A 144,179-nucleotide genomic window follows, 5' to 3' on the forward strand; every position below is an offset into this window, starting at 1 on the left:
ACCGTTTTTCTGGAAAAAATTGCGTGTTCGAACTATCCGGCGGTTCGAATTAACCGGAGGTTTACCGTAATTGATATTAAAAAGTTGTATCTAAATAAAAAATTTTAACATAAAATTCTGGTATCAACATGCTACAATATGATAATATAAAAGTGTAGCATGGGAATTTACAGTATCTCAAAGATATTAAGATTACAATTTAGGAAAATTAACCTTTAATTAAACACAAGAACAAAGTACTGATTAAAGGTTATTTATATATTGATTGATCTTAAAATCATTACAAATGATAACAAAATGATGTTTAAGTTCGAGTTTGACCCATCCCTGCATTTCAAATATCAATTCATGTTGCTGTGTAATTTTCGTTCTGATGACGCTCTTAGATGAGAATTAGTTGCGAATTAAAACATCAACAAGCATCTCATATGCAGTAAATCACTGCTATGTCTTGGATACGTTTTGTCTTTTGCTAAATTGAAAAATCTGTTTTGACAAACGTCTGTTGTAACAAAACGTCTGACAAATGAGACCCTCCCACAGCTGTCATATGGTCAGGTTGGTATCGACGACCAATCGTGATGTGTCGTCAATCATACCATTGTTACACACCGATACCACTTAAGTTTCTGTGTACATTTGCTGTGATGTTGACCGAAAGCTTCTGAAAAAGTTTGTCGAGCAGCCAACTACTGTTACATTTCAAGTTTCAATAAATCAATTTTGCCAACTTCACATTCTGTCCAATACGATTTCAAGTATCTTCGAAACATTCAATGCTTAACTTCGTGTTTGAAAAATTGAAAAATTGCCCAGCCTGTATCTAATGCTAAAGGATTTCAAGTGGACGTGTTTTTATTCTCAGGATCTGTACGACAAAATCAGACATTGTAAGATAAGCTATGGATGTGCTGACAAAGCCACCGTTTATACCGATGGTGCCATCGGATTTAAGAATGGATCAAGATTAATGTGTGAACCTCTACTTTCAAAATAGTATTAGCATTTTAAACATTATAAATAGGGAAATCATTCTTGACATTTAAAAAAAAAAGATGTTTAAATTGATCTGGCCACAGATATTCCATTCATATAAGTGTGAAGATTTACGACTTGTTTGAATAAACATACAATAATAACTTGTACGATTATTGCTGTGTTATTTTGACGGTCCGCGACACATCACATCATCAATATGGCCATTTACACAACCCCAGCACAGTCAGTCTATTGTTACGAGACTGTAGAGTAATAAAAACAAGCTTCTTTTCACTCTGTATCTCTGTCATATTCGGCTAATGTCTCTCTGTCACACACTACGACATCCTCATAATAAAGATAAGAAAATATCACCGGGGCTGGCAGAGAAAACTAGACATTTTACATTTCATACCTCAAGCAGAGACTTACACAAAGATTTAAAACAAGAGGCCCAGAGGGCCTGTATCGCTCACCTGGTTTGTAATGCCAAGTAATGTTCTAAATACAGGTTCATTGTTTCTTTTCTGAAGGAATTTTAATATTAACCTCTAAATCCCCTATTGGGCCCCACCCCTCCTGCCCCCTGGGGACCAGAGCCAAAATTTATACAAGTTCTGTTCCCCTTCCCCCAAGGATGTTTGTGGCAGAATTTGGTTACAATTCATGTAGAACTCTATTACAAGTAGCGATTTAAAGGATTTACCTTTATTTCCCCTATTGGGCCCCGCCCCTCCTGCCCCTGGGGGACCAGAGCCAAAATTTATACAAGTTATGTTCCCCTTCCCCAAAGGATGTTTGTGGCCAAATTTAGTTACATTCCATTCAGAACTCTATGACTAGTAGCGATTTAAAGGATTTACCTCTATTTTCCCTATTAGGCCCTGCCCCTCCCGCCCCCAGGGGGTCAGAGCCAAAATTTATACAAGGTCTGTTTCCCCTCCCCCAAGGATGTTTGTGGCCAAATTTGGTTACATTCCATTCAGAACTCTATGACTAGTAGCGATTTAAAGGATTTACCTCTATTTCCCCTATTGGGCCCCGCCCCTCCTGCCCCCCGGGGTCAGAGCCAAAATTTATACAAGTTCTGTTTCCCCTTTTCCCAAGGATGTTTGTGGCCAAATTTTGTTACATTCCATTCAGAACTCTATGACTAGTAGCGATTTAAAGGATTTACCTCTATTACCCCTATTGGGCCCCCGCCCCTCCTGCCCCCGGGGGACCAGAGTCAAAATTTATACAAGTTCTGTTCCCCTTCCCCCAAGGATGTTTGTGGCAGAATTTGGTTACAATTCATGTAGAACTCTATGACTAGTAGCGATTTAAAGGATTTACCTCTATTTCCCCTATTGGGCCCCGCCCCTCCTGCCCCCGGGGGACCAGAGCCAAAATTTATACAATTTCTGTTCCCCTTCCCCAAAGGATGTTTGTGGCCAAATTTTGTTACATTCCATTCAGAGCTCTATGACAAGTAGCGATTTAAAGGATTTACCTCTATTACCCCTATTGGGCCCCGCCCCTCCTGCCCCCGGGGGGTCAGAGCCAAAATTTATACAAGTTCTGTTCCCCTTCCCCCAAGGATGTTTGTGGCCAAATTTAGTTACATTCCATTCAGAACTCTAGGACAAGTAGCGATTTAAAGGATTTACCTCTATCACCCCTATTGGGCCCCGCCCCTCCTGCCCCTGGGGGACCAGAGCCAAAATTTATACAAGTTCTGTTCCCCCTCCCCCAAGGATGTTTGTGGTCCAATTTGGTTACAATCCATGCAGAACTCTAGGACAAGTAGCGATTTATAGGATTTACCTCTATTTCCCCTATTGGGCCCCGCCCCTCCTGCCCCGGGGGAGACAGAGCCAAAATTTATACAAGTTCTGTTTCCCCTCCCCCAAGGATGTTTGTGGCCAAATTTGGTTACAATCCATGCAGAACTCTATGACTAGTAGCGATTTAAAGGAAATGTTGACGGACGGACGGACGGACGGACGCCGCGCCATGACATAAGCTCACCGGCCCTTCGGGCCAGGTGAGCTAAAAAATTGAGAATATTGTGGAAGATCTGTATCCCCAACTATAGCCAAACACTTTTATATCATACATTTAATTGTTCATGTCTTTAAAATTTCAGCTTGCATTGGAAGTCAATTTGAATTGTTTTTTTATCAATAAACAGATAATAAGATTACTTGTTTGGTTTTTTGCCATTTCGTCAAAAAAGCTCACCCTGTCTTAGTTATGTATCAGAATAATATCAAAATGGAATCATTTAAGTTCAATGTATAAATTTGAACCAATATATAGTGAAAAGTCTGGTTGGGTCCAATAAAAGTCAGAGGTATAAAACATGGCTATTTTCTTTTATTCTGTTCTGATAATAGTCTCAACATTCATATCATCATAGTAATACTAAAACATGGCTATTTTCTATTTTCTTTTATTCCGTTCTGATAATAGTCTCAACATTCATAACATTCATATCATCATAGTAATACTAAAACATGGCTATTTTCTTTTATTCCGTTCTGATAATAGTCTCAACATTCATATCATCATAGTAATACTAAAACATGGCTATTTTCTTTTATTCCGTTCTGATAATAGTCTCAACATTCATATCATCATAGTAATACTGTAAAGTTAAGAAGGGAGCAAATTAATGTATCACAGGTGAAAACCAGTATTATGGTTAAAAATAAATTTTATAGAATGATCGACTGAAAGGTATAAAATTTTAGCGATACTTTCGAGAAGAGACATCATCTGAGGATGTGCGATAAAGGTGTCTAATACAAACCACAAAACGCCGAGGTTAGGGAGGGACGGACGCCTATTGTCGCGATAAAGCAAGACATTAAAACACGAAAACCGATACAGATAAATACCGGGTATGAACAAACGACCAATATATCAAACCCGAGTTAAAAACAGCCCATCGCTTCTCCCGGAGGAGAAATACATATGTAGGTATCAATGGAAATTAGACAGGGGTCACGGTCTCCCAGCATGCAATGCTGTAATGAATACACGTCTCCAGCGTGGTACTAGATTCTGATTTACTTTGATGGCTCGTCATTCAAATCTAAAGAAGATGTCACGACGAAGTTCTCTCCATGTAATTTTCACTTTGAGTTACAGAAAATGTGTTTCCTCTCCAAACAATGCTGGACACGTCTGGAATTTTTTGGAATGCAAAAATTTGAATTCTTTAGCAGGATTTTTCAAATTTAAGTAGGAATTTATTTAAAGTGAAGCTACAAAGCGTTTTAATGGCGATTCTCTGTTATTCATCTGTTTGTGAATCATTAGCTAAACTCAATAATCATTCTCCTTTACATTGTAATAGGGAGGGACATTAGTCTATTTAGCCGACAGCCTTTAGTTCCCAGAATATAAGATGTCACGATAAACAGAAATCAAAACCAATTAATTTTATTTTTTTTTGTAAAAATTCACATATAGCCTTCAATGTGGATATGCAATAACTGCAATTAAACTATTTTTGAAACCAGTCACATAAGGATTTTGCGACATTCACTGGATTTGATTGCTCTTGATTCAAAAATAGACTCTGTATTTCAAAACAGAGAGATGTACTTGACCATTTATTTTCCCATTAATTCCTAATTTCCAATTAAGATTTATGTAATTATTACCACTTAGACAACAGCATTGAAATGCACATAAAATTATGTAGAATACCAACTCTTTTATTGATTATCAATCATACACAAATTACAGTAAAACCTGTCTTAGTGACCACCTCTGTATAAAGACCACCTGCTGAATAAGACCACTTGAACATTTACAACACAATCTTTACCTGTGTATAAAGACCACCTTGTCATGAAGATAATCTTTTCCTTGTCCATCTTGTGGACTATAAAGACAGATTTGATAGTTCACATATGACACAAAAATATCAGATTCTGAAATCCATAGGTTTTGCAAACTAAATCTTACAATTATAGAGTCTCTTTCTATTCTTTATGCAATTCTAAGAAATTGGATTAAAACATTTCTAAATTCCTTTCTTTCCAGAAGATTTTTTTTTTTTCATTTTTCCAGTGTGACACAAGGTGACATGCTATGGTATGTTGTTTTAATTAATTTTTTCTATCATCCTATTAACAGCTTTAGTCATGACAGAAAATTAGAGGGACATGCTGTGTTAAAACAAAAGAAACAATTTTCTCGTTTATTTCTTTTAGAAATTAATTAGCTGCTGTCCTTTGTAAGCGTTTACTCATATTCTTGAGACACATCTCATGTTAACTTTTCAAAAATTACAACAAAAGGTCTTTCAAGCATAACATAACAATTTATAAAATATTTCAAACCTTTCAACGAAAAATGAAAAATTACTGTTATGAGATGATATGTAAATGAGAATTCGGAGTGTCAAATCTTGTGACTTTACCCATGATTCATTTGGACAGTGACGCCGGCGTTGCACATTAAAGTCTGAATGGTGTTGTGGACACCAGCCTCGTTATGGCAGATTTGATGGACCCTTGTCACCACCCACCCCGTGCCACTGACTCGTCGTTAGTGACGGACATTTAGCGTGTGTCGTTTTTACTGTTTTATCCTACTTAACTTGTCCTAATACTCATTGTCTTTGCTACAAATATTGTAATTGTTCAAAGCATTGTCAGCTTTCTGAACAAAAATAGAAATATTTTTATTTTTGGATTTATAATTTACATTTCTTCATATATGCATTTTCAAGGTTGTTCATCAGGAGTTTCTACATAAAAAGTAAGTCATAAGTGTTAACAGTTGAGAATAAATCAGGATATTCAAAAGTAGTTAATTTGCTTTTTGATTAAGTTGAATATTTTGACAACTTGTTTCATTATACTTAATAATAAACAATAAACAATACCTTGACAATTAACCTTAATTATCATTTTGGACCTGTCAATCAAAACTGTTTACTGTATACCAAATTAGTTATTATAATATTGTGTAGGATATTTGTATCAACACAAAATATTTTTTTCTAAAACCTTATTTTTATAATTATTATTATAATAGTCTTTATTTCCTCCAAGCTGAAGATTACACTATCATCTTATAATAATATTTATATATAAACAAAGACAGAACAAGTTGCTTGTTGAAGTCCCATTGTTCTACTTTTCTTTTCTACCTTTTTTTTTTTTTTTTTTTTCTCCAGAAATTCTCCTCTATTGACTACATTTGTCAGTGAGGAAAAGAATATGTCTAAAAAGTACATTAATCTTTGGTTCTGGGGTCAAAGTCTGTTGTAAAAAACTGAAGAGCACCAAAGTCAGATTTTAAAATGAACACGATACAACAATGATCATGACGGATCAATTCTTAGTTAGCTCTTTCATTCCTTTATCGATCACTATAAAATACTTTGATTTCTGTTACAAATTTTCATATTACATTTTACACTTGTTTGTTGGTATCGTATCACTTAACTATACTAGATGCCCGTCCAACCTTTCCCAGTCTGGGTCTCAGCTAGACTGATACATCATACCATCCATCTTATTCAATTAACAAATTCATCTACCTTGAATTTAGAGCAGATTGTCCCCAATATTTCATGACTCACACAGTTTTTCTCACGCTTTCCCATTTTTTTCTCTAACAAGCTGTGCTTTTTCTCTAACCAGAATGTTGATGTATGCATGTCTATTTAAGTGAAATAACAAAATGATGAGTTACCAGAAAAAATTGTCTGTGAGCAATTCCAAACCTTTGTTTTTCTTTTTGCCTGATAAATCAAAGTGAAAGTTAGAGACGATCTGTTCCAGAACAAAAGCACCTGTATTCAATCACACCAACGACAGAGTCCCATCCGCACATCAAAGATGGCCGACTTCACACCTCACACATCAAAACTTCAGCCAACATCAACTCTAAATGAAATATCTAAACCACATATCCAACCCCGTTTTGATATATTTTGAAGTCTTGTTAGTTACACTGGGGGCTGTGGTTGCTGAGTGGTTAAGATGTATTGATATGTTAACACAAGCCCTCCACCTCTGAGTCACAAGTTCAAATCCTGTGTGAGGCAATTGCGAGGTACTGACTGTTGGTCAGTGATTTTTCTCTGGGTACTCTGGTTTTCCTCCACCTATAAACTTGGTATATGTACTTAAATGATCCTGGCTGTTACTAGGATGTTAAACATGGCATTGCAAAGAGGACTTTTCAACCTGCTTCTTAAAAAAAAAAAATTAAATGCTCACTTGTATGGAACAACTTGCAAATATCACTAATACCATTATTTTTCCTAAAACCTATGTTCTCTTTCATAATTGCATTCATTTGATAAATAATTCTTTAAATATTATATGAATTTTTTTACTGTCTCCTATTTAAGGTATTTTGCTCTGTTTTCTTCAACATGAAATTTCATGTTGTTTTTCTAAAATAATAGATAAAGTTTATAAGCCTTGATTAACCTCAGTTTTACTATTTTTTTCAATTAAAATAAAAAAAATTCTATAAAGGAATTGATATAGTGACTGATTCTTTTGCATTCATTTAGATGGTTGTGAAATATTTGATTTTGATTTTCTAAAATACTGGATGAAGCTAAACATGCCTTGAATCTCTGGTATGCCATCTTTTTGCATATTACAATAAAAAATAATTTAATAATAAATTAATATCTTCATTCTTATGCATTTACTTCAATGGTTACATCAATATTTATAATATGGTACGATGTGCATGGAGGTATATCATCTATGTTGTATTGATCACAGTGTTCCGTTTCTACTGTAATTAATCCAGCATAGCTTCCGGGGGCAGATAATACACAATGTGACAAGATGCACACCTTCCAAACCAAGGTAGGAGGCTAATGGCGCAGAAATCAATAAGTCCATACAGTTATCAAATAGCCATAAGTCTGACAGATCCTCGACAGAAAATCGATGCCAGTATTGAAATTTGTATAGTGAAACTCTATCCTCATCACGCTTTACACAAAAGTCGCCAATCGAGTGCAGTCACATGGCCATCACAAGTGCAGAACAATTGTTTACATTGCAGATTTAGCGATCCATATGCACAATGTGCTTTGAAATGTTTCCATAACAACCAACAAGTGGGGTATCTAGTTATAATGTCTTCACTAATTACTAACCTGTACAGGTGTCTGAGTTATTGAGTCGTTCACTTGTTCTCCAATTACTGACTAGTGTTTGGTTGTCTGATCATATAAGTTATTGAGCCAATAAATCTTCCTTCCGAATAAGTTATTGTCTGACTGACTGAGTTACTGAGTCAATAACTGGTCCTCAAATTACAAACCTGTCTGACTTACTGAGTTACTGAGTCAATAACTGGTCCTCAAATTACTAACCTGTCTGACTTACTGAGTTACTGAGTCAATAACTGGTCCTCAAATTACTAACCTGTCTGACTTACTGAGTTACTGTGTCAATAATTGGTCCTCCAATTACTAACCTGTCTGGACTTACTGAGTTACTGAGTCAATAACTGGTCCTCAAATTACTAACCTGTCTGACTGACTGAGTTTACTGAGTCAATAACTGGTCCTCAAATTACAAACCTGTCTGACTTACTGAGTTACTGTGTCAATAACTGTCCTCCAATTACTAACCTGTCTGACTGTGACTGAGTTACTGAGTCAATAACTGGTCCCTCAAATTACTACCTGTCTGAATTGACTGAGTTACTGAGTCAATAACTGGTCCTCCAATTACTAACCTGTCTGTACTGACTGAGTTACTGAGTCAATAACTGGTCCTCAATTACTAACCTGTCTCTGTTGTACTGAGTTACTGATCAATAACTGGTCCTCCAATTACTAACCTGTCTGGTTGTCACTGAGTTACTGAGTCAAATACACTGGTCCTCCAATTACTAACCTGTCTGGCTGACTGGTTACTGAGCCAATAACTGGTCCTTCAATTACTAACCTGACCTGGTTGTCATGATTTACTGAGACAATAACTGGTCCTCCAATTACTAATCTGTCTGGTTGTCTGAGTTACTGAGGACAATAACTGGTCCTCCAATTACTAACCTGTCTGGTTGTTCACTGAGTTACTGATTAGACCAATAACTGGTCCTCCAATTACTACCTGTCTGGTTGTCTGAGTTACTGAGTCAAATAACTGGTCCTCCAATTACTACCTGTCTGCTGTCTGGGTTACTGAGCCAATAACTGGTCCATCAATTACTAACCTGACTGGTTGTCATGAGTTACTGAGACAATAACTGGTCCTCCAATTACTAATCAGTCGGGTTGTCTGGAGTTACTGAGACAATAACTGGTCCTCCAATTACTAACCTGTCTGGTTTGTCTGGGTTACTGAGACAATAACTGGTCCTCCAATTACTAACCTGTCTGGTTGTCATGAGTTACTGAGCCAATAACTGGTCCCCAATTACTAACCTGTCTGGTTGTACTGGGTTACTGAGCCAATAACTGGTCCTTCAATTACTATACATGTCTGGTTGTCATGGAGTTACTGAGCAAATAACTGGTCCTCCAATTACTAACCTGTCTGGTTGTCTGAGTTACTGAGACAATAACTGGTCCTTCAATTACTAACCTGACTGGTTGTCATGAGTTACTGAGACAATAACTGGTCCTACCCAATTAACTAATCTGTCTGGTTGTCTGGGTTACTGAGACAATAACTGGTCCTCAATTACTAAACCTGTCTGGTTGTCTGGGTTACTGAGACAATAACTGGTCCTCCAATTACTAACCTGTCTGGTTGTCTGTGCCCAAATAACTGGTGCCTTCAATTACTAACCTGACTTGTTCATGAGTTACTGTGCCAATAACTGGTCCTCAAATTACTAACCATGTCTGGTTGTCCTGGAGTTACTGAGTCAATAACTGGTCCTTCAATTACTAACCTGTCTGGTTGTCATGAGTTACTGAGCCAATAACTGGTCCTTCAATTACTAACCTGTCTGGTTGTCATGATTACTGAGTCAATAACTGGTCCTCCAATTACTGTCTGTGTCATGAGTCATATTACTGAGCCAATAACTGGTCCATCAATACTAACCTGTCTGGTTGTCATGATGTTACTGATACCAATAAACTGGTCCTTCAATTACTAACCTGTCTAGGTTGTCATGAGTACTGTCCACTAACGGTCCCCCCAATAACTGGTCCTGAGCCAATTACAAACCATCAATAACTAACCTGTCTGGTTGTCATGAGTATACTGACTGTGCCAATAAACTGGTCCTCCAATTACCTAACCTGTCTGGTTGTCATGAGTTACTGAGACAATAACTGGTCCTTCAATTACTAACCTGTCTGGTTGTCATGAGTTACTGTTAATGTCAATAACTGGTCCTTCAATACTTAACCTGTCTGGTTACTGAGTTAACTGAGTCTTCAATAAACTTATTTACTGGTCTGTCTGGTGTCATGAGTTACTAAACTGGTATTCAATTACTTACCTGTCTGAGTCTTTAATGAACAATAACTGGTTCTTCAATTACTTTCCTGTCTGGTTGTCTTGAGTTACTGAGACAATAACTGGTCCTCCAATTACTAACCTGTCTGTCATGAGTTACTGAGCCAATAACTGGTTCTTCAATTACTTATTCTGTCTGGTTGTCATGAGTTACTGAGTCGCCAATAACTGGTCCTCCAATTACTAACCTGTCTGGTTGTCATGAGTTACTGAGACAATAACTGGTCTTTCAATTACTTTCCTGTCTGGTTGTCATGAGTTACTGAGACAATAACTGGTCCTTCAATTACTAACCTATCATGAGTTACTGAGCCAATAACTGGTTCTTCAATTACTTATCTGTCTGGTTGTCATGAGTTACTGAGAACCAATAAACTGGTCTTTCAATTACTTACCTGTCTGGTTGTCATGAGTAACTGAGACAATAACTGGTCCTCCAATTACTAACCTGTCCTATCATGAGTTTACTGAGCCAATAACTGGTTCTTCAATTACATAATCTGTCTGGTTGTCATGAGTTACTGAGCCAATAACTGGTCTTTCCAATTACTTACCTGTCTGGTTGTCATGAGTTACTGAGACAAATAAAATCTGGTCCTCCAATTACTAACCTTAATCATGAGTTACTGAGACAATAACTGGTTCTTCAATTACTTATCCTGTCTGGTTGTCATGAGTTACTGTTGACAATAACTGGTCCTCCAATTACTAACCTGTCAGGTTGTCATTGAGTTACTGAGACAATAACTGGGTCTTTCAATTACTTTCCTGTCTGGTTGTCATGAGTTACTGCGACATAACTGGGGTCCTGTCAATTACTAACCTATCATTGAGTTACTGAGCCAATAACTGGTATATTCAATTTACTTATCTGTCCTGGTTTGTCATGAGGTTACTGAGCCCAATAACTGGTCCTTTCAATTACTTATCCTGTCTGGTTGTTGTCATGAGTTAGTCCTCCAATTACTAATCGTGTCTGGTTGTCTGGCGTTACTGAGACAATAACTGGTCCTCCAATTACTAACCTGTCTGGTTGTCTGGGTTACTGAGTCAATAACTGGTCCTCCAATTACTAACCTGTCTGGCTGTCTGGGTTACTGAGCCAATAACTGGTCCTTCAATTACTAACCTGACTGGTTGTCATGAGTTACTGAGACAATAACTGGTCCTCCAATTACTAATCAGTCTGGTTGTCTGGGTTACTGAGACAATAACTGGTCCTCCAATTACTAACCTGTCTGGTTGTCTGGGTTACTGAGACAATAACTGGTCCTCCAATTACTAACCTGTCTGGTTGTCATGAGTTACTGAGCCAATAACTGGTCCCAATTACTAACCTGTCTTGGTTGTTCATGGGTTACTGAGCCAATAACTGGTCCTTCAATTACTTACCTGTCTGGGTTGTCATGAGTTACTGAGCAAATAACTGGTCCTCCAATTACTAACCTGTCTGGCTGTCTGGGTTACTGAGCCAATAATGGTCCTTCAATTACTAACCTGACTGGTTGTCATAATTTACTGAGACAATAACTGGTCCTCCAATTACTAATCAGTCTGGTTGTCTGGGTTACTGAGACAATAACTGGTCCTCCAATTTACTAACCTGTCTGGTTGTCTGGGTTACCGAGACAATAACTGGTCCTCCAATTACTAACCTGTCTGGTTGTCTGGGTTACTGAGTCAATAACTGGTCCTCCAATTACTAACCTGTCTGGCTGTCTGGGTTACTGAGCCAATAACTGGTCCTTCAATTACTAACCTGACTGGTTGTCATGAGTTATTGAGACAATAACTGGTCCTCCAATTACTAATCAGTCTGGTTGTCTGGGTTACTGAGACAATAACTGGTCCCCAATTACTAACCTGTCTGGTTGTCTGGGTTACTGAGCCAATAACTGGTCCTTTCAATTACTTACCTGTCTGGTTGTCATGAGTTACTGAGCAAATAACTGGTCCTCCAATTACTAACCTGTCTGGCTGTCTGGGTTACTGAGGCCAATAACTGGTCCTTAAATTAATAACCTGACTGGTTGTCATAACTTGGCCACTGAGACAATAACTGGTCCTCCAATTACTAATCAGTCTGGTTGTCTGGGTTACTGAGACAATAACTGGTACCTCCAATTACTAACCTGTCTGGTTGTCTGGGTTACTGAGACAATAACTGGTCCTCCAATTACTACCTGTCTGGTTGTCATGAGTTAATGAGCCAATAACTGGTCCTCCAATTACTAACCTGTCTGGTTGTCTGGGTTACTGAGCCAATAACTGGTCCTTCAATTACTTACCTGTCTGGTTGTCATGAGTTACTGAGCAAATAACTGGTCCTCCAATTACTAACCTGTCTGGTTGTCATGAGTTACTGAGACAATAACTGGTCCTCCAATTACTACTGAGCCAATAACTGGTCCTCCAATTACTAACCTGTCTGGTTGTCTGGGTTACTGAGCCAATAACTGGTCCTTCAATTACTAACCTGTCTGGATGTCATGAGTTACTGAGCCAATAACTGGTCCCACCAATTACTAACCTGTCTGGTTGTCTGGGTTACTTAGACAATAACTATCCTCCAATTACTAATTGGTCTGGTTGACTGAATAATTGAGCCAATAACTGATTTGACAATTATTTCAGAAAGACTTGTTAGCTTAACATAAATTATGCTAAAAAATTATCTTACATCAAAGGCATTGAACTCAAAATGAAATTAATCAAAGTACTGTAAGTACTGAACTGAAAAAGCATTGATGTAACAAAATTTTAGTTCAAAGAAGGCAAATATGTCATTAGTAACAATTTTAGGGTGTGTATTTTTCTTGCAAGTCCCATGTCATTATCAAGTTGGGTTATTTTATCTTCCAAGTATTCATTTAATTAATTTTGGATAAATTGTTGAGATTGCAGACAACTATTCCTCCTCATATCAAAAGATGAATCTAAAAAAATTATGAGAAGATTTTAAGAAAATGCTAGAAAATTTCTTTTAGATTTGAACTTTGAACCTATCTTGAATTCAACAGTTTCAACAAATATTTACAGTCAGTGTCATGTGACCTTTTCTCTAATGTTTGAATATAATTGTCTGAATAACAAAATAAAGAAAAAAAATTGTAGTTATGATTATTTGATAATTGATCTTGAGGACAAAGCCATGGAGACAGCTAATAACAATCTGCAGTAAAATGACAACAAGGGAAACATTAAGACTCCATTAAGAAGAAAGTATGATCTGACACATGGATATCCCTTGATGGCATTTTTACAAAGTTCATGGCTTATGCTGCAAATGTTGTTTACAGACCTCATTTATAAGGAACTATGTGCAATGCATATAATATACAAGTATTTTTTTTCCGATGAACTATGTGGCAAAAGGCAATTAATTAGATAATTTTCAAGAGAAGAAATGAAATGACAAAAACTAAGGGTCAAATGTTCATTTAAAGAATTGGTTTACTGCATCAAAATCAAAACTGAATTGTTTTGAATTATGTTTATTCAAAAATACTTTAATACAAAACATGAAATAACATCACAATACATTATTTTTTCTAGTTCTCTTCTGTGATACACACAATGTATTCAGGCATATTATTAAGTAAAGAGCAGTTCTTGATACTTTGCTGCAATATTGAAGAAAAGTCATATCAAAGTTAGATTCAGTATGATACTGTCTCTATATAATGCATAAAATGGACACTGAGAATTCTTAACAGCATATTAAAACAACCATTCTCAAAATCAGTGTGTTATTTGTATACATTGACATGTACATTGGACCCTCGATAATCTGGAAACCTTCGTTCCCAGCCTAAACCGCCCAGATTACAAATTTTCTGGACTGCCGAATTTCGTGTACCCTAGTCAATTTTGAAATTGTCATGTTCAAGTTACTCTCCTTGACCTTGTAAATCAATGATCGGTTTTTATGTTTATGTACTAAAATAAATACTTTTTTTGTTATGTTTTAAAGGTTTTTTTCCCATTTAATTATGTTAAGAATATGAAATTAACGTACATGTAATCACACATTATTGGCAACTTGTTGTTAATGTCACATTACTTACAACTGTTTGTACATATATTGGTAACAAGATCAGAAACAGTTGTAAAAACATTTGATAGAGGCATCAACTAAATGGAACAACTAATGGGCTATGTCACCAGAAGCGTTAAACTTTGTGTCATTTTTTGTGAACACACTGCACAAAGTCAACAAGTAAACTGTTTAATATGTTTCTGTTGTAGCAAATAAATGAATGTCATTCCATATACAATGTACTTATATGGCCGTGTCACAGATGTGAAACATTGAAATATACATTGTAGTAATGATAACTCAGGCGTGATGATGGGTAAATAAATTATCAGTTTATATTATAAATGTAGGATATTTCTATATATATCTAAATGCAAAGTTACTCGACACTCGCTAATTGTCATCACTTGATGTTTTGCAACATTACAGTCAATGGGACAGAATTGTAGTTCTGATAATGACCGTCTGTCAGAACATATATAATGTGTTTCATTCAAGCCAAGAAAATTATTTTTGTTTGTATGAATTTTACAACAAAACAGAAAGACTAACATGTGAGTCAGTCTGTGAAGTTAAAAGTTTAAACACCTTCTATCTCTCCACAGATTAATAACAATCGGCAGTATGTCAAATGGTGACAACTCTTTCCAAAGTTGCAAATATACTGGATTTACTTTTTTGTATTTTTGTGTTTTAATTGGCATTACGAAACAATGCGAATGAGAAGCGCCAACCCATATGCTTGTTGTCCAGAGCTACATGTATGCTGTCGCAGCTAGTTTAATATATGCCTGGTAGTCATCCTTAGAATCATTTCACTGCTTCCAAAGTAATCCTGATAATCTCCAGTCTTCAACAATTATGAATCTGCTTCAGATGACTAGCCAATGAGTCCTGTAATTATAAAATTTAACATATATATCAATATTCTTAATTTGTTATAAAAAAGTTACAGAAATCATCTAACAATGACAAAAGGAAGAAACTGGACTCATGTACACAAGTACTTTGAGTTAAAGATGCTCCACCGCCGACAGAGTATAAATGATATTCATCATTTGAACAATAATTAGTGTTTAATCGTGTATGCATAAGTCTAATTAACACAAAAAATAATATAAAATAATTAATTTTGCCTTTGGGTCAAGCGCAATCAGTACTTTATTCCATATAGGATATAGTGCTACAGAATTTTTTCGGGATGCAATTAATTATTTTATTTATATTTTTAACTTGAAGTGAAATTGGAGCTCAAACTTTTCAACGGCGGTAATGGTGTAAAGTAAGTAACTTTTGTAACTGAAGAAAAATACTAAATTGTCTGCTGCCATTTTTGATAGTGAAAAAATACCATTTGACAGCGGTGAAGCATCTTTAATATATTAGCATCATAATTAATTTGTCTCCTATACCTGATACACATTGATAAAATACAATGTTTTTTACTGTTAGCAAAACTTACTTTAAACCAAATACTGTAATATTGAGCAAGTGTAAATTTACCATGTATTACAGTGCACAGGTTATTGTTTATTTTGGTAAGTGTTATTATAAATTCTCTGAATCCATGAAGTTATATATGTAGTGACTGTTTAATCGATGTTTTAAGTTCATACCGCCAATTTCGAAATCCCAGATATCAATTGTCTTAAATAAATCTAGCATTACAATTCTTCTATTTATCTAAAGAAATTCTGTATTCACATGTGTATTACACACATATATATGTATTGTGTATGGATCTATATCATGCATTGTTTTGCCTACAAATAAACACATGCTTTGTGATGTTTATAGACATATTGACAATCTGGTAAATTGACTCTATGCTTTAATATTAAATTTGATGTCATCGCATTAGAAAAATAATACCAAAAATGAATCTTGTCAACTGCTAATTATATAACAACAAACTACTTCAAATTTAAAGTGATATTCAATTTTGTTGCGTTGTAATAAAATAAAACGTCGATTATATGGATGTTAGCAGGAATTCACACATACTCATGATGTTGTAAGTTCACTTAATGTGCCGATGTCTGTCAAATAGTTCATATAATTATAATATACCGACCCATAGGCGTGATAGGCAAAGAAGCAAAACGAAATGAAACTTACAATTTTCACTGCTTCTGTCTCCAAATACGAAAAGAATTCCGAAGTTTACTAGCAAGGTGGCTTGCAACATGCAGTGTTCAAATATTCTTCGGTGTTTTTCTGATATGAGAATGTATTTATTACGCTCGATAATTAAATGGAAAATATCTCTTGACTTGCAAGTTTACATCACAGGTCCGCTTTGCGTGATGACGTCTTTGTTTACATTCGGCCGTTTACACTATTGCTGAGTATCACGATATTTCATTGTATCTGTATCCGTGTATTAAATATTCTCTCGTTAATGAAAGGATGCGTTAGTTGACAATCCGTGCGAAATGATAAGGAGCCAGCGTAACTCAGAATTTATCGTGTTTGTTAGCTTCTGCATAGATCACCCAGACGCTTGATGCGTACGTAGTAGTTAACAAGCGTCTGTTTGAGTGAGACTTGGTTAAATTCAGTGGGCCATCGTAATGACATGATCACAATACGAACGTACCTGTTCTCCAAAGTGACTATCAATATAATACATGTAAAAACAAACAACTTTTGTATCTTTCTTACGTCGGGATGAATTAAAAAATTGTCATTACATAATAGATTATGAATGTATACATCAAACTACAATTAGTTACTTACATACCAAAATCCTGACAATTCCTTTATTTAGTGTTACCCAAACCGGATGTTTACATATATATGCAAATGCGGGCGAGAATTAGGCCACCGATCGCTACCACTGATGCAAATTATCCTCACTATTTTTCAATTATAGACGTTCATGTTATAGTTTTTGTAGACATGTTTGAAACTATTCTATTTAATGAAATACCATAGAAGTTGTTTAACTGCACTATGGCAGCATATTTATTCTAGGAAGAGGAAAAGAGAAAAAATCGCATGCAAATGAGAGGTCAATCGCATTTTAAATTAGTGGGTCATCCGGGCCGTAGCAATACTGGAAAAGCAAGCTTTTTCATTTAAAAAGAAAAGCTTTTGAAAGTTAACCTGTGAATATAGATCCTGGCAATGATCTTAGTAATGACTGAACGGTATACATTAAGCTTATAACAGTAACAGACCTACAGTCTAGTGAAGCTGATCAGTATTTCAGAAAGCAGCTAGATACCTTGGTAGTTCACTAATAACAGTTGTCATTGATATAAAACCCTCAGAATCTACCTAGGTATGTAGAGATCTTAACAGTCATTGATATTAATTTAATAATTAAAGCTTTCATCTCTAAATTCCCCAGTATATATCTGATAGCCACCTGAAGTCTCTTGTCTAATTGAATATAGCTTGATGTGTAAGCTTGTCTTGTATCAGATTGACAGTTGTAATAATTGGATAGGGTTATTGTCAACACAAGTTAAGACTACAAGTAAAAAGTAAAAAGATCAATCCCAGCAAACTCTCCTTGGAGACATCAGATGTTGAAGTATTTTCTTATGCTGCCATATATAGAGCTTCGGTTTGACTGGATAAACATCTTATTAACAGCCAGGGTCATTTAAGGACTACCAGGTTTAGGAGGTAGAGGAAATTAGACCCACAGGTGGAGGACTTGTGGTAATATGTGGGGATACCATAACCACCTAGTCACCGCAGCCCCTATAATATATATCCATCATTTCACATGGTACTGGATCAGTACCAATAGTTCTCCTAGGGATGCAGGATTTGCTTGTGTTTTTATGCAGAATTCCACATAACAACAACATAGATGTCTGAAGAGAGCTTTCTATGAAATGGTACTGCTGACTTTTACTTGGGTCTTGTGTGTAGCCCACAGTTGCCAATTAAGTCTTCAGTCTTAAAAAAAAATATGCAATCAACTGTGAATCCTACAAAATACCTTATTAACAATCAACCAAAAAAGTGCAAATGTATTCTAGGTATATCTGAATGCTAGTCCATCCAAATTCCTGTGGCAGACTATATCAAATGAGTTGGTACTATGATCAAGATCAGCCCAGTTCTGCTAATCACTGTCCTCTTCTTTCTCCAAAGACAAAACTTAAAGCTTTCAACCAAAGTTTGGATATTACCATGCCAACACAATGCTTGGAACAGACTTAGAGATTGATAAAAAGAATTACACAACAATAGTAAACATAATATAAGGGGAGATAACTTTACTATATGTCAATAACATGTATTACAATTTAAGTTCTGCGGGGGAAAATGTCAGTCAAATAGAACCAAAAAGGACAGATAACTCTATATGATTTTACAATTCTATTTGAAGTAAAATACATAACATTAAAATTAAAAGGAGTAATTAATCAAAACTGTAACTCTAAGGGAGATAATTTTTTATAAGTCTGTCACAGTACTTTTTTATGACATTTTGATTATACAATCAAGGTAGAAATCATCACATATTGTATAGCAGATAATTTTGTCAGTGATCTATTTTCACTATATTCACAGTTTTACTGAAATTCTCGAAACCAAATCAAAACACTAAAGAACTTACAGCTACATTATCACCTTTCCAGTATCTAGCCATAATTTTGAAAGATTTCATAACTCTCCAGCAGTTCATATCTGCTTAGTCATGATCTAAACGTGGATATAGATTACAATGAACACAACAAGATTAATTATTGTTCAAATTCAATTAAAATATCGTTCAAGTATAGGTCAAAGGTTACAGTTTATAGACCACTTAAAACATCTGTTAATGAATACTGAGATTACAATAAAATCATTTCATTCAGACAAAAAACACTCGCTCTATCACCGGACTTTGTCATTCCAATGTCATGAAGAGTAATACGATATCGCTGTAAATTAATCACTTACAAATTGCAATTTTATTTTGAGACAAGAGTAAATACCTATTAAAAGACACCTTCCCTTGGGTAAAGGCTTCAATGGTGTATCTCTACAATCAAACTATTTCATCCAAAGAAAGATTTTGATTTAAACATTTTACCATTGATTACGTGATAGATCTGCTCAAGTTTCCGAGCTCTTTAGTAACCGAGATCTGAGAAGGTGTTATATAACTAAGCAGGACCACTTTATACAAATGTATACTGACAAAAAGTAGTTCAATATTTGATATGTCACCAGGACTCAATTATAGAACATGTTGTCTACTGAGGTTTTAATCCACTGACAAACCAAAGTTCATTTGTGCTTGAACCTGCATTACTATAATATAATTAGATATTTGCTTATACTTACTTATTAATCCATTTAATGCAATTTTCATATTTTGATGATATACAATAATTGAACAAAAACAGGTTTTTGATCAAATATGCAAATAAATATTTAAAAGATTAATATACCTGAGCCAGGTCTTTTGTTAGTACTAACATGAAACTTATGGGTACTAAAATATATTAACTTTCTGAATTAATTTTCACAAAGATGCATTTGAAGGGAGTTGAAGAATGAAGTCTTGAAATTAGGGCATCCAGATGTTTATATAATGAATGGTCATTCTGTGTTCAGGTGTCCTCTGGGTATTGTAGTGTCCTTGAGACAAGATAAATGTTGTACATGGTATAACAGTAATCTATTTTATATGTAAGAGATTAGTGTTAATTATTACACTACAAGCTCAAGGTGACTTTGACATTTAAATGTCAGTCATTAAACTAACTGCACTTAGAGCTTACACTGGGTACTTTCCTGTAAATCTTTAACCAAAATGATTTTCTTTTAACAGTTGGTTACTTCTGTACGATACAAATCACTTTTACCTCGAAGAAATTATCAAATGTGATCTCAATCTTAACGAAATATATGCGACCAATTGGTAAAATAGGCCTCTATCACTGCTAGTATTTTTACTTCCATGAGTATCAACATTTTCCCTAAATCATGAAATATATAATTTGTTTCCATGGTATTTCACTGCTGCCAAAGAAGTGGCAAAAAAATCCTGCTTCTGATCAAAAATAAAATTTGATTCATGTCATCAATATGGTACTAACTTGGAAGATGATAACAGAGCTTTTGATTGCCAAGTCAAGGTCATTCATACACTTGTCAAATTCTGGTACCCAGGCTGTTGAATCAAGTTTTCACCCAAATATTCTAGACATCAGAATCAAGTTTTCACCCAAATATTCTAGACGTCAGAATCAAGTTTTCACCCAAATATTCTAGACGTCCTGGAATTTGAGCCTTGTTGTCATTCAAGGATTTTAGAGTTCCTTGTTGTTGAGCCTGATTTCATCCAAGGACTCTTGAGGTCCTGGTTTTTTAGTCAAGTTTTTAATTAGTGTTGGGAATCGGTTGAATTTTCATGGTCGATCATCAGTTTTATTTAACCAATTAATGATCGATTAAAATCGATTATTTTTTTCCTTGATGTATAAACAAGTCTCATATAAAAATTTCCTTCAAAGCCTTACGTTCGCGAGGCTTCTCTGTGCTGTCATGTTTTCATGTCGCTTATTTTCTTCACATATCATGCTCATCTGAACATTTACATTACTACTTAGTGCTTAATGCGCTCTTCAATTTTTCTAGACGCTTAAAATTTAAAATGATATGAGTGACAACTACACACAAGGGAATGTTGGCTATGATATTTTTGCATGATTTAGTGATCAGCTAACTTTATACTTTCGTTTATTATGGTGTCAGAAAATTCCGACAAACTCGATTACAGATTTCTTACTCAATTAATTTAATTATCAAACACCTCAAACCAACGATACTCGATGAACTTGATTAAATGGAACACCACTAGTTTTCATCCAGGATTCTTGAGGTCCTCAGCTGGATTTTTAGTCTAGTTTTCATCCAAGAATCTTTTAATCTAGAATTTCCTGGTTTTTTTAGTCTAGTTTTCATCCAAGGATTCAAGATTTTCTTGATTATAGCCTTAGTTTTTATCCAAGATTCTAGAGGTCCTGGTTGTGTTGAGCCTTAAATTGAGATATGATTGACACAGAATGATTAACAGAAATAAAGAATGTAAGAAAGACCGTGTTTTAATGCTTGAAAAGGACATATATTTTAACTCACTTTTCAGGCAAATTGATTCTTTTAAGAAGTTCTTAGAAAGGTTGACCACAAATTCAAGCTGCAAGTTATAATAATATCAAGTAAAAAGGAGTTTCACTAATAAAAGAAATGATGGTGTCAGCACTGTAAAAAATTACTGAATACTTCAAGTAGCAATGTAACTGTTTAGCCATCAGATATGAAATGTTGGATCAAAAGTTGACATTCATAGTGTTGGGGTGTTTCAGTACAAACGTATTTCCTGACAATGTCTCGTGATCACAGGTGGTATAATTATGACAGGGTCCCCTATTAGGGCTGTACCCCACCTTCTCCTAGTAAATACCTAGAGCACTCAACACAAGTAATTAAATGTATTTAACACTCAACCATTTGTTGTAGGTGGTATAAAAGTACAGTACTCTGGTATGGTGAAGTTTCTAGATGTTTATCTCCAACAAAGCTTTGTAGAAAAAAGGTTTTACTGTAAATCATGTGATCTAACATTGACAAGAATATCATTTTGTAACCTTATTCAACTCAACATTTCTTGCAATAAACTTCAAATTTTATAGAGTTATCTGCCCTTGAAGATTGTCACATGAGGCATTTCTCAGCCCAAACATCATATAAGTTTTCAGATCTATAACAATTAGGTTTTGCTCGCAGAGTAATGACTTCACAATTAGTATCATACAAAAAGACAGACGAAAAGCAATATGTAATGGCAAAATGAAAACAAGACACCAACACAGACAGGAAAAGTGTATAACTGTTATGACATAGGTATATAAATTAAATACAGTTCCTCTATTCTGATTGGATCTCTGTAACAGAAGATGTTACTCTGATGATGGCAATGTTTGCTGATGTTTTAAGCCCTTTTAACAGTCAAGGTCATTTATGAATGTGCAGGGTTATAAAGAGATGCATACTAGTATACATGAAGAAATTGTCTCATATTTAAAGTCATTATCAGGTAACTTCAATTCACATGAGTTTTGAAATTGTTACCCACAGATGGAGAGCCAATAATTGCTAAAGACATTATATATACAGCACTTTGCCTGTGATAATCTGCACAGGATAGTCAGGAAAACTCCTGTCATATTAACAGATTTGATTATTAAGTAAGTAAACAGAATTCAGCAGGCTGTAAATTCTCAATCAGGACAGTTTGGCTTGAGACCTCGCTGTCCAGATAATTAGATGACCACTATGATGTAAGGTGACATAACACTAGGCAGTCTTACCAACATGACAGAGAGTTCCAGCAAACAGCAGGATTCTAGTATTATCAAATACCTGCGCAATGATGAAATTTCTGAACAACAATTAACATTTTTAGCTGAATACAAGAAGCGTGTTTGTAGTTCCAAGTCCATACAGAGACTTTAACACAATAATTCAGTTGATGCCTCAGGGTTTTTAAAGTTACCAAAACATTTGGTGACAAATACGATGACACCAGTACTATGATGAACCTGTCTCTATTGAAATCCAATGATTTGTCCAAATTTTGGACACACACACACACTTTGACACTCTCATCAATAGACGGGATATTAAGGACCCTAGCTTTCTTATCGATCAATTCAAAAGTTGTTTTCTCCCATTTAAAAGTCTCTTTTCCGGTAAATAAAGATAAATTCAATGTGATTTCATTCGGAAGATCCCGCTGACTGTCACTTTTGATCAGGATTATATTAAAGGGCTAGGACTTGGATGATCCCTGTCAGAAGGAACTCCCTAACAGGGCCAGAGGTTATGTCATTTGGGACACAAGCTGTGATGTATGACCTTGAAACACTGAACTGGGTCGACACACAGAATTACAGGTAAAAGTCAGGTGAATTGATACATCAAACATGACATACGTATTATAATTATTTGTTTGTGACCTAAAAAGTCGGTTATTGACGACTAGATTAGAAAAACAAGCGTTGCTACCCATCACTACGACAGTTTTATCTGTCAAAGTGTCCGACATATTGGTGGTCAATACTGACAGGATGGACAGAGAACTATAGGTTTAATTGGTTTCTATTTGTCAACATCTATTTACTTTCACTTCCTAAGAGATTACCTTTCATTAATATTCAAACATTTACATTTTCGTAGAATGTTACTTCATTTGATCTGGTATACAATAAAGTTAATGCTATTTATGCCTAACTTTTAAAGCGCCTGTTGACAGAATCAGCAATTATATCCGTCCTTTCTAGATTCAGTCTGCCCAGTGGCGCTTAATCATGCAGCCCTATTAAAGTTACTTATTTCAACATTTTAGGTATTTGATTCAAAACATCTCATTCCATGGGAAAACTATAGATATTGGTAGCCAATATCTATTGAAAACTTTCAAGTACACCACCTTGTTTTTCAAGTCGTTCAAAAATAGAATAAACTATGAACTAATTAAGGGAATGAAGATCCACTTTCTTGGAAAATGTCTCAAAATTATTTGTGGTGAGGAGAACTACATAAATGAAAGAGGATTTGAATAGCCAGTTAGCTAGCCCACTATCTGAAGATAGGAAAAGGGGAAGGGGGAGATAACTCATAAGGAAATGAATAGGAGAACTGCTGAGTAATGGTTTACTTCTGATTGAAATTTAACTCATTTCCCCCTGTAATTCCTAAATAGACAATTCCATACTTTAAACTTGAAGAATCTAAATGTGTATTCAGGGGTAAATGGGTTCAAGTACAGTAACATTGTTATCATATATTCACTTTAGATTTTTACTATCTATTAATTTATTAAGTTATATTTTTTATGCTTTTATAAGCTGTCACATTACCAATGATTATATTCTTAAACACATTTGACCCCTTGTGACCTGGAATATTGGAATCACCATGGTAGCCCCAAGTTGTTGAAACAAGTCTGACACATGCATGGTCAAGTCAACAAAACTCTATTACTGAACTATTACTTTGAGTCTATCAACTATAATGTTTCATTTTGTATACAATGCATTGATGAAAATCCTGATTAAATAGATAATTATTAAAAGAAATCTTAATTTGATGAGTATATAATCAAAACTCATATATGAATATTAATGTAAAATTTCCTTATTTTCAATTTACCTTTAAATAAATGTATGTTTATACATGAAAACTTTCCTTTGAATTTGATATTTCAGATGAAATGAAATTTGAAATCAAGTTTGCAGTAAATCCCCTAAAAGTCATTAAGAAGATGTTTCATATTTCTTTTCATTATTGAAATCAAAACATAGATATGAATCAAAATTTAAAGATTTTTTTAAAACTACTATGAATAAAAATGCTAACATTTAATATGATACTTTGTGTACTCGAGAGATATATCTTTTGAATTTTAGGTAATGATGTTTGGTAAAGTATGACAAGATAGTAACTATATATTACAAAACGTCTACAAAGATGGGATTTTAACTAGCTACATTAATCATTCTGAACATTATTCAAAATTTTTTAACTTGTCATCTTGAATTTGAAACCAGAATGATTACACGAACAATATTTCCTTACTTGAGTAATTTTAATATTCATGGTGAATTATGCAACTAACAAAGCATAGAAATACATCATATACCGATATCACAAGTAACATTATACAGACAAGGTACCCTCATTGTACTAGTAGATATCACAGAACTTAGCATGAGGTTAATGATTCTATATTTCATTGCCTGTTTACACAAGGAGATTGTAGATGTGAATTGTTTTATAAAGTATTTCATATCAAAGAGGAAAATAAGACTGTAGTTTAATATATTTTGTTTTTGCATTATCTACATTTTAGACCGAAAAAAAAAAAAAAGGACACCAATGAGAAACAAGAACAATTTGAGCCAAGAAAAAGAAAGGAAAGACAACAAGAAAAATTTGAGAGATCAAGCAGAGAGGAGTTGAATGTCACCAAAAGAACAGGAAAGTTTAAGATATATCAAGCCACAAGAAAAAGGAACAGTTAAGTCACCAAGAAAATAGGAAAGACAGCTATGGAAATTTAAGCTACAAACATGATGAAAAAACAACAATAGGAATGAAAAGGATACATTAAGAAAAGATAAACTATGCAGGATAGACAAGGCATCTGAAACAAGCAATATCTATAATGTAGCGGCCCACAGATAGAGTTAATATAAACATAAATCGAATTAATTCAGGCAAGTTTTTTATCACTTCCAACTGAGTAATACATGGAATTATTATCACTCACAACATTAATTGCATATCAATTATGTGTTTCTCAAACAAAAGGTGACAACAAGTCAAAATAAATACCCATCAATACTGTAGTCATAACAATATGGTATAATAACGTCATTAAAATTCAAACATTATTATTGTTTCTGATCATCCAATCAGATTACTTCTGTGTTAGCCTTCCCATTGTCCTCCGACAGTATAAATTTGCCCGCTGTTCCTCACATAAAATATTCAACCCACTTGATGAGAGTTACAGTTGAACAACACCAATATGAATATTTCATACATTTTTCATCAACCTGTCTTTTATATGAAACTGTACACTTTTAAAAGGTTAATGAGCCATACTTAATAACCATTAAATGAATATTCATGACAATTGAAAATATTTATGAGCAGCAGACCCAGATATCATAGTTGAATTTACAACAAGGTCTTGAAAAATATGTTGTAATAAATACATGTACTAATGATAAATCAAGGTTTAATATTTCATATTCCTTGTTTATATCCAATAGAGGAAATATGTTGTATATTTTGTTCTTGTTTTTTATTGTGTTTTTTTTTTAACAAAATGTTTGTTATGATTGAGAACCTAGAGAAATCACCTAGGTTACATGTGTTTGCAACAAATATTGTTGACATTTAAACTTTTGGTTAAGGCCATAACAATTAAATAACATTATATTGCACTGCACATCAGGAGAATTTGATTTGGGTATATTGTGAATTACTTCAACACTATTGCAGAAGTTAATTTCCATTCTTTGATCTTTTGCATTTGCTTCGATCAGCTTTAGATGATGTAAGTATAGATCATTAGTTTTGTTCTGTCTCCTCTTTATTTCGATTAGAAACAATTTATTATTAATAATGGACATCATATAAAACAGATACAGACAGTGTCATTATATGCATGAAATCAATACAAACACCTTATATGTAACATTATCAAAAGATATATTCCAGTGTTTTGCTTACCCTGCTTACTGAATCAGGTCCATCTTCAATTTACCAACATCATTTTTAATCCATCACAATTTATTCCGTTTTATAACCACAAATTACTCTCCAAAATGATTGGACTGGATTTTAAGTTTCAAATGATCACTCACTTATGTTAACAAAGTTTGATACCTCCAACAGCGTTTTTTATCTCTCAAATCAAACTTAAAGTATTTAAACTTCAAGTCTGACCTTGTAGATTTGACATTTATTGTAAGTAAGTATTTGTTGAAAGAAAAGTATTCCATATGTCAACGTTTCCTTTCCACAGAGTTAAAAATCAAATGGGATTATCAGAAATCAACAGCAATCAGCATTATCTGCCAATCTAAAAATAAATTACTCCAAATTAAACCTGTCAGTTAAAAAGTGTGACCAGCTATTTAAATCAGGATTTCCGGGTTAGATGATTCATCCAAAAATATTTAAATAATATAAACATACAGTAGTTTTAACAAAAGTATCAGATAATATTAAGATTAACTAGAGAGTAAAGAGTATTTGGAAAAAACACTGGACACATTGTTTATCATTAAGATAATTAAATCAATTAGACAATACATGCCTATATTGTTTAGAATATCTTCCACAGCCTTGTATCCTCTGTTTTCATGGGGTTTTTTAATTAATAATTAATAAAGATGGAGTTATGTGCCCTTTTATTCATATAATTCATGGAGTTGTTTAACTTGATACATGATCTACATAAATTATATAAAGATGAAGGAGGCAAATATACAATCTCCTGTTTTCATGATAAAGGCAGGGAGAGGTGGGGGTGTGTTGAGAGGGCCATTGAGAGGGCAGTTGAAAGAATCGATAAAGGGATATGTTGAAATGTTGACCATCTTCAAAATCAGAAGTCATTCATAAAAGCTTTATTACAAATTCTTCCAATAGAAGTTCATGTCTTTATAGAATTATCATCCCCTCCTGATGCTATTAAACAGACTATCAGATTAAATCAGACTCGCCAGACTCTAACCCATGTACCAAAACCATCTGATCAACTTTTTTCATTATGAGAGAGCTCTTTATGGAAATGTTGTACAATAATTGATACAGTTTTTATGATGGTTTGTCTCCTATAAATTCCAGATCAAAGGTCAGTCCAATTGATACTGCAGAGGATCTCCCAAAATAATCTCCCAGTTATGATGCATGGCAAAGTTGAAGATAAAGTTCCTGCATGAATTCTGGTAATACTTCCCAAGTGGTATGAGATGCATGATGGCGCCTTTGGGATCCTGGTGGTCATACAGTAGGGGAGGTGGTGGTTGTGATGATGGTGATGTAACAGGCAGTACAATATTGATAATATGGCTGGGTTGTGTTGGTAATGATAATGGTGTTAGCAGTGGGATAATAGTGGTAGCAGCAGATGTAATGGTGGTGATGACAAAAATGTAAGAGGAAGTAGCAAAGATAACAACAGTATAAGGCTCATGGTGGTACATGTTGTAAGCTAATGTGGTAGCTGTGATGGGTACCATTTTAATTGAAGTGTTAATGGTGTCAATGGTAGGATCATGGTTAGAAGCAAAGAGGTGGTGGCTGTGCAAGAGACTGTAGCAATGGTTCAAGAGCTTGGTTCATGGTCTTGGCACAAGAGAGCTTTGTTCATGGTCTTGGCACAAGAGAGTTTGGTTCATGGTCTTGGCACAATAGAGTTTGGTTCATGGTCTTGGCACAAGAGAGCTTGGTTCATGGTCTTGGCACAAGAGAGCTTGGTTCATGGTCTTGGCACAAGAGAGCTTGGTTCATGGTCTTGGCACAAGAGAGTTTGGTTCATGGTCTTGGCACAAGAGAGATTGGTTCATGGTCTTGGCACAAGAGAGCTTGGTTCATGGTCTTGGCACAAGAGAGCTTGGTTCATGGTCTTGGCACAAGAGAGTTTGGTTCATGGTCTTGGAACAAGAGAGCTTGGTTCATGGTCTTGGAACAGGAGAGCTTGGTTCATGGTCTTGGCACAAGAGAGCTTGGTTCATGGTCTTGGCACAAGAGAGCTTGGTTCATGGTCTTGGAACAAGAGAGCTTGGTTCATGGTCTTGGCACAAGAGAGTTTGGTTCATGGTCTTGGCACAAGAGAGTTTGGTTCATGGTCTTGGCACAAGAGAGTTTGGTTCATGGTCTTGGAACAAGAGAGCTTGGTTCAAGGTCTTGGTACAAGAGGTGGTGTCAATGATGGTGGTAAGGTTAGAGACAGTGGCAATAGTTCTTAGTGTTTGTTATTGTTGGTAAAAACAGATGATGGTTGTAACACTGGAAATGTTAGATACATTGGCAATGTCCCAGTAGTTAATTGTTTATGGTGGTATACAGCAGTTCAGTGGTGGTGATAGTGGCAATGTTTAGAGCCAGTTTTAAAAGTAATGATACCAACAGTGGGTGCATGGTGGTACATCAAGAAGCGATGGTTAGAAGCAAAGAGGTGGTGGCAAGAGAAGAGAATGTGACAAAGGTGTCAGTAGTAGGATCATGGTGGTTCAGCAGCAAATATAATTGGTTGTGGTTGTGATGGTGGAAATGTGAGAGACAATAGCAAAGGTATCAAAGCTTGGCTTATAGTAGTAGTAGCAGAGATGTTAGTTGTGATGGTCGTACTTTTTCAGGCAGTAGCAATACTGGTAGATGCAGCAGAAATGGTGCTTTTAATTGGGGCCATGTCCATTAGTAGTAGCAATGGTGTCAATGGTGGGATCAACAGATATTATATAACAGAATGGTGGCCATCTTAGAAGTAATGGCTGTCTGATGGTTTCTGATACTTTTTAAAAGTTTGGTTGGATTTGTTTATGTCCTATCATAATTAACAGCCAGGGTCATTTAAGGACATGCCAGGTTTATAGGTGGAGGAACATCAGAGTACCTTCCATGAGCAGTAGTCAATACCTAACCTAAGGGAGAAACTGCACCACATGGGAATAGAGCTCATGAACCTAGGTGGAGGCTTGTGGTAATATGTCACAACATCTTAACCATTTAGCCACCATGACACCTTTTTAAAAGTATGGAACACATCAACAACCTAGTGAAACAAAGTTGTTAAACTTTATATTGGTGATAAATGTCTGCTAAAGATTCATCATAAGATCATAGAAAGAATCAGTACAGCTACAGTGTACAGAAATGTTCAATAATGCATTATATTAAATGCGCTTTAATCAATATTTCACATTTGGTTAAATTTCAAATCCAATTTAATCAAATCCTCTTGAAAACCTTTGACGTTCAATACCATTGAACTCTAAAGTAAAGAAATAAAACTGTACAACATTACATCCAATCTACAGCTGCATGTCAATCAGGTATAACGAATGTGTTTGACCTAATGTACACATGTGACTCAGATCTGTAATTTAGTGCTGTCGACTTCTAACAATGAAGAAACGTGTGTCGTAGAAACTCATTAAACACAGATACAGATCTCTTATCAACAAAGATAATTCTCACTTCTTTATCGACAAAAAAATATCAAGCACTATGACAAATTTTAAAAGTTTTTAAATATTTTACAAGCTGTCACCACTGTTCTGTTAACTATATCATTGTATCCGTCCAAATATTTACTTTTCGCATGATATACAATAATTTGATTCTCCTGGGGAGTATTGCTTTATTCTACTCTGGAGCCAGGTGAATGGGAAGTTAAATGGTGGAAGGTATTTAACCTACGATTAACGTGCACTAGGCTGTACTATGACAGATATCATTTTCCGTGCCTGAAACTCGTTCTGGAGTGTGGCACCTAATGTTTATGACGAGGTGTGTGCATGTTTTTTCCTTTTCTCATCTGTTATGTCTGAAGAATTACAACAGTTTCTATAATGTGTTTTTGACACATATGACCGAACTTGCTCACAGTAATCTGCGCACAATAGAAAGTTACAAACCAGAAGAATAGCTACGCTCCTTTTCTGCCATCAGTTTTTTTCTGATCATTGTTTCCGCTATAATTAAGTCTCAAAACAGAAGAGAAACAAGGTCAAGGTTCAGCTTTACCACATACATTTAACAGCGTCACCATAGATTTTGTCAAAATCTGCAAATCTGGAAATTTCAGCTGAGCTTGCAATTTAATTTGATGTTAATATCTATATGTGACATGTTCTTCAAGCCTTATTTTTTGTAAGACTAGAAAATATATCTTAAAAAGTCAGGCAAATTTTAAAGTTTTATACTTTTGTCGATAAAAACCTGATCAAATATATTATACATTAATTTTGAAATAAAACCTTGTTTGTCATATGTTTACCTACCAAAAGTGATATAATAAAATATAAACATCATCAAAGATGTATTTTTTCAGTAAGACAGTTTTCATGATTTACAATCATTATGTTTAACAAATTTAATTATTTAAATATATCCAAGGTTTTAATGATATTTAGAAAACACTAATGAGATCCTAGAGATAATTCAAATCCCAATCACGATTTCCATGGCTCTGTCAAACCCGAGCACCGTGACCTAGCCCTCTTCTAACTCGATTCTTTAATAGCATGTGATAGAACCTTGGGTGTTACGCTTCGTTTCACACAGCCGTATCAGAACGTATCAGGAGGGGAGACGTCCATTTGACACCCCATAATTAGGAAAACCTGAACGTGTTTAACGACGTTACCCTACAACTTACTATCTATAGGAGACAAACGTTTCACAATTTGTTCATCGATCAAATAACAAAAAACAAATTAAACTGTTCATTTATTCTTCAGTCAAGCATTTCTCGACTTTCCACATCCGACACTGGAATACTGTGATTATCCAACTTAACAAGCATGTCCGAGGGGAAACTCTGCATTTATCTAAACATTAAAAGTAAATCTGCATCCTGTATGTCACATTGGGTTTCAATGCATTTATAACTGCAAGACAGATCTACACAATCAACCTTGGGTCGTAAAATAAAATCTGGGTGTTGAACTCTCCCCTCCCTCAAATTCACTAGTTATTATGGCTGCTTTGGGAAGATTTATTTCTTTCACCGATGGAAAGGTTTGACTTTTAAAAAAAATTGCCTTGACAAACTTTTTTTAATGTTAAATTTCATTCCTATATCAATTTTCAACATTTTTTTTCAAAATTAAACTTAAAACTTGTTATTGAAATTTGATCAAATTTAAATAGGTTCCCAAATGTTCAGAGAACACTACAATATAAAAAAAGACATCATATCTATTTTCTTATCCATTGAAATGAATGAGGTGTTTATTTACACAAACGCAGCAATTGATAGAAGATCTTTTATTCAAACTGTTTTTCAAACAATCAGCCGAAGTATTTGGTTTCTTTTAAACACAATAAGAGAACCGATTAAGAACAAGGAAATTACACCAGGTTTACATGACTTTATAGAATCATACAAACACAGAATACGAGCTTCTGTATCAAATTTGTGATTACATTTATGGTTGTGTAATACCTAGAAGGAAGTCCTGTCTCATCTGTCCAATATCTGATTAGATTGAATCAAATTTCACCGAGCCTAATATACTCTCATCATTTACTTTTTATTGAAATTACTGAAATATTTAAATCTTTAAAATATGAACATTTACAACTAGATCCCAATATGTATTATGCAATAGATGAAGTATTACTATGATAATGAGTTTAGGGGGTACAATGTGACATTGTCCTTCTGTACTACAATAGTAGTGATCGACATCCATAGTTTACTACAATGCTAGTACAGGGGAGGGGGCGAGTCAACATCCATAGTTTACTACAATGTTAGAAGTACTGGGGAGGGGGTGAGTCAACATCCATAGTTTACTACAATGCTAGTACTGGGGAGGGGGTGAGTCGACATCCATAGTTTACTACAATGCTAGAAGTACTGGGGAGGGGGTGAGTCGACATCCATAGTTTACTACAATGTTAGAAGTACTGGGGAGGGGGTGAGTCGACATCCATAGTTTACTACAATGTTAGAAGTACTGGGGAGGGGGCGAGTCGACATCCATAGTTTACTACAATGTTAGAAGTACTGGGGAGGGGGTGAGTCGACATCCATAGTTTAATACAATGCTAGAAGTACTGGGGAGGGGGCGAGTCAACATCCATAGTTTACTACAATGTTAGAAGTACTGGGGAGGGGGTGAGTCGACATCCATAGTTTACTACAATGTTAGAAGTATTGGGGAGGGGGTGAGTCAACATCCATAGTTTACTACAATGTTAGAAGTACTGGGGAGGGGGCGAGTCGACATCCATAGTTTACTACAATGTTAGAAGTACTGGGGAGGGGGTGAGTCGACATCCCATAGTTTACTACAATGTTAGAAGTACTGGGGAGGGGGTGAGTCGACATCCATAGTTTACTACAATGTTAGAAGTACTGGGGAGGGGGGAGTCGACATCCATAGTTTACTACAATGTTAGAAGTACTGGGGAGGGGGCGAGTCAACATCCATAGTTTACTACAATGTTAGAAGGGGAGGGGGGAGTCGACATCCATAGTTTACTACAATGTTAGAAGTACAGGGGAGGGGGTGAGTCGACATCCATAGTTTACTACAATGCTAGTACAGGGGAGGGGGCGAGTCAACATCCATAGTTTACTACAATGTTAGAAGTACTGGGGAGGGGGTGAGTCAACATCCATAGTTTACTACAATGCTAGTACAGGGGAGGGGGCGAGTCAACATCCATAGTTTACTACAATGTTAGAAGTACTGGGGAGGGGGTGAGTCGACATCCATAGTTTACTACAATGTTAGAAGTACTGGGGAGGGGGTGAGTCGACATCCATAGTTTAATACAATGCTAGAAGTACAAGGGAGGGGGTTTGTCGGCATCTCTAGTAGGCCCACAATGACAATCCAGTCACAATTCTCCAACATCTTGTTTAAATCATCTATGGAGTCAGGTTTGTAAAGAGAGCCAGCGACACCTCCCCTCAGGCTCTGATGGTCAGTGTGTAATTATCTCCCCTGTTTCTGACGGGGAATTCTGTCGAGTTCAGGGCGAGGGAGTGATTAGAGATTTAAATTAATTCTAATGAATGTGTAGTCGAAATAAAATGTCACATAAAGCATCAAATTTATGTCGCCAAGGGTAACGGAATAACAGTCATTTACCTCTACTTTAGACGGTTAAACAGGATGTAAATTATATCTCATCATTTTAACGACAGGTGTCCAATCAGGTGAGAGGTCTTAACAAAATGTTTCTTTTTCATCATCTACACATGTCCACAAAGTTAAAGATGCGACTGTTGTTTTCTTTAGAATTTTAAATTAATACCTACTGCAACCTTTCATCACTTCCACCTGTCAAATTTGAAGAATATGTACGGTGGCATGTGTTCCCTAAAAATTGCTAAAAACAGCACTTAAAATTTTTATATCTTGTTAAAGAAAAAGTATTTGTTTTGAAAAATAATAAAGTATATACCATTAGATATAAACTATAGAGATGTATGTTCTCATGGGAAAATAAAGAATGGATATAACATAAAGAATGAAAAATGGTCACCTCTGTTTGACCTTCATCCCATTATCCATAGTTAAACCATAAAACACCATTAATTAGCATTTAGTACCCCATTAATTACACAATCATCATCAATTAATCATTACTCCACTATTAAACACATAATTTAGGATGCACAATAGCATTATCATCAACCATCCTATAAGATCCCTGATAAACACATTCAAGTAGATTTTTCCTTCTACAATAAAGACTGCTAGAGGATTTTTAACGTTAAAGTGATATTTATGTAAGTATATATAGAGAACCGCCACCCATTAGCAAGACATGATGCGTTACTTTTCACCTATTCAAAGCGATAAGATTTCCTTGTAACGACACTTAGACATCAAACGAAATACTACTCCCCTACATATGGTACACTACCGAAGTATGTAACCTTTCTTATATGAACACCTAATGTTTTATTCATGGTTACAGAAAATGTTTCTATACAAAATGGAATGAATTTGATACTATCATCTTTCTATTGTTCAGCCATCTTTCCTTACAGATCATCACAAAATGCCAACAGTTACAGCCAAACAACTGATCCTTGTCTCAGCCCTTCCAGCTACATAGATAAACTATTTATATCCTGGATGTTTGCTTGGTTCCCCCTCAAACCAAGGACATAAGATGAAGCAACCCTATGGGTACATGATGTTAAAAGCAGTGTATCTCAACCATCTTTCTCATAAATATTCATGGAATCTACAAAATATACATTAAATCATCCTTTCGGCAACTTTTATGAATATTTTCCTTTTAAAACAAAGACTTCACTTAATTTTCTGATAAAGATGTTTACTTTTCATGAAGTTTTAGACAAAACAATACCGAAATTCTACCTCAGGGAATAAAATTTTAGGAAAGTTATATATCAGGTATGTCGACAGGTGTAGGCTAATAAATTGTGGAGGGAAGGTCCAACATTTTGATCATTCCCTAGATTGGGGAAACGTCCGCAAAATTGAACATGTCTGCTAGCTATAATCTGGAATTAAAACTGTTAATTGCATGGTTAATAGCTTTTCCATTAATGAAGTACAAATTACTTTCGCTCCCTTATTTGAAAATATTCGTTCAGCTACACTGTAGTGGTGATACCCCCCATACCCTTTCCTCAATAATCAAATCCTATAGAAATATTCCTCGATACATGTAGCATGAAACATCTAAATTAACCAAAAGAAGAATAGAGTCATCAAAATGTGAAAGAAAACATGCTATGCCTCTAAGACATCAATGTCTCCACCTCAATATGAGACTGAAAAAGGTAGTGATCAATGTCTCCACCTCAATATGAAACTGGAAAAGGCAGTGATCAATGTCTCCACCTCAATATGAAACTGGAAAAGGTAGTGATCAATGTCTCCACCTCAATATGAAACTGGAAAAGGTAGTGATCAATGTCTCCACCTCAATATGAAACTGGAAAAGGTAGTGATCAATGTCTCCACCTCAATATGAAACTGGAAAAGGTAGTGATCAATGTCTCCACCTCCATATGAAACTGGAAAGTAGTGAAAGTAGTGATCAATGTCTCCACCTCAATATGAAACTGGAAAAGGTAGTGATCAATGTCTCCACCTCAATATGAAACTGGAAAAGAGTGATCAATGTCTCCACCTCATATGAAACTGAAAAGGTAGTGATCAATGTCTCACCTCAATATGAAACTGGAAAAGGTAGTGATCAATGTCTCCACCTCATATGAAACTGGAAAAGGTAGTGATCAATGTCTCCACTGGAAAAGGTAGTGATCAATGTCTCCACCTCAATGAAACTGGTAGGTAGTGATCAATGTCTCCACTCATTGAAACTGAAAGGTAGTGATCAATGTCTCCACCTCATATGAAACTGGAAAAGGTAGTGATCAATGTCTCCACCTCAATATAAACTGGAAAAGGGTAGATCAATGTCTCCACCTCAATATGAAACTGAAAGGTAGTGATCAATGTCTCCACCTCATATGAAACTGGAAAAGGTAGTAGATCAATGTCTCCACCCAATATGAAACTGGAAAAGGTAGTGATCAATGTCTCCACCTCATATGAAACTGGAAAAGGTAGTGATCAATGTCTCCACCTCATATGAAACTGGAAAAGTAGTGATCAATGTCTCCACCTCATATGAAAGGAAAAGTAGTGACAATGTCTCCACCTCATAGAACTGGAAAGGTATGATCAATGTCTCCACCTCATATGAAACTGGAAAAGGTAGTGATCAATGTCTCCACCTCAATATGAAACTGGAAAAGGTAGTGATCAATGTCTCCACCTCAATATGAAACTGGAAAAGGTAGTGATCAATGTCTCCACCTCCATATGAAACTGGAAAAGGTAGTGATCAATGTCTCCACCTCAATATAAAACCGGAAAAGGTAGTGATCAATGTCTCCACCTCAATTTGAAACTGGAAAAGGTAGTGATCAATGTCTCCACCTCCATATGAAACTGGAAAAGGTAGTGATCAATGTCTCCACCTCAATATAAAACCGGAAAAGGTTGGAAAAGGTAGTGATCAATGTCTCCACCTCAATTTGAAACTGGAAAAGGTAGTGATCAATGTCTCCACCTCCATATAAAACTGGAAAAGGTAGTGATCAATGTCTCCACCTCAATATGAAACTGGAAAAGGTAGTGATCAATGTCTCCACCTCCATATGAAACTGGAAAAGGTAGTGATCAGTAAATGGGATACTAGACAGGTGAGACATAGGTAACATTATCCCCTTGACCTATGACCCTGTTTCATGGTTGAGGTGGGGTGTGGATGAAAATGTAGCTACCCTTGATGTACTCTAGTTGGTATCATTGAACACTTATCACATTACAATGAATTGGTCTAAATGCAAGAAAAATCCTCTTGTATGATACACACCAACCCTTATTGAGAATTGATGCTCAATTATCATAACAGTAACGGATATAATTTTGTGGTTTGTAAAAGTCATCCCATTTTCAATATCTAAAACACACAAGTAATTTTGATAGTAATCTCTTTAGGAATTGTAGCTGTCTGTAATGCTTCTCTATGTCGACCCCAAATGACCTTCCGTAGACGTATCCGTCCCAATCAGAGCTCACTGGACGGCAGCTCAATGTCCCAATCTCATCACTTATGAATATATTTGACTTAATAATTGACTGTTTATTACCTGTCCATTTCCCAAATTTAATCTCCCTAGAGCACATCCTTTTATTGAAAATGAAAAATAGCAATTAACTGCTATCATAAAAAGTTCAGCCACCTCTAAACAGCCCTGTTTACCGCCAATGATAGAGTGATATCATCACTATCTAAAAGTTATAGATTTCGTACCGTATTACAAAGTACATATGTTTGTTTATTTGTTGGTGGTATTTTATTTACTAAAAGTGAATCTGTAAAAGTTATTTAACCTATCCAGTTTGTGATTTACTATTCCATCCTAATTTAAACCTTATCTGTTAAATTCTTCTCTGTGACATGGTACACAGTAGATGAAATGATGAGGAATATACATAAAGTGTCAGAATCAAGATTTATAAAGCCTTGTTAGTTTGAAAATGTATTTCATACATTTTTCTCTCCAAAAGCTCTAAAGTTGAAAATGAAAACCTGATAGCACATCAATCTTTTATAGATCTTAATGAAAATACAAGAGTTGAATAAATTCTTAACAATTAGTTTTAGAATAAAATTGCATAGTAAAGCTGACTAAATTTTAAAATCATAATATTTTACCTGAAATATGAAGCCCAAGGGGACATAACTCCAGCTATCCAACTGGAAATTATTAATCAAATTGAGATATTGCATCCTGAAGCATCTACATTATTGTTGATATTTATACAATATTAATATTCAATATTTAATCTAGTAAGACAATACTTTGACTTAGATGACAAATTTTATTAAAAGCTTATTAAATATTAATCATAATGATTTTATCTAAATCACCAATTTTGACAGTATATTTTGAACTTCTACAGGCATTATTGTTTTCTAATAATTTCCATGTTTTAATTAAATTACACCTATAAAATATTCTGACTTGGTGGATAATTTTGAAAAAGAAAAAAAAATCACAGTAAAAGGTGAATAGAAACTGGTATGTTGTCAGTAATATAATATAGAATCTGCATCCTTTGATTATTTTCAGCGATACACAGAAGCCAATCATTACCTACAATATAATACACAGCATTTACATATAAATTAATGATGTTTTATTTCAAACTGATGATATTTCATACATATTGATAATGCTTGCATCATTATATACTGCTGACATTGTTATCTTTCAGTGTTTGATAAAGTCGACATCAGTTAGTATGTGAAACACTTAATTAGATCAGATCGTGAGATGATATTGATAATCGTTACCCCCCACACTTCTACTGACAATCAAAACAAACAGAATTGGGCCTCAATCTTAGTTCAAGTACCTCAGCTTAGTACAAAATCATTGAGCAACTTCATCTCGACTTCATCTTTATTAGACGAGAAACGTTCCTTCATGACTAATAAGCTTAAAACAGAAACTTCAGAAAGGAAAGACAGAACCTAATGAAATATTTTCCTGTGTGTTGCTTTTTATAAGGAGAAAAACAAAGTTAATGCCTGTCTTATAAGTTTAGATTTGCAAAGCAAAACAGATAAAGCTAACCAGTCTGAATGTTAAACCTTATCAGCTTAACAACTTACAAACTTATTTTCATATGCTATTAGATTTTGCATATTTCGCAGCCGATTAAAATTTGACAAAATAAATTGTAACATAAAAAGGTTCAACAACAAGTACAATAAAGCATTTTACTATGAATTGCAAAATTAAATCGTCATGAAAAGGTTGTAAGTACTATTATTTCACAGGCTTATGCTCAATGTGATGAAAAAGTATACAGTAAAACTACAACCAAAATTTATGGTTATCACATGTTTCATCCCCCGTCAATGTTCCTAAAAGTTGTTTGTTATATGTGTAACTGTGTTTACAACAAAGTAATTCCAATAGTCCCAGAGGTTATGGCCTTGTTTCACTATGATCTCAGTTGGGACATTTTATCTTTGCAATTACCTGGTAACCCAATCAAATAATTTTCTATAATGAACAGGATATGAAAAGCATTTAGTAATATTTTTATCACTGTAAATATTCCTTAAACACTCAGGTGACATTATCAGCCATGGAAAATTAAACACAGTTTGTACAACATCCTGCAAACTCATTCGAATTAATTAGCCTGAAAACATTAATATTTTGATAGGAAAATTCAATACAAGGAGGATAAATGTGCAGATAATTCTAATCATATAGAAAATTGTTTAAAATTATGGAAATGCTGCAAAAAATTATACAAAATTCAGATAAAAATACTTGTTACACTCCATTTAGTAAGCATCTAAAATCATCCTTTAATATTCATAAAATTATATCAATCACAAAGAAAGAATGACATTCAATTATAATGCATGATATATGAATACATATCTCTTATCTTTTTGGATTTATAGCAATTATATCTACTTTAAATATGGCTTTTATATGTAATTGGATTCTATTACATTGTGTGGAAACAAATTAAGATCCCATTAAGACTCATTATCTATAAAATATCAAAATGGATCCTTTCGTCCAAAATCTTTGATGCCAGTAGAAATTAGATATCATATCATCCAAAAGGATATCCTCTCTTTATGGTCGTCGTTGGAGATTTTTTCTTCCTACCCTCATTATATGATGATGTGTTTGTTGATCAGTGACCTTATAAAAACTCATCACAATTTTACGGTTAAAATATTGATAATAAACTTCAGTATGCGTGGAAAGTGAAACCGATTCATACTCCATTAAGTTTAGCGAGATTGTAAAAAAGGCAGAAGGTTATTTGAAATTTTTCTTTGTTATTTTATTGTGTGTTACAAAGCGAGAAAGATAAAAACATTATCGAGCTATGATTCGTGACACGCCTCCTGCACACAGCTGATACGACTAAAAACATTACCATATCATTACAAACAACGTCTGCTATTCCGTTTTTAGCCAGATCTACACATTATAAACCGACACAATGATATGAGGATAAGACCACTTTTTATATTAAATTGGAAAAAAAATATTTAAATCTGTAGTCCTCATCTTCATTCATGTTTATTGATTGAAATTTAATATTTCAAATGTTACGTATACTGATATTGATTGATTTAAAAATAAACATCTTTTACGATTCAATACACACCACATTTGTCATCTGTCATCTCTCGCTAAAAACGCCACTTATATCAGTCCAATATGGCTGCATTGATATCAAATATTAAGCTTGCTTCCTGACCTTATGTTCAATAGATGTATGTCAAGGTCAAGAATTTTTTTTAAATGTTACATGTCAAGATTATTTTGACATATCACAGACCAATTTTTATGGTGAAGAGATTAAAAGTTATTGAAGTTATGAAATTCAAATTAGATTCACTTGTTGCACAAACTGGGTGTAAATTTTTGTTCCCCATTTTCCTGTTGGACAATTTCCTGTTTAGCAATTTAAAATGAAATAAATCATTGAGGATTTGCTCGGTTTAATAAATAATGCATAAAATAACATGTTTTATCAATTCTAATACGGAAAGATTTCTTTATCTTATTTCACTTAGACCCAAAAATTCAATATCTAAACCACATATGTTGAACAGGTGGAAGGATGAAAAATCTTTCTTACAATCTTGTGAATAAATTGAAGTTCATATGAACTTGTTTATAAAGCAACATTTTCATGTACTGTCAGTCGAAATTTTGCTGGAAGGAAAACTGAAAGGTAACTTTTATCAACATGCATAAATAAACAACCTTCTGCTTACATTAAAAATATCAAAGATTTCAAGATGAATTAAAATCACAATTCACAAGTCACCTAATCAATCCCTTCTCTGAAATTCAACTTAATTCATTGGGGTTTTTTTTCAAATTCAAATTCATTTGTTAGTCTTTTCTCTTACTGTCCAAAAACTGTCATCATTTATCCATTCAATGAACAGAAATCATCAAAAGACACAAAACACCTGGAAATCTGGGTACCTGGAGGAAAAAACACAATCAACAGTCAGTACCTGGCAAATGTTCCAGATGGGATACAAACTTGAGACCCAGAGGTGGAGGGCTTGTGGTAATACATTAATATTTCTGGACATTTTTTCCCACTTGGCCACTGTGGCCACTAGCACTTTGAGGACTACATTCATTAGTTTTCATGTACCGTTACTAGAAATTGATTGGTAGTTTTCCTCGTGGAACTCTGGTCTTATTTTTCTCAGCCACATGTATGAATGTCATTTTAAAACCACAACTGTCAATAAGACCAAAATCATTATTAGTGAGTATGTACAGTATTAGCATTTCAGATATATAAGTAAACCTTTACTTATTAAGGGTTAAAATCCAACAAGATATCAACATACTGTGTTGGTACACAAAAGTAAACCAAATCAGATTGTAAATCAAGTGTAAACTACAATAGATAGATAATTCAACTCTTTGTAAAAATGCAAGTCACTAAGAGAGATCATTCACGTAACATCTACTCTGTATCCACAACTCTTTAGCTACATAAACCACACAAGTGTTCTCACCAAGACCCAGGCATGAATGAGGAAATTTAAATTCAAAACATTTTCATCTTTTCGGTTGTTAGGATGATGAAACACCATGATTCAGCAATTTACTTTTCTCATGGACATGAAATTTGACAACATTTTATCATGTATAAACTTTCAAAAGGAGTTTTTAACATAAATGATAAATTACACTAAGTGTAGATAATCTTTTGTATCTCTACGCACATCAACCCCAATCTATCTTACATAACTTTTCACTAAAGAAAACATCCAAATTTTGAAAATTGAATTTCAAAATCAGTTCACAAATTTGTTACATAAATATTTATCAATTTCTTTCAACCTGTACGTATTGCTTATAACGAAGAAAAAATTCACCTGCCTCCACACTGTTATTAAATGGGACAGGACAAAATGGGATACAAATTAAAATTAGGTGTCATATCAGCTAGGATTTATAATACCTTTCATAGGTTCTGTTTTTGATTTTAATGGCAGTAGAAATTTGGTTTTTATCATATAATTTGCTTTCAAATAAAAAGATGTACCAATTTAAACTTGTACCACTAAAGAAGCTTGAAAAAGGAAGTAAAGATACACTCTGAGAAACTTAAAACTGAAGCAAACACCCATGCATATAAATGTACAGTGATATAGTATAGAAGCATTTTTCTGACCGACAAGACAATACTTTCCCCTACGAATACAAATTCACTTTGTCAACCCTCAGTAAAGGTGTGCATTTCATCTAATAGATGCGGTACAAGGAATGTCATGCATTTTCACAGAGAACAAGAGAAAGATATCTGGCGGACATTGATGGAATTGGAAAACGTTGTAGCGGAGGATTAACTGTAACATCCCTGACAGATGATAGAAGTATCGCCAGGTTGAGCTAGATGGATCAGGTTGCCAGGCAACAAAGGCACTAGGACAGGTACAAGGAGGATGATGGGGGTCCAATTTCTTTTGACGTGCTGCAGGGCTGCAGGTGTGCCGAGAACGAAACAAAATCCCCACTTAACATGATCAGAGTCTAAGGGTTCTCAGCCAGGGGCATAAGGTGGAGCTTTGTTTTCTTGTTGTCAGAAGATGTAGAAAATTTGTTATATCTTTTAGCAAGTATATATCTTAAAAGCAAAAGTATCAGCCTTTTTATATTTTCAAAAGTGTCTGTCTTTATATACAGTCATAGTATAGGTTATTCTAGTTTTCTTACATACCGCTTCTTTGAGATATCTCAATGCCGAGAGGATCAAAAACAATTTTCAACTTTTTAGAACCTACCGGTAATAATGATCAGCAGTTTCTCTCTACCCTTCCCCTCCCCACATATACACCCCTCCCCCTTTTTCTTTTTACATAAAATGATATACATTGTCTCTTACTCTGAACAGCCTGTCTGCAGGGATGCGGAGATTTAATTGCTGCCTCTATACTAGCAGTAATTGACTGACTAGATTATAATAATCCAATTTTAATAATAATTCTGATATTTGATATATATCATGGAGTTACAATTAAAACCTGCAGAGTTTTAAATGGTGTTTCTCAGTTGTAGTAAAATCTATAAACATTGTCATATTTCTTGAAAGGCAAGGCCAAAATCAATTTAGTTTGTCAGGGAAGGATCTCAATATCATCCATATCCAAACATTTTACTCTATATACTGAGTAAAAAAAACAGTTAATTTATCCTAATTTGTCACCTCTCCAATTAAAGTTTAAGTTCAATTACATGTACAGACAATATCTCTATAAAAACCAATCAAGGGATAATTAAAGCCTGTCTATTACAACACAACAAAAACAAAGAAAACGTAATCTTTATAGTCAAGAGACCTTATATACAGGGCAAACTGTGTTGAAAATATGTCATTTGGGACCCCTAAGAAAGTGGTTTTATTGACCAGGGTTTTTTTTATTTAGAGGAAGTCCCTAGGTGGCAAGTATCAACACCAAGAAATATTTCAGACCAACTAAATGATACATTGGAGTTTGGGGGATACAAACACATTTTAACATTTTGTTGGCCTATGTAATATGTAAATGAAGGTTTCGGTCACCTGCCTTGTAGAAGGAGTCTGGGGTAAGATGAAGGAGAGACACTATTGAACTTGTCTAACACAAATTAACATCTACCCATAGGCCATGATGGTCCAATTTCACGCTAATTGTTCCACACTGTACGATCAACCAATTTGCATAGACAGATGGGTACCCGACGTCATCAGTACCACGGTAAAACGGGTACCCATCATCATCAATAACGCGATAAAAATTGTGATTTCGTAACTCAAATTTTGACATTAACACCACTCGTTCTTTTTGAATGATGATTTGTGAAACAAAATGTCTTCATTCACAGTTATTGATAAATCAGTTATCTTCTCTTTATCATTGTGATATAAATTCATCAAGTTTTGAGATTTAAAATAAATGAAAGAAGCTCCGCTATTTTTTTATAATTCGTTGTTTCAAAAAAGGGGCGCCATATTGACTCTATCCAATATTCTAAAGTTTATATATAGTGACTTCAAACAATTTATTGTGAGTCTGATCCAACATGGGGCGGATGGTTTTAGCACCGAACATTTAGTTATAGTTCTAGTTATAGTTATTTTCCAGAACAGATACAGTCCAGTTCCTCTACACCGGACTCGCATAAGAAATCCATATTGTACATAGAGTTCATTTCCAGTTATGATTGCCTTATAATTGTATAAAATGTCTTGCTTGTTCCATATTTCATCTAATCTACTCTTAAAAGTGTTTGTATAATTTAGCTGAATTAGTACCCGGATGCTCATATCAAATACATTGTTATTTGTATACTAAATGTGGTCAGCATGTGACCTCATCAAGGATGACAAATATCATACGTACATTGTATGAAAAAAATCATGACTTGTCCTAAATCTTTATTGTACACATAGAATATGCCAGGGAAGAACAACAGTGGAATACTGCCAAAAACTCATTTTTTGTCAACAACAAAAATGCAAAAAATTATCTGGTAGCATCTCTGAAAACTGGAGCTGAAAAAAGAAACGTCGCAGATGTGGTCACAATGAAACAAACAAACAGGACCTTGGCACAAAAAAATCATGAAACTGCACAATTTTCTGTCAAAACTTTGAAACCCAAGGTATAACCCCGACACTTGAGACTGATTGTGTATAGCACAGCTGATTAGCATCATGTTTGTCAACAGCTCAAGTTTGTCTCTAAAACAATAGCCTTCAATCTCGACAATAAACAAAAGGCACTGCTGGGTCAACGCTAGACAAAGCATACAGCCAGCATTGTGTGACACAAAAACCCCAGAGATCTAGAGATATCTTCAGAATCGTCAAACTCTAACCAAGTACAGGTACATTGATACCTCTTTAAAGATTTTTATCCTTAACTGCAAAAATATTTCCTTCTGAAGGTGAGAAGATTCACAGGTTTGATAATGCTATTGTTTAGATTTAAAGTATCTTTTCAATACAAAGGGGTACGTCCCTTTGGAGACCATGAAGTGTACCTAGATTTGTTACAAAAACGCAACAAGGTAGCAAAGTTAAATAAAGCCTCCTTTTGTTGGTTATAAACAAGTATATCTGTACATGTATGGAAATACCCCCACAGTGCCATGTCTTACTTCAGACACATTGTTTTAATTGTAGGGCGTTACAGAAGGTTGTCTCTACATGTTTCATCTGCATCATGAACTAAACATGTAACACAATCTTCATGTGAAAAAGACAGAGATCTATATTTTCTCACATTTATTATTCCAAAATTCACTCTAGGTAATTATTCTACAGTATTATCTATCACTCAACATAATTCAATTCAATATTTTAAGAAAATTAAAATGTAAACAGTTGAATCCTTAAAGTACCTGAGGAGCCTCTATCCTATCTTCATATCAAGGTTAGGATTTAACTATGACTGGGTTTTAAGTTTTTTATATCTGAAATGTCCTTCACAACAAATTATTATCAGTAATTCTTATTGTCATGTATAAATTTAAAACATTTTAATAAATAACATTGCCGCACCACCATATCAAGAGCTTAACAGAAATTATTTTCATAAATGCAATTTTCAAGAACATTATTCTCAATTTTGCTCCTTTCATTCAATCACTGGTTCTACCTTAAAAAGGTTGTCTTCATTTTTGGAAATTAATGTGTTCTGTAAGGATCTATAGAGAGCAACACCGGCCATTTTGACCTAGAGCAACACCGGCCATTTTGACCTAGATTAAGTTGCTGTATCAATATCAGCTGATGGCTATTATATATAGCAGGACAGTTAGCCACAACAGTACAGACCAGATCAGTTGCTCTAGCAGCTGTCTAGGCTGCACTAAAAACACAGGACAAATTTCAAGTGATTATTATTTCAGACAGGGAGACTTTAAAGTGAATAATCGGGCAAAAAAAATCAGTCTAAATGCTTCATCGGCCTTCCAAAAGTTCTCACATATTAATACGACGGCCAAGTTCTGCTTACGTTTCCCAGTTCTGACCATTAAAGAAAGGAAAGTTGAAAGCATTGAAAGTGAGGCTGCGTGTAAATGTAACCACGGACATAGTCAGCCGGGAGGACGTTTTAGGATTCCTATACTTTAAATTAATTTGTTCGTACGCAGACAGATTTTGGCGAGAGATTTTATTTTTCTATTTCATAAGAAATTATACTGGATACATTCACACCATTTTTACCGACTTTAGCCATCCTTGCCCGACTGTTCACTTTAATGGGTGATAATTTACAACAACTTTAAAAAGAAAATCTTTATAATTACATATACAAATTAAGAGTCCAGCCGGACACATAAAGCATAAACCAAAAGTTTATTAGTGTGTCGCCATGAAGCACTTGAAGACTTCTGCTGATAATTACATACAGCCAAGTTTGTATATATAAATTAATGTAGTGCTTATGTATAATTTAAATGGAAATGCTGTCAACACCACAACACATATATCACTATAACCTCGCTGTTAATTAATTAGCCCATTAATTAAATGGATGGTGTTTTCACTGCGTCACTGCACATATATATAAACACTTTAAAATTCCCTAATATAACTTTCAAATTGTAGTGGCATTTTGACATGTATGTAATAAATTACCCTGCTGTTGAGGAACTGAAACTATCCTTATGACAATTTCCCTGACCCTTTATAAGTCGTATTATGTAAATACGACACACTCTTTAGGTTAATGTACGAGAGTCATTAAATCAATGTCAGATAGAAGAATAATTTGATGCTGCTTACATTGTAATAGTGGTTGTCTGAGATGGGTGTAGTTTGTAAACATGACATTTGTTATCAGCGTCATGTTCAACTTCATTTTTGTGTGCATTAAATTCTGGTGTCTATTTATTAAACAGTAAGTAGCATGATTTCGGAGTGTGTGTTTGTGTAATTATCATTCAAAGTCAATTAAGTACTAACACTATCACATACTAGCTTGGTAAATACCTACATGTAAAGGTTTCCCATAAGAACATTATCCTGTGTAGGAACATGTACAACAATATATTATGTAGGCCTCACCAAAACATCATCAAAACCTCAATACAGCAACTACACATCATCCATTTTATTAAATTGTGATTTTTTTTAACATTTTGATGAAAAGTTAGTTGTCTTTCACCCTTCTACGAAATAGCTTTCGTTCTATTTCTATTTATACTGATGGTTTTTAATACGAACATATAGGATATTTTCTATTTCAATTACTGTGGTGTTCTGATTCATTTTTTCCTCTTTTATATATATATATATAAAGGGAGATAACTCATTGAAATGAAATTTTTGAAAATCTTAAATTTTACTAAAACATAAAAGGGAAAAAATGTACATACATGTCTTCTCAGTTTTTTAACATTTTTTATGAACTCAGAAATATCATTAATGGCAAAATAATAATAATCGAATCCAACTATTCTACTAGTTGTTCTATTCATAAGTTTCTCAATCTTAATATGTAAATTTGGCTCCCAAGCATTCCAGAGTTATCTCCCTTATATAGACAGCTTCTGATTCCTTTTAATGGTAAAATGCAACACACAAGGAAAGGAAAAAAATATACTAGAAATAACTTTATTTTTAAAGCATTTTTAAAATGAGATTATTTTTAACATCAATGTAGATAGGATTATGCAATTAACAGTGATGTTTTGGGGTATTTTCTGTCAAGGATTAATGGTTTTCATACAATTCGATGGGTAGATAGATGGGTAGAATCATGCAAAAGACCACAGTTTCTACTCAGTGGAAAATCCATGCTACCTGATATACAAGTGCATTAAATAGCACAAAGTACGTACTGTTTCATATCCTTCAGACTTTGTTGGAAATTCTGGTAAACTTGATAAATATAATTATGTAGAAAGCACTAAAAAAAAGGTAAAATCCCTGGATACCAATAGATAAAAGTAATATAAATAATTGATTTGGATAAATAGCAATTGTCCCCAAGATATGCATTGTATTGTAGACAAATTCTAACTAAACGAACTGTAACAAATAAATTAACAAACATTGTACTTTGTGATACTTACTCTTAAAATTAATAAGGAATTACTAATATTGATATTTCTGGTCTTTCTAAACAAAATCCATGGATGGTTCACGATTCCGTATTTGCATACAACAGAGTAACCTTCCTTGGAGGTTGGTCCAAAACTTCTGCAAAGGTCACAAAGTGCAATATTTTCAATAATAACAACTGAACTCATGCAAATGGCAGAACATTTTCATTATTGACCATACGGTATGTAAAATATCATATTTATGTTAAAAAAAGTTTAAATGAAGTTTCTACATAACTTTTATTAAGCTAAATACCAACTAATGAAAGAAATTGTGTCAGGACAAACTATGTTTGTTAAATACCATATATTCTCATTTTCAATAAATCAGCTTTGAAAAAAATATTTTATCATTCAAATTGTTGTAATATACCACATACCATGCAAATGAAAATGTCTGCCATAGAAAATAAAACATATTAACAGATCTCATTTACTTTTGTTTTTCAGTATCACACCAAAATTCCATTTGTCCATCCTTTGTCCTATTTCCATGTACGACAGATCTATATAAACTTCCAGCTCAGTCTGCATGATCACACATTGTCACCTGCTCATTCATCAGGATTTAAATTATTCGTAAGTTCAATAATCAAATCAGATCTTTCAGTTCAATCTTTTTAAGTTCTGCAACTCCTTCTTTTTGAGATTCATCACTGATACAATGTCATCATCCATCACAGTTTCGTGTATGTAGGTAAAAACTAAGGAGCACTCCCCAGTGACTGCAGAGAGATTTATCCAAGTCCTCCAGGAATCTTTTCATACTGTTTCCAATGCATGCGCTATATCCTTCAACTGTTTGGAAAAATTCTGTTGAAGAAATGAAGAAAACTTAGTCTTTAATATTTTTTTATTTATGAAAGCCTAACCTCCAACAAAATACTGTTTAACAAAAATATATGTGGGTATTTTTGTGTTTAATAAGAAATATTTGTGGGTACAGTGGAACTTGGTTGATACGAACTCAGATAATTCGACAACCCGGCTTAATACGAAGTACTTTGACGGTCCCGGCCGAATTTCCTCTTTATATTTGTTTAAAGAACTCGGATAATTCGAATTCGGAAAACTCGAAGAACTCGGATAATACGAAGTAAATTTTGGGTCCGAATGACAAAAATCATACATAAAACGTTCATATAACTCGAAATGAGATTTTTTGAACAACGAGATCACCGAAAATGCCGATTTCTTTTTCATACATCTGCCGTAGAATGGCTTTTCAAAATATATATCTAGATTTTTTTATAATTTTGCAACTACTATCGGTAATTTTGACATTTCTCTTTTTCGCATCATTTTACGACATGAAACTAGTCTATATATCCCAAGTAAAGAGATAGTCAGTAGACATGAGAACTCGCTTAATTCGAACACTCGGATAACTCGAAGTTTTATGTCGGTTCCTTCGAGTTCGTATTAACCGAGTTCCACTGTATTTTAGTGTAAAGAAATATTGGTGGATATTTTAGTGTAAAGAAATATTTGTGGGTATTTTAGTGTAAAGAAATATTTGTGGGTATTTTAGTGTTAAGAAATATTTGTGGGTATTTTAGAGTAAAGAAATATTTGTGGGTATTTTAGTGTAAAGAAATATTTGTGGGTATTTTAGTGTTAAGAAATATTTGTGGGTATTTTAGAGTAAAGAAATATTTGTGGGAATTTTAGTGTAAAGAAATATTTGTGGGTATTTTCTTTCAAGGTTATGGATTGAAATACTCCATTAAGCAACAATAATACATGACTAGTTATTTTTATATTTGTGGTTCCAGAACAAATATAAAATCAATAAAAATTTCTACACAATGAAAATTTCATGTTATATACAGTATAACTTTTTTTTTACTTCCTCCTTTGAACAAGGGAGACAACCTCTTATCTCCAATTACAAAATGTCAAAGTATTGATTAATATTGCTATAAAGTGGTTTTAGTAAAAGTAAAGATTACTTGTAACACCTTTTGTTGCAAAACAATCACAGATGTATTATGAAATTGTGTCTTTATAATGAATATGTATAGTATAACCTTCAAAAGGGGATGTGTGGTTTACTTTTTTTATCTTGTTGTTTTTGTTTATTATTATTTAAACACATCCACCCCTGAAATCAGCTAGTCTTATCATTGAGTTAGCCAGAACTTAGGAGACTAGTTGTCAGGGGTCAGTAAACAATAAAATAACAGGATTTAATTATAAGTAATATCTTTGAAATCTTAACTACAAAGTGTAAATTGTTACCTGGAATTGCTGAACAGTCATCTCAAAGTTATGATTGGTGATCTTTCCCGACGGGTCGGCCACTTTGATTGCCATAGCAACATAGGAACTGTTCAAATTACGGCAAGTATCCGAGCTCATCGCCATGCCAACTTTCCATTTCAGATCGACCAACTAAAATATGTCAGGAAATACATCACATCAAATTTTATGTTCATCTTTTAAGTGAACTTTTAATTATTATAGTAAAGAATATATATATATAACTTTGAATAATGTGATAAATGCCTCTGACAGTTTTTTGAGACATTATATATGTTAAATACCTGGACTGGTAACAATGTTAAGTCATACTTGTTCACTTGAGTAACAGCAATAAAAGTATATCTTTCTACATGTAACTGTGGCAATTTAAAATGTCTATCCAATACATTTCAATATATTTTTTATTCTCAGAATTAAATATTATAATTACAAAGTTTAAACTGTAATAATATTGCATTGATTACCTGTCCAACTCCAAGGATTTGATCTTTGTCCATCTTAAACACTCAAATCAGTTTTCTTAGTTTTAACCTAAAAAATAATAGCCTTGTGTATGTGTGACCAACATATGTAGCATGCATTGTATATATATACAGCTGAATAACTCTATATAATACATACATAATGATAGAACTTCAATGTAAACTGGTACATAAATGGTATGATATGAAAGTATATATACAGTCGAAACTCGTTATCTCAAAATCGCTTGAGTCGAAATTCCGGTTGAGTCGAATTAATTTTGAAGTCCCGTTTTTTTTCCTTCTTTGTGTATGTATTTTAAGATCGGATGACTCGAATTTCGATGACTCGAAACTCTGGTTGAGTCAAAGTCAATTCCTGAGTCCCTAGAACGGATATGCAGTGAAAAAATAGTTGCTATCTCGAATTAAGTTTCAGTCAAAATTTTAAATTAAAAAAAAAAATCAATTAAGGAAATAAAACATGGATACAAACAATTGAAATTCAGAGATGGTTTGTCGTAACAAGTGATTGGTTTGATTACCTGCACATGTCCCGATCGGTATACGCAGGCCTATGGGAACATACTATAACAATGACTGCTAATCATGAATTGTTTAATAATCCTCTCAAGTCTGGCTTCCTAATTAGTGCCACTTTTCAATTGTGACTTACCTGTACATAGACAAGACGCGTGATTACATAATCGCACTCAGCATGGCTCGATAAGCGTGGCTGATCATGACCGGAAGCGTGTTAGAAACGAAAGGCTTGTATGGAATGTTGATAGTGCAAAATAAGTTAACAAACCCACAATGTTAAATGTTTAACTAGTCGTTGCATATGTACTAGTATCTTAGTCAAACAATGTATTTCTTCGTTGGTATAGAAATCTACTTTCATTTCATTTACCGTAAATTATATTAACCAGTATGAGTGTGAGAGCCAGAAACGGAGAGTTTAGTCTAGATCTTCTGATGGTAGGTGAAAACTATTGTTTATTTTGCTATGTTATTATTTTGAAATACCATTAAATTCTGAAATAAGAAATATGTTTGTTTTTATTTGTTCAGGCAATATATTCCATATAAGTTTGATGTATGCCTATTATTGTGACGATCATATAATCGTAATTCAATTTTTTATTTATTTAAAAAAATCCCAAAACATCTGAAAACATGCTGATCAAGGTAATAGGCATGTACCCGGCTGTAAGTCATAAGATAAGGACAACATTCTGATCAAACTTAGTGACAATACGTTTGAGTCAAATTCCGGATGAGTCAAATTATTTTCGTTGGTCCGTTGAATTTCGAGACAACGAGTTTTGACTGTACCTACTTGTCATGCATTTAAAAACAACATACTCATATATAGCATTACAAACATCAAAATGCCCAGCCTTTCATAGACTAAACACTATTATCAAAATTATATGTTTAAATCATATACATAAAGCTGCAGGTAATAATATCAGAATGCCAGAATGAGTCATATATCAATGCTGACCATGAACCAGTGACACCGACTGAAACACCTTTACACAGAAATCTCACCATCTTTTGCAATAGATTCAATACCGTATTTGCCGTAATTAGCACCCAGAGTGCTTAAAAACATGTAACAAACATTAATTAATATTAATCTGTTACAATAAACATGCATGCTTATACCATTTAACGTTTGAGACGCATGTAAAATACTCGCTAGTTCTTATGTAATATGGGATACAAATACAATTCTGCAGATGTTAGAGGCATCACATGCTGTAAAACATTGTTAAATCCATGGGATTGGGGTGTTTATACAACTGTAACTCCTTATTCAGAAAAGGAGAGGGGCACTAATTGCGATGAATAAAGTATAGCAGGTATCACCAGTACAGTACTGGTAAATCTTAATACATACTGCATTACAGTATGTATTTAGATTTAAGACCCTTTTTAAACTAGTGATTTTTTGTATGTATGTATAACACTTCTTAGGTGTACTTGAACATAACTTAGAATTATAGTTGATATACTAGTAAAGTGTCAATGCATCCTTCTTAATCTTAGATAATTTACAAACAACACAACAATCTACGAGTCAACAGTAATAATAGGTTAGGATGGATGCATAGACACTTAACATGTATATCAACTATGTTCAAGTACACCTAATTAAAAAGTGATATATAGGCATGCAAAAAATCACAAGTTTAAACATAAACAGGGTCTTAAACCTTAACATCAAGAGGATTCATGTAAATTATGACACATAAAACACTGCCACACTTTTGGTGACTTTTTAAGTGTTATAACTGTACAATGTTACCAGATTACAGTGACTGTTGTGTACAGTCGCCATTGACCAAGGATTTATAAGTGAGAAGGATTTGTCACTTGGGGTTTTGGACAAATAGGTCGCAATTTAAGATATTTTTTGTTTGTGCACTGTCCGTGTCGTTGGGCGATGACTGATTTCCCTTTGATAATACGAGTATTTGTTGAGAAAAATAGTTTTTATTCCCGGTTCATTGGCGCCTCACGTGGTGTTTAGTAGTGTAAAGAGACAGTGACGAAATCCATCTCACTTATATCAAATCCTTGCCAATTTTGACCACTGTGGTGCAAATTAAAGTCTGTTATTTTTACATTTTTAATTACGTAAGCAAAATGTATGCAACTGTTAGGGGTTATTTTAAGATGATTATCATTTATTGAAATTCATGTTGAAAAAAAGTAAAATGTAAATCAGGGAAGTTTAAATTTCTGTCAATAACAATATAGCATGAACATATAAAATATCTCTTTACACTAAAAAAAAACCGTATATTGAGTATATTTTTTATATTGAGTATATTTAAATATGTTTATGCAATATTATTATTGACTGATGAGATGGTCAAACTTGTGTGCAATGATCAGTTGATGAAACTCGTCATCAATATCATGTAAATGAGAGACGGCTAGGCCTAAATCACCGTTAGGCCTACCAAATGCAAGCTTAAGACACTGTTATCAATCCCATGCTATCAAAGATACTACGCCGAATGTTGTAGTACAGTAGCAAAGATAACTTTGTTATCTGCAATGTACCGCGTATCCGTTATCGTCTCACCACTTCAGACTTATGGAGGCCGCCATTTTCACTACAGGCTATAGTCACGTGATTTCTTTCATGGTGATCACATGACAAACATCATGGCGGACACTGGTTTCGGTTTGATTTTTACTTCGTTGATTTTATTATTTTCTTGCGATTTTGCTTATACATCTACTGCAACATGGCCAGTTCCATACAGGTTTGTAAATTCTAAATAAATGGCACATTTGAACTCAAGTAAAATCGTTGAAATCCACATAAATATGACATGTTAGACGTATTTTTTATTCCTCCTCGAGACCTTTTATAATAGGATTGGTTAGGCCTATATATGAAGCCCTAAATTCGTACCATTTATGATAATGGAGAAGAAATTGGTGTAAAATTAGAGCACATAATTTTTTACTCTTCTCAGAATATAGATTAATGACTTTCATGCATGTATCCTTGACAGTAACAGTAAGAAAATACATGGACAAATGAAAATACATGGACAAATACATGTACATTTATCACATAATCCGCCTGTTATCAATGCAGTGACTTGGCCAATGTAATATCTGTGCACAAATGTCACAAGTGCACATGTAATTATATGTATAACTTGAAGCGCTTTTCATTGGCTGGTAATCCATTTTGATGTTAATGACTTGACTAAAATTTATAGCAGAAACATGCACATATATTAGTTTCTGGTTATATATAATATATATAGTTAAAAATGGTGTGATGCCAAAAATGAAAATATTTTTTTACAACAAAACAATAATGTTTTAATATTAATTAAGTATTTGTTGTGCTTTAAATAAAAATTGGGAGTGCAGACAGGGCTGATAACTAAATAAGCAAGTTACAATTTGGGAAAAACAGCTTTCAGTTTTATACTTACTTACATATACATGTACTGTATATGAACATACAGCTGTATATCATATGTTATTAGCACTTTTGGTGTAACCCATATGATTAGGAGCCATGATTGAGATGTCCCGACTTAATACCAAAAGCTCTACACCTCTGCATGGGTCGTAAGTTTGAACCTCCTGTACCGTATATGTAGGGTAGTCGCCAGGTACTGACTTTTCCCGGTGCTGTTTCTCTGGCTTTCCTCCACCATTTAAACCTGATCAATACTTTAAATGACCCCGACTTTTATTAGGACAGTAAGCTTATCAAACCAAACCAAATCATACAGTGTATGGTAATGGTTTGATGCATATACACATGTATAAAGGACATCATTTTGAAGAAGCAACAGATATCAGAATAAAAGATATGATTATAAACAAATTTCATTCATTATCTTTTTAGCAACACAATAAGTTGTCCGGTTTTAACTACCAAACAAGATCACCCATCAGCTGAAACGTTCAGGTGATTATCATTAGTATCATATAATTATATTATGATTTTGTTTGTCTGGTAACCAGGAGGTATGATCACCGCCCAGTATCCAGTTCCTACTGTCAGGCAGGCGTCATCCCGTTCTGTCCTACTGGTGAAAATGACAATTCCATGCCCTACTTCAACCCTACAGATCCCGTTGAAATTTATGCTCTGAAGAAACCAGTATGGCAGTTCGAATTTGGGGATTTATTAGGAAAATTTGTAAGTGTTGATTTGAATCAGATAGCTAATAAAAAGTTAAGTACACTGTATTGCTGATTGTGAACACCAGACTTGGTGTACTAATGTACATGTATAATAAAACACTGGCCTAGATATCATGTCACGACACATAAATTTGACATACTATTTAGGTTGTTTTTTAATTTTGTTAATATTTTTAATTTATTCACGACTGAAAAAATACAATAAAGAAAATCTTCAGTGTTCTTGTCCTTTAGCTATAACCACTTGTTCTCTCTTCTCATGTACTTATGTCCTTAAGGCATTTAACTTTGTTACCAAGTTTAAGCAATATAATTTAACATTTGTTATTTATTACACAGAAACTACAGAAAAATGCATTTATAGTAAATTAAAGGGCCATAACTCTGATAAATAACATCCGCTGAAAGAGTTTATCGAACCTGGCCAGGCACTTAAGGCATTCAACCCTGTTACCAAGTTTGAACAAAATCGGTTAATATTTATTACAGTTATTGTACGGAAGTAGTAGAAACTGACTTTTTTTAAGCAAATGGCCATAACTCCGCTAAATAAGGTCAATCAACAGTCGCGATCAAAATTGGCCAAGCCCTTAAGGCATTTAACCTTGTCACCAAGTTTGAAGAAAATCGGTTTACATTTGTTACAGTTATTGCACGGAAACGAAGTTTTACAGACAGACGGACAAACCCAAATTAATATCCCCCGTTTCAGAGAAAGCGGGGGAAAATTATCATGACATAAAATAGGCTTAAGTGTCTGATCTAGATGAAATGGGCTATTTTATCAAAATATACATCTACAAAGCCAGGATTTATGGATATGTTCCCCAAATAAAATATAACAATATTCTCTTTGTGTTAACAGCATATCATTCACGATGCTCTTGGTATCAAGAATGTGAAGACTGGTCTGAATTACACCATGGAATGGTACGAACTGTTCCAGCTGTTTAACTGTACCTTTCCTCATCTCCTAAAGAATGATACCCTAATGTGGTGTAACCAGGGCGCTACCTGTATCTACGATGGTATCCAGGATAAACTGTGGCGTCAGAACGGGACCCTGGCCAAGGTTGCCACCTTGACAGGTAGGCTTGTATCTTAATACATTGTACATCAGGGCAGCATTCTGATTGGTTGAGTTTCATTTTTTAGGTATTTCTGATAAATCGCCTCTGTAAATGGTACAAAACAGTCACAGAGTCATAGGGAAAAAAATGTTTTTAAATTACTCTGATGCATTAATTATCAACATTGCTTTAAAGGGACATGAACCTAAAAAAAACATGTAAATTTGAGTAAAATACATATTTAAGACGTGTCAGATACCTTACTAAGTAATATATATAAGTTATTGTATAGTATAGTAGTGTTGAACTCTAGTGAACTCCCACAATGCACTGCACAAATTAATTAAATGTTAACAAAATAGTGGGTCAAAAACGTGGGTGAAGCGAACACAAACAAATTCTGATAGATTATAATATAATTATCCCTGTATTGGGGCCATTATAATATAATTATTCCTGTATTGGGACCATTATAACATAATTATTCCTGTATTGGGGCCATTATACCATAATTATCCCTGTATTGGGACCATTATAACATAATTATCCCTGTATTGCGGCCATTATAACATAATTATTCCTGTATTGGGGCCATTATAATATAATTATTCCTGTATTGGGGCCATTATAACATAAATATTCCTGTATTGGGGCCATTATAACATAATTATTCCTGTATTGGGGCCATTATAACATAATTATTCCTGTATTGGGGCCATTATAACATAATTATTCCTGTATTGGGGCCATTATAACATAAATTATTCCTGTAATGGGGCCATTATAACATAATTATTCCTGTATTGGGGCCAATTTAACATACTTATTCTTGTATTGGGGCCATTATAACATAATTATTCCTGGATTGGGGCTATTATTACATAATTATTCCTGGATTGGGGCTATTATAACATAATTATTCCTGTATTGGGGCCATTATAACATAATTATTCCTGTATTGGGGCCATTATGACATAATTATTCATGTATTGGGGCCATTATAACATAATTATTCCTGTATTGGGGCCATTATAACATACTTATCCCTGTATTGGGGCCATTATAACATAATTATTCCTGGATTGGGGCCATTATAACATACTTATTCCTGGATTGGGGCCATTATAACATACTTATTCTTGTATTGGGGCCATTATAACATAATTATTTCTGTATTGGGGCCATTATAACATAATTATTCCTGTATTGGGACCATTATAACATAATTATTCCTGTATTGGGGCCATTATAACATAATTATTCATGTATTGGGGCCATTATAACATAATTATTCCTGCATTGGGGCCATGATAACATAATTATTCCTGTATTGGGGCCATTATAACATAATTATTCCTGCATTGGGGCCATGATAACATTAGTATTCCTGTATTGGGGCCATTATAACATAATTATTCCTGTATTGGGGCCATTATAACATAATTATTCCTGTATTGGGACCATTATAATATAATTATTCCTGCATTGGGGCCATGATAACATTAGTTTCTGTATTGGGCTATTATAACATTAGTATTCCTGTATTGGGCCATTATAACATATAGTATTCCTGTATTGGGGCCATTATAACATAATTATTCCTGTATTGGGGCCATTATAACATAATTATTCCTGTATTGGGGCCATTATAACATAATTATTCCTGTATTGGGGCCATTATAACATAATTATTCCTGTATTGGGGCCATTATAATATATCTGTATTGGGGCCATTATAACATAAGTATTCCTGTATTGGGGCCATTATAACATAAGTATTCCTGTATTGGGGCCATTATAACATAATTATTCCTGTATTTGGGGCCATTATAACATAATTATTCCTGTATTGGGGCCATTATAACATAATATTCCTGTATTGGGGCCATTATAACATAATTATTCCTGTATTGGGGCCATTATAACATAATTATTCCTGTATTGGGGCCATTATAACATAATTATTCCTGTATTGGGGCCATTATAACATAATTATTCCTGTATTGGGGCCATTATAAATAATTATTCCTGTATTGGGGCCATTATAACATAATTATTCCTGTATTGGGGCCATTATAACATAATTATTCCTGTATTGGGGCCATTATAACATAATTATTCCTGTATTGGGGCCATTATAACATAATTATTCCTGTATTGGGGCCATTATAACATAATTATTCCTGTATTGGGGCCATTATAACATAATTATTCCTGTATTGGGGCCATTATAACATAATTATTCCTGTATTGGGGCCATTATAACATAATTATTCCTGTATTGGGGCCATTATAACATAATTATTCCTGTATTGGGGCCATTATAACATAATTATTCCTGTATTGGGGCCATTATAACATAATTATTCCTGTATTGGGGCCATTATAACATATTATTCCTGTATTGGGGCCATTATAACATTATTCCTGTATTGGGGCCATTATAACATAATTATTCCTGTATTGGGGCCATTATAACATAATTATTCCTGTATTGGGGCCATTATAACATAATTATTCCTGTATTGGGGCCATTATAACATAATTATTCCTGTATTGGGGCCATTATAACATAATTATTCCTGTATTGGGGCCATTATAACATAATTATTCCTGTATGGGGGCCATTATAACATAATTATTCCTGTATTGGGGCCATTATAACATAATTATTCCTGTATTGGGGCCATTATAACTATTATTCCTGTATTGGGGCCATTATAACATAATTATTCCTGTATTGGGGCCATTATAACATAATTATTCCTGTATTGGGGCCATTATAACATAATTATTCCTGTATTGGGGCCATTATAACATAATTATTCCTGTATTGGGGCCATTATAACATAATTATTCCTGTATTGGGGCCATTATAACATAATTATTCCTGTATTGGGGCCATTATAACATAATTATTCCTGTATTGGGGCCATTATAACATAATTATTCCTGTATTGGGGCCATTATAACATAATTATTCCTGTATTGGGGCCATTATAACATAATTATTCCTGTATTGGGGCCATTATAACATAATTATTCCTGTATTGGGGCCATTATAACATAATTATTCCTGTATTGGGGCCATTATAACATAATTATTCCTGTATTGGGGCCATTATAACATAATTATTCCTGTATTGGGGCCATTATAACATAATTATTCCTGTATTGGGGCCATTATAACATAATTATTCCTGTATTGGGGCCATTATAACATAATTATTCCTGTATTGGGGCCATTATAACATAATTATTCCTGTATTGGGGCCATTATAACATAATTATTCCTGTATTGGGGCCATTATAACATAATTATTCCTGTATTGGGGCCATTATAACATAATTATTCCTGTATTGGGGCCATTATAACATAATTATTCCTGTATTGGGGCCATTATAACATAATTATTCCTGTATTGGGGCCATTATAACATAATTATTCCTGTATTGGGGCCATTATAACATAATTATTCCTGTATTGGGGCCATTATAACATAATTATTCCTGTATTGGGGCCATTATAACATAATTATTCCTGTATTGGGGCCATTATAACATAATTATTCCTGTATTTGGGCCATTATAACATAATTATTCCTGTATTGGGGCCATTATAACATAATTATTCCTGTATTGGGGCCATTATAACATAATTATTCCTGTATTGGGGCCATTATAACATAATTATTCCTGTATTGGGGCCATTATAACATAATTATTCCTGTATTGGGGCCATTATAACATAATTATTCCTGTATTGGGGCCATTATAACATAATTATTCCTGTATTGGGGCCATTATAACATAATTATTCCTGTATTGGGGCCATTATAACATAATTATTCCTGTATTGGGGCCATTATAACATAATTATTCCTGTATTGGGGCCATTATAACATAATTATTCCTGTATTGGGGCCATTATAACATAATTATTCCTGTATTGGGGCCATTATAACATAATTATTCCTGTATTGGGGCCATTATAACATAATTATTCCTGTATTGGGGCCATTATAACATAATTATTCCTGTATTGGGGCCATTATAACATAATTATTCCTGTATTGGGGCCATTATAACATAATTATTCCTGTATTGGGCCATTATAACATAATTATTCCTGTATTGGGGCCATTATAACATAATTATTCCTGTATTGGGGCCATTATAACATAATTATTCCTGTATTGGGGCCATTATAACATAATTATTCCTGTATTGGGGCCATTATAAACATAATTATTCCTGTATTGGGGCCATTATAACATAATTATTCCTGTATTGGGGCCATTATAACATAATTATTCCTGTATTGGGGCCATTATAACATAATTATTCCTGTATTGGGGCCATTATAACATAATTATTCCTGTATTGGGGCCATTATAACATAATTATTCCTGTATTGGGGCCATTATAACATAATTATTCCTGTATTGGGGCCATTATAACATAATTATTCCTGTATTGGGGCCATTATAACATAATTATTCTGTATTGGGGCCATTATAACATAATTATTCCTGTATTGGGGCCATTATAACATAATTATTCCTGTATTGGGGCCATTATACATAACAAATATTATTCCTGTATTGGGGCCATTATAACATAATTATTCCTGTATTGGGGCCATATATAACATAATTATTCCTGTATTGGGGCCATTATAACATAATTATTCCTGTATTGGGGCCATTATAACATAATTATTCCTGTATTGGGGCCAATTTAACATACTTATTCCTGTATTGGGGCTATTATAACATAATTATTCCAGTATTGGGGCCATTATAACATTAATTATTACTGTATTGGGGCCATTATAACATAATTATTCCTGTATTGGGGCCATTATAACATAATTATTCCTGTATTGGGGCCATTATAACATAATTATTCCTGTATTGGGGCCATTATAACATAATTATTCCTGTATTGGGGCCATTATAACATAATTATTCCTGTATTGGGGCCATTATAACATAATTATTCCTGTATTGGGGCCATTATAACATAATTATTCCTGTATTGGGGCCATTATAACATAATTATTCCTGTATTTGGGCCATTATAACATAATTATTCCTGTATTGGGGCCATTATAACATAATTATTCCTGTATTGGGGCCATTATAACATAATTATTCCTGTATTGGGCCATTATAACATAATTATTCCTGTATTGGGGCCATTATAACATAATTATTCCTGTATTGGGGCCATTATAACATAATTATTCCTGTATTGGGGCCATTATAAACATAATTATTCCTGTATTGGGGCCATTATAACATAATTATTCCTGTATTGGGGCCATTATAACATAATTATTCCTGTATTGGGGCCATTAATAATATTATTCCTGTATTGGGGCCATTATAACATAATTATTCCTGTATTGGGGCCATTATAACATAATTATTCCTGTATTGGGGCCATTATAACATAATTATTCCTGTATTGGGGCCATTATAACATAATTATTCCTGTATTGGGCATTATAAATAATTATTCCTGTATTGGGGCCATTATAACATAATATTCTTTCTGTATTGGGGCCATTATAACATAATTATTCCTGTATTGGGGCCATTATAACATAATTATTCCTGTATTGGGGCCATTATAACATAATTATTCCTGTATTGGGGCCATTATAACATTATTCTTTATTGGGCCATTATAACATAATTATTCCTGTATTTGGGCCATTATAACATAATTATTCCTGTATAGGGGCCATTATAACATAATTATTCCTGTATTGGGGCCATTATGACATAATTATTCCGGTATTGGGACCATTATAACATAATTATTCCTGAATTGGGGGCCATTATGACATAATTATTCCTGTATTGGGGCCATTTTAACATAATTATTCCTGTATTGGGGCCATTATAACATAATTATTCCTGTATTTGGGCCATTATAACATACTTATTCTTGTATTAGGACAATAAAACATAATTATTCCTGAATTGGGGCCATTATGACATAATTATTCCTGGATTGGGGCTATTATAACATAATTATTCCTGTATTGGGGCCATTATAATATAATTATTCCTGTATTGGGGCCATTATAATATAACTATTCCTGAATTGGGGCCATTATAACATAATTATTCCTGTATTGGGACCATTATAACATAATTTATTTGAATGAGATGTATATAAACTTAACCTTACTCTGCACTTGTTAATTTAATCTCTTTTCAAGCTTACCAAGATCTTTCGATAACTATAAAGGTAATGTCTATCTTAGCTACTCAATCTAAATGTTGACGCTAGGTAGTGAGGCGACATCACTCCAACTTATGTCACTCACAGGTTGACAAAAAATTATGCAGAAGTCATTCGTATATGGGAGGTGTTGGTCGGGTGGACAGGGGCTGGTGTCGATCTTTACCTCTGGGATTATGGGGTTGAAGTCTGATGTAGATGAATTCCTGTGTGCCTTGTTCTCTGTCCAGAATGGTGACCTTAGCCGATCAATGTTAGGACCAGTCTCTATAGGGCATACTCAGAAACTACTTAAACACATGTTGTTGTATGTTTCTCAGATCCTTGCAATATTTTCGATACAAGTGCCCTTTGACCTTCTTACACTCCCCAATGTAAGAAGATGAGCAAATGGTGTATGACATATTATAAATAACTCCATACTTGTAATGTTTCTTAGTTGAGAGTGGGGAAGGGGGGAGCAAGTGTTCTTGTAATATGTTACCAGATTGAATCCCCTTTTGTTTTTTGATACCACAGGAGCCCAATTTAACAGCTTTGCAGACTGGGTGTTGATGGACAATCGGACTGGCCTATTCTACGAGACCTGGACTGTGGAAAGTGGACCTGGTAAGACACAAGAGTAAGACTTCTGGTCACAACTAAAAATCTGAGATAGGTATTGGGTATCTGAAAGAAACACAAGACAAAAACATTATAATTATTGCAATGTGCTACATTTAGATTATAAGATTTAGAAAAAAAAAATTAAGAGTTGCATGAAATATTGAACAAACCTGCGGAAAGGTAAGTCTTTAATTCAATTTGCTCAGATACATATATTAAGCGTTCAAAAAATTCTTAATCAATCAATTATCATCTATAGTTATTTGATTCCATTATTTCTTATTTCTCATTTATTTGAAAAAAAAGATATCTAGAATTTCTTGACCAATTCAAGATTTACCTCATTTCAGGTGGAAAGATGTGGTTTGATGCCTTTGACTGTGCGAGTTGGGTCCTACGTGCATTTAACCAACTTGGAGTGTTAGGAGCGAAGTTTGATCAAAGCGTCCACCTGAATTACACACGGATACACCTCTACTCCGACCAACCCATATACCTTGGAAACGAAACTGAAATCTTTGGCAAAAAGGGCAATGTGTCACTAGCAAAGGACATGCTTAATTTCTATAAGAATTTCCAGGCCCATGTTTCGGATACCAAGCTGGTGTTGAATATAATAGACATGCTGTTATACGTCGTAGGTAAAGATGAATTCTACCTGTACTACAACAACGCCTATTGGCTTCTGCACATGAAGAAGCCATATGTGGGGCTGACCTACAACGAGGTACCAGTCCCAGGAAGTGGTGCTTATCTGAAACCTCAGACGATTTGGCAGCAGGAAGAAGCATACTGGAGAACCAAGTTTGGCAACTTTTGAGCTTAATGTTTATTTTCTGAAATGCTTCATGTAAACAGGGCTTCATTTTTTTAGGTGGTTCTTATTTACATATTAAAAGAATTTCTCTAATTTGCATTTATATATAGCCAGAAATTAAGTTCTGTGTTTTAATTCTCCAGAGGAAGTAACGGAATTCTGTGCACCATTCCATTGCAGAATTCATAGTTTATATATTCATATTAATCATCCCAATAGGATCCTGTTGATTAAGATTAGCTGTAATTGTTGATACCAATTTTACACAATAATACAAATCGTTATTACCGTATAATGTTGAGGATTCTGGACTTTGGTCATTAATGTAAATGACATTTAAAGGCGAGATCATATAAATCCAATGTTCTAGGTTGTAGATATTAAATGTTAAGCCGTTTTTTATGGTAACATATAGGTACAGTTGTTTTTAGTTACTTAGTAAAAGGATATAATACTAGTACCTACATGATCTAAGAGAACTTCCAGATTATTGGCTATATGTTTTGAATAGTAGTAAGTGATTCCTAATCCAATCGGAATGGTTGAGTTATTTGCTTGTTCAATATTGTATGCATGTAACCATGTGATAAATACTGTAAAATTGCTTATTTTAGCTGTACATGTAGTCCTAAAGTTGTAAATGGTATTTCTGGTGTTGAAACACAGAATTTCATTATAATTCATATTCACACTAATAAATCATAATTTATAGTTTTTTCATGTCCTTATATTTTACTGCACTGTTCCTTCAGCCATTTTAATGCTCAATTACAATAAATAGTTATAATGTACCCGTTAATATCATGCACTTAACTTTTTCGTTACCATGACTATAATGTTAACTACATGTTATGTGGTGCTAGATGTTGTTGGTTCTTTGTTGATTATTTTTAATTAGAAAATAGAACAGATATTTACCATAGTACATTTGGTATACAATGTAATGTATATAGTTCCAGTTAACTTGACTCTTTCTATGTTGATTTTTTCATAGGATCAACCATTTCTGTAAAACAGACCAATATACATGTATTTACAAATGTACTACTAATATGATTCCTGTTACCATGGTAAGTAAATTGTGTTCCAGTAACCACTTGGCGATTAGTAATATGGTACTAAATATTGCCAGATTCTATGTTTATTTTTTTAAATGGTTTTAATAAAGTGGAACCACTTTTCTAGTACACTAAAATGGTCAAAGTTATCTTATTTGTATTTAGAATTAGGTGGTTGTATTGGTTAAATTTACAGTTCTAAATACAATTTTGATTTTAATTACCTGTAAGTTTTTGAAAAATTCCAAATCCAATTAATGTGATATCAATTTAAAATGTGATTTGTTTAAAGATGCTCCACCGCCGACAGAGCATAAATGATATTCATCATTTGAACAATAATTGGTGTTTAATCTTGTGTATATATGTCTAATTAACACAGAAAATAATATAAAATAATTTATTTTGCCTTTGGTGCATGCGCAATCAGTACTTCGTTCCATATAGGATATAGTGCCACAGGTTTTTTTCGGGATGCAAATAATTATTTTTCATATGTTTAACTTGAAGTAAAATTAGAAGCTCGACCTTTTCAATGGTGATAATGGTGTAAAGTAAGTATTTTTTGTAACCGAAGAAAATTGCTAAATCGTCTGCTCCTGTTTTGATAGTGAAAAAACACCATTTGTCAGCGGTGGAGCATCTTTAAGTTAAAATGAAAGAATAAACAAATATGTATAACACTAAGACACTGTACATGTGGTGTCAAGTTCAGAGAGACTATTGTTTACAATCATCTTCTTTATTGTGATAAAATCTGTGATCTTTTATACAAGTATCTCGTTTTTAATTAATCTCTGATTTGACATTTTTAATTTTACATTTTTAATTTTTAATGTTGACCAACTGGAAGTTCACAATATCCTTTTCGAATTCTGTATGAAGTGATTCAAAAAGTTGATGAACGTCATTTTAATAAGACTCCTAATTTTAGTATGTATTGTTTCATATCTATAAATATCCTTGGGGTTTTTTGTCCATGACTTAATAAACCCAAAAAGATATTGAGAATAATGCTTCTATAATTGTTTGATCCAATTATGTTAATGATGTTTAGCCAAGTTCATTTATATATTCATGATGATTAACTTAATTTATTTCAAATATTTTATATTCTTACTGGTAATTTTGTTTTATATTATAGAACGTTGATTATATTTGGTGTGTCTAATTAAACATTGCATTAAATAAACCCTATTTGTTTTAGTCTTATCAATCTATCTGACATTAGCCCAGTTTCATGAACATTCCTTAACTTTAGGAATCCCTTAACTTCAATTTTCTCATAGAAAAGCATTAGAAAAGTTAAGGAAAAAATCTTAAGTTAAGGAGCGTTCCTTAAAATCTGTAATGCTTTCCTATGGAGAATTTCAAGTTAAGGAATTCCTTAAATTTTAGGAATGTTCATGAAAACTGGGACATGATGATAGAATGACCATTCTCATGATCAGTCCTCATGCTACTAGTCTGACAAACTACAAGTAATGATGGGAGTGACCAAGGGAAGTAACTCTGATAAATCAGAATAACACTAATGGAGATTGGTGACTTAATCTCGTCACATTTAAATACGAGAAAACAAGATAAATCTTTCTACAGTAAAGATGCCTAATGAGAAGGCTTGATTAGAAGCATCAACACGATATGGAGTAGATAGATCACACCACCCTCAGAAACCCAGTGTCAAACTCCACTATGCTCCTTTTATCACACCATAGACTGATAACGTGGGTAACCGACGATGAGATAACAGTTAAGTAACCCAAAACACAAGTTTGAGTACTGGGCTTGGATAAGCTAATTATACCAATTTACAACATTTTGGAATGAGTAAAACCTTATACACGTATAATACTGCAATTTCCACAGGGATGGCTGTTTTGAATGACATTTGTTCTTGATTGCTAAACAAATTTGATCCAAGAAAGCATACAAATGTACACTTTTTGGCTTCAAAGGACAAAATTTCCAACTCGTTCATCAATTTTCCTGTTTGAAATGAAAATCGCAGATGTTTAGAATGTTTATATCAAAGTAATTTTGTACATGTTGGTCCACAGAGGTTCTTTATATCAATGATTTATGGTATCAGAATACATGTATATGTTAATGAAGAAACCTGATGCATTTGCCAACCTAGAACACATAGAATTTATCCTTTGGAACACCTATATTCTTTCAGGAAAAAACGCCTTATAAACTTGTTAGCATGACTGAATGTTGTAGATCATGACATACAAATTTGGAAAGAGAAGGAAATGATGAGAAAGAAATTAATTTTGTTGTATATAATTAATTTTATTTATTTACAAAATAATGGCTTAAGTTTTGTTCATAACAATATAAAGACAAGACAAGAGATTTTTTAGAGCATTTATAAATGAAAAAACCTGTACTTTAACAGATACCTATATTCTTTGAAACAAATATCATTGTTAAAATCTTGAAACTGCAAAGAGAAATAAATAAATAGCATCTTCAAATTGGAGTAGAGTAAATACTTTTTATCGCTTGTTTTTAAAGAAAACTAGATGTAGTGTGTAAATAAAATTTTCTACCTGTTTAAGTAACTTTAATTCTGAATTGTCTCCCTTTGACCAAAACACAAACAGAATGATGTACAAGTTGAACAGATATCATCTCCCTTTTTGTGACACTGGCAGCACTTAATAACTCCAGGAGACTTTGTTTGACATTAAGAGACACTGAACCAAGTAACAGACTGTAACAAATAGCTTCACATAAAACACTTTAACAGACATTTAAGTCAGATGTTCAGATCTTTTGGTTCCTTAACACATTCTATATGTAAACAGACATGCAAGTTTGGGTATCAGATCTTGCTTGTATTAACTTTCTCTTGGTTCCAGTCTTACTCTCTCTTTCTTAGAATGAATACAATGGAATCATGGAATGTCTATAAATAGCATGGATTTAATTTTCCTAGTACAAACTTGTTTTCTTCATGATTTTAAGGAATTCTGTTTCATTGATTTCACCATCGCCATCACGATCTGCTTCATCTATCATTTCCTGTAAAAAAAATAAATTTGAGATTTAGAATAATTGCAACAACAGTTTGAAATCAATCATATCATCTTACATTAAGAAATAATTGAAATCTCCCAGAATAGCTTTAAAAATATTATATGTCAGATAATAATCTCCGCAAGACACACCCAACCTCAGCATACAAATCTTTGTCATTTTGGGAGATCTGACTTGACATCCCCATCTTCTTAAAACATGGGGAATCATGAACATTATGGCATTGTGACATGTATTAGTTTACAAAGCCTCTCAGTGGACTGGTGTTGTATTTAAATTCTAGGTGATGAGGGGGTATACTGACAACATATTATACCTACCTATTTATTTGTAATAGGAAATAAATCTTTCTTTGTGTTATTAATACACTTACTTCATTCTAACCTACTCTTTCACAATTATACAAAATGGTCAGTCAACTTACTTGTAATTCTTCATCTGTTAGGCTCTCTCCTAGTTCTTTGGCAACACGCTTGAGATTTTTGAATGAGATTTTACCAGTATCATCATCATCAAACAGTCTGAAAGCTTTTAGGATTTCTTCTTTTACATCTTTTTCACTCATCTTCTGTGTCATCAACATCAGAAACTCATTGAAATCAATGGTGCCTATTTAGGATAAATGAAAGATAATAATTGATGTTCAAATAAGAACAAGTCATTGATGGAAAAAATATACCCATACATTTATAGAAATTGTATTGATTTATATATTGAAAAATTGCATCATAACATTTCAAACACATTGATCAAATGAATGTTTCATTGATCAACTATTTTGTGATTAAAGAGAGATAAAAGATCTTTTGTTGCCATTTTTCAAGTAAATAAACAAGATGATGAAAATTGCGGGGAATGAAGTCAAAGATATTGATACCAAAGGAATTGATATTGATGCTAAATCAAATTGATATTGATTTATCAATGACACCTCAAAGTTATTAATTAGAATATGATCATCAATTAAGCCATCTCTCTTAGTTTACTTTACATACCTGTGCCTTCTCTGTCTATATCTGAAATCATCTTTTTAATTTCTTCTTTTTTTGGCTCAAAACCTAACGCCCTCATTGCAACCTGCAAAACAACACAACCAATGTATCTGGCTATACAGTAATTATAAACTGCTTGCTTCAGAGTTCCATCAATAAATTTCATTATTTCAATTCATCAGTGCTGAACACATTGTCTACTGATTATGATCACTTACACAGGACAATATTCTAACTTTTACGCTTTCACAGTCAAATGATACTGGTATATTTTTTCAAACTTTTTTAGTGAAACATACCTTTAGTTCTTTTGCATCAATTGTACCAGAACCATCTGTGTCAAACAGATCAAAGGCTTCTCGTATTTCTTGTTTCTGCTCTTCTGTGAGCTCTGGTTTAGGACCACCTTTCTTCATTCCCCTCCCTGCAAGAGCATTCTTCTTCCCCCCATAACTTGCCTATAAAATAAAAAACAGATTCAACATGAAGAGATAAAATATTCATCCAAACAGAACCTAATTAAACAAAAATGGTCTATGAAAAAATGACTAGGGCCATAGAATTTTCTTTCTCTGTAGACTGATTGTCTATGGCAAATGTACAGTCACTTTTAGACACTAAAATTGTAACCAGTACAAAATTAAAAACTTATAGTACTGAAGTGATACATTTCAGTGTGTGACACACTTCAATCTAAAGCCATTAAGTCTAAATGAACCCTGGAGAAATTTAGCGATAAAATTTAAACAGACTGCTATAGCTACTAGATATAGGTCATATGTACTGTGGAGAAATGCAGGTTCAGGCAGTGTTAATTCCAATCCTAGTATCACCAGTGGAAGACTCTCTGATATTCAGTGGGGCATGTATTGTAAATTTAGGAATCCCTTAACTTAATATTCTTCTTCTTCTTCTTCTTGTTTTAGTTTGTCACCATCCGTCAATAGTGAGGATTATAGGTGAGGTGATACGGCTCAGTGGCGTGGGAGAAGGGGTTATAGACAGTGTTTTTTGTTTGTTTGTTTTTATTTTCTATGGTGCTGGAATAGATAAAAGTAGATAGGTTAAAACATGATAAAAATGAGATGTTTATTTGTGGGTGGGGGCTTCAATGGTTACATTGTAAATGTTTGCCTTGAAGCCCTCCAGTGTAGTTTTTTGTACTGTTGCCACAGGGATTGGGAAGAAGGAATACTTAAATGTATACTTTGTTTTTGTGATGTGTCTGTATGCATAGGGATGTGTGTCTAGTGCAGGTGTCTATAGGTGTTAGGTTTGTTCTGGGTTGATGGCAACGAGGTGGTGTGTGATTTTATATAGGAGGATGAGTCGTGATTGTATAAGGCATGTTCTTAATAGCATTACAGAATTTAAGGAAGGCTCCTTAACTTATTTTTTCCTTAACCTTTGGTAAAGCTTTTCTATGGGAAAATGTAAGTTAAGGAATATTCGTGACCCTGGGCCCTGCTGGTATACAAATAAGAACTTTGGAAAGTGAAGAGGATTTAGTGGGGAAATATTACTACATAATATCCTTTTAGAACTGAATGAATTACACAACTACCAAGGAAAGGATTCCATAAATGATGAACTGTTTAAAGTTTCTAAATTATTTTACCATATTATTTTTAATCATGTGAAAACCAAGATATTCTGATAAGTCAAAATATTACTTAAAGGACAGATGTAATACAAATGTAGCATAATGATATCTACTCCTACATACGAATGAGGTCTTATTCCACCCGATTACATTGGGTGGATATGCACACGACACAATGTTAAAAAGTATCTCGCCGTGTTAACCTCTAACATTGGTGGAGTAAATGCTATCGTAAAGACTGAAGAAAACAGTACGAAGACACCATGCTAACTGATGAAGGGGAGAAAAAACATTGATTTTACACAAAACAACAACGAATCTGCGTTGATAGTGAATTGATTCAAGACAAAACATATTTATCATTTTGATGAATTCCTTATAATAATATAAAGTAGATATTTTTAATGTGAAAGTTGTTGACTGAAATGTAAACATTTCGTGTGTACGGTCGCGAAACATGCAGAATCTTGCAGAAACGAAAATAATTATTTCCACCAGATTGGCTAAACAATCGGTATCTACGTCAAAAACGGGAGTTTTAAAACACTGCAATAGTTATCAGCTTTATATTATGTAGAGATAATACACCAATATATCGCCAGTTCCTGGATAATTTTGCCAGAATTAAACACGTGAAATCTTACCATGTCTGTTTTTGTTGATCTTCGAGACGAACCGACCGCCTTGCAAATGCCCGGATGTTAATAACGGGATTTCGATAACAGAGCGTTTTGATTGGTCGATAAAACAACAGGTGCTTTGACGATCTAAAAATCAGTCGGATCTTTCGTATTATCCGACTAAGAGTAACCATTCATATTATTCATTTAGGAAGTGAAGTTTTATTTAATAGCAAACAGATTTTTATTTATAAAAGAACGAGAAGAGTCAATCAATTAAAATGCTTGTTTTTTGTTATTCATTTTATTTTTATTTTTTTTTTTTTTTTTTGGGGGGGGGGGGCAATTTTCTTTAAAAAAATATGTATCAGTGTTCCAGCTAGGTCGGGTTAGCAGGGCGCGGCGCCCTGCCCTTAATTCCCAGCGCCCTGCCCTTTTTCCTAACGCCCTGCCCCTTTCCCCATCGCCCTGTCCCTTTTTCGATTTCCCCATACTGTCCCGATATCGTCGGCTCAAATTCGGGACTTAGCAAGTCTAGCTAACACAACTTCCTGCTTCCTGTTTGCTCGCGCACATCATTGATGTCTTCAACTTCCGACTCAAAATAAACAAATTTACAATGTTTTTATCTTGCCAAGAACTCAACAAATCGGAAAAGAAATGTCACGATCTTTTGTGGATGTTCAGGTATGTAGTTATATGCAATTTTCGTAATGTATTTTGATGCATTTTTGCCTCGATTGCTTCAAAATCGGCGTAGCATTTTCGCGTGTCGGCTTTTCTTTGATGTGCAAAAAGTAAATAAATTCACAAAATAAGAAGCTTTATCGATCAAGAAGCGAGATTGTGAATTGGCACATTATTATTCTATGCCACCGATAACACTTTGGAATTGATATCTTGCGTAATTTGTTGTTTAATTATACATTTTCTGGTAGTGCGAGCCGTGAGGCATGGCTTCGTTAAGTCCAGGCACAAATCATCAAAATAAACGGAGTTATTTCAGTCATCGAATTCTTCATTTAATCCTATACATTTATTCAAACTTACTTTGAACAAAAAGTATTACTATAAGCCGTTTTTTTCGTTCACTGCGTATAAAATACTTATTTATTTCATGACCAGTAGGCCTACATGTATCTTAAACGTTAATCAAGAGACATGCAATTTCAAATAATTAACATTGAGAATAAAACTTGAATAATGGTCCAATTGTTAAATATTTTTGTTTTCTTTTTAATTTGTAGAGTTTCCTTCTACTTCATAGATGACAAAGCTGATGCTGCGGACTAGTACTCCTGATGTCCAGCGCTAGCTTCACTTAGCCTATGAACACCTCACAACCAGCCTTATTTTATTGTGTCATTGATTTAGTATATGTGTGACAAATTTCCTAGGTTATATATACACATACTTTTATCAAAGAACTCTTTTTGAAGTCAATTACAATTGTTGTCAACTACTTAATTTGGACATGCAACTTTATTACAATTTATATATATATATTTTTAATTTCAATTTATTAACTTCTTGATTTCATGGATGAAATTTTTTTAATATTGATAACTTGTAATGTCTGAGAGATGTGTAGGTATGTCTACTGAGTGCATGGTGAGATTACAGGGAGCTGTATATGTGGATACATTGTTTTCAACATTTACTTGTTGTTAAATAAATTTAATTTAATTGAAAGAATTTTGTTTTCTTCTCTTTTCATTCTGTAAATCCATTCAAGCTCATGGATAGAACTAAATTCTGAAACAAAGGTAAACACACGATCACTTAAAGACAAATTGTGACAATTTATAATACTTATTTGGTAAATGTTACTTGATGCGAGACTGAATGGACTTTGTAAATGACAACACACATTGCAAAGGCAAATATATGGAAGATGTTTCTTGAAGTAAGACTTAAGGAATCAGCAGAGAGTACAGAGACAAAGCAGATATTGTGGCATCCTGTACATGTTAATCCAAATAAAAATTAAACAAATCATTATCAAAACAGTCAACATTTTCTTTCTATGTCTCAGACATTTTGGAGAATTCACAAAACACTCCCAAAGTCTACTTGATGCCATAATATAGGTAATGATATTAGAATCATTGATGATTATGATGCAATGATGTACAGTTGTTTCTGATATTAGCTGTATATTGTATATAAAATGCCCTAAAATTTTTATGTCGCGAAAAAAAATGCCCTTTTTTTTGCCCAGCGCCCTGCCCTTTTCAAATCCTAGCTGGAACACTGTGTATGATGCTAATTTTTACGTTTTTTTTTGTTTGATTTGACAATGAACAGGCATTGAAGAAAAAAGAAAAAAATCTCCAGAATCCTGTATGTAAAAGTATCATTTTTTGAACATTAAACCTAAGAAAATGCATTACCACCTACATGGCATGAAAGAATAAGGAGTTGGAGACAAATGCTACTTGAAAAAAGAGATGATTTGTTATTATTATTTTGCATTTCTATTGATTATTGAAAGTACATGTATGTAAATTCATAAATTGGATCAAATCCAAACAAAACTACATGCACATGTAAGATATACCATGAAATAATACAAATATTGTAATAATATCAATTTTCTCATTTAATATCCAAAAAGCACGATAAAAAAAACTACATTCCTTCACTCTTCTTCGACTTCTATAGTTCTTAATCAGTAAAATTTAAGTTTGCGACAAATTCTTATTTTATAATTATTGTTATTTTATTTTTCATTTATTTATTATTCCCTTATTTTTTTAGATATAGACTTGTTTTTGATTTTATAGACAACATTTGTCAGCCACCGTAAAAAATGAAATTAGGGAAAAGTTTATTTTCAACACTGGACAAATGAGGAAAACAATACTAATGACTTGCTAGGTCAACTTTGAACTCAAATATAAATCTGATGACTAATACAGATACTTGCTAGATGTCGATTTTATGGCATTTAGTTCATACTGGTAGACATTGTAATCTAATTAAAGTTCGATATTATATACACTCACTTCGTATTATACGAACATTTTATGTAGGATTTTTGTCATTCAGACTAAACATTTACTTCGTATTAAACGAGGTTTTCGAGTTTTACGAATACGAATTTTCCGATTTTTTTTAACAAAAATAAAGAGGGAATTCGGCCGGGACCGGCAAAGTACTTCGTATTAAGCCGGGTCGTCGTATTATCCGAGTTCGTATCAACCAAGTTCGACTGTACCAAAATATTATGTTTTAACTGTATAATCATGATACAAAATAATATGTTTAAACTAGTAAAAGTAAAATGCCACGAAAACAGAGACAGCGGAGTTCCCTCGAGGAGTGTTTCCATTCTCTATGAGTTTCAGTCTGGTTAAATCTTAAATTCAATACAAATTTTAAAGATGCTCCACCGCTGACAATTGGTATTTTTTCACTATCAAAAACAGGAGCAGACAATTTAGTATTTTTCTTCAGTTACAAAAGTTATTACTTTACAACACTATCAGCATTGAAAAGTTTGAGCTTCTAATTTTACTTCAAGTTAAAAACATAAAAGATAATTAATTGCATGCCGAAAAAACCCGTGGCGCTATACATTTTTGTATTCTTTATGGATTGAAGTACTGATTGTGCATGCACCAAAGGCAAAATAAATAATCTTATATTATTTTTGAGTTAATTAGACATATATATACAAGATTAAACACCAATTATTGTTCTAATGACAAATGCCATTTATGCTCTGTCGGCGGTGGAGCATCTTTAAATGACATAACTGGAATCCGTATCTGTGTGCGTTGGGACTTGCAATCTCAATTACGAAACTTATTTAAAAGTTGTATTTTAAGCGCACTTTAGCATATTCGAAACGTATATTTAAGGTTCATACTGAATATAAGGGTTGCAAAATATGAGTATTTTAAGGATTTCTTGACAGTTGTACATATATACATCACCCCTTCTAATATCTCACTATTCTAAATACATTTCTCGCCATACTCCAGTATACCAATGACGTCCAGAAGGAACTTAGATAACCCTTATCTGCCTGATATAGGTATAAATTATACCATCTGATCCAATTTTCAAAACTCTTTATATGAAAGAAAAAACTTTGATTACAGAAAAGAGTATTTCATTTTCATTATTTGCGTCTTGCATAATCCACAATAGCTCTCCAGCCTCTAAAATGAAACCATAATCCTGCCTTGGTCGCCAATGGAATGGCGTAAATGGTTTTCTTACCACATGCTGTGATATGATGTAATACATCACGAAGCTTTCTTATTCTGTGGAGTATTAATGGATCCATGTCGACAATTAAAGTACATATTCTTACTTACTTGCGGAAATAGATGATATTTGTTCAAAGATCAGTTGTCAAACGTAGTATTTAAGGACATTTGACACATAGAAAAATAAATGGCATTATCATGACGTGGTTTCAATTCGCTGCCATATTCTATTATGCAGAGTTTCAATATAAGAAGTTTTTGGTAATTAATCTTATTTTCTCAGACACAGAGGACTTAAGCCCCAGAAGGTCAACCATAAACATGTACATGTCAGGTGGTAGGAAAATGGGGATATGTTATATTTTATTTACTTTCAACACGATAAAACTCTAAAATGCAATCATCATTTGAGACTTCAGAAAGGTGAGGGTCCGGATAGATATAAACCGTGATTTATACACGCCTTTGACCTCTAACCAGTTTAAACAAACTGAACTAGAGGCAGATTTTGCACGAAAAAAGTCCACCTCAAGTGGTTTGGAAGTTTTCTGTGGTGATTTACGACATAATTTGACTATGGCCTGAAGGTGGGGTTGCAAAATCCGCCCAGCTCCGAATATTTTTCTCATTTTTTGTTATCTTTTTTTTTATTAGCGTTCTATGTACGTGGACACACATTTTAACATGATTAATAAAGTAAGATAAAGACCATTGCTTCCTCTCCGACTTTTTTTTTTCAAAATGTGATTATTTTCAAATGTAATTCTATCAACCAGAATCGTTCTTGAAAATGTAAGCAGTCTGGAAAGAAAATAACGCTCGCAAATTACGATATTTGATACACACAATATTTTACGGCAATGTTTGAACAAGAGGTTTCAAATACTCACTCTGTGGACATACACCAGCATGATTTGCTCATATTAGCCACAGGGATCTGGCACGGGGAATTGTCTACATAGCATATTTTTCGTAAATTTCCCGATTCATCAGGCCATAACTTGGTCAATATTTTGCCAACTTTGTTCATTAAGCACTCATTGGAAAGATAAATTATTATTCTTTAAGGTAAGATATGCGTCAATGGTGAATACAGTTCGTTTATTAATAAAATCACGGTTTAAGAAAATAAGTCCGTTTATTTCGGCCGCCGAATTCATACCCTTGACACTATAATATATATATGTATGCTGTTGGTTTAAAAAATCGTGTTAGGTCCCTGTGATCCAGATGAACGCATATTTATAAGCTGATGTTTTTTTTATCATAAACCTGTTTTGGGGATAACTTCATACCCCAGTATTTCATTTCAGCAGTATACTTTACACACTCAAACGATTACCAAATACAGACATGATACTGTGTTGTTGTTATATTTCGCGGATGTAAAATTTCGCGACTTACTGTTTTGAACTGATTATTGGGGGGTTATTTTCCCGAATTATCTTTCAAGCCTTTTAAAGCGTCATTCTTATTACTTTATTACAAAATGTACGTGAAAGCATGAATTTGATAAATTTCGCAAAGAACTTAATTTCGCGAATTCTGATGGATCCGCAAATTTAGCGAAATCAAACACGCCGCGAATAATAACAATTATACAGTTTTTAAACACAATGATGAGGTATCTTGAAACAGACTTATCTGCAGAAGAAAATACACAACTGGTGATAAAGGAGACTGGACTACATAGCTTCAATTTAAAATAAAATAATTTGATCTAGTTGAATTTTATGAATACATTCAGAAAAGTGATACAATGAAAAATATTTATGTGTTCAATCGAATGCTTTACAAAGTGTATGATGCAGAAATTCTATCCTCGTATAAATGAATAACTAGGTTTCAGGGGTTTTCGAGGGCATGATGACACAGATATCCCATCCAACGAGTTAGTGTTAGATTATATTCTACAGGATGAAATGGCATAGTGGAAATGTCTATATGCTCTTGAAGTGATGTATTAATTTAAGTGATTATTATGTCGCCATTTTCGTAGACATTTTTAGAGAAATATTTCATCAGATAACAAATTCTTATATATGTATAAGATTTCCCTTAAAGGGGAGGGGTATGATGAAAAATATCACGCAAATGCATTTTTGTTGAAATGTCTGTAGTTGTGAAATAGATTATCTACTAGGGATATCAGCACACTCGAAACAGGTAAATGAACGTGTCCATGTAAATAGCTTAAACTTATTAGATTTTTGAAGAGGAGAGGGAATGATTGGTAACGGCAATAACACAATATGCGGACTACCTGTAATCCATACTTACATTGCACTAACGTAATACCCTCCCCAGAAATATACATTAGTTCGAAATATAATGTTTGTACCAAATGCTTCGTAATTCTAACATCTTAAAATGTTATTGAACACTTCAGTTATAATTAAATTCTATCAATTCAACTTATCGATCGGGACACTTAGAGCAATATAGCAAAGTGCAGGTAATCCTAGACAAAAATATTAATTTACGAACTTAAGGAACGTTACCATTGAAAAAATCAGAACCAAAAAGACACATCATTCAACATAATAATAGTCCAAGATTCACTGACTATTATTTGGTGTGCATTAGGAAATTTGTGGTTTCGAACATTATCTATCATTGCAGGCCCAGTATGTAAGGGATAGTCGGACGTGCCTAATAAGATGTCACAAAAAACGACGACCAGGGTTTGACGAGTAGATAGACATTTAAGTATTGCACGGAGAAAAGAAATGCGTCATGATATTTTTAATTTTATTTTTTATTCATTTTTTTAAAACATGCCGTTTTTTCTCCTCTACTCCTAACGAAAAGTAAAAGCACCATGATGAGCTGTATGAGAATATAATAAAATAATTTCATAAATCTATCACATTACCTTATCATAGCAGTCTAACTCTAATGTATTGTTTTATTGTATTGTAGGATAACAATACTACCGGAGCTACTTTTGTAATTAATAGAACTACTACTTTTACATAGTACACATGATTTTACAAATCTATTTACAATGTATTAGGTAAATACACTGTACATTGTTTGGGCACAAAAGAGAAAAATATGAGAATAACGTTTGCTAACAATATACATGTATATTTGTAAAGTTATGCTTAGCAATCTCATTGTCCATTTACGTAATGTACATATAATGTATTTTTTTTTTATTTTCATGTTGCTGATATGTGTTCATGTATACAGTGTATTACATAATTAAAATAAGTTCTAAAACTTGCGGATATAGAAATAAATCTAAACTTTGATTGGCTATCGGTTTTACGTCTTCGTCGTAATGTCTTGGGGGGAAGCACCCGATTTTCCCATTACGTTTTGAGAGCAATCTTTGTAATATACCTTGTAGTTCTGTTATCTGTACAGATTCGATTATATATTCATATATATTTAATGTCAATAACATTTTGTTGAAATTGATTATATCCACATTATTTTTTTTATTTTGATCAGACACAAAATTTGAACCAGTGGGTGTCGCCGTTGCAACGTAGAACGCTGCCCCTTCTGAACCATCCGGGTCTACTCTAGCTGATATTTCTCCCCGAAAGTCCTTACTATACAGGTTGCAATTGTGTTTGTATTAGATATTGGTTAAACAAGTTTGAGTTTGAATAACGACTTAGGGATCGTATTGGTATTCACTATTTACAGGTATACAATCGGAAATAGTGTAATTACTATTTAAATCAAAGACAATAGGATATATCAAACCACCTTTTAAAAAGTAAACACGTCACACAGTTGTTAGTTTAAACAATACATGTAGTTTATATAATATAATAAACATACAGTGCAAAAATACGTAACATAAAACATGTTAGAATTGGAAATAAGCACAACCTACTTGCACGAATCCGTCCCCATACAGACTGCCCTCCAAAAGTTCTATGTTGAAATTTGCTGGCAATTTTTCATTGAAAACCAATTTATTAGAAAAGATAGATAAGTGGATAAATAATATATAATGATGCCTGTTTTAAAAGGTTTACATAATTCTGTACTTCGTGTATATTTGTAAAACTGCACGAGTTACAGAACGTTTGGAGGGCAGTGACATATAAACAGGTGTCCCGTCTGTGATACTGAAGACAACGTTAACTACATCCTCGATCTCCAGGGGTTACGATCATAACCCTGACCGTAACCAATGGAGATCGCGGAAGCTTAAACTGAAGCCTGAAATATCATTCACATATAAAATGGATGGAAAAGATAATACATTAATTCGAGGAGAAAATCCGAAATGTATGGAAAACAATTTCAGTATTTCCAATATTGTAATTTCTTTAATTAAGAACTAACAAATACACAGATTTGTACAGAAATTCTATAAACAGTATATGGATGCCAGGTAGGAGCAGTGTGGAGAGTCTTAAAATCCAGGTAAACACATTCACCATAGACTGGCCACAGGACCCCAAATTGTTGATAAAACTTTCTCAGCAGAATTCTTTACTAGATTGTCTCCCCCTAGACTGGCCACAAGACCCCAAGTTGTTGATAAGACTTTCTCAGCAGATTTTTTTTACTAGATTATCTCCCCCAAGTTTGAAACTTCGAATCAGACATGTAGTAGAGTCAAAATTATCAAGCCAAATTTTAGTGATTTTTCCCCTTCATTATTCTAGAGACTGGTGGCCAGTCTACATTCACCCCTGAAACTTCTTAATGAGCTGTTTTGGTCCTTGATTTAGAGTAGAGTCTAAATATCAACAGTAACAGAAATAAGACGAGAGAGACGGAATTAATTACTTCGCATGAATGTAAATAATGACACAAAGGCATGTATATTACAAAGATAGATAAGAAACATCAATAATACAGAAATGCTTAAACCAACACACAAAACTCTCATGAAATATCATATATCACATACATGTACAAGTGTGCATGATATTCCTAATAAACTGAGTTACTTTTTATAAACCAACTAACACGACTAGACCATTTTAATAAATTATGACAATCATATTTTTCCCTGACCTAGAAATAAGATTTATAATTGGCTTTGACGTTTCAGATGTTTGGTTCTTACACACGTTTACGTGATGGTTTTATTCGCTTTACAAAATATTGACACCTGTTTCTTTTATATTTCTAGTTCTTAGGTCGCCTTTTAGCTATCCTGGTAAATAATTTGCGGGTCTGAAAAAACAATTAAATAGTTTGAAAATGGAAAATAGTCTGATTATATTTTCCTTCGTCTTGATTTGAGGTTTAATATTCCTAAAATATTTTCATAACAGTGGTTGATTTTCTTGTTATATGATACCGCATTTATTTCTATAAAACTGGCAATGTAATCTCCGCTGATGACCACCTTTACCTATCTTTTATGATGCTAAGAGAACAACAATTTGGCATTGAATACTGCTTTTAGTTTATTACCTAGGGCACTGCACTGATTTTACCCTTGCAGAGCCAAAGTTGAGACATCGATTTCATTTTTATAATTTTCGAAAGATATTATCTTTCATTTCAGCGTGATTACACAAGATAAACGAATAAAATCAAAATGACCGAAAAAGGGCATTTATTTTCATTATGCTATATTATGATTTAAGAAATCAATTAGATTGGTTTATTTTATATTTATAAAAGTCTTTTGGTTAGTGTAATCTCTTAATGATTTGATGGGTAGGGGATTATAACAGTACTCCTCATGAACGTACTCTATATACAACCAAAAGTGAATTGACTATATCGACTTTTAAATGCAACATTGCCAATGTAAATAAAACGATGCTTTTACGTCATCATCTACTGCATTTATCCCTGAAAGTGGTTAAAAAACGTTATTTTATGACTGAAAGAATTAACAAGTCCGCGACCAGACCAACGCGGGTTATAGTAATACTATGGAATGTCACTGTCGTTATGTACTAAATAAACAATCGCGTATTCTAATAAGACTACCCATTATACTGTCAATCGGACTGTACACAACACCCCCGACCTTTCGTACCAATCCACCAGACAACGTAAACTTGACCATTGAACAATTTCCATTTGCTAAACAATCAACGATAACATTTATCTGTAAGTTTCTTGTAAATATGTGTACGTACGTAGTGAACAACAGATTTACGCTAACGGTTCACACTGCATGAGTATACCTGACGGAAGTTGATCGCTCATGATTGCTCTGTTTGTTCCGTAATATCACGTAAGATATTATGTATTTGTTCGTGGATAAGTTCCATCCCATACGGATAAAACAAACAAAATATTCGTCACAAATCTCGGAACTGACACACCTCGCGAAAAGTCTTGTTAACTTGATGCAGACTATCTGAAAATAAAAACAACGTAGTAAACCAATAAAACCCCCGTTTACCGTCTTATTTTCAGTAACTGAACTTTGGTTCATTTGATTTTAAATACTTGATACCTGTTGCTTAATCGCAGAATATCGCCAAATAATTTTTGAAATAAAGTTACAAGATGACAAATCTTGGTACGTATGGTACCCGTCAAATGATAACGGCTTTCCTGTGACGGATTTACGACATTGATATATCGATAGGCTCGCTATTATTAGCCGATATATGCAAATGTGTAGGCACATGTATATAAACTGGTAAAACAATTATATCTAATTTAAATATTACGTATCGAATTTCACCAGTATAAAATAAGTTCTCAGACGAACAGATTCATTTCTTCTTTTGTAAATGGTTAACAGCACTTCATTGGTTGTATACTTGAAATACATTTTGGTGAACATTTGGTTTTTAAACGTCGGGAAGTTTAATATAATTTGACGGAAACAAAAAGTTTTAAAGTAGTCAGCTGATTTTAAACAAGCTACGAAATGCGTGCCAGAATTTTAAGAGCGCTTCTACAGTTTATAATGTACTTAATGCTGAGGAACAATTTCTTTTCTCTTGGGGCATACGTTTGTCCAAGTAAGTGCCGATGTCATTTCAACGTCACTGTTTCATGTGACGCTGGCATGCAAACCATTCCAATAGACATTTCGGAGCTCACCAAATCGCTACATCTAGCAGGGAATGTAACATTACACAACAGTTTCAAACATGTTCAGTCATCCGATCTACCCAACATGACAGACCTGCGTCATTTTACATTCAGTTTTAATGAAATAGAGATCATAGAGAATTTGGCGTTTAGTAACTTCAAGGAACTTCGACAACTGAGACTAAACCATAACAAAATAAAACAAATCGGACCGGAGATATTCAGCGGACTTTCAAAGTTGGAAGTTTTAGACTTATCTGGAAATTCAGATATGAAAATATTTGACGGAACATTCAGGAACCTTCATGCACTTCGAGAATTGTATTTAGGAGAAATCAACTTGCATGAATTAAACATCGATGTTTTCGACGGTTTACGTGCTTTAAACGTCCTAGACATACATAGTAATTCAATCAAAAATATAGGAAAGCAGCACATTGATCTATTTCCAGCGTTGAATGTATTGGATATTTCTTCAAATTCGCTGACAACGGTGGACGAAAAGGTTTTGGAGTTCATTTCAAAATTACAAACAATTTACATCAGCCATAATTTATGGAATTGCAATTGCCAGATGAAAGATTTGAAGAAATCCCAGGCGCTCAGTAACATAACGAATGCGATCATTTGTGCTGGTCCAAGTCCGCTCGAATATATACCGTTATCACAGGTCCGTGACTCTGATTTAAAATGCCTGCCACCAAAAATAATCGATTGCAGTTCTTTTTTACCACGACTGACGACCGGAACCGGAAATGGACTTGAAATATCATGCAATATATCTGGAGATCCTTTCCCATATGTGAAATGGAAATCTCCGCAAGGTAACATGTTCATTCCTCACAACTCTACGGTAGGTTCATCTTCTGTATATGAAAACGGATCATTATACATCTCTTCAGCATCACCAGCAGAAAGTGGCGATTGGACATTGACAGTCTGGAACAGCGAAGGCATGTCAGAGAAACATTTCAAAATTGATATTCAAGCAGGTGTACCAACAGTGGGTTCAACAACTACATCTGCATTACCAATGCCTTCGAAATCATCCATGGTGTTTGCGAGGACAAATCCGGGACAAATTCCGACTACATCAAAGCCAGTAAATTCCCAAACACCTCAGCACCAAAGACTGGCCAACCTTGACAACCAGTCTAACCAGGGATCAACAGAACAGGGTTGGGGATACACAGGTATAATAGTGGCGTCTGTAATAGGTGGCTGTAGTTTGATTGCCATACCAACACTCCTTATACTTCTGTTTAAATGTATCTCAGCCAAGAAAAAAGTTGATCCAGCCTTCACCAAAGATACGAGCTCTCAGCCCAATATGCGTCTGGAGTTTGTTTAATTAAGTATCGTTATTTTGTTTGTATGTTTTATAATTTATTTTGAAACCGCTGAGCTACGTAATCATGCATCCAAATAACTTTTTTTTCTAACAAGCATGTTTTGAATATGTTTACATGTTTTAACCATTCATCAATATTGCGCTAATCACATTTTCGCGATCATAACAATGACCAACGAAATCTCCAAAATACAATCCCCGCGAAAACAACCTACAATAGGTGTACGCATAATACAGATGGATTTTGAATCAATTTTAAACCCTTTTCTGTGACTACATTAACATTGAGTAATTGTTTTGTTTGTTTTTTTCCTCGATTTATTATTTTATGTACACAAAGTCATCATGACTTGTACGAAAATTTTAATCAAGTCCAATCTGAAACATTGTTCAATTGATCAAATATATGTAAAGATTTACATATTTTTCAGTTAGATTGACCTTTTCGCTTTTGTATACAAATATGCATAATATCATAAAGAATATATGGAAATATTTATTGTCGTGACATTTTTGCATTGTTGTTTTGTTTATTTAGGTATACTTGTAACATAATTGTTTACTCTTTTTTGAATTTGCGAATTTTATATGTAAAATAAATATTGGTGTTCCTATAATATTGAGTTGTTCTTCATTTCAAAGGTAATTCCTTCGCCCCTGAAATTTCATAATGGAGAAGCGTAGTCATTGATTTAGAACTGTCAAAATGCACTGCCCTCCAAAAGTTTTGTTACACATGCATTTTTGCAAAAACACATAAAGTACAGAATGTATAGAAATACGTAAACCTTGTTAATACAGGCATCAGCATATATTATTTATCAACTTATTCACCTTCTCTATCTCATTTATTGCATTTTCGAGAGTTTTCTTAGAAATAAATTGTCAGCAAATTTTAACATATGTAACAGAACTCTTGCAGGGCAATGTCTTCAGGGGAGAATTAGTTGAGAGTTGAGCATAGTCCATTTCTCTTGACCTAAATGTGTTTTGGGAAGATCGTGATGGCAGAGGGGTTTTGTCCGACAAACTACCACAAGCCCTCCAACTTTGGGTCGCGCTGTTGAATTTCATGTGGGACAGTTGCCAAGTTCTAACGGATGTTCGAGGGTTTTTGCTCCAGGTATTTGCCCACGCAAGAGGAATTTCTGAAATGAATATCAGTATACTTTAACGTTATTTAAGCGGTATGACTATAGATGCGTTTCCATGTAAGAATCGTACAAGTAAGCAAACAGTGCTTTCCAGTATACCTCATCTTTGTCATTAGGAATTTTGAGAACAGTCTACGAGTTTGTTGTAGTAAAACAATACCAGCATTCATGCGATCTAAAATTACTTTGTAAGGAATCATCTATAATCTTTGTAAAAAAATTGAAAGTGTTATCATTTATGAATTTGTAGAGAATGCTGCAAAATAAACTATGCTAAAGTTTAACCCCAAATCTCTTGAACGATTACAAAATATCAGCAATGAAGGGTAAGACATTACATCAAACGAAAAAGAAATATCAACTCAAAGTGCAAAATATCACACAATCATCAAAAGACAAAAACACCATCAAGATTAACACAAAAGAACGACAAAAGATTAAATATCACCACAAAGGGTATCAGATTACTACGAAAGGTAAGACATTATCAGAAAATATAAAAGATTCCAACACAAGATAATGCATCATACTAAAGGAACACCATAAAAAAAACACAACAAAATAAAAACATCATCAATTAAGTCGATAAGAGAAAGACCAAGTTATTCCAACTTAACGATTTTCCATAGACTATAGGTTTAGAATGTACTATTAAAATTGCTGAATCAAATTCAGCTATCATGTTTAATAGGTAAAGTCTATGTTCTTATGATTTAAAGGGACAATTCAGTCTAAGAGAACATTAAAATTTGTATATATATCAGATAAAACAAGTTCTAATGGAAATTAGATCAGTCAGTTTTACTGTGATATGCCTGAAACGCCTATGGTGGTGACATGTGTGTGAAATATTCAAACTTGCTCGCTGTCCGCCATTACACACTGTGGTCGAACTTCTTGTATGCCGAACCCTGTCCCATGCTCGTAAAGTAATGCAACTTTTGGCTAGAACTGCTCAAATCGCTCTGACAGTAGTGTGTTTACCTCATTAGGTGAATTGTCTTGCCTAAAAAATCATTTTATCACCTTCTCAGTGGTTATGTAGTTCATTTGTTTAACGTGCGTGACTTTGGCTCGGGTATGGGTACAGAGTTAATATTGTACCTGTTTAATCGTATTGATCAACGATTTGATATTTCAACGATATTAATTAAAATACTTAACAATGTCGTGGAATTTGTCAATGTTTTACGTTATATGTTTCATAAGAAATGTAGAACAATACATTTATGCTATAATTTGCTTATTGGTTATGTAAAAGAATTTGCCTGAGTGAATTGTCTCTTTAAACATATTTTATTTGCACTTTATATGCAAATGGGATTAGACACAAGTTGTATATTATAATCCATCTTCTCCATTTTTACCACTAGATAGGAAAATATGAGGTCTTTCAGTTCAAGCTCCCTTCAGGAGTCTAGGGTAGCCATTTTCAAAGAGAATGCATTATGCACTGAAAACCTGAAATGTTTTGGCTATTCAAATTTGATATTTTGAACCTAAATTTCAATTAGACTCTCGAAATGTATATCGTTGTTTCCTAGGGACAATTACCTGTTAGAAAAGATCTTTGGAAATTCACAATAAATCAGTCAACCAGTAGCCAAGAAAAAAATCACAAAAAGACCACAAAAGGCAAACACAACACGTTTCCCATTAACACATCAAATGTTTTAAAGTCATCATACATTACATCTATACATTTTCTCAAGGATAGGAAGATGCTATGATCAATCAACTATATGAAAATATATCAATCGTGTAACAAGAAGGGCTTAATGATATATTATGTACATTTTTTAAACACCAGGATATGTACTAAAGAAAAATTGTAGATATATATATATTTACCAAAGATTAACATTAAATATCATATCCTGATTGACAAGATGAGTACTATGTTACACATCTGGAACATGCAACAGAATACCTTGGTCTAATATATCGATCTCTATACGAAGTTACGTTAACTTCAAACTAATGACGCCCAGTAAGGGTGTGGTGTCGCCAGTGACACTGGTATTTGATGTGTAGGATGTGTAGTAATATGTTATAGATTTGGGTTACATATAGGTGGGAGTAGTATTGTCCTGTTGTTAAAATTAATATAAAAGTAATTCCTGGAATTCCGAATTCTTCTACTTAACTCGTCATGACTGGAACTTCATGTACGAGATGTGAGTTTAATAAATCTTATGATAAATAGGAAAATATAATGGAATATCTTTTAAGGAATCTAAATGGTGTTGGTTCTGATATATTATTATCCACTCGGTACAAGTTAACATTTCGAGGAAGACTTGTCGATATGTGCCGGACTTTAATCACATGTTAGATGCTAAGAAACACAGTTCCTGAAATAAATTATATTAAATAAAAAGACCGATTACATTTACAAATATTTAATTTGTTTTCCACGTTTCAATGCAATTTTATTTCCAATTTAATTAAAAAAAGACATTCTCATTGCATCGTTCATTACAGGTATAATTTTCTATACATGCGGTATTTGCCTACTAATGTTGTCTTGTACAGGATGGTATTATAATCAAACTTGATGGGTATATGTAATGAGATATAGAGTTGAAAATGGTGATTGAATAAAGTTTGAAGCACAACATTTTCGATACTCCAGGGGTTACTATTACTGTCGTTATATCCACCCTGGTCTATCTCATAGTAAAACAGGAGGCAACAGAACAGACATTTTCTTCTGAACTGCCTTAAAGCTGACAATGCAAGTTAAAAACATGCAGTTGAAATTTAAAAAAAAATAATAACGAAATATTTTTTTTTCAAAAATTGTTTCTGAGACATCCCCTAGTTATGACAGTGTGGTATCTAAGGAAGTGGCAGCCATTTTTCTTTTGCTCTGCTTAGTAACCTTCACTGGCCAAACCCCTATATAAAGCACGGGACACTTGACACACGTGTATCATTCTAAACATATCTTGTCTCAGATACACATGCCCCGATATTGCAAATAACAATGTCAAATTGAAAATAAACACTGCACTCACCTGACAATATTTCATTGAAGTAATAGATGAATGTGTTGTCAGCTATATCCCAACATATGTCCAATACGAACTAATTAAACACTTCAATATACATCGTACTTTTTACACGTACATGTACAACGACACGTGTGTGTCCTTGATAGTTGTCGCTCGTTCGGGTCAGGTACGTAGTCACGTGTATATGGTCAGTTGAGTGCGTCGGGTACGATGATATACGTGGAGATATGTGGACGGATTATTTTTGGATTTCTATTCACTTGCGTTGGAATTTTATTTTGGGAAACATCTAAATGACAACTTAGAGGAGTTGACATGTTTTCTTGCTAAAAAAAGTCCCATATAGTTTTACAGGTGAGGGTTTTGTTTACCTATTTGTAGGTGATATACCCTGTGGACTGCTAGGTGTATAGGTACATGAATGAGCGCACGTGTGTCGATTCACGCGCTTTATATAGGGGTCGGTGAGTCGTCGGAATGTAAAACAAAAATGGCTGTCCTCAACCGGGGAATGTCTCATAAACGATTCTTGGAAAACAAGTATACTTATTTTTAAAAAAAATCATGTTAATAATTTTAACTTGCATTGTCAGCTTTAAGTTTTACTATGAAATAGTTCAGGAATGGATATAACATCAGCAATAGTAACCCCTGGAGTATCAAAGATAGAAACACTATAATGAATTTGTGGTTAGTTTCGGTTTTTACATCCGTCTATTTCCATGAGGTATATTAAATATGTTATGATTTTCAACTATTCTCATTGCTTAATACTTGACGTGAAGGTCAATATATAGCGTATCGGCTAGATGTTAAATGTTAAGAAACATCGAGTTGATATTATCATTGTGACATGACAATTGTGTAAGTATAACTTTTTGAACTCCACTGCCCAAAAGTGGTTTTTTTTCAGGATAGCACTTGTAATATTTCCTGTAATTGACCTCTCAATCCTTAAAATTTCAAATTTATTATTTAGTTATTATATTATGCATACATTATGCAAATGTTTTTTTCCATATAGAAATCATAGATCATATAGTTGAACTTTACATTTATCCTAAAGACGTACCTGTGCCATCATATAACCAAGTATGAAATTTGTTCAAGATAGTGCTCTTTTGTTTCTTTAAAAAACCTATCAGAAATAGGTAAGAATTTCAAAACTTTCATAATTACTGCATATTTCGATTTAATATTATGACAACTTAAGTCGCATAATTAGAAAATTACCGTTATAATTAAATCAGAAATGTACTAAATATTTCAAATACAAAACCTTTGTTCATTAGAATATAGTTAAAAAAAACAAACAAACAAAAAAACCCAAAAAAACTGAAGATGGATTTGAGGTCACAAATGTCCCAAAGCATTCATAGTCCTGATTTTGTACCGCCCTATAGAACCTAAAATAAATTCATATAATGATCAAAGCCATCAAGTTCAATTAAAATATAACTTTAGTCCTTAACTAAAATAGGTGAAAAAGAAAACCAATGCTAGAAATCTTTTTTTCCATTTTATTTATTATTCAATTAGAATTTCACAAATTTAAAACAAAACTATGGAGATGCATAATTTGTGTAAAACATTATGTACATCGAATAAAATAGAATTGCGAGAAAACATATTAATCTCTCCCAAAAAGTTACAATTTTGGAACTGGAATTGCATCAGAAGTGGTTACAAAGTGACCAATTTTTCCTATATCAATATACTGTAAACGTGTTTTCGCGTAATTTACGAGAAAAGCTCAAACGCGAATTCAACTGTAATAATTGCAAAATGTAAAAACTACTTAACAGTCCTTGATCGTGAATTTATAAAATATATGTTGATTCCTGACTGAGACACGAAATATAGTTTACACAAACATAAAGTGGTTAACAGCAGCGTAACTTGAATGGGTGGATACTTGATGATCTAAGTGATTTTGACAAAGTTGAAAACAAAAGACCGTCTCCCCGCCAAGACACCTTCCCACCTACCCATTCATCATCATTTTTTTGGGACAAATCTTCTGTGATTCACTCACTAAGCAATATGTAAATGTAATTCCCATAACATGATGTATACAAAGATTGCTATATGCATGACACTAACACAAATAAAGTTAATTAACAAATAAAAAATTAAATGAATAAATAAATAACAAATTAATATGTACATGCAACATCACCTTATTACCAGTTTACAATTACTCATACATACTAAGTTTACAAATAATTAAAGTAATAAATACATATCATTATTGCTAATTAACATTCGACATTCCTTCAGTTAGTGTAACGTATTTCTTTAAAATAAAAGCAGTTGAAATCCATAACATTTGACATGTACTAAACATGGGATATAACAGATTGCAATGTTTTCAAATACCAAAAGTACAAATTATTTCACGGATGAAAAGAAATCATTTTTGAACTTAAACTTATTTATTCATATAGAGTTAGGATTTACATTATTTAAAATTCCCCTGATGCTGCAAAAGTAATTTAATTGATAAAAGAAAGCAAACATAAACAATAATATGTAAACAACAACGATGTGACTAGTATTTTGACCTATTTAGAATTGAAAGCAAATGATTTCAACGCCAGTGGCTTTTTTGTTTTGTTTTATCTAGTTATCACTATTGTGTTGAAATAATTTTGTTTTGTTTTATCTAGTTATCACTATTGTGTTGAAATAAGAATAAAAATGGCAATGTGTGAATCAGACAGTAGAAACTTCAGAATCATACCAGAGACACGTTTTAACTTTCAATCATCTGACGATCACATGTATTTTGTCCTGGAACCATTGGTCATATTTCAGGACATCTTGCCGTATAACTTGGATAATTTTATTTTCCATTTTCCAAATCAAATGTTAGTTAATTAAAAGATTCGCTATTGCATGCAACTATTGGTCGTTATGACATTTTTAATAAACGAGATATTTGCTTCAAGGAATTAAAAGGTGCATCGACCGATACATAAAAACAAAACTTTGCAAATTGAAGAGGAGGGTGGGTATCACAGTCATCGCATGGTATCACAGTTTGTCGACAATGTAAAGATTGAGAACTTACCGGAATATTCGTTGTCTTGTTTTAAAACAAACATATACAATTACAGAAATGAAAATAAAGTGTGTACCATAACGTAATGTTCCACGAAAGATTCATTTTTATCCATCTTTTGGCGTGTTGGTGTTCTTATTATTACCAAATCATCGCCATTCCTGAACTTAACTTGTGTCTAATACGTGGCCTTGTTTAAAAGTCGTTAGCCACACGATGGCGCCGTGGTGTTCTGACCGAGTCAAATTTTTCGTCCTGTCTGATGCTAATGTCCTCTACTCTGTTACTGCCCTTCTTTCTCTTCACGCAGTAGATGACGACGCCAATGAGTACGATGAGCAACAGACCTCCTCCACCAGCCCCTGCAATCATCATCATATTCATCCCTCCGCCCTCGTCGCTCTTCACATCCGCCTTCCCATCAGAACCTTTATTCTCTTCGTTACCATCGCCTGTACTTCCATCCCCATTGTCTGATATGTTCCCAGTGGAATCGGGTTTGGATTGACTAGGAAGTTTTGATGTCGCTGCACCGCCTGTACCGCCACTTTGTTGTTGGTGACCCTTGCTGTTGTCTTTGGAGTTTATTGGAGTAGTCATTGAAGTAAGTCCTCCAATGGTGTAAGAGGCTATAGCTTTTGTCGTTGCTGATGATGAAGACATTGGTATTGCTTTTGTAGGTGACGTTGTAGACGTTATTTTTGGAGGAGGCGTAGTTGTAGTTGTAGTAGTAGTAGTCGTCGTCGTCGTCGTTGTTGTCGTAGTTGTTGTCGTTGTTGTTTTAGGAATAACAACAACTCTAAGCTGATGACTTTTCTGTCCAACTGTATTGCTAACACTTAAACTCCACGTACCTTCGTCCGCCTTTGAAACGTTGAAAATATCCAAGATTCCTTTTCTGGAAACATAGTAATTTGACACATTTTCGTAAGTAAATTCCACGTGTTTTCTATCAAATCTGGTCCAGGTAACATCCGGATACGGATCTCCGGCTAGTTCACACGACATCTTGACGGAGTGTGTTTCTATCACAGAATACGTTTCAGTTGCACAATTTACAATCTGTGGTGGAACGCATTTAAACTCTAAATCCGGAAGTCGCAAAATGGGAGCATATTTGACTCGCTCTGGACCAGCGCAGACTAATGCTTCGCTAGCAAGCTCAGGATCGAGGACCTTTTTCGAATCGTTTTTTAACCATCGTAATTCACAGTTACACTGCAAAGGATTGCCAGACAGTTTTAACGTTGCAATAGTAGCAAATGAGTCCTTATAGATTTTTGGTAATCCCTCTAAAAGGTTATTTGAAGCATCGAAGTGTTGCAGGCTTGGGAATATAGACCGAAAATCGAATTCAATTTTCCATATTTTGTTTCCATGGATATCCAAAACTCGAAGATTTTTCATACTTGCGAACATTTCTGGAAGAAGACGTTCCAAATCCATGTCTGCAATATAGAGTTCCTGTAGATTTGAAAGACTATCAAAAGCCTTTTCACTTATCTCACAATGTGGATTCCCGCTGATTCGTAGAGAGGTCAAACGAGTTAATCCCAAAAATGTTTGGTCATTAATTTTGAGAATGTTGTTGTACGACAGGTCTAAATACATTAACGATGTCCGTGCAGAAAATGTGTCATCAGCAATTGTGCTAATTTCACAATGTGTCATTTTCAGCGTAATCAATCCAGGCATGGATTGAAAGTCACTCCCTTGTATAGCCGGGATTTTGTTGTGCGTTTTATAATTCCCAGATATTTTGAGAATTTTGACATCATCGGTTAGAGGTGACGGAAACGATGAGAATCCCGGACCACAATTGACCACATCAGATTTTGGACACGCGCATCCTGTAGGGCATTGACAAGTCCCCAGTGAGACAAGACTCAGGATCAGCACCACGGTAGTTCCCGTGATAGTAGACATCTTTTTACGACGAAAAACAAACTATTTACCCAATACATTAAATTTCTTCAACATAAAGTTTAACGTGTGTGTGTTTCTTCTTCAATATTTCGTTTGCAGTCGAAGAACACAATATTCCAGTTCCACTGCTGCTAAAGTTATGAAATAAGCACACATACTCTCTTTTGTATATCCTATCTTAACACATTAGTAAATATCTATATATATCTACATAAACATTTAATCAATGTCAGCTACAAGGAACCTTCAACATAACTATGGCTGAAGCAATTAAGATTAATAAGGAGCGTTGAGACTAGATGAAAAGCGCGTCGTTCGGAGCTTACATAGCTCCATGGACACGCCACTATAGGATAACGGTATGTCAAATTCCAGCATTGTACCTGGCATGACCGGGTTTAATTATTCGGCCGTTTATATCAGTCCCTATTGAACAAGGCGTATTGAAATAACAAAGGATCTTAGGATTCCTTTGGGAGCTGGCTAAGCCTGATATAACGTCACTTAGGCGATATCTCCACCTGTCCCCATCGGTTGTGTTAGGGGTGACATGTCCTGTTGTCGGTGCACTGTGCAGAGGGTCAAATGTGATATGATTAATTAGTACCTAATCTAGGTAAACCTATATCGGGATACATCATCATAAACCTTTTCCATAAAACGCCAGAGGGGACTTCAGACAAAATATACCAAAAGAAACTTTCGTGAATTCCAAACGATATATATCCAGCCCTTTATACTGTACATACATTAAACTTAATTTCATGTTATAAAGTTACAGCAATTCAAAGCCCCATTATTTTATGTTTTGTAACATTTGCTCAATCAACATGACAAAAATGGAGGTCATTCGCTTAATTGCCTTTATTTGTTAATGGATAATTATGAAAGAAAAAAATGCCAATATTTTAAAGTCATTTAACAAGGACGCTAGGCAAACCATTATAAAAACGTATTAATGTAATCAAAAGGAGATAATCACAAATATTTATATTTCTTTCCGGTAATCTGCTTTTCAATCTATATTTTAGGATTAACTTGAATGTATTTTATGGAGATATAACACAAAAATCTGAATGTACTCTAAATAAATATTAAATAAATCGTGAAGCGGTTTATGATGAAAGGACACTCAGGTTTTGTGTTATATCTACCTGTCACCATAACATAAAAATATATTCAAATGTATCCTTATAATTCAATTTACTTAAGATAATCTATTCAAAATGCCGAATTTGTTTTATACTGTTTTTTCTATTAAATCATTTCGCCGTTATATCAGCCAATCAGCAGCGACGTTATAAACGACGAAGCCAATTTTTCCTTTATGGACTGATAAAGAAATTTTAAGCCATTGAAAATGCATGTTACAAGCAAACTTAAATTATTTCAATTGAAGCAGCAGATTGTCTTCAAATTTTCTTCTATGTTGATCTTGATTACATACAAGAAGTACAGAAAAACAGCATATTCGATATTGATATGGTTCTGCTGTACCTAGATGTGAAACCATTTATAGACCATTAATTTCCGCGATTTCACATTCACAATGAAATTCGCCTTAATCGCAAACAAAAATAAGTGTTTTCTTTAACTTCAACAAGATGATACAGTTAACACTGATATATACACACACCTTCATTTCTTTTGTTTTTTAATCTACCGGTATTTCAGAAAAATAAATGTCTTCATCTAGAGACGATAATTCTGATTATTTTGATTTTTGACCGGTATATAGGAGCAATTTTCGTTTCCCTATTATTTCTAATTGACTTTCCGACGAATACTGTCAGGATAATTGGTGGGGGAAAGCCGGAGTACCAGGTGAAAAACCATCGACAAGCGGCTCACTGAGACAAGACGTTTACAAACAGTAATTCCTATGGTTAGCCATGATGCATCCCCACGTTTGATCAGCTTATGTAAGTTCAAGTTCACTTTAGAAATGCCATACATGCATACAACAGTATTTCCCACTCACTACGTATATACCATATCACGTTGGTGACCATGGTTTAGACGTCACAAATGCTGGCGCTTGTTTGTACTCCTTATAACTTCATACTTCTTTGAATGAAAATTCATCCGACTCCTGTTCTCTTTTTCCTTTGTGGCGTTGAGGTCTTTCTAGAGTGTGACAGCGCACATCGAGTTCGTTCCTGATGTGTGTGAAGACTTGACATACAACTAACTGAGTTATGTGTTGAGGAAGTGTGTTATCCAATTGAAGTTGGCACTGCTATTCCATGGCGTGTCATCTTTAGGTAAGAGCGCTGAAGTGGGGACGACCGAATGACTTTGCGAAATTCAAAAGGATGATACTGTTTTTTGTGTCTGTCTGATGTACCTGGTCTAATATGTAGCGGACAATCTGTTCTAGTGAGGTGATATGGTGTATATCACACGAAGCCCTGCTGCTGGTACCAGAGGATGTTGATTGAAGACTAATTAGTGGACTACATGTTCCAGGAGGGAGTTTACATAATATGGAGGATAGTCAGTGTGTTCGGTATTAAGCAGGTTGATGTTTTAACCGCTTTATTGTTGACATTAACGATTGTTGAGATTGGTCGGTATTAAGCAGTTTGGTGTTTTAACCCTTTTGTTGTTGACATTAACGATTGTGTAGAGTGGTCGGTATTAAGCAGGTTGGTGTTTTAACCCCTTTGTTGTTGACATTAACGATTGTTGAGAGTGGTCGGTATTAAGCAGGTTGGTGTTTTAACCCCTTTGTTGTTGTTGACATTAACGATTGTTGAGAGTGGTCGGTATTAAGCAGGTTGGTGTTTTAACCCCTTTATTGTTAACATTAACGATTGTGTAGAGTGGTCGGTATTAAGCAGTTTGGTGTTTTAACCCTTTTGTTGTTGACATTAACGATTGTGTAGAGTGGTCGGTATTAAGCAGGTTGGTGTTTTAACCCCTTTATTGTTGACATTAACGATTGTTGAGAGTGGTCGGTATTAAGCAGGTTGGTGTTTTAACCCCTTTATTGTTGACATTAACGATTGTTGAGAGTGGTCGGTATTAAGCAGGTTGGTGTTTTAACCCCTTTATTGTTGACATTAACGATTGTTGAGAGTGGTCGGTATTAAGCAGGTTGGTGTTTTAACCCCTTTGTTGTTGACATTAACGATTGTTGAGAGTGGTCGGTATTAAGCAGGTTGGTGTTTTAACCCCTTTGTTGTTGTTGACATTAACGATTGTTGAGAGTGGTCGGTATTAAGCAGGTTGGTGTTTTAACCCCTTTATTGTTGACATTAACGATTGTGTGGAGTGGTCGGTATTAAGCAGGTTGGTGTTTTAACCCCTTTATTGTTGACATTAACGATTGTTGAGAGTGGTCGGTATTAAGCAGGTTGGTGTTTTAACCCCTTTATTGTTGACATTAACGATTGTTGAGAGTGGTCGTTATTAAGCAGGTTGGTGTTTTAACCCCTTTGTAGTTGACATTAACGATTGTTGAGAGTGGTCGGTATTAAGCAGGTTGGTGTTTTAACCCCTTTGTTGTTGTTGACATTAACGATTGTTGAGAGTGATCGGTATTAAATAGGTTGGTGTTTTAACCCCTTTATTGTTGACATTAACGATTGTGTGGAGTGGTCGGTATTAAGCAGGTTGGTGTTTTAAACCCCTTTATTGTTGACATTAACGATTGTTGAGAGTGGTCGGTATTAAGCAGGTTGGTGTTTTAACCCTTTATTGTTGACATTAACGATTGTTGAGAGTGGTCGGTATTAAGCAGGTTGGTGTTTTAACCCCCTTTATTGTTAACATTAACGATTGTTGAGAGTGGTCGGTATTAAGCAGGTTGGTGTTTTAACCCCTTTATTGTTAACATTAACGATTGTTGAGAGTGGTCGGTATTAAGCAGGTTGGTGTTTTAACCCCTTTGTTGTTGTTGACATTAACGATTGTTGAGAGTGATCGGTATTAAGCAGGTTGGTGTTTTAACCCCTTTATTGTTGACATTAACGATTGTGTGGAGTGGTCGGTATTAAGCAGGTTGGTGTTTTAACCCCTTTATTGTTGACATTAACGATTGTTGAGAGTGGTCGGTATTAAGCAGGTTGGTGTTTTAAACCCCTTTATTGTTGACATTAACGATTCTGTGGAGTGGTCGGTATTAAGCAGGTTGGTGTTTTAACCCCTTTATTGTTAACATTAACGATTGTGTAGAGTGGTCGGTATTAAGCAGGTTGGTGTTTTAACCCTTTTGTTGTTGACATTAACGATTGTTGCCTCCTGTCTTTCCTCTGGTATCTTGCAAATGTTTGCAGACAGAGGAATTAAGAAAATAACTTAGAATGTCATAGAGGCCATTGGATGTTTAAGGATACAGTGATTTTTTAGAATTTTATTCGGTACGGTGGCGTTGAAAGGTCGTAATCCATGCGGTAGGGCGTTATAAAACATGTACATTATCGTAAAACACGACTTCATTTAGGATATTATCTTTGCTCTTCTTCCTGACATTTTCTTCATAGTGTCTCCATTGGATACTGCCTTAGTTTTTTGCCTTCAGTTGGGAGCTTGCCCCTGCGAAGATGGCTCTGAATTCTGTCCAATGACCGAGACAAACCATAGTCTATAAAAATGATAGTTTCTGACCCAGCTTAACTCTCAGCATAAATGGAGTGGTTTGATTGAAAATTATCCCGAAGTGTACACGGCCTGAGTCTCCTGATTGCTAGAAAGCAACAATATCATCAACTAAAAATAATGACCTTTCCTATGTCGTTATTGTGGAAATCATTTTTGGTCCCCCGACCCCGGGGTCACCATCTGTAATTTATTTTGTCTGCGAATTTACACATACGACCACAAGGGCTTTAAGTTCTTGTGAAAGTCCTTGTCATGTTCTCCATAAATGAACGGTGTTACTGGCCAGATTTCGTCTGTATTTCTGCGTTCAATCTTTGTGTTGCCTCGAGTCTCTGGTTCATTAGGGGCGGTTGAATATGTGTGTGCTGTGGGTTGATGAACACTTCGTTTAACGTTTAGTTTGGGTGGCATCGTTAGGAACGAGTTCCTTATGTTTGTTTCTTGCATATAGAGAGAAGTGACACATGGATTATCGAGGGCAATTTTGCCTCGTATCTCAGTTATTTCCCTTTACTTCACTGTATCAGATGATATAACTTTGGTCTTTGGTTATTTCCCTGTACCTCACTGTATCAGATGACAGCGTCCACGGTTCAAAGCAGACCATTGAGACCAAGTGTTTCAACACTTCCCACCCGAACCCTGTGGTCATACCGTTCAATGTTCTATTCAGAATTCATAATATCAACGAAGCGCTTTCCTAATTATCAAAACAAGAAAAACTTACTTAACATGCAGAAAATATGTTGCATTCAATTTGAAGCAGGTCCACCATTTTCTATCACCCACTGACTTTAGAACCAGTGTAATAAGAATGGCTGTAATCTTGTTAATTGATACAAGAACATAGTAATTAAGTTTTTCATACCATGGTTTATTCAATGACTAATAATCATATTTGCACTAAAATAACTAACAACTACATGTATAACATACTGTTTATATCAGCTATTTCATAAACTTTTCACTCTCACAGGTTCAGTGAATGTGGCACCATCCGAAAACTTTTACTTACTGTACAACATTTTTCTCTCTTACTTGATTTACATGGAAACTACTGATTTTGACCTAGATTTCAAATCAACTTTTTTGTTTTATTTCACATATCATCATCTTAGTTATTATTCTACTCATTCTTATCTTAGGGAATACTTGACAGTCACACAAAAACAGCACTTATTAGAACAATAATATAGTGATGGGAATACATGAACAGATGTCGTTTAGAAATTCAAGGGCATTAACTCTTACAACCCAAACAATAACTCATTCACCCCTGAAGCAACATTTAGACTCTCCTAAATCAAGGTCTAGAACAGTCCAAGTAATTTATGGGGTGAATGAGTAAAATAATCTGATTAAACAAAACCACATCTAAGGTTTGTAATCATAGGCAGCAGTATATGGTGGGTTTATGTATGTATACCTGTATGGAACGTAATAAATGCACAATTACACCATTCACAAAACAGTTGGTATTCCTATAGAGAATCAGAGTTTTACAAAGTGTGGAAAATTGTACAAAATGTTATAAAATATTCAACAAAAAATAACATAAAATCATATCTTGAACTTTAAATATCCCACAAATATTTTGAATACCCTGAACATAACGATACTACCTTTCAGTGAACACAGGTGTTTAGCCAACATTAAATGTTCCTATTCTTATTTTGATATCAGTTACTTTAGCCAACATTAAAATGTTCCTATTCTTATTTTGATATCAGTTACTTGCTGTCCACTGCATTTCCATAGTATAGCAGAGTTTTTATTGGCAAACATCTGTTTTTCTCGTTACTTTCTAATTAGTGTAACCAAATCATTTAAATTTAGCAAATTAACTTCCCTTACCTTCCATTTAGTATCGAAAGTTTGAAAAGCTTAATATCAATTTTTGATTAGATACAGAACTTCTTGGCAAAGACATGGTCATGATCAAGAGCGGCTGAACCAGTCAAGTTTCTAATATGCTCTACATAACAACATGCATGTATAACAATACCATCATCTAACCTTTCAATCCTTTATCACCCCCCCCCCCCCTCCAACAACCACACTCAACTATCAGAATTTGTCTGCATTAAGGTGTAGATCAAACAAAAACATATGTAAAGAAAATGATTTTTGACCCAGTAGACTAAGTTATAGATTTCATAACTCAATATTTATTTTTCTTTCGTAAATAGAACAATAAAAACAATACAATCATTCTCACTTCATTATTTCATGATCAATTTGCATTCATTTAAATTCAATTTAACTCTGAAAAAAAATGAGGAGTAAAATGGAATGTCAGTAAAATCATTGGATGAATTCAGAATAACTTCCAATATTAGCAATGACACATATGCATTGCATACAATAATTTGTCACATTCTAAGCTAATATTAAATATACATATCTTGGTTAACTGGAAGGAATTTATAATCCATTCAATTTCATAATTTTAAACAAGAGATTACTTCTAATATTTATTTTTTTTAAATCCAGGAATTGTTGTAGTTGATAAATGTAAATTTTTCAGATAACATGTCTGTCAATTATTTCTGTACATGACCTACAAATTACAGCATAGCAATTTGAGATGATTTGAATTTCTGTCTATTCTGTATTTGCATATTACAGAATTATCTGCCCTTGTGGGTACATGTAGGTATTGATTGTGACATCATGTGTCTCTGGGCGTAACATCATACTTTTCAGAGAGTATGACGTGAATTTCGCCCACAAAATAATGACATCACAATGGATACATACTCACAAGGGAGGCAACTCTGTAATATGCAATTACGGAATACTTACACTGTAATATGTACCATTATATTCTGGATTAACTATTGATGAAGTTCAAACATAACATAATAGATTAACCAAGAAATCATTTAAAAAAAACAACATCATCACAGACACATTGATAAATATTCCATAATGAGACATAATAGTAATTAATACACAATGAAAGTAAAATATTTACAATATACATATCGATCATATATTAATCTGAATATAAATCTACAACTGATGAAAAAAATCTTGCACCCTAGGATTTCATTATTTTGACATGGATGGTGGTACATGTAATTCGTGTATTACAATACAAATATATCATTGTTCAGTCCAATTTGCACGAGACCCAAACACCCGCTATATGATTTTAAAAGCTCATTAGTCGTTACTCAACAAACCCCCATAACTTCTTGTGTCCAGTACGAAAGCCTTTAACTGTCTTTTGTTCCTTATTTACCATTAGAGAGCTACTCACTCTTAAAACTGAGAAAACTATGCTATATGTCATTAAATCCTCAAATAAACCCCCAGTAATAGTAACAATATACAATTTGTATGTGTAGGTTTTTGTTAAAAGAAATTAAAAGCGATTATCTTCTAAACATAAGCTGCAACATTCAGAGTTAGTGACTTCACATAACTCATTTGGTATACAAAGAATGTGCAAAAATCATCATTTGAACAAATACTGAATGACAAACAAATATGCATTCTCTGACATTTACACCATCCGTAGTGGAATCTATAAGGATATTTATGTAATAAACTCTTTCACTTTGAATTCTAGACACATCGTAGTGGGACAGGTTGGAAGCAGTAGTTACAGTCCTAGAGGTGAGAAAGCATTTTTGTTTTTATACAAATACATAACAATTTAACTGGTCCAAGTCAAGTCTATTCTGATCCCATCTTCACACCTGTGATCTGTAAAGGAAATAAATATATATATATAAGTATAATACTATATAGTAGCAACAACAACATTAAACTCATTCACCCCTGAAATTTCATAATGGAATGGTCCAGTCTATGATTTAGAAAACGTTTAACTGTGTCTTTAGGGGTAAATGAGTTAAAGCCCATTGTATCTCTTACCACTGTTCAAAACTTCAAGTACAAAATAAAGTAGACAAATTCTATGAGGTCAAAACATTTTTTAATCAAAACAGTGGAAATGCTATGAACATAGAGGCCCATTATAAAGCACTGGTATAAAAAATCATGATTCTCCTATGAGTCAGATAGTTGACAATCCATTTAACGACTAAATATGTACATTTACATGTATTCTGGCTTCCCATACTACAGAGTTTTCTGTCCTTACAGTTAGGTATAGAGTATGGTGCATTATTATCATGTAAGTGTGAATTACATAATATTCTCAAGAAAATATCATGTTACGCTTTCAATTCATAATGAAAACTCAATACCAACAGACGTGGGCAGATAACTCTTTTAAAGGCCCATTACCTTTCCGGAGCAAAATATAAAGGTTTCTTAAAAAACCATTAATAACATCAGAAAATGCGTACCGATGACCTAAAATAAGGTTACGACACCAAACATATGCAAGATTTCCTGCGTAATATATGAAAACAGTGGAGAGTCAATTCGCTGTTTTGCCGTCTGGCGCAGTGATAGTCAACTACCCCGCCCGCCCCGGTATTTAGGACGACGGCGGGAAACATAATACGACCCGCGTTATAAAAATAAACATTTTATCTATTTTAATAAAATCGTTCAGAAGGTGATGATAAATATAGTATTAACGGTAAGTTAATAATTTTTGCGGCTTTACAAAATTATCGATCTTGTTTTACATTCCCTTTTAAAAAAAATTAAAGCCGTTTCGGAACGGTAGTGGGCCTTTAATATAACAAGAAATGATTATTTAACAGCCCGGTCTTCATATGAAATCAGGACAGGTCACAGACAATTGCTAAACTAAATGTCCCTTCGATTTTCACCCCTATAGATATATAGTCCAAGGTGGTGACATAGACATGTCACAATCAAATAATCTGCTAATAGGACAAACTTTGTTCATGTGTAAGCTACAGATAACTATTAGTAATACTATAATAACTAAATAACTATAATACAGATATAAACATTTTTTAATAAGACTCAGGAAATTAACAAGAGATCCCAGAGGGATCTTGGCGCCCACCAAAGATTGATCTATGTCTGACAAATGAAAGAGGGATCTTTTCTCTGCTTTTCAAACTTACAATTCTTTTTTCTGCTTTTCAAACTTTAAACTATCAAAATCCAAGATGGTGGTCGCAAAATGCAATAGGCAGAACTAGGGTCCTAGAGGAACATACATATGATATTTGAGAACAATCCCTTCAATACTTTCTGAGAAATAGCGGTAACAAACTTTAACTATCAAAATCCAAGATGGCCACCGGTCGGCCATCTTGTTGACCGATCAGTCCCAAAATGCAATATGCACAACTGGGGTCCTAGGGGAACCTACATATGAAATTTGAGAAAGATCCCTTCAGTGCTTTCTGAGAAATAGCGGTAACAAACGTTAACTATCAAAATCCAAGATGGCTACCTGGCGGCCATCTTGTTGACCGATCAGTCCCAAAATGCAATATGCACAACTAGGGTCCTAGGGGAACCTACATATGAAATTTGAGAAAGATCCCTTCAGTACTTTTTGAGAAATAGCGGTAACAAACTTTAACTATATCAAAATCCAAGATGGCTACCTGGCGGCCATCTTGTTGACTGATCAGTCCCAAAATGCAATATGCACTACTAGGGTCCTAGGGGAACCTACATATGAAATTTGAGAACAATCCCTTCAATACTTTCTGAGAAATAGCCGTAACAAACTTTAACTATCAAAATCCAAGATGGCTACCTGGCGGCCATCTTGTTGACCGATCAGTCCCAAAATGTAATATGCAGAACTAGGGTCCAAGAGGAACCTACATATGAAATTTGAGAACAATCCCTTCAATACTTTCTGAGAAATAGCGGTAACAAACTTTAACTATCAAAATCCAAGATGGCGGCTGGTCGGCCATCTTGTTGACCGATCAGTCCCAAAATGCAATATGCACAACTAAGGTCCTACGGGAACCTACATATGAAATTTGAGAAAGATCCCTTCAATACTTTATGAGAAATAGCGGTAACAAACTTTAACTATCAAAATCCAAGATGGCTGCCTGGTGGCCATCTTGTTGACCGATCAGTCCCAAAATACAATATGCACAACTAGGGTCCTAGGGGAACCTACATATGAAATTTGAGAAAGATCCCTTCAGTGCTTTCTGAGAAATAGCGGTAACAAACTTTAACTATCAAAATCCAAGATGGCTACCTGGCGGCCATCTTGTTGACCGATCAGTCCCAAAATGCAATATGCACTACTAGGGTCCTAGGGGAACCTACATATGAAATTTGAGAAAGATCCCTTCAGTACTTTCTGAGATTTAGCGGTAACAAACTTTAACTATCAAAATCCAAGATGGCGGCTGGTCGGCCATCTTGTTGACCGATCAGTCCCAAAATGCAATATGCACAACTAGGGTCCTAGGGGAACCTACATATGAAATTTGAGAAAGATCCCTTCAGTGCTTTCTGAGAAATAGCGGTAACAAACTTTAACTATCAAAATCCAAGATGGCTACCTTGCGGCCATCTTGTTGACCGATCAGTCCCAAAATGCAATATGCACTTCTAGGGTCCTAGGGGAACCTACATATGAAATTTGAGAAAGATCCCTTCAGTACTTTCTGAGAATTAGCCGTAACAAACTTTAACTATCAAAATCCAAGATGGCGGCTGGTCGGCCATCTTGTTGACCGATCAGTCCCAAAATGCAATATGCACAACTAGGGTTCTAGGGGAACCTACATATGAAATTTGAGAAAGATCCCTTCAGTACTTTATGAGAAATAGCGGTAACAAACTTTAACTATCAAAATCCAAGATGGCTGCCTGGCGGCCATCTTGTTGACCGATCAGTCCCAAAATACAATATGCACAACTAGGGTCCTAGGGGAACCTACATATGAAATTTGAGACAGATCCCTTCAGTACTTTTAGAGAAATAGCGGTAACAAGAATTGTTAACGGACGGACGGACGGACGGAAGGACGGACGGACGGACGGAAGGACGGACGGACGACGGACCACGGACGAAAGGCGATTTGAATAGCCCACCATCTGATGATGGTGGGCTGAAAAGTAAAATTGAACCAAAAACACCATTATTGAACACACTTACTTGCAAGATAGCAACAATGATTCCAAAGAGACCGATGGCTGTGGCAAAGATTTCTATAATGAGAAGTTTCACAAACAGACTGGAATTTTGGGCGTCAGCTAAAGCAGCACCAGAACCTACTATTCCCACACTAATTCCACAGGCTATGTTAGACAAGCCAACTGTGAGGCCAGCGGCAAACATCTGGAAACCTACAACAAATATATGATGTATAATGGAAATTCTAAACAATGAAAACATTATTGAATAACAATACTTTGATAATGCAAACTGATGGAACATCATTCATTTATATTTTTCATTACACTTAATATACAGTTTTATACACAGGTATCAAAATGAATTTGTTGAAATAAATCAACAGAACCATTTCACAAGTCTTGCAATGGAAAGAGACGGAACCTTTTTATCAGGTTCTTGAATAAAATACAAGTATACTGCCTTAGCTCTGTTTTTAAAATGTATCCCTACTTACAAGAATATTTGGAAAATATAGTAATTTTATCAATATTTTCTAGTGTCAGAAACATTTTAATGCTAAAGAACACATAACTTCTAAATAGAGGACATTTTGTATTGCAAATTCCATTGTCTTATTTGCCTAATTAAACCTTTGTTTTGGCCATAATAAAGCTAACAAGGCTTATCTAACACCTGATGGACTTACCTGCATAATGGGAATCCCTGATAACACTTTCTGATGCTGTTAGCGGGTCATAAGACTGAAATATATGACATCTTTAAATGTAACAAGAACTGAAGATAAAAAATAATATCTTTAATTGGAAATGATAATTTTGTATTAATTAATATAACAGAAATTCAATTAAGTGCTACTTTTATCAGTAGCACTCAAATTCTTAATATTAAATATGTAAAATTTAAAGCCGAGACCAGAACACTAATTTAATGAGAAAAATAATTCAAGTATATAGAGATAAAGAGAGTTCTCATAATTTTTGTGGATCCCTCAGGAAAATCATGAATCTGAAACTCTTCTAGGCAAGCCACAAAAATAACTTAATGCTGCACACTAAATTTTACAGCAAACAATCAATACTTTGTGTAATAGACTTAAATTGTTGACACCAGAGCCTAGTTACATCCAGTTATGTTATATTTTTAAGTCACCAATAGGAGGCATTAATAAATCAGAATGTGGATTAGTAAAGTTAAGATAAAGACTGAGAATAACTAGGGCTGAAACGATAAGTAGTTTTTGTAATCGATTATTCGCTCACATGTAATCTATTACTAATCGATAAATCACTTGAATTGAAGGCAACTTTATTGTCTCACTACTGAGCACTGAAAACGTCTGTCATGTTTTGGTATCAACTAATAGCCTTACAACACCTACCATATGATATAGCACCTACCTTACATTATATAAGCCTACCAATAAATAAGAATAAATTTATTAACCAAAAAAACGCATTTCATTCCAAATAAACTCTAGAATTCTGTCTCTGTATCAAGTTGTGGAACATCAATTTGACCCAGTCTGCTAACCCGCTGTTTTGATGTGACCTTTACACGTACACCTAATCAACCAAATTTCGATTATCAAGGAGCGACATTACCAAATTTTCATCACTGAACTTTTTCATTTCCGTGACCAAAAAAAATAAATAAGATAAATCAACAACTCTTATCTTCAATAAAATCTTTACTCAATTTTTCAGCGATTAGTTTCATTAATCTAATCGCCTCTGATTATTCAACTAATCGTTTCAGTCCTAAGAACAACAGATATAACTTACACCCAGTTGATTAGCAATAACAATAGCCATGATAATTCCATAGATAGCCACTGCCTCACAGAAGATGATGCTGATCAGATTCTTTGTTTTGATACGAGGAGCCTTCACTCCGCCACCTAAGATGCTGACTCCGGTTGTGAAAATTCCCCTGTAAAATATTGCCATTGTGTCAAAATTGAAATTAAACAAAAACATACAATCAATTTTTTATCACTTTCAGAGGTTCAATAATCGTATTGAAATATCGACAGCAGCAAAGAAAATTTTCCATAGACTTAATCTGATGACCCTTTTGTTACCTTATATTTTATCTAGAATACATGGATTGATGTTAGCAACTTGTGTCAGTTAAGTTACTAATATATCTCACCTGAGTAGAAATATCAAGAAATAACAAGATTTTGGTGTTGAAATAACTTACCAGGCTGCTCCAACAACAGACAGAGAAATAGAAAGGCCTATTCCTATACTTGCCCACATAAATGGGGAAGTACTTTCCAGAAACCTAAAGAAACAAATATTGAATCAAAAGTGCAAATAAGCTCCATAATAAAAAGAAATTGGTGAAAGGTGCATTCTGATATTTCAACTTGCAATTTCATTACTTGTATCATAATATATTTTACATGCATATTCAATTTTAATTTTGATTTATAATAAACAAAGTAATGGTACAAGTTATACATTTGTACACTAGACTTAAAATATATTGAACTGTATTTAAACATCCTAATGTCAAACAAAACTCAAAGATATAATATACCCCGGCCATTAAGTGTTCAATTAATCTGAAGTATTTTTTCTGCTTCCAGATCTAAACCTAACCAGTGCAATCTTTACAAACCAGTGATAACTTGGGTATTTCGATAACTGCAAGTTTTACCGTAGCTTCACGGACTTTGAATAAACAAAGTTTAAATGAATATCTATAAAATGCTTACCATCCGATATCAAATCTTGTTCCTTTCCCTGTCAGCATATAATAAAATGCTGCAAAACAAAAAAAAAGTTTGTAAATAAACAATAGTCATGTGTAATTTGTCCATGAACATGCAATGAAAATGCAGTCAATTGATGCATGATCATAGGATTTTATAATAATGCTAGTAATACGATTGCATGTCCATTTTTTCAAAACAGAATTGATCAAACAACCAGCATTAAACTCATCAAATCCATTCTTATTCAAGTAGTTAGCCCGGGCTGTGATGTCCAATGCCAACAATTAGGCGGTCATTTTAATTTCTGGTCAGAAATTTAAGGGATCAAAGGTTGGCAACTTCTATACATATAACGTGCGGTAAATGATTAACAAATTGTGTCTTTGGCACATAGGCTGTTGGATTGAAAGGAAATTCAAAGGATGTAAAAATTTTAAAAATTTAGAGAAATGTTGACATTTGTATTTTACAATTTTTATAACCATGCAGGCAGCTCCAAGGAATCATGTCGAGCACAATACAAATTATCAAAGCCATGTACAAATTGTAATCAGTTGGAATAAGGACTCCTGCATACATGTGTACGAGTATTCCTAATAGTGAATCGGCTCATGATCATCAGTCACTAAAGTAAACTATTAAGTTCGTTGTATGACGAGGTGTTTACGTCTTACAGTATATTACATGGAATTAAATCATAAAAAAAATAGTATTAATCTTGACAGATATGGCAGATTTGTAAACAATATTTTTATTGATCAGTATGTGTCAACGGTGTACATATAAACGCTTGCAACAACAGTTTTATTTTCGAAATGAAAAATAATATACGACCCAATTTACATATTGACTGGTTTGAAGAAGAGACGTATGTAGGCCCTATTACATTCCTTCGTCACCCGGCTCGTGAACATTTGTCAACAACACGATATACATATACCCAAGGGCACTGCCATGTCAGCCGTTCTTTTCCGATCACCTGCGAAAAGACGCGCGCGAAAATGAACTCACCTATTACAATGATTGCTGCGAACGCTAAAACATAAACAATCGCATATACGGGGTACAGGGAAACCCCCGAAAACTTCGAGGAAGGCTTCGAAGGCTGGTAGTCTACGTCTGCCATCTTTGCTCATATGATTTACCAGGAAATCACGTTAACATCTCGCGGACCAAAGAGGGATAACTCTGTCTAGTCTTTAGATAGACTTGCTCAAGTATCTGTTCAAAATACAATAGGCCTATACATGATAGTAGAATCTTTACCTACCAGAAAAAGTAAACCATCTTATAATGGCGTTTTGAGATCATTATCTATGTCTATGTCATCCAGAAATTTCACGCACAGAAATTATTTCAACTGAGAAAAAAAAATTATGTGCATCGAAACAATATTCAGTAAAATCAGAGATTTAAATCTCTGAGTAAAATGAAGACTTCCTCTGAACTGGAGACAAAATTAGCTAGCTATCAGATATTATTCAGCTAATATTAGTTCAAGATATGGTCGACATTGCATTATATTGTAGCTTATACAGCCAACAGCAGTATTTAATTGTGGGTAATTATCAGTTATCATTGTTTATCGGTGAAAAAAAATGTTCACGAAACATTTTTAACCCAATCAACGTTTTTTTTTCATGACACACACCCACCTCACGTACATGGTTGTTGCAAGTACGTTACGTGTGCTAATAAGTTTGAAAATGTTAACACATATGTGCGAGCATCCTGTCAGGGTAACATCGCCACCAGAATCCTTCCCAGAGGATATCTACTGTACATGCAGCGGTGTGTATTTGACCAATCCAAGTAAGTAGAGAACACATCCCTAGTAGGCCGGGTACATATATTCGTTCTATACCTTTCGGCCGGGTACGAATTGGTCCCTATGTGTCGTAGTGGAGCACTGCCTCCGAAAATCACTCGGGCACAGTTTTCTATATTTTTTGTAGGTTTCCAATTATTTTATGCTTATACATGCATTTACATATTATTGTTGTCCAAAATAAACATAACAACCATTCTTAAGATCTACCGTACCGCTCACAAGACGTCAAATTCACAACTTGTCGACTTGTCGTATAAATTCCCTTCAGAAAGACCTTCGTATGTATTATATAAAAAAATAATGCCTCGATGAGAATATGATATTTTATGTGGTTCAGTTTTATTGCCTATAGGTACTGTATATGCGATATCAGACAAGTACGATAAAAATGCAAGCTAAGACATCCCATGTGCGGACTAAATTAAAGTCCCAAAAGAATATATATTTATTATCTTTCTTTGGAGAAATTATCCTCTCTAATGTATTTAGAGAGTATTAATGTTACAATGATTCAGCAACAAGAGCTAGCTAGGTAAATATAGAATGTTTAGCGCGCGACGACCGTGAGAAAACCCATGACATGAGAACCGCTGTAATTTGTGCATTTCAATGCCACCGACGGAGACAGTATATATTAGTTAGGACGTCTGGAGCGTGTCGCAATATCTCTCATTTTTCCCCCTTAATTTATAATTCCATGATAAATGAAACTAAACGGGTCATGGTAAATAAATTACGTATATATAAAGTACACTCATGCTAAAGGGAAAAGGTCAAAGTTAAGGTTCCAAAATTAAAAATCTATCTTGTGTATAACTAATTTCATTTGAAAAAAAATACGATAACTTGTAACGTAATATTATTATTTCATAATCAATTGTTTTCTTCAATGTATTAGCCCAAGTTTCTCAAACCTTAAAAGATCACGTAGATGCGATTGAGATCGCTTTCGGACTGTCTTCTTGAACGTATGAGCTTAAAAAGTTTCTTTAAATCTTAAAAGACTTTTAAATTTGACGTTAAAACTCAACGGACAAAAATCATTTTGGTACCTACAGGTAGTTAAAATCAAGAATATGTATATCTGATACACTTCCTTGGTTAAAATGCATCTAGCTCCAGTAAATTATATTGTAACGATATTGTCCATTTAGTTCATCTGTATATTCTGAATATGTTAAAATGCATCTAGCTCCCGTAAATTATATCTATATGAATTCATTTAAAACCTTACAAGAAATAAGTCAAGAATCTAAAACCATTAATGATTCTTTAATGATTCATCTGGCGTTGACACTGACGATAAATGTTAAATTTTAATTATTTGCAGAGAAATTTACAACATCACAGTTTGTTTTCATTACATATGTATCTCAAACTATTATTATATTCCAATCTGACGAACACACATCATCATGAAACACGGAGTTATACTATGTGTATCAGTATAAACTGAAGATCCCGTATTCTATCCAATTTCATTGACATAATACAATCTGGGGTATTACATCATTGTAGAAAAGGATTATTTTACATCACAATGTAGTCATACACATCTTACAAATCCAGTCTTTGAAAATGGTCCATGCTTAATGCTTAATCATCCATTAACTTAAACAATATATATACCCAATTGTGAAAAGCTGCCTTGTTTTTTGTTTACTGGCAAGACCAGAATCTTCAAAGACAAGAATCCTTCTGAGTGAAACGGAATGTCTCCATAGGAAACTTTACAAAGCTTTAAAATCTAGCCGTCATACTTTTTTTTTTGTGAAGAATGAAAGAAGAAAAAATATTACTATTCATGAAAAAATTGAATAGCTAAAGAATATGACACTTTTGATTGATTGATGGGGCTTAACGTCCTTGTTCCGGTTATAACCAGAAAATGACACTTAACTATTAGGCGCCTAATAAAGCATATGCTTTTTGACCTCATTTTTTGTTGGTGAATATTTGAATGTAATAGAGTATTTAAGCGATACATAGATATTGTAACAAATCCTCTCGTGCTTTTGTTTTACAATAATTTTAAACAAATTAGATGTTTTATAGTCAGACAGCCTATGGATACTGAAGAAGGTGGACAATATGTACGGTTATTCTCAACAATCCAGGGCACAGAGGCACAGCATTCTATCAGAGTTACTTCCCTTCGTCACTGATTTAACAGAGTTACCTTCCCTTCATTTCTCAAAAATGAAGGGAAGTAACTCTGATAGATCGGAGCATAGGGACCTGGAAATTATCTACAAGTAGTTTCTGATATTTTGTTGGTTGAAGTTTAATATCTGGTACAAAACATTGCTTTATGGCGTATATAGATCTACATATAAAAATGCAAAAACTTGCATAAGCACATTTTTACCAATCAGAATTCTGGTTCTCTCTACACATTTGCGAATAGTCGCGAAGAATTCTTTATTTTCTTTGATCAAACATGTTAAATTGAAAGGAAAGTGAAAACATAAAAGACTAAATTTCTGACATACTATCATGATGTGGCCGCTACTTTTGTAACAGATTATCAATAACATAGCACTGAAATAATGAGGATACTATATAGATTTTCTATGTGTTGTTTTGAGCTTTAATTTTCAATGCCATAATCTACATACAATAAATGAGGATAACAAAGGTACACACTTGCTTATGGATCTAGAGGTGAACAGTTAGATAAATACTAGGATGAAATTTAATTGACAAAATTAATTTTAAAATAACTGAAAAATGTTTTGTTTCCTTTGGCTTTCATTATATACATAAAAAAATCTATACAACAAAATAATAAATACTGAAACATATCAACAATTACATGGCTCAATAAACAAATCTATGTCAAGTTCCAAAAATTACAAAGAATATTGGAACTTAAAAAAAAAAAAGGAAAAAAAATTATGGAAACAAACATCTCAAAAATGCTTATGTATTCACATCATGACCTTTAATTTTGAAAATTATAAATGAAGTATACATCCAAATATGCAATAATATTACATATACCTTATATTACCTTCCTTCACAATACTCTTTCACACTTTTAGCTAGTTCGCTAAACCTACCTACTTTTAATAAAGGCAGGTTTAGGGGACTAACTTTTAGCATTCCGATCCATCGGAGTTGCTATCCTCTATTTCACTTCATCGTTTAACTGACGGAATGAAATGAAGGGAAGTAACTGACAGAACATAAACCTCATCACATTCTGACAATCATATACATCAAAATTTTAGGCACTAATTAAAACTTTCCACATTGATGCAATATTGAAACATAAATTAGTCCATTGTACATCCATTTCACAAGTTCTAATAACTATACAGCTTCTACCAGATGTTTCTTCTTCTACTTTGGTGAAACATGAACATGTGTCTCAGACTTTGAGTGAATTTGCATACTGAAAATGTTCATTACTGTTCAGTCTGCTAGACATAATAATGGAATAAGTGTTTCAAACATTTCAGAATTAATTTTCTTTGAGAGCTAGCATACACACTTATCAAATGCTCAAATTATTTCACTGCTGTATGTCATGTCAAAAATTGTAAATATGAATGAATATCATACAGTTTTATAGCAAACTGATTTGTGATTATTAGTTAAGAAAGGTCTAAATTTGCTCCTAATAACCAACCCCCTTACACAATTTCCCAAGATTTTTTTCTATTATGCACTCTGGGTATATGTTGGTTTCCTATACTTCTTAAAGGCAACACATATTCTACCACCCAATCAGATCTGATTAATATACAGATCTTTATTCTCACTCCATTTCATCAAGGATCTGACAACATCACATAAGGGGTCACTTTCTGGTGACCTTTCTCATTGACTAATCAAATTACATGTCCTCCCAAAATCTATAGGGGATGTGATAGTTTCAAGAGGTGTCATAGCCATTTTGATGTATGTATATTTGCCAAAAGAGCACATGCTTGGAGGAAATGTCCTTTTCAGTAGATGTAGTCAGGTGGAAGAAATCCATATTAACTTAAGTATATGGAGAATAAGGGTCATGAGAACCAGAATGTGACCGGTAATTGGACGTTGTCAAATCCTCTATGGAATGGAATGGGAATATGGATATGTATTTTAAACAGACTAATACTACCACATACATGCAAACCTACCGAGACTACAGCTGAAGAAATATTTCATACAATAATTTGAGTTCATCAATTAATGATGAGTAAATAAATGTATGATAGTTCATTTTTCAATATTTTTTTTTCTGTTCATGGTTGGTATATGGAATATCATATGAAGAAGGCCATTCTAAATGAGAGCTGTCTGAATCATCAAATATGGAGTCATAAAAATGATATTAATAACGCTATTTCACCATACTGATTACATATATATATATATACAATGGATAAGCAGTCCCTGATTTTTTTCTGATTCAGCAACACAATGATAATACTTTGAACTGAAATATCAATGAGTTTCACACCATATCCCAAACCAAACATACCAAAGATTACTATTTTACTATCACCAGCAGTAGAAAAAAGAAAGAAAACAAGACTAGTAATGTTTAAGACATAAAAGCCAATATACGGTATATAAAAGCAGAACAGGACATGTGATGGAACAGGACCCAACAGGACAGGTAACACTTGGTCAGTATGATCGCCCATCCCACCCCAAATTACTCACAGGGACATTCCACATATAAATGTCCTACTTCACATACCTAACTGGCCTGTTTATACACAATTAATATTGTAAGACACCTGTGTAATAACACTTGTAACATCACAGGTATTTGTGGAGTCAATATAAATTATGTACTAAAACACCAATATTCCATTTTTGAATGTTACAGTTACCTCCCTTGCGGTACTTGGGGGTACATATTTATTGTGATGTCATTTTAGTTGTGAGCGGTACATGTACACGTCACACACAGAAACAGCTGACATCACAAACAAATCCTAACCAGAAGGGCAGATAACTCTGTAATACCCCAAATAGAGAATAACCCCTTCTGACTTCTGGAGGCATGTCCTTGTAGTGATGGATTAATCAATTACATAACACTAAAGTACACAGAAACATATCACATTCAAGCTGGATTTCATCTGTCTGATATAGAAATAAAATTTTAAGTTTTACCTACATTTTCATTAATACTATAACTATATGCTAAAATATAATCCTTACACTTGATGCTATGTAGCCACACAGGTAAGATCCTCTATAAATTTTAAGTTATGGGGCCTATTTCAAGAGTTCTGCCCTTCAGTTACTGTATTTAGAGGGAAACTTTCATCATTCCAACTATAATATGCATGAAATATGGAGAGTTTCAGCAATTACATTTGTTTACACACACCATATCAAATTTCTTGTATTAATGTTCACATGTTACAGATATTGCACACGTTTGCAGTTCATTATTTGTATCTCACAAAAAACATTGGGTGACTATGTGTACATGTAAAGGTGCTACATGAGTTTGATGACGTGTGCATATTACTGTGCGTTTCATGAATTTAATAAATACGAACATGTATTATCGTTTTTATTATAAAACAATCGAGATGGCATCTTCTTTTTCATGCAAAAACGTGACCTTGATGAAGATAAATACAATTTACTTTTAAATACATGATATCCAGGGTATTTCTCAAGTATGGCATCTTACATGTACGGGTATATCAGAAATATGTCAAATATGATGATATATATTATTTTCTTTCACCTTCTCAAAAGCATGTGTTATAGATAATGAGAATTTAACATTTTGTGTTACATGGCACATAATGAACACAAATTCCACTTACACACTACATGTTACCCATTCACACCTGAAGACACATTTAGGCTCTTCTAGTTCAAAGGCATGAATTGTTCATTTTCAAATTTCAGGGATGAATGAGTTTCATAAATTAACAACCAACCGAAGCTCCCATTTACAATGTATATCTACTACATACAGCAGGTGTCTGAATCAACGTTATCCCTGAAATCAAAGAAATTTGAATATTGGCATCCTGAGCAAATTCTATGTCTTGTATATCACAAGGAATATTGCCTTTAGTCTATGATAGAATAACAGAAACTGATTCAAGCACCTGCTGTTAAATTATATTGAGTTAATCATTTAGATCATATTAAGGAATAAATCCCATACATGCTATTTATACTTCAAACATTTAGGATAACAAATATTTGTTCGTATAACCCTTTATCACTCATGGTTTCTAGATTAGCTCAGTTTGTCTCAAGGCAAAACTGTTTTGGACAAATATGATTCCTTAGGATTGTCTGGTTATACATCAATTTCATACCAAGACATTATTTATCAGATCAGATTGTCAGAACTCTTTGGCAGAGTTGAGTTTGTCAATGCTGCTATCATAAATTCAGATGTTCCTCTCATTGAATATGCAGTTACCCTGGTGACGTTTTATTATCACAAGGAAAAAGCAATTTATATTTAGTTATGGCGCAGGGCGTGTGGCCTTCCCTATCACTGCACTTTGATTGGCTTTCCCAAATGATTTACGTGTGTTGTTTGTTTGATTAATTAACGTCCTATTAACAGCTATGGCCTCCTATGTATGCAGTGTGTTGCGTGAATGTTGTGCGAGGTGCGTGTTTTGGGAGACGAGACTGCAGTAAATTCATGTTGTGTCTTCTTGTATAGTGGAACTGTTGCCCTTTTTATAGTGCTATATCACTGAAGCATGCAACTGAAGACACCAAACAACACTCCCCACCCGGTCACATTATACTGACAACGGGCAAACCAGTCGTCCCACTCCCCTTATGCTGAACGCTAAGCAGGAGCGGAAACTACAACTTTTATAGACTTTGGTCTGTCTCGGCCAGGGGACAGAACCCAGAGCCTTCCTCACAGGGGCGAACGCTCATCTCAAGGCCAAAAGTGAGGCGGTGCCAATGGAGGCATTGGGAAAGATAAAGTAAGTTAGGAAGAATAGAAAAGATAAGATCCTAAATTTAGTCACCTTTTACGATCATGCAATAAGGGCAGCAGGTACAATTCTAACGCCCTACCTGCAGGGCCAACAAAAAATTGGTTACTTGTTGTTGAAGATTTCATGTGTGTAAGGGGTACCAGTGGGGAAATCATTGCAAACAAATTATCATTAGATAAACCCAGAGAAGTCTGAATGTTTTTTTCTGGTTGTTGGACATTATTATCAGAAATCACATAAAGGCGTCGCTACACGTACTGAATAGAAACATTGCCGGGAGCACGTGGAGCATCTAGATATAGCCTAACTGGTACTGTACGCTAGATGGCCATGACCTACTTGTAAAAACTGTCGGTACATGGGAGATGCTGAAACAAAGTTAGGCTTTACTTAGGGGATATTTGTGGATCTGTATGCGCTAAAGTAAAGTACAGTTTTAACCGAAAAGTTATGCTTGTATACTATGTATTTCACCAACTTGTCCAAGTACATGTAAATGTATATCAGTATAGTGTATATTTGACGGAAAACTTGTTAGCATAAGGAAAAGGCCCTCTTCACATTATGAACAACTTTATTGAAATAAATAAAAGGTTAAGTTTCATATCGCAGGTTGTATTATGTTCCTGGCGTCGTCATAATTACAATGGGTTAGTTGACCATTTCTGCGCCACAAGGCAAAACTTCAATTTATTATATTATAATTGTTATAAAAAGATTTTTAATTTTTTTGTTTCGGAAAGGTAGCATAGTGGCCCTTTCATGAATATCATGAAGTTGATAATCTTTTACATTGAATGTGAAAGCATTTGAATTATCATTATTCAAAAATGAGAATAAGAACTATGGCAGCTACCCTAGGTAACTGTGAAAAGAACAATTTGTCAAGCTTTCCTATCATTGCTTCCTAATAAACAATACTGTATGGTAGCCTTCTTAGCTTTTTGGGTAGCTAACACTTGTTTTTTATGTCTACTCATCTGAATACCTGCAAATTAAATTTCTTCACTTGCCTTAAGCTCTCAGTACTTTCAGTACTTTGATTATTTTCTATGGTGCTGGAATAGATAAAAGTAGATAGGTTAAAACATGATAAAAATGAGATGTTTATTTGTGGGTGGTGGCTTCAATGGTTACATTGTTAATGTTTGCCTTGAAGCCCTCCAGTGTAGTTTTTTGTACTGTTGCCACAGGGATTGGGAAGAAGGAATACTTAAATGTATACTTTGTTTTTGTGATGTGTCTGTATGCATAGGGATGTGTGTCTAGTGCAGGTGTCTATAGGTGTTAGGTTTTGTTCTGGGTTGATGGCAACGAGGTGGTGTGTGATTTTATATAGGAGGATAAGTCGTGATTGTATAAGGCATGTTCTTAATAGCATTACAGAATTTAAGGAAGGCTCCTTAACTTATTTTTTCCTTAACCTTTGGTAAAGCTTTTCTATGGGAAAATGTAAGTTAAGGAATATTCGTGACCCTGGGCCCTGCTGGTATACAAATAAGAACTTTGGAAAGTGAAGAGGATTTAGTGGGGAAATATTACTACATAATATCCTTTTAGAACTGAATGAATTACACAACTACCAAGGAAAGGATTCCATAAATGATGAACTGTTTAAAGTTTCTAAATTACTTTACCATATTATTTTTAATCATGTGAAAACCAAGATATTCTGATAAGTCAAAATATTACTTAAAGGACAGATGTAATACAAATGTAGCATAATGATATCTACTCCTACATATGTATGAGGTCTTATTCCACCTGATTACATTGGGTGGATATCCACACGACACAATGTTAAAAAGTGTCTCGCCGTGTTAACCTTTAACATTGGTGGAGTAAATGAATGCTATCGTAAAGACTAAAGAAAACAGTGCGAAGACACCATGCTAACTGATGAAGGGGAGAAAAAAACATTGATTTTACACAAAACAACAACGAATCTGCGTTGATAGTGAATTGATTCAAGACAAAACATATTTATCGTTTTGATGAACTCCTTATAATAATATAAAGTAGATATTTTTAATGTGAAAGTTGTTGACTGAAATGTAAACATTTCGTGTGTACGGTCGCGAAACATGCAGAATCTTGCAGAAACGAAAATAATTATTTCCACCAGATTGGCTAAACAATCGGTATCTACGTCAAAAACGGGAGTTTTAAAACACTGCAATAGTTATCAGCTTTATATTATGTAGAGATAATACACCAATGTATCGCCAGTTCCTGGATAATTTTGCCAGAATTAAACACGTGAAATCTTACCATGTCTGTTTTTGTTGATCTTCGAGACGAACCGACCGCCTTGCAAATGCCCGGATGTTAATAACGGGATTTCGATAACAGAGCGTTTTGATTGGTCGATAAAACAACAGGTGCTTTGACGATCTAAAAATCAGTCGGATCTTTCGTATTATCCGACTAAGAGTAACCATTCATATTAATCATTTAGGAAGTGAAGTTTTATTTAATAGCAAACAGATTCTTATTTATAAAAGAACGAGAAGAGTCAATCAATTAAAATGCTTGTTTTTTGTTATTCATTTTATTTTTATTTTTTTTTTTTTTTTTTTGGGGGGGGGGGGGCAATTTTCTTTAAAAAATTATGTATGATGCTAATTTTTACGTTTTTTTGTTTGATTTGACAATGAACAGGCATTGAAGAAAAAAGAAAAAAATCTCCAGAATCCTGTATGTAAAAGTATCATTAAACATTAAACCTAAGAAAATGCATTACCACCTACATGGCATGGAAGAATAAGGAGTTGGAGACAAATGCTACTTGAAAAAAGAGATGATTTGTTGTTATTATTTTGCATTTTTATTGATTATTGAAAGTACATGTATGTAAATTCATAAATTGGATCAAATCCAAACAAAACTACATGCACATGTAAGATATACCATGAAATAATACAAATATTGTAATAATATCAATTTTCTCATTTAATATCCAAAAAGCACGATAAAAAAAACTACATTCCTTCACTCTTCTTCGACTTCTATAGTTCTTAATCAGTAAAATTTAAGTTTGCGACAAATTTTTATTTTATTATTATTGTTATTTTATTTTTCATTTATTTATTTTTCCCTTATTTTTTTTAGATATAGACTTGTTTTTGATTTTATAGACAACATTTGTCAGCCACCGTAAAAATGAAATTAGGGAAAAGTTTATTTTCAACACTGGACAAATGAGGAAAACAATACTAATGACTTGCTAGGTCAACTTTGAACTCAAATATAAATCTGATGACTAATACAGATACTTGCTAGATGTCGATTTGTATGACATTTAGTTCATACTGGTAGACATTGTAATCTAATTAAAGTTCGATATTATATACACTCACTTCGTATTATACGAACATTTTATGTAGGATTTTTGTCATTCAGACCAAACATTTACGTCGTATTAAACGAGGTTTTCGAGTTTTACGAATACGAATTTTCCGATTTTTTTAACAAAAATAAAGAGGGAATTCGGCCGGGACCGGCTAAGTACTTCGTATTAAGCCGGGTTGTCGTATTATCCGAGTTCGTATCAACCAAGTTCGACTGTACCAAAATATTATGTTTTAACTGTATAATCATGATACAAAATAATATGTTTAAACTAGTAAAAGTAAAATGCCACGAAAACAGAGACAGCGGAGTTCCCTCGAGGAGTGTTTCCATTCTCTATGAGTTTCAGTCTGGTTAAATCTTAAATTCAATACAAATTTTAAAGATGCTCCACCGCTGACAATTGGTATTTTTTCACTATCAAAAACAGGAGCAGACAATTTAGTATTTTTCTTCAGTTACAAAAGTTACTTACTTTACACAACACTATCATCATTGAAAAGTTTGAGCTTCTAATTTTACTTCAAGTTAAAAACATAAAAGATAATTAATTGCATGCCGAAAAAAATCCGTGGCACTATACATTTTTGTATTCTATATGGATTGAAGTACTGATTGTGCATGCACCAAAGGCAAAATAAATTATCTTATATTATTTTTGAGTTAATTAGACATATATATACAAGATTAAACACCAATTATTGTTCTAATGACAAATGCCATTTATGCTCTGTCGGCGGTGGAGCATCTTTAAATGGCATAACTGGAATCCGTATCTGTGTGCGTTGGGACTTGCAATCTCAATTACGAAACTTATTTAAAAGTTGTATTTTAAGCGCACTTTAGCATATTCGAAACGTATATTTAAGGTTCATACTGAATATAAGGGTTGCAAAATATGAGTATTTTAAGGATTTCTTGACAGTTGTACATATATACATCACCCCTTCTAATATCTCACTATTCTAAATACATTTCTCGCCATACTCCAGTATACCAATGACGTCCAGAAGGAACTTAGATAACCCTTATCTGCCTGATATAAGTATAAATTATACCATCTGATCCAATTTTCAAAACTCTTTATATGAAAGAAAAAAACTTTGATTACAGAAAAGAGTATTTCATTTTCATTATTTGCGTCTTGCATAATCCACAATAGCTCTCCAGCCTCTAAAATGAAACCATAATCCTGCCTTGGTCGCCAATGGAATGGCGTAAATGGTTTTCTTACCACATGCTGTGATATGATGTAATACATTACGAAGCTTTCTTATTCTGTGGAGTATTAATGGATCCATTTCGACAATTAAAGTACATATTCTTACTTACTTGCGGAAATAGATGATATTTGTTCAAAGATCAGTTGTCAAACGTAGTATTTAAGGACATTTGACACATAGAAAAATAAATGGCATTATCATGACGTGGTTTCAATTCGCTGCCATATTCTATTATGCAGAGTTTCAATATAAGAAGTTTTTGGTAATTAATCTTATTTTCTCAGACACAGAGGACTTAAGCCCCAGAAGGTCAACCATAAACATGTACATGTCAGGTGGTAGGAAAATGGGGATATGTTATATTTTATTTACTTTCAACACGATAAAACTCTAAAATGCAATCATCATTTGTGACTTCAGAAAGGTTAGGGTCCGGATAGATATAAACCGTGATTTATACACGCCTTTGACCTCTAACCAGTTTAAACAAACTGAACTAGAGGCAGATTTTGCACGAAAAAAGTCCACCTCAAGTGGTTTGGAAGTTTTCTGTGGTGATTTACGACATAATTTGACTATGGCCTGAAGGTGGGGTTGCAAAATCCGCCCAGCTCCGAATATTTTTCTCATTTTTTGTTATCTTTTTTTTTATTAGCGTTCTATGTACGTGGACACACATTTTAACATGATTAATAAAGTAAGATAAAGACCATTGCTTCCTCTCCGACTTTTTTTTTCAAAATGTGATTATTTTCAAATGTAATTCTATCAACCAGAATCGTTCTTGAAAATGTAAGCAGTCTGGAAAGAAAATAACGCTCGCAAATTACGATATTTGATACACACAATATTTTACGGCAATGTTTGAACAAGAGGTTTCAAATACTCACTCTGTGGACATACACCAGCATGATTTGCTCATATTAGCCACAGGGATCTGGCACGGGAAATTGTCTACATAGCATATTTTTCGTAAATTTCCCGTTTCATCAGGCCATAACTTGGTCAATATTTTGCCAACTTTGTTCATTAAGCACTCATTGGAAAGATAAATTATTATTCTTTAAGGTAAGATATGCGTCAATGGTGAATACAGTTCGTTTATTAATAAAATCACGGTTTAAGAAAATAAGTCCGTTTATTTCGGCCGCCGAATTCATACCCTTGACACTATAATATATATATGTATGCTGTTGGTTTAAAAAATCGTGTTAGGTCCCTGTGATCCAGATGAACGCATATTTATAAGCTGATGTTTTTTTATCATAAACCTGTTTTGGGGATAACTTCATACCCCAGTATTTCATTTCAGCAGTATACTTTACACACTCAAACGATTACCAAATACAGACATGATACTGTGTTGTTGTTATATTTCGCGGATGTAAAATTTCGCGACTTACTGTTTTGAACTGATTATTGGGGGGTTATTTTCCCGAATTATCTTTCAAGCCTTTTAAAGCGTCATTCTTATTACTTTATTACAAAATGTACGTGAAAGCATGAATTTGATAAATTTCGCAAAGTACTTAATTTCGCGAATTCTGATGGATCCGCAAATTTAGCGAAATCAAACACGCCGCGAATAATAACAATTATACAGTTTTTAAACACAATGATGAGGTATCTTGAAACAGACTTATCTGCAGAAGAAAATACACAACTGGTGATAAAGGAGACTGGACTACATAGCTTCAATTTAAAATAAAATAATTTGATCTAGTTGAATTTTATGAATACATTCAGAAAAGTGATACAATGAAAAATATTTATGTGTTCAATCGAATGCTTTACAAAGTGTATGATGCAGAAATTCTATCCTCGTATAAATGAATAACTAGGTTTCAGGGGTTTTCGAGGGCATGATGACACAGATATCCCATCCAACGAGTTAGTGTTAGATTATATTCTACAGGATGAAATGGCATAGTGGAAATGTCTATATGCTCTTGAAGTGATGTATTAACTTAAGTGATTATTATGTCGCCATTTTCGTAGACATTTTTAGAGAAATATTTCATCAGATAACATATTCTCATATATATTGTATAAGATTTCCCTTAAAGGGGAGGGGTATGATGAAAATATCACGCAAATGCATTTTTGTTGAAATGTCTGCAGTTGTGAAATAGATTATCTACAAGGGATATCAGCACACTCGAAACAGGTAAATGAACGTGTCCATGTAAATAGCTTAAACTTATTAGATTTTTGAAGAGGAGAGGGAATGATTGGCGACGGCAATAACACTATATGCGGACTACCTGTAATCCATACTTACATTGCACTAAAGTAATACCCTCCCCAGAAATATACATTAGTTCGAAATATAATGTTGTACCAAATGCTTCGTAATTCTAACATCTTAAAATGTTATTGAACACTTCAGTTATAATTAAATTCTATCAATTCAACTTATCGATCGGGACACTTAGAGCAATATAGCAAAGTGCAGGTAATCCTAGACAAAAATATTAATTTACGAACTTAAGGAACGTTACCATTGGAAAAATCAGAACCAAAAAGACACATCATTCAACATAATAATAGTCCAAGATTCACTGACTATTATTTGGTGTGCATTAGGAAATTTGTGGTTTCGAACATTATCTATCATTGCAGGCCCAGTATGTAAGGGATAGTCGGACGTGCCTAATAAGATGTCACAAAAAACGACGACCAGGGTTTGACGAGTAGATAGACATTTAAGTATTGCACGGAGAAAAGAAATGCGTCATGATATTTTTAATTTTATTTTTTATTCATTTTTTTAAAACATGCCGTTTTCTCCTCTACTCCTAACGAAAAGTAAAAGCACCATGATGAGCTGTATGAGAATATAATAAAATAATTTCATAAATCTATCACATTACCTTATCATAGCAGTCTAACTCTAATGTATTGTTTTATTGTATTGTAGGATAACAATACTACCGGAGCTACTTTTGTAATTAATAGAACTACTACTTTTACATAGTACACATGATTTTACAAATCTATTTACAATGTATTAGGTAAATACACTGTACATTGTTTAGGCACACAAGGGAAGAATATGAGAATAACGTTTGCTAACAATATATATTTGTAAAGTTATGCTTAGTAATCTCATTGTCCGTTTACGTAATGTATTTACATATCATGATTTTTTTTTATTTCTATGTTGCTGATATGTGTTCATGTATACAGTGTATTACATAATTAGAATAAGTTCTAAAACTTGCGGATATAGAAAGAAATCTAAACTTTGATTGGCTATCGGTTTTACGTCTTCGTCGTAATGTCTTGGGGGGAAGCACCCGATTTCCCATTACGTTTTGAGAGCAATCTTTGTAATATACCTTGTAGTTCTGTTATCTGTACAGATTCGATTATATATTCATATATATTTAATGTCAATAACATTTTGTTGAAATTGATTATATCCACATTATTTTTTTTATTTTGATCAGACACAAAATTTGAACCAGTGGGTGTCGCCGTTGCAACGTAGAACGCTGCCTCTTCCGAACCATCCGGGTCTACTCTAGCTGATATTTCTCCCCGAAAGTCCTTACTATACAGGTTGCAATTGTGTTTGTATTAGATATTGGTTAAACAAGTTTGAGTTTGAATAACGACTTAGGAATCGTATTGGTATTCACTATTTACAGGTATACAATCGGAAATAGTGTAATTACTGTTTAAATCAAAGACAATAGGATATATCAAACCACCTTTTAAAAAGTAAACACGTCACACAGTTGTTAGTTTAAACAATACATGTAGTTAATATAATATAATAAGTATACGGTGCAACATAAACATGTTAGAATTGGAAATAAGCACAACCTACTTGCACGAATCCGTCCCCATACAGACTGCCCTCCAAAAGTTCTATGTTAAAATTTGCTGGCAATTTATCATTGAGAATACTTAAAAAAAAAACAATTTATTAGAAAAGATAGATAAGTGGATAAATAATATATAATGATGCCTGTTTTAAAAGGTTTACATATTTCTGTACTTCGTGTATATTTGTAAAACTGCACGAGTTACAGAACGTTTGGAGGGCAGTGACATATAAACAGGTGTCCCGTCTGTGATACTGAAGACAACGTTAACTACATCCTCGATCTCCAGGGGTTACGATCATAACCCTGACCGTAACCAATGGAGATCGCGGAAGCTTAAACTGAAGCCTGAAATATCATTCATATATAAAATGGATGGAAAAGATAATACATTAATTCGAGGCGAAAATCCGAAATGTATGGAAAACAATTTCAGTATTTCCAATATTGTAATTTCTTTAATTAAGAACTAACAAATACACAGATTTGTACAGAAATTCTATAAACAGTATATGGATGCCAGGTAGGAGCAGTGTGGAGAGTCTTAAAATCCAAGTGAACACATTCACCATAGACTGGCCACAGGACCTCAAATTGTTGATAAAACTTTCTCAGCAGAATTCTTTACTAGATTGTCTCCCCCTAGACTGGCCACAAGACCCCAAGTTGTTGATAAGACTTTCTCAGCAGATTTTTTTACTAGATTATCTCCCCCTAGTTTGAAACTTCGAATCAGACATGTAGTAGAGTCAAAATTATCAAGCCAAATTTTAGTGATTTTTCCCCTTCATTATTCTAGAGACTGGTGGCCAGTCTACATTCACCCCTGAAACTTCTTAATGAGCTGTTTTGGTCCTTGATTTAGAGTAGAGTCTAAATATCAACAGTAACAGAAATAAGACGAGAGAGACGGAATTAATTACTTCGCATGAATGTAAATAATGACACAAAGGCATGTATATTACAAAGATAGATAAGAAACATCAATAATACAGAAATGCTTAAACCAACACACAAAACTCTCATGAAATATCATATATCACATACATGTACAAGTGTGCATGATATTCCTAATAAACTGAGTTACTTTTTATAAACCAACTAACACGACTAGACCATTTTAATAAATTATGACAATCATATTTTTCCCTGACCTAGAAATAAGATTTATAATTGGCTTTGACGTTTCAGATGTTTGGTTCTTACACACGTTTACGTGATGGTTTTATTCGCTTTACAAAATATTGACACCTGTTTCTTTTATATTTCTAGTTCTTAGGTCGCCTTTTAGCTATCCTGGTAAATAATTTGCGGGTCTGAAAAAACAATTAAATAGTTTGAAAATGGAAAATAGTCTGATTATATTTTCCTTCGTCTTGATTTGAGGTTTAATATTCCTAAAATATTTTCATAACAGTGGTTGATTTTCTTGTTATATGATACCGCATTTATTTCTATAAAACTGGCAATGTAATCTCCGCTGATGACCACCTTTACCTATCTTTTATGATGCTAAGAGAACAACAATTTGGCATTGAATACTGCTTTTAGTTTATTACCTAGGGCACTGCACTGATTTTACCCTTGCAGAGCCAAAGTTGAGACATCGATTTCATTTTTATAATTTTCGAAAGAGATTATCTTTCATTTCAGCGTGATTACACAAGATAAACGAATAAAATCAAAATGACCGAAAAAGGGCATTTATTTTCATTATGCTATATTATGATTTAAGAAATCAATTAGATTGGTTTATTTTATATTTATAAAAGTCTTTTGGTTAGTGTAATCTTTAAATGATTTGATGGGTAGGGGATTATAACAGTACTCCTCATGAACGTACTCTATATACAACCAAAAGTGAATTGACTATATCGACTTTTAAATGCAACATTGCCAATGTAAATAAAACGATGCTTTTACGTCATCATCTACTGCATTCATCCCTAAAAGTGGTTAAAAAACGTTATTTTATGACTGAAAGAATTAACAAGTCCGCGACCAGACCAACGCGGGTTATAGTAATACTATGGAATGTCACTGTCGTTATGTACTAAATAAACAATCGCGTATTCTAATAAGACTACCCATTATACTGTCAATCGGACTGTACACAACACCCCCGACCTTTCGTACCAATCCACCAGACAACGTAAACTTGACCATTGAACAATTTCCATTTGCTAAACAATCAACGATAACATTTATCTGTAAGTTTCTTGTAAATATGTGTACGTACGTAGTGAACAACAGATTTACGCTAACGGTTCACACTGCATGAGTATACCTGACGGAAGTTGATCGCTCATGATTGCTCTGTTTGTTCCGTAATATCACGTAAGATATTATGTATTTGTTCGTGGATAAGTTCCATCCCACTACGGATAAAACAAACAAAATATTCGTCACAAATCTCGGAACTGACACACCTCGCGAAAAGTCTTGTTAACTTGATGCAGACTATCTGAAAATAAAAACAACGTAGTAAACCAATAAAACCCCCGTTTACCGTCTTATTTTCAGTAACTGAACTTTGGTTCATTTGATTTTAAATACTTGATACCTGTTGCTTAATCGCAGAATATCGCCAAATAATTTTTGAAATAAAGTTACAAGATGACAAATCTTGGAACGTATGGTACCCGTCAAATGATAACGGCTTTCCTGTGACGGATTTACGACATTGATATATCGATAGGCTCGCTATTATTAGCCGATATATGCAAATGTGTAGGCACATGTATATAAACTGGTAAAACAATTATATCTAATTTAAATATTACGTATCGAATTTCACCAGTATAAAATAAGTTCTCAGACGAACAGATTCATTTCTTCTTTTGTAAATGGTTAACAGCACTTCATTGGTTGTATACTTGAAATACATTTTGGTGAACATTTGGTTTTAAACGTCGGGAAGTTTAATATAATTTGACGGAAACAAAAAGTTTTAAAGTAGTCAGCTGATTTTAAACAAGCTACGAAATGCGTGCCAGAATTTTAAGAGCGCTTCTACAGTTTATAATGTACTTAATGCTGAGGAACAATTTCTTTTCTCTTGGGGCATACGTTTGTCCAAGTAAGTGCCGATGTCATTTCAACGTCACTGTTTCATGTGACGCTGGCATGCAAACCATTCCAATAGACATTTCGGAGCTCACCAAATCGCTACATCTAGCAGGGAATGTAACATTACACAACAGTTTCAAACATGTTCAGTCATCCGATCTACCCAACATGACAGACCTGCGTCATTTTACATTCAGTTTTAATGAAATAGAGATCATAGAGAATTTGGCGTTTAGTAACTTCAAGGAACTTCGACAACTGAGACTAAACCATAACAAAATAAAACAAATCGGACCGGAGACATTCAGCGGACTTTCAAAGTTGGAAGTTTTAGACTTATCTGGAAATTCAGATATGAAAATATTTGACGGAACATTCAGGAACCTTCATGCACTTCGAGAATTGTATTTAGGAGAAATCAACTTGCATGAATTAAACATCGATGTTTTCGACGGTTTACGTGCTTTAAACGTCCTAGACATACATAGTAATTCAATCAAAAATATAGGAAAGCAGCACATTGATCTATTTCCAGCGTTGAATGTATTGGATATTTCTTCAAATTCGCTGACAACAGTGGACGAAAAAGTCTTGGAGTTCATTTCAAAATTACAAACAATTTACATCAGCCATAATTTATGGAATTGCAATTGCCAGATGAAAGATTTGAAGAAATCCCAGGCGCTCAGTAACATAACGAATGCGATCATTTGTGCTGGTCCAAGTCCGCTCGAATATATACCGTTATCACAGGTCCGTGACTCTGATTTAAAATGCCTGCCACCAAAAATAATCGATTGCAGTTCTTTTTCACCACGACTGACGACCGGAACCGGAAATGGACTTGAAATATCATGCAATATATCTGGAGATCCTTTCCCATATGTGAAATGGAAATCTCCGCAAGGTAACATGTTCATTCCTCACAACTCTACGGTAGGTTCATCTTCTGTATATGAAAACGGATCATTATACATCTCTTCAGCATCACCAGCAGAAAGTGGCGATTGGACATTGACAGTCTGGAACAGCGAAGGCATGTCAGAGAAACATTTCAAAATTGATATTCAAGCAGGTGTACCAACAGTGGGTTCAACAACTACATCTGCATTACCAATGCCTTCGAAATCATCCATGGTGTTTGCGAGGACAAATCCGGGACAAATTCCGACTACATCAAAGCCAGTAAATTCCCAAACACCTCAGCACCAAAGACTGGCCAACCTTGACAACCAGTCTAACCAGGGAACAACAGAACAGGGTTGGGGATACACAGGTATAATAGTGGCGTCTGTAATAGGTGGCTGTAGTTTGATTGCCATACCAACACTCCTTATACTTCTGTTTAAATGTATCTCAGCCAAGAAAAAAGTTGATCCAGCCTTCACCAAAGATACGAGCTCTCATCCCAATATGCGTCTGGAGTTTGTTTAATTAAGTATCGTTATTTTGTTTGTATGTTTTATAATTTATTTTGAAACCGCTGAGCTACGTAATCATGTATCCAAAGAACATTTTTCTAACAAGCATGTTTTGAATATGTTTATATGTTTTAACCATTTTTCAATATTGCGTTAATCACATTTTCGCGATCATAACAATGACCAACGAAATCTCCAAAATACAATCCCCGCGAAAACAATCTACTATATGTGTATGCATAATACAGATGGGTTTTGAATCAATTTTAAACCCTTTTCTGTGACTACATTAACATTGTGTAATTGTTTTGTTTGTTTTTTTCCTCGATTTATTATTTTATGTACATAAAGTCATCATGACTTGTACGAAAATTTTAATCAAGTCCAATCTGAAACATTGTTCAATTGATCAAATATATGTAAAGATTTACATATTTTTCAGTTAGATTGACCTTTTCGCTTTTGTATACAAATATGCATAATATCATAAAGAATATATGGAACTATTTATTGTCGTGACCTTTTTGCATTGTTGTTTTGTTTATTTAGGTATACCTGTAACATAATTGTTCAGTCTTTTTTGAATTTATGAATTTTATATGTAAAATAAATATTGGTGTTCCTATAATCTTGAGTTGTTCTTCATTTCAAAGGTAATTCCTTCGCCCCTGAAATTTCATAATGGAGAAGCGTAGTCATTGATTTAGAACTGTCAAAATGCACTGCCCTCCAAAAATTTTGTTACACATGCATTTTTGCAAAAACACATTAAGTACAGAATGTATAGAAATACGTAAACCTTGATAATATAGGCATCAGCATATATTATTTATCAACTTATTCACCTTCTCTATCTCATTTATTGCATTTTCGAGAGTTTTCTTAGAAATAAATTGTCAGCAAATTTTAACATATGTAACAGAACTCTTGGAGGGCAATGTCTTCAGGGGAGAATTAGTTGAGAGTTGAGCATAGTCCATTACTCTTGACCTATATGTGTTTTGGGAAGATCGTGATGGCAGAGGGGTTTTGTCCGACAAACTACCACAAGCCCTCCAACTTTGGGTCGCGCTGTTGAATTTCATGTGGGACAGTTGCCAAGTTCTAACGGATGTTCGAGGGTTTTTGCTCCAGGTATTTGCCCACGCAAGAGGAATTTCTGAAATGAATATCAGTATACTTTAACGTTATTTAAGCGGTATGACTATAGATGCGTTTCCATGTAAGAATCGTACAAGTAAGCAAACAGTGCTTTCCAGTATACCTCATCTTTGTCATTAGGAATTTTGAGAACAGTCTACGAGTTTGTTGTAGTAAAACAATACCAGCATTCATGCGATCTAAAATTACTTTGTAAGGAATCATCTATAATCTTTGTAAAAAAATTGAAAGTGTTATCATTTATGAATTTGTAGAGAATGCTGCAAAATAAACTATGCTAAAGTTTAACCCCAAATCTCTTGAACGATTACAAAATATCAGCAATGAAGGGTAAGACATTACATCAAACGAAAAAGAAATATCAACTCAAAGTGCAAAATATCACACAATCATCAAAAGACAAAAACACCATCAAGATTAACACAAAAGAACGACAAAAGATTAAATATCACCACAAAGGGTATCAGATTACTACGAAAGGTAAGACATTATCAGAAAATATAAAAGATTCCAACACAAGATAATGCATCATACTAAAGGAACACCATAAAAAAACACAACAAAATAAAAACATCATCAATTAAGTCGATAAGAGAAAGACCAAGTTATTCCAACTTAACGATTTTCCATAGACTATAGGTTTAGAATGTACTATTAAAATTGCTGAATCAAATTCAGCTATCATGTTTAATAGGTAAAGTCTATGTTCTTATGATTTAAAGGGACAATTCAGTCTAAGAGAACATTAAAATTTGTATATATATCAGATAAAACAAGTTCTAATGGAAATTAGATCAGTCAGTTTTACTGTGATATGCCTGAAACGCCTATGGTGGTGACATGTGTGTGAAATATTCAAACTTGCTCGCTGTCCGCCATTACACACTGTGGTCGAACTTCTTGTATGCCGAACCCTGTCCCTTGCTCGTAAAGTAATGCAACTTTTGGCTAGAACTGCTCAAATCGCTCTGACAGTAGTGTGTTTACCTCATTAGGTGAATTGTCTTGCCTAAAAATCATTTTATCACCTTCTCAGTGGTTATGTAGTTCATTTGTTTAACGTGCGTGACTTTGGCTCGGGTATGGGTACAGAGTTAATATTGTACCTGTTTAATCGTATTGATCAACGATTTGATATTTCAACGATATTAATTAAAATACTTAACAATGTCGTGGAATTTGTCAATGTTTTACGTTATATGTTTCATAAGAAATGTAGAACAATACATTTATGCTATAATTTGCTTATTGGTTATGTAAAAGAATTTGCCTGAGTGAATTGTCTCTTTAAACATATTTTATTTGCACTTTATATGCAAATGGGATTAGACACAAGTTGTATATTATAATCCATCTTCTCCATTTTTACCACTAGATAGGAAAATATGAGGTCTTTCAGTTCAAGCTCCCTTCAGGAGTCTAGGGTAGCCATTTTCAAAGAGAATGCATTATGCACTGAAAACCTGAAATGTTTTGGCTATTCAAATTTGATATTTTGAACCTAAATTTCAATTAGACTCTCGAAATGTATATCGTTGTTTCCTAGGGACAATTACCTGTTAGAAAAGATCTTTGGAAATTCACAATAAATCAGTCAACCAGTAGCCAAGAAAAAAATCACAAAAAGACCACAAAAGGCAAACACAACACGTTTCCCATTAACACATCAAATGTTTTAAAGTCATCATACATTACATCTATACATTTTCTCAAGGATAGGAAGATGCTATGATCAATCAACTATATGAAAATATATCAATCGTGTAACAAGAAGGGCTTAATGATATATTATGTACATTTTTTAAACACCAGGATATGTACTAAAGAAAAATTGTAGATATATATATATTTACCAAAGATTAACATTAAATATCATATCCTGATTGACAAGATGAGTACTATGTTACACATCTGGAACATGCAACAGAATACCTTGGTCTAATATATCGATCTCTATACGAGGTTACGTTAACTTCAAACTAATGACGCCCAGTAAGGGTGTGTCGCCAGTGACACTGGTATTTGATGTGTAGGATGTGTAGTAATATGTTTTAGATTTGGGTTACATATAGGTGGGAGTAGTATTGTCCTGTTGTTAAAATTAATATAAAAGTAATTCCTGGAATTCCGAATTCTTCTACTTAACTCGTCATGACTGGAACTTCATGTACGAGATGTGAGTTTAATAAATCTTATGATAAATAGGAAAATATAATGGAATATCTTTTAAGGAATCTAAATGGTGTTGGTTCTGATATATTATTATCCACTCGGTACAAGTTAACATTTCGAGGAAGACTTGTCGATATGTGCCGGACTTTAATCACATGTTAGATGCTAAGAAACACAGTTCCTGAAATAAATTATATTAAATAAAAAGACCGATTACATTTACAAATATTTAATTTGTTTTCCACGTTTCAATGCAATTTTATTTCCAATTTAATTTAAAAAAAGACATTAGCTTCTCATTGCATCGTTCATTACAGGTATAATTTACTATACATGCGGTATTTACCTACTAATGTTGTCTTGTACAGGATGGTATTATAATCAAACTTGATGGGTATATGTAATGAGATATAGAGTTGAAAATGGCGATTGAATAAAGCTTGAAGCACAACATTTTCGATACTCCAGGGGTTACTATTACTGTCGTTATATCCACCCTGGTCTATCTCATAGTAAAACAGGAGGCAACAGAACAGACATTGTCTTCTGAACTGCCTTAAGTTTTACTATGAAATAGTTCAGGAATGGATATCAGCAAATGTAACCCCTGGAGTATCGAAGATGGAAACACTATAATGAATTTGTGGTTAGTTTCGGTTTTTATATCCGTCTATTTCCATGAGGTATATTAAATATGTTCTGATTTTCAACTATTCTCATTGCTTAATACTTGACGTGACAGTTGATATTATCATTGTGCCATGACAGTTGTGTAAGTATAACTTTTTGAACTCCACTGCCCAAAAGTGGTTTTTTTTCAGGATAGCACTTGTAATATTTCCTGTAATTGACCTCTCAATCCTTAAAATTTCAAATTTATTATTTAGTTATTATATTATGCATACATTATGCAAATGTTTTTTTCCATATAGAAATCATAGATCATATAGTTGAACTTTACATTTATCCTAAAGACGTACCTGTGCCATCATATAACCAAGTATGAAATTTGTTCAAGATAGTGCTCTTTTGTTTCTTTAAAAAACCTATCAGAAATAGGTAAGAATTTCAAAACTTTCATAATTTCTGCATATTTCGATTTCTTATTATGACAACTTAAGTCGCATAATTAGAAAATTACCGTTATAATTAAATCAGAAATGTACTAAATATTTCAAATACAAAACCTTTGTTCATTAGAATATAGTTAAAAAAAAAAACAAACAAAAAAACTGAAGATGGATTTGAGGTCACAAATGTCCCAAAGCATTTTGTACCGCCCTATAGAACCTAAAATAAATTCATATAATGATCAAAGCCATCAAGTACAATTAAAATATAACTTTAGTCCTTAACTAAAATAGGTGAAAAAGAAAACCAATGCTAGAAATCTTTTTTCCATTTTATTTATTATTCAATTAGAATTTCACAAATTTAAAACAAAACTATGGAGATGCATAATTTGTGTAAAACATTATGTACATCGAATAAAATAGAATTGCGAGAAAACATATTAACCTCTCCCAAAAAGTTACAATTTTGGAACTGGAATTGCATCAGAAGTGGTAACAAAGTGACCATTTTTTCCTATATCAATATACTGTAAACTTGATTTCGCGTAATTTACAAGAAAAGCTCAAACGCGAATTCAACTGTAATAATTGCAAAATGTAAAAACTACTTAATAGTCCTTGATCGTGAATTTATATATTATATGTTGATTCCTGACTGAGACACGAAATATAGTTTACACGAACATAAAGTTGTTTACAGCAGCGTAACTTGAATGGGTGGATACTTGATGATCTAAGTGATTTTGACAAAGTCGAAACAAAAGACCGTCTCCCCACCAAGACACCTTCCCACCTACCCATTCATCATCATTTTTTTTTGGGACAAATCTTCTGTGATTCACTCACTAAGCCATATGTAAATGTAATTCCCATAACATGATGTATACAAAGATTGCTATATGCATGACACTAACACAAATAAAGTTAATTAACAAATAAAAAATTAAATGAATAAATAAATAACAAATTAATATGTACATGCAACATCACCTTATTACCAGTTTACAATTACTCATACATACTAAGTTTACAAATAATTAAAGTAATAAATACATATCATTATTGCTAATTAACATTCGACATTCCTTCAGTTAGTGTAACGTATTTCTTTAAAATAAAAGCAGTTGAAATCCATAACATTTGACATGTACTAAACATGGGATATAACAGATTGCAATGTTTTCAAATACCAAAAGTACAAATTATTTCACGGATGAAAAGAAATCATTTTTGAACTTTAAACTTATTTATTCACATAGAGTTAGGATTTACATTATTTAAAATTCCCCTGATGCTGCAAAAGTAATTTAATTGATAAAAGAAAGCGAACATAAACAATAATATGTAAACAACAACGATGTGACTAGTATTTTGACCTATTTAGAATTGAAAGCAAATGATTTCAACGCCAGTGGCTTTTTTGTTTTGTTTTATCTAGTTATCACTATTGTGTTGAAATAATTTTGTTTTGTTTTATCTAGTTATCACTATTGTGTTGAAATAAGAATAAAAATGGCAATATGTGAATCAGACAGTAGAAACTTCAGAATCATACCAGAGACACGTTTTAACTTTCAATCATCTGACGATCACATGTATTTTGTCCTGGAACCATTGGTCATATTTCAGGACATCTTGCCGTATAACTTGGATAATTTTATTTTCCATTTTCCAAATCAAATGTTAGTTAATTAAAAGATTCGCTATTGCATGCAACTATTGGTCGTTATGACATTTTTAATAAACGAGATATTTGCTTCAAGGAATTAAAAGGTGCATCGACCGATACATAAAAACAAAACTTTGCAAATTGAAGAGGAGGGTTGGTATCACAGTCATCGCATGGTATCACAGTTTGTCGACAATGTAAAGATTGAGAACTTACCGGAATATTCGTTGTCTTGTTTTAAAACAAACATATACAATTACAGAAATGAAAATAAAGTGTGTACCATAACGTAATGTTCCACGAAAGATTCATTTTTATCCATCTTTTGGCGTGTTGGTGTTCTTATTATTACCAAATCATCGCCATTCCTGAACTTAACTTGTGTCTAATACGTGGCCTTGTTTAAAAGTCGTTAGCCACACGATGGCGCCGTGGTGTTCTGACCGAGTCAAATTTTTCGTCCTGTCTGATGCTAATGTCCTCTACTCTGTTACTGCCCTTCTTTCTCTTCACGCAGTAGATGACGACGCCAATGAGTACGATGAGCAACAGACCTCCTCCACCAGCCCCTGCAATCATCATCATATTCATCCCTCCGCCCTCGTCGCTCTTCACATCCGCCTTCCCATCAGAACCTTTATTCTCTTCGTTACCATCGCCTGTACTTCCATCCCCATTGTCTGATGTGTTCCCAGTGGAATCGGGTTTGGATTGACTAGGAAGTTTTGATGTCGCTGCACCGCCTGTACCGCCACTTTGTTGTTGGTGACCCTTGCTGTTGTCTTTGGAGTTTATTGGAATAGTCATTGAAGTAAGTCCTCCAATGGTGTAAGAGGCTATAGCTTTTGTCGTTGCTGATGATGAAGACATTGGTATTGCTTTTGTAGGTGACGTTGTAGACGTTATTTTTGGAGGAGGCGTAGTTGTAGTTGTAGTAGTAGTAGTCGTCGTCGTCGTCGTTGTTGTCGTAGTTGTTGTCGTTGTTGTTTTAGCAGTTACAACAACTCTAAGCTGATGACTTTTCTGTCCAACTGTATTGCTAACACTTAAACTCCACGTACCTTCGTCCGCCTTTGAAACGTTGAAAATATCCAAGATTCCTTTTCTGGAAACATAGTAATTTGACACATTTTCGTAAGTAAATTCCACGTGTTTTCCATCAAATCTGGTCCAGGTAACATCCGGATACGGATCTCCGGCTAGTTCACACGACATCTTGACGGAGTGTGTTTCTATCACAGAATACGTTTCAGTTGCACAATTTACAATCTGTGGTGGAACGCATTTAAACTCTAAATCCGGAAGTCGCAAAATGGGAGCATATTTGACTCGCTCTGGACCAGCGCAGACTAATGCTTCGCTAGCAAGCTCAGGATCGAGGACCTTTTTCGAATCGTTTTTTAACCATCGTAATTCACAGTTACACTGCAAAGGATTGCCAGACAGTTTTAACGTTGCAATAGTAGCAAATGAGTCCTTATAGATTTTTGGTAATCCCTCTAAAAGGTTATTTGAAGCATCGAAGTGTTGCAGGCTTGGGAATATAGACCGAAAATCGAATTCAATTTTCCATATTTTGTTTCCATGGATATCCAAAACTCGAAGATTTTTCATACTTGCGAACATTTCTGGAAGAAGACGTTCCAAATCCATGTCTGCAATATAGAGTTCCTGTAGATTTGAAAGACTATCAAAAGCCTTTTCACTTATCTCACAATGTGGATTCCCGCTGATTCGTAGAGAGGTCAAACGAGTTAATCCCAAAAATGTTTGGTCATTAATTTTGAGAATGTTGTTGTACGACAGGTCTAAATACATTAACGATGTCCGTGCAGAAAATGTGTCATCAGCAATTGTGCTAATTTCACAATGTGTCATTTTCAGCGTAATCAATCCAGGCATGGATTGAAAGTCACTCCCTTGTATAGTCGGGATCTTGTTGTGCGTTTTGTAATTCCCAGATATTTTGAAAATTTCGACATCATAAGTTAGAGGTGACGGAAACGATGAGAATCCCGGACCACAATTGACCACATCAGATTTTGGACACGCGCATCCTGTAGGGCATTGACAAGTCCCCAGTGAGACAAGACTCAGGATCAGCACCACGGTAGTTCCCGTGATAGTAGACATCTTTTTACGACGAAAAACAAACTATTTACCCAATACATTAAATTTCTTCAACATAAAGTTTAACGTGTGTGTGTTTCTTCTTCAATATTTCGTTTGCAGTCGAAGAACACAATATTCCAGTTCCACTGCTGCTAAAGTTATGAAATAAGCACACATACTCTCTTTTGTATATCCTATCTTAACACATTAGTAAATATCTATATATATCTACATAAACATTTAATCAATGTCAGCTACAAGGAACCTTCAACATAACTATGGCTGAAGCAATTAAGATTAATAAGGAGCGTTGAGACTAGATGAAAAGCGCGTCGTTCGGAGCTTACATAGCTCCATGGACACGCCACTATAGGATAACGGTATGTCAAATTCCAGCATTGTACCTGGCATGACCGGCTTTAATCATTCGGCCGTTTATATCAGTCCCTATTGAACAAGGTGTATTGAAATAACAAAGGATCTTAGGATTCCTTTGGGAGCTGGCTAAGCCTGATATAACGTCACTTAGGCGAAATCTCCACCTGTCCCCATCGGTTGTGTTAGGGGTGACATGTCCTGTTGTCGGTGCACTGTACAGAGGGTCAAATGTGATATGATTAATTAGTACCTAATCTAGGTAAACCTATATCGGGATACATCATCATAAACCTTTTCCATAAAACGCCAGAGGGGACTTCAGACAAAATATACCAAAAAAAACTTTCGTGAATTCCAAACGATATATATCCAGCCCTTTATACTGTACATACATTAAACTTAATTTCATGTTATAAGGTAACAGCAATTCAAAGCCCATTATTTTATGTTTTGCAACATTCGTTCAATCAACATGACAAAAATGGAGGTCATTCGCTTAATTGCCTATATTTATTAATTGATAATTATGGAAGAAAAAAATGCCAATATTTTAAAGTCATTTAACAAGGACGCTAGGCAAACCATTATAAAAACGTATTAATGTAATCAAAAGGAGATAATCACAAATATTTATATTTGTTTCCGGTAATCTGCTTTTCAATCTATATTTTAGGATTAACTTGAATGTATTTTATGGAGATATAACACAAAAATCTGAATGTACTCTAAATAAATATTAAATAAATCGTGAAGCGGTTTATGATGAAAGGACACTCAGGTTTTGTGTTATATCTACCTGTCACCATAACATAAAAATATATTCAAATGTATCCTTATAATTCAATTTACTTAAGATAATCTATTCAAAATGCCGAATTTGTTTTATACTGTTTTTCTATTAAATCATTTCGCCGTTATATCAGCCAATCAGCAGCGACGTTATAAACGACGAAGCCAATTTTTCCTTTATGGACTGATAAAGAAATTTTAAGCCATTGAAAATGCATGTTACAAGCAAACTTAAATTATTTCAATTGAAGCAGCAGATTGTCTTCAAATTTTCTTCTATGTTGATCTTGATTACATACAAGAAGTACAGAAAAACAGCATATTCGATATTGATATGGTTCTGCTGTACCTAGATGTGAAACCATTTATAGACCATTAATTTCCGCGATTTCACATTCACAATGAAATTCGCCTTAATCGCAAACAAAAATAAGTGTTTTCTTTAACTTCAACAAGATGATACAGTTAACACTGATATATACACACCTTCATTTCTTTTGTTTTTTAATCTACCGGTATTTCAGAAAATAAATGTCTTCATCTAGAGACGATAATTCTGATTATTTTGATTTTTGACCGGTATATAGGAGCAATTTTCGTTTCCCTATTATTTCTAATTGACTTTCCGACGAATACTGTCAGGATAATTGGTGGGGGAAAGCCGGAGTACCAGGTGAAAAACCATCGACAAGCGGCTCACTGAGACAAGACGTTTACAAACAGTAATTCCTATGGTTAGCCATGATGCATCCCCACGTTTGATCAGCTTATGTAAGTTCAAGTTCACTTTAGAAATGCCATACATGCATACAACAGTATTTCCCACTCACTACGTATATACCATATCACGTTGGTGACCATGGTTTAGACGTCACAAATGCTGGCGCTTGTTTGTACTCCTTATAACTTCATACTTCTTTGAATGAAAATTCATCCGACTCCTGTTCTCTTTTTCCTTTGTGGCGTTGAGGTCTTTCTAGAGCGTGACAGCGCACATCGAGTTCGTTCCTGATGTGTGTGAAGACTTGACATACAACTAACTGAGTTATGTGCTGAGGAAGTGTGTTATCCAATTGAAGTTGGCACTGCTATTCCATGGCGTGTCATCTTTAGGTAAGAGCGCTGAAGTGGGACGACCGAATGACTTTGCGAAATTCAAAAGGATGATACTGTTTTTGTGTCTGTCTGATGTACCTGGTCTAATATGTAGCGGACAATCTGTTCTAGTGAGGTGGTATGGTGTATGTCACACGAAGCCCTGCTGCTGGTACCAGAGGATGTTGATCGAAGACTAATTAGTGGACTACATGTTCCAGGAGGGAGTTTACATAATATGGAGGATAGTCAGTGTGTTCGGTATTAAGCAGGTTGATGTTTTAACCGCTTTATTGTTGACATTAACGATTGTTGAGATTGGTCGGTATTAAGCAGTTTGGTGTTTTAACCCTTTTGTTGTTGACATTAACGATTGTGTAGAGTGGTCGGTATTAAGCAGGTTGGTGTTTTAACCCCTTTGTTGTTGACATTAACGATTGTTGAGAGTGGTCGGTATTAAGCAGGTTGGTGTTTTAACCCCTTTGTTGTTGACATTAACGATTGTTGAGAGTGGTCGGTATTAAGCAGGTTGGTGTTTTAACCCTTTTGTTGTTGACATTAACGATTGTGTAGAGTGGTCGGTATTAAGCAGTTTGGTGTTTTAACCCTTTTGTTGTTGACATTAACGATTGTTGAGAGTGGTCGGTATTAAGCAGTTTGGTGTTTTAACCCTTTTGTTGTTGACATTAACGATTGTGTAGAGTGGTCGGTATTAAGCAGTTTGGTGTTTTAACCCTTTTGTTGTTGACATTAACGATTGTGTAGAGTGGTCGGTATTAAGCAGGTTGGTGTTTTAACCCCTTTATTGTTAACATTAACGATTGTGTAGAGTGGTCGGTATTAAGCAGTTTGGTGTTTTAACCCTTTTGTTGTTGACATTAACGATTGTGTAGAGTGGTCGGTATTAAGCAGGTTGGTGTTTTAACCCCTTAAATGTTGACATTAACGATTGTTGAGAGTGGTCGGTATTAAGCAGGTTGGTGTTTTAACCCCTTTATTGTTGACATTAACGATTGTTGAGAGTGGTCGGTATTAAGCAGGTTGGTGTTTTAACCCCTTTGTAGTTGACATTAACGATTGTTGAGAGTGGTCGGTATTAAGCAGGTTGGTATTTTAACCCTTTTGTTGTTGACATTAACGATTGTTGAGAGTGGTCGGTATTAAGCAGGTTGGTGTTTTAACCCCTTTGTTGTTGTTGACATTAACGATTGTTGAGAGTGGTCGGTATTAAGCAGGTTGGTGTTTTAACCCCTTTATTGTTGACATTAACGATTGTGTGGAGTGGTCGGTATTAAGCAGGTTGGTGTTTTAACCCCTTTATTGTTGACATTAACGATTGTGTAGAGTGGTCGGTATTAAGCAGTTTGGTGTTTTAACCCTTTTGTTGTTGACATTAACGATTGTTGAGAGTGGTCGGTATTAAGCAGGTTGGTGTTTTAACCCCTTTATTGTTGACATTAACGATTGTGTAGAGTGGTCGGTATTAAGCAGTTTGGTGTTTTAACCCTTTTGTTGTTGACATTAACGATTGTGTAGAGTGGTCGGTATTAAGCAGGTTGGTGTTTTAACCCCTTTGTTGTTGACATTAACGATTGTTGAGAGTGGTCGGTATTAAGCAGGTTGGTGTTTTAACCCTTTTGTTGTTGACATTAACGATTGTGTAGAGGTGGTCGGTATTAAGCAGGTTGGTGTTTTTAACCCCTTTAATGTTGACATTAACGATTGTTGAGAGTGGTCGGTATTAAGCAGGTTGGTGTTTTAACCCCTTTATTGTTGACATTAACGATTGTTGAGAGTGGTCGGTATTAAGCAGGTTGGTGTTTTAACCCCTTTGTTGTTGACATTAACGATTGTTGAGAGTGGTCGGTATTAAGCAGGTTGGTGTTTTAACCCCTTTGTTGTTGACATTAACGATTGTTGAGAGTGGTCGGTATTAAGCAGGTTGGTGTTTTAACCCCTTTGTTGTTGTTGACATTAACGATTGTTGAGAGTGGTCGGTATTAAGCAGGTTGGTGTTTTAACCCCTTTATTGTTGACATTAACGATTGTGTGGAGTGGTCGGTATTAAGCAGGTTGGTGTTTTAACCCCTTTATTGTTGACATTAAAGTGTACACGGAATGGAAAATGATATTAAGATATATTATTCTGTTTGATCTCCTGACAAGAATGTTGAAAACCGCATCAAAATCGGCCGCTTCAGTACCGAGATACCGCCCTCCGAAGTGCTCGATTTTTACCTGTATATCAACTGCTAATCAGGGAATCGGCCGCTCACGCTGATTTGGGGAATAACCGGATGTGACGTCACGAGGACAACGGCAGTGAGGTGTTTGGTAGTGGGGTTATAGCACAAAGGTGGACATATATGTATTCCTAAAATGGGGTTACGAGAATTTTACAGATATATATACAGTATACAGTTATGGTGACGATTTAATTATATATAAAATAGGAAATATTGCAACTGAAATCATGCTAAATACATAAGTAGATTAGCGGAAATTATAAGTTATTTATGTTTCTGGTATAAGCCAGGTGTACCTTGTGTAAAAACTTTTAAGTAGAGATCTTATCTCTGTTTTAACAGCTTACTAAATTATCAAACCTGGGGAATATTCAATTTTCATAATGTCATATAAAAAGAGACGAATTCGAAAAATGATGGTCATATAATTATCCATTTGAATATGTTTCTGTATAAATAAAAATTCACTTGGCCTATGGATTTTAAGAATCATCATAACGAAAAGAAAAGGTGTTAAATGTATTTCATAGTTCAATAGACATAAATTGGGAGGGGGAGTAAATAAAAAAAAATAAACCACTTGAGAAATTGAATTTAAAATACATAATTCATTTATAGCTGTAACGAGTCTATCTTCCTTTTATAGCTACATGTACATGTATGAGAACATGTGTTATTTTAACAATATTCAACAGTACATTTATTGGTCATATAGATTATCATTATTAGTATTATATAATGATCGATATTGACCAAAATTCACAAAGAATTGGATATCCAAAATCTAGCAACTACCAGAAATATCAAAATTCTGACATTGTGCATCATATTTGCATTGTTCTTTCTCGACATGCCATTTATAAATAATTTTGTAGTCTCTGTTATAAAAATACATATACATATAACTAGAAACATATATACGAGACAAATGTATACATTGGTCATTCTGAAATATACAATTATGTATACATCTAGTGATTTAAACACTTGTTATATGTTATGTTCGAACGGTATATTTTACTGTAAACCAAGTATTTATAAGTGTAAACAAATATGACATTATACATCAATTAAATGATGGTCCATCGCTAACTTACCTGTGATCTTACTTTTGACACCTGACGTGAGCTAATCAACGAAGCGTGACAGGTCACTAAACACCTTTCTTACGTAATCTGGTTATTAGCCCCCTCATTAGTCTCGGTTGACCACGCGTTTTAGTTACTGCAGTATACAGGTAAAGAGATAAACGCAGCACGACATTGGCTATTCGGAAGTACAGTTCTGATTTTGTTCTGTACTTGATATCTGTAACTTGGATTAGACATAGACATCTTCATTCTTTTTTTCGTCTGACTCGTGCATGATTTATTTTTTCAATTAAAGACACTAATAAATGAAATTGAGCGAAATATCAACAAGTCGTCGGATGTACTGTATTATATGAAAAATGGATCGATTTCAGATATAACGCAATTAGTAGATGCATTTACATATATGCAAAAAAAATCTGCTTAGAATCATAATTTAATTCGTATGGGTAGGTTATATGAAAAAGTCAGAAATTTGTAAAGCGGGTTTGACCAGTACAACGACCCGAGTCGGGTTTTGGATAACATAGTCAAGAATCCTTTACATAATATTCATGTATATGTGGTTCAAAATACCGTAGATTTACAACGTACGTGGATTATTATACACATTATATTGTGTATAATTGTGCAGAAATCGCGCAGAAATGTTCATTTATCTACGACAGGTACATCAATATATGCATGGTATAAATCCCTAT

At 34.0% G+C, this 144,179-nt stretch overlaps 8 protein-coding genes across 10 annotated transcripts; 3 read left to right on the forward strand and 5 right to left on the reverse strand.

The window, feature by feature from the left end:
• Positions 1-47,938: 47,938 nt before the first annotated feature.
• LOC138327706 (COMM domain-containing protein 6-like) lies at positions 47,939-54,321 on the reverse strand. Of its 3 annotated transcripts, none has more exons than XM_069274019.1 (4): positions 54,275-54,321; positions 51,175-51,241; positions 50,687-50,839; positions 47,939-49,258 (listed from the first exon to the last, which is right to left on the reverse strand). In XM_069274019.1, the coding sequence occupies exons 2-4, from the start codon at positions 51,205-51,207 to the stop codon at positions 49,208-49,210; spliced, it is 237 nt and encodes a 78-aa protein (XP_069130120.1). In that variant the 5' UTR covers positions 51,208-51,241; positions 54,275-54,321; the 3' UTR covers positions 47,939-49,207. The 3 variants fall into 3 exon arrangements, with proteins under 3 accessions (XP_069130120.1, XP_069130119.1, XP_069130121.1); XM_069274018.1 differs by having other exon boundaries at positions 54,150-54,317; XM_069274020.1 differs by having other exon boundaries at positions 54,253-54,297.
• Positions 54,322-54,335: 14 nt separating this feature from the next.
• LOC138327710 (bis(monoacylglycero)phosphate synthase CLN5-like) lies at positions 54,336-66,583 on the forward strand. The gene is made up of 5 exons (XM_069274025.1): positions 54,336-54,458; positions 55,690-55,867; positions 56,738-56,960; positions 63,720-63,809; positions 64,157-66,583. The coding sequence occupies exons 1-5, from the start codon at positions 54,346-54,348 to the stop codon at positions 64,624-64,626; spliced, it is 1,074 nt and encodes a 357-aa protein (XP_069130126.1). The 5' UTR covers positions 54,336-54,345; the 3' UTR covers positions 64,627-66,583.
• A 1,390-nt stretch (positions 66,584-67,973) lies between these two features.
• On the reverse strand, positions 67,974-72,071 carry LOC138327713 (uncharacterized). Its single transcript, XM_069274028.1, has 5 exons — positions 71,969-72,071; positions 70,021-70,179; positions 69,725-69,806; positions 69,154-69,338; positions 67,974-68,714 (listed from the first exon to the last, which is right to left on the reverse strand). The coding sequence occupies exons 1-5, from the start codon at positions 71,969-71,971 to the stop codon at positions 68,625-68,627; spliced, it is 519 nt and encodes a 172-aa protein (XP_069130129.1). The 5' UTR covers positions 71,972-72,071; the 3' UTR covers positions 67,974-68,624.
• A 10,852-nt stretch (positions 72,072-82,923) lies between these two features.
• Positions 82,924-85,035, forward strand: LOC138327709 (leucine-rich repeat and fibronectin type-III domain-containing protein 5-like). Its single transcript, XM_069274024.1, has one exon. It carries the CDS (start codon positions 82,988-82,990, stop codon positions 84,503-84,505), a length of 1,518 nt encoding a protein of 505 aa, XP_069130125.1. The 5' UTR covers positions 82,924-82,987; the 3' UTR covers positions 84,506-85,035.
• A 3,748-nt stretch (positions 85,036-88,783) lies between these two features.
• On the reverse strand, positions 88,784-93,785 carry LOC138327707 (leucine-rich repeat and fibronectin type III domain-containing protein 1-like). Its single transcript, XM_069274021.1, has one exon. The coding sequence runs from the start codon at positions 93,664-93,666 to the stop codon at positions 91,936-91,938; it is 1,731 nt and encodes a 576-aa protein (XP_069130122.1). The 5' UTR covers positions 93,667-93,785; the 3' UTR covers positions 88,784-91,935.
• A 5,826-nt stretch (positions 93,786-99,611) lies between these two features.
• On the reverse strand, positions 99,612-109,183 carry LOC138327712 (V-type proton ATPase 21 kDa proteolipid subunit c''-like). The gene is made up of 7 exons (XM_069274027.1): positions 109,029-109,183; positions 108,018-108,066; positions 107,498-107,581; positions 107,077-107,224; positions 105,981-106,035; positions 105,314-105,504; positions 99,612-101,985 (listed from the first exon to the last, which is right to left on the reverse strand). Exons 1-7 carry the CDS (start codon positions 109,141-109,143, stop codon positions 101,956-101,958), a joined length of 672 nt encoding a protein of 223 aa, XP_069130128.1. The 5' UTR covers positions 109,144-109,183; the 3' UTR covers positions 99,612-101,955.
• An 18,879-nt stretch (positions 109,184-128,062) lies between these two features.
• Positions 128,063-130,127, forward strand: LOC138327708 (leucine-rich repeat-containing protein 24-like). The gene has a single exon (XM_069274023.1). It carries the CDS (start codon positions 128,188-128,190, stop codon positions 129,703-129,705), a length of 1,518 nt encoding a protein of 505 aa, XP_069130124.1. The 5' UTR covers positions 128,063-128,187; the 3' UTR covers positions 129,706-130,127.
• Positions 130,128-134,424: 4,297 nt separating this feature from the next.
• On the reverse strand, positions 134,425-137,677 carry LOC138327051 (leucine-rich repeat, immunoglobulin-like domain and transmembrane domain-containing protein 3). The gene has a single exon (XM_069273042.1). The coding sequence runs from the start codon at positions 137,667-137,669 to the stop codon at positions 136,170-136,172; it is 1,500 nt and encodes a 499-aa protein (XP_069129143.1). The 5' UTR covers positions 137,670-137,677; the 3' UTR covers positions 134,425-136,169.
• Positions 137,678-144,179: the final 6,502 nt, after the last annotated feature.

Source organism: Argopecten irradians, chromosome 7 (assembly GCF_041381155.1).
Source record: "Argopecten irradians isolate NY chromosome 7, Ai_NY, whole genome shotgun sequence".
NCBI classification, from domain to species: Eukaryota; Metazoa; Mollusca; class Bivalvia; order Pectinida; family Pectinidae; genus Argopecten; species Argopecten irradians.

What these genes read in the sequence shown, in the direction of transcription:
- LOC138327706 (XM_069274019.1), bottom strand. Translation starts at nt 51,207, where the DNA reads ATGGACAAAGATCAAATCCTTGGAGTTGGACAG. An exon ending in AAATCCTTGGAGTTGGACAG is followed by an intron (nt 50,840 to 51,174) that starts GTAATCAATGCA and finishes GACATATTTTAG; the next exon opens with TTGGTCGATCTGAAATGGAA. An exon ending in TGACTGTTCAGCAATTCCAG is followed by an intron (nt 49,259 to 50,686) that starts GTAACAATTTAC and finishes TTTCTTCAACAG; the next exon opens with AATTTTTCCAAACAGTTGAA.
- LOC138327710 (XM_069274025.1), top strand. Translation starts at nt 54,346, where the DNA reads ATGACAAACATCATGGCGGACACTGGTTTCGGTTTGATTTTTACTTCG. An exon ending in CAAGGTTGCCACCTTGACAG is followed by an intron (nt 56,961 to 63,719) that starts GTAGGCTTGTAT and finishes TTGATACCACAG; the next exon opens with GAGCCCAATTTAACAGCTTT. An exon ending in GACTGTGGAAAGTGGACCTG is followed by an intron (nt 63,810 to 64,156) that starts GTAAGACACAAG and finishes ACCTCATTTCAG; the next exon opens with GTGGAAAGATGTGGTTTGAT.
- LOC138327713 (XM_069274028.1), bottom strand. An exon ending in TTGATGCAAAAGAACTAAAG is followed by an intron (nt 69,807 to 70,020) that starts GTATGTTTCACT and finishes GTTGTTTTGCAG; the next exon opens with GTTGCAATGAGGGCGTTAGG. An exon ending in TATAGACAGAGAAGGCACAG is followed by an intron (nt 69,339 to 69,724) that starts GTATGTAAAGTA and finishes TATCCTAAATAG; the next exon opens with GCACCATTGATTTCAATGAG.
- LOC138327709 (XM_069274024.1), top strand. Translation starts at nt 82,988, where the DNA reads ATGCGTGCCAGAATTTTAAGAGCGCTTCTACAGTTTATAATGTACTTA.
- LOC138327707 (XM_069274021.1), bottom strand. Translation starts at nt 93,666, where the DNA reads ATGTCTACTATCACGGGAACTACCGTGGTGCTGATCCTGAGTCTTGTC.
- LOC138327712 (XM_069274027.1), bottom strand. Translation starts at nt 109,143, where the DNA reads ATGGCAGACGTAGACTACCAGCCTTCGAAGCCTTCCTCGAAGTTTTCG. An exon ending in ACAAGATTTGATATCGGATG is followed by an intron (nt 107,582 to 108,017) that starts GTAAGCATTTTA and finishes TTGTTTCTTTAG; the next exon opens with GTTTCTGGAAAGTACTTCCC. An exon ending in TTATTGCTAATCAACTGGGT is followed by an intron (nt 106,036 to 107,076) that starts GTAAGTTATATC and finishes CATATATTTCAG; the next exon opens with TCTTATGACCCGCTAACAGC.
- LOC138327708 (XM_069274023.1), top strand. Translation starts at nt 128,188, where the DNA reads ATGCGTGCCAGAATTTTAAGAGCGCTTCTACAGTTTATAATGTACTTA.
- LOC138327051 (XM_069273042.1), bottom strand. Translation starts at nt 137,669, where the DNA reads ATGCCTGGATTGATTACGCTGAAAATGACACATTGTGAAATTAGCACA.